The sequence below is a fragment of the Dipteris shenzhenensis genome, chromosome 4 (genome assembly GCF_047967505.1).
Source record: "Dipteris shenzhenensis isolate YYH24624 ecotype China chromosome 4, Dip_SZ_1.0, whole genome shotgun sequence".
NCBI lineage: Eukaryota > Viridiplantae > Streptophyta > Polypodiopsida > Gleicheniales > Dipteridaceae > Dipteris > Dipteris shenzhenensis.
Window position 1 is genome coordinate 54,392,322 of NC_141599.1, and position 144,179 is coordinate 54,536,500.

Below are 144,179 nucleotides of genomic sequence, written 5' to 3' on the forward strand. Positions count from 1 at the left end.
TGCCTTTGTAATTTATTTTTAATATTTTGGACATTTGATGTACCCTTGCTTTCCTTGATATCTTTTATTGCAAGGTTCTATGAAAGAGTAGTGTAAAGTTTGCTCTTTTGCACTCGTTTGATCTCAAAGATTTTGACTCAAGTAGCTCTAACTCCAAGCTTGGCCCGACATTTTGCTTCTACAGCCCATCCCAACAAGATATCCACCAAGCGAACTTCGTCAAAATTGTGCCCCCACAAAATAAATTTTGATTAGCCCTTTGAGCACACGTTAGGCAATGCTAAAAGCTTTCTCTTGATGTAATCTACCAAATACTTACTAGAGTGAGGAGAAATCAAAAGAACAATCAGACATGGTGCAACTCTCACGAGTGATACTACACCCAATTTTGCCTATTTTTGTTGGTGGACAATCTCTGGTATAAGACCTTCAATTGCACATTAAAATCCCTCTCAGTTATGCTTTAGAGTGTTTGAATTAAGCCCTCCAATTTGCTCTAGTATTCTGCAAGTCAACACCCTCCATGTGGGTGTTGAGGATGATTTACTATCAGTAAAACTTTCAGTTAGTAATGCTTATTCAGAATGCCTAGCTCTTGTTCGTCTTCCAATGCTTCATATGTGAAAGCAAAAGAGAAGAAACAAGCACCTAGATATAACAATAAAAAGGTGACAAAGCTTGTGAAGAAAAAGTTAGATAAGCCATATTATTATTTTGATGCAAAAAGACTAGGTTTCTCTGATTTTATGGCTTGCAATATGCACTTGTATGGTTGAGATTATAGCCATTTATAAGAGAGCAAACACTGCCTAAACATAAAGGTAAGACCCTCTCATGGCTACCTTTAAGATATATAAATTCAATGGACAAGGCTTCCATACTTGGCAAATGAAAATTAAATTTGTGCTTATGAAGGAGAATTTGTGGAATTTAGTCGAGTCAGGCAATCAATCATCACAAGAGGGTGAATCCACCACAACCAAAGGAAAAGGGAAGGCAAGTGACTCTACTTCAACAACACCAACAGATGCTAAAAGGTTAGAGAAATTCTATGCAATCATTGCATTAGGTTTGGGAGATGATTATGTGCATCATATTTTAGATTTGGAATCTCCTTCTGAGGCTTGGCATAAATTAGATATGTGATTTGGTGCTAGCTCTCGTACTTCCAAGTTGAATCTAAAAAATAAGTTCTTTGAACTTAAAGTGGATGGAGACACTATTGCAGCTCATGTCAACACTATGAGGAGTCTTCAATGAAGATGATGCAATGGTTGTGCTCTTGAAGAGTATGTCTCAGGATTTTGACTATGTTGTGACTACTTTGAAGAATCTTCCCCAACCAACACTAGATGGCATCATGAGTGCAAGAAGAAGAGAGAAAGAAGACTTCAAGGAAGGTAGAAGATCAAATTCAAGCACTTACAGTGAATTCTCATCAAAGGGCAAGTACAAAGCATGCAAGCATTGTGGAAAGACCAATCATCTTGAAAAAGGTTGCTATAGGATCAATCTGTGCACTTATTGTGGCAAAAACAATCACTGAGAAGTTTTGCTATGAGAAGAAGAAATTCAAGGCAAATATGGTTGAAGAAAGAACTCCATCAACAAATAAACTCCCAACCTTTAGCTTCCTCTTCTTCCCCTCAAAAGTTCATTTTGCAATCTTTCTGTGGTGCTATTCCTCTCCTCCCTCCCCACCGACTTGAATTGGACTCTATTAGGTTAGAGCATAAATTTTGGGATTTTGAGGTTATTAGCCATAAAGCCCCTTTCTCAATCACCTCCTTTAAGTAGCTATACGAAGCCATGATGTGGTCTTCAATGAGAAGAAGATGCAAAAGACACCCATGAGGGATGTGGAAATGAGCAGAATCACTTTTCAGGATGTGAATCCACTGCATATGTTAATAGACAGCAAGTTGTCCATGCACCAAATGTGCAAAAAATGGTGCCACCACATACTCCCATAGGTATACAAACAAGGGCAGATGATGGACCGTCTATTGATGAGCCAAATATGGCTGATATGTAGGTGGGACAGCAAGGTGAAATGCCCATGAGAAGATCAGCTAGAGTGACTAGGCTGCTTGAGAGATTTGTTCCAGAGGCAGACAATGTGATGCCTACTAATTGCGGAGAGCCTTCTTGCTACAGGAGGCTATGATGCACGAGGATCAATGCCAGTGGGAGTATGCTATGCAATCAGAGATGAATTAACTCATGAAGAATAAGACTTGGGACTTGGTTTCTTTACCACATGGAAAGAAAACATTGCCATGTAAATGGGTCTACAAGATGAAGGTCATGGGTGATGATGTGCCGTACAAGGTCGGTTTGGTTGCTAAAGGGTCCAAGCAAGAGAAGGGTGTGGATTTTGATGAGATCTTCTTTGCGGTTGTGAACACTTAGATGCGTACTTGGACTTGTGGCAGCAAAGGATATTGAGCTTATGCAGATCGATGTCAAGACAACTTTCTTGCATGGGGATCTACATTGAGGAAATTTATATGGTACAGCCAGAAGGTTTTGAAGAAAAGGGCAAAGAGCATTTGGTTTGCAAGCTAAAAAAGAGTCTCTATGGCCTTAAGCAAGTGCCTAGAGAATGGTATCAAAAGTTTGATGCTTTCATTCAGTCCCAAGGTTTCAGAAGGAGTGAAATTGATCACTACCTCTACACTAAAAGGGCTAAGGATTGTAGCCTGATACTCTTGGCACTTTATGTGAATGATATATTATTAGCTAGCAAGAACACTTATGAGCTAGATGCATTGAAGGCCAAGTTGCATGAGGCCTTTGACATGAAGGATTTGGGACCTGTAGGTCATATTCTTGGTATGTGCATCACGAGTGACCAGAGTAGGAAACTCCTTTGGCTTTCACAGAAGGAGTATGTCACATTGGGAGCTAGTCCCAAATTCTCGATGCTAAAAGTAGGCCTGAAACCCAATCAAATCAAATCAAATATACCCCCATTATTTGCAAGATTTTTCTTACCTTACAATGGATATTAAGTGTGTATTCATCCTAGCAAACTATCTATCCTACAACACTATTGGACCAATTTACATTATTTCAGTCAACTAAATGCAATCGTATATCATTGCCCTTGTTCAATCACAAGTGGGAGTAATCCACTATTATTCAAACCCTTCGGGCAAAGTATCAAATTGGTAGTCAACTCAAATATTTGCATTCATATTAGTAAACTGTAGAAAATACAAAAAGAGTTAAGACTAGTCTCCAATATATACTTCATTCTTATTTTACACTAGTTGGAGATAATCTACCATAGAGTACTATTCAAAGTTGCCAACGTTGTATCTTGAGTCATGCCAAAGATCCAATAATGCAAATCCCATGGAGAGGTATGCCGAATCACATGGCACCATCATAGCCGAATGGAGGTTAGAACAATTCATTCAAGTTGTGGAAGCCAGGCTTCAATGCCAGCACACGGATGTTATCCTTGTCACTCTATCTAGATTAGCATCAAACAAATCTTGGAATTCTAATATTCCAAAACAAATTAGCAGTTGGCATTTAAAAGTTGATTCCTCAAAGTAAATCATACATTTCATAGACAGGCATTTTCTTGGTTGTAGCAAAAATAACTTTTGGCTATTTTGACAACATCATAACTTTGTTATAAATGGCAGACAGATTTGCTTCCAAAAGAAAAGTTGTAGATTATTCATAGACTACAACTTCTCAGTTAGACTCGTACTGAAAATCCTCAAAGATGGAGAGATAATCAGGTTGCAAACTAGCTATTCAAAATTTTATGCAATTTCAAGGCATTTTCTTGACTGTAGCAAAAACAACTTTTGGCTATTTTGACAACACTATAACTTTTTTTATAAATATCGGACAGGTTTTCTTCCAAAAGAAAAGTTATAGCTTACTCATATATCTACAACTTCTCAGTTGGACTCAAATTGTAATCCTTAAGGATTGAGAGATATCCAGGTTGCAAACTAGCTGTCCAAAAATTTATGCAATTTTAGTTCTTTGGGAAATATCAGAGTAAGGTAGAAATTTTGGAAGGCTTAGAACAATATAAAATACTTGGAAAGGCTCATGAATATGTTACCAAGTCCTTTGGTCTCTTATCTAGCCTCAAATTACTAAGATTAACATATCAAGTTCCAAAATTTATAAGGACCTTCTAATTCAAAGTATAAGGCGATAGCCTCCACAAGCATTTGAGGATTCAAGGAGTTAAAACCTAATGAGACCTGAAAAATCTTAGTAACAAGCCCTTGAAAGAGTAACATGTGACCCTTGAAATGCTCAAATAACATATGACCCTTGAAATGAAACATCTGAAAAAATGGAATAGGGCTTAAAGAACTACAATATGCAAGCTATAGCTAAGGGCATTTTCACTAAATGAAGGGATTACCCAAGAATCAAAATAAATAACATGCATATAACCAACATGTAGACTAAAAAGTATATCATAATGTTTCCTTATGATGAGCCTTCTACAATGTCATCTCAATCAGTTTTACAAAGGTAGAAATACCATGCAGTCTTGGAGCTTCATTAGACTAGTAGTGTATCCAAAACAAATGTAGAAAAAAGTCACAGCAAATATGTTAATATCTCGCTCAAAAAAGCAGTTAAGGTTCGATGATGGATCTTTAAAGAGGCAAAGAGGCCTTAGGTAGACAAGTCCACTTGCAGTTCATGCTCCAAGATGTGTAGGCTGCAAGACCCAAGATCATTGCATTTTGCTGCCATTATGTATTATTGCATTGTTCCAAAATTCCCAAGAACATTGCCAGCAAAAGGAATGAGGAGGGAGTGTCTTTACTCGTGAGTTTAAAGCATCATGCACTTGACTCTCAAGGGAGAGTCCAAAGCACCCAAACCTTCATACGCTTAAACTCAATGTTCATTCCCTAACTAAACACAAGAACAACAAAATCCATGCAATCTCAATAGCTTCTACAATTGAATTCAATAAAGGGATGTCCTATGCAACCGACAATGAACATTACAAAGAACAGAGCTGGAAAGCCAGTGCCATTCACTGCTCCCTAGTTCTTGGCAAATCCATGTAATGGAAATCCAAGACTAGACTTAGCCTTAAGTGTTTGGACTTGCCCTTCCACAAATTTATGGACAACATAAAGACATTATTACGTGCTGTAGAAATTATTTATACAATCAATTGATACGATGTCTCCAAAGAGACACCAAAGATTCAAGCAAACGACATCCTATTCAGCTTGCAATATGTGAGGAAGTATTGATATCAATATAAATACTCATTCTCTCCACTCATTGGTAACAAAAAACTGCCTTGCATAAATCAATTATATAATCACCTTAAAGTTACAACAATTTCAAAGTCCTTTCTTTTTTTTTGTAAAGAAAGGAACCTTCTGTTAATGCTTGAAAAACTCTCATACAAAACAACAGCCCCGAAGGTGCTGAGTATGGAAAAACAAATCGGGATAAAGGTTGAAAGAAGAAAACCTAGCCTATTCTAGAGAAACCCAGCTCACTATCTAGGGAATCTCTGGTACAGGGGCTAATAGCTAGGTGGGGGGACTATGCAACCAGCAAGTCCCTCGTGGAGTGAATATATAGAAAACTCCTGTAGGCCAAGTGTAGAAACATGCATGCCTCGCAATAGTTTCCCTAGAGCCTAGGTCACCCACTCCCAGGTGGAGCGCAGGGTACATGTAGATGATATCCTTTCACATTGTGACCAAGGTAGCCAATGGTGGAACCAGATGCTCACCCATCACCAGACTATAGCGAGTAACCCAAATGTTCCACGCCTTGATACTAGCTACTACCTCCCACATGCTATTCTCTCGAGGGCAATGAGGATCCGAGATATCTGGAGGGACCACCTCATGGAGCTCTATCCTTTGAATGCTCTGACCCTGTATCTGGTAAGCTGAAGAGACTTCATCAATTTGAACACATGAACTTCCTTAGTCAACCAGGCCACCATCTCCCAGGTGTAGTCCCTCTAAAGGCTCCGCATGCGGGTCATAATCCTGAGGGTTTCCATTTAGATCCTCACTGTGCTACGATAACTCCAGAGGTAGTGAAGGGTTATCTCTAGAAATCTAGTAGTGACACTCCTCCTCCACTCGCATCTGCTCGAACCATGGGCCTATGGGCAAGCCTTCGTGGGGCGGCCAGCCAGAAGAAGGAGATTTTCCTCGACTGTAAACTGGACCATGGATACATCCAAAACCTAAAACAGACCTCCTTGGGCACCCTCTAGGCTGCCTAATGCCTCTCCCTCAAAGGGGTCCAAGTCAAAGAGTCCATCTGAACCCTCCTACCAATCCGAGTGGTATAGGAAAAGAAAGGCATCTCGTCCACTTGCTCGGTGAGGCCAATCCTGGAAGGCCAAAACCACTCTCTCAGATCCCATAAGACCCCCCTTAGGGGCCTACCTTCCCATAGAGGTGCCATCTGGGGTCATCCTACTCTCGGATGATGGGAGGATCGGCGGTGCCACTCCTTCCCCAATCGGCCCACAAATCTAATCATCTGCTAATCAATCCCACCCAAAACTCCCATCCATCCATCTTTGGGTCTCTCTTAGTGAGTGCCTAAAGTTGGCCTCTAGGCCCTACACAGAAGAAACCAGATTGCATGCTGCTTCGCTGAATAATCATCCTCAAGGGGACCCCAGTTCGAGAAAACTCACCCAACCATCTACTGGCCATCCATATGTGGAGTACCTCCTACCAAGACTCACAGATGGCTAGGTCAATCTCTGTCATCCACTGCCTTGCCCCTTGCATATGCGCTATGGCTCCAAGGCTTGCCTCTAACTCCATGGGTAATCTTCTCCATTTGCTAAAGGCAGGCTAGGCAATTGCCCCACTACGCCCAATCAATGTGAGTCCGTTGCCCATCCCTGATCTCCCGGTCCCAAATGAGGGACTGACACTCGAACTCCTCTCTACAACGGGGGTTGAGCATGGATGAGGCCCCCTACTAATCTTTGTCAAACCCTATGGAGGCTCCTCATCATGGGGGAACCCTTCCCTAAGAGGGAGGCCTCTGAAAAGATCCATTTGTGTGAATGTTGCCATTGCCCCTAGTGCATGGGGTGTTCCTGAGAAGCCGTCATTGTAAGAGGAGCTTCTAGGGCTCTGCATCAGGGGTGAGGTCACGCCCTACCAACTTGCCCAAGAGGGGTCTGCTCTACATCTCTGGATCAATGATACCCAAGGCTCCCAATGCCTATAACATGATCACCATCTACTAAGAGATTCGAGCTTTGGTATTCCTCGTGCCATCTGATCTTTGCCAAAGGAAATTCTGAACCAAACATTGGAGCTGTCCAATGCACCCTCTATGAAAACACTAGTAGGAGGCAATGTACCAAGCCGTGGTGGCTAGAAGGACCTAGTTCGCCACTAAGGCATGACTTGCTAGGAGAGTTTGGCCAAGCTCCAGTAGAGAAGCTTACGCTGGACACTCTGAAGGACCGAGGCGATCTGCTACTGTGCTATAATATCAATATCTACCTGGCATTTGAGGTATTTTGTTGTCTGGCCCCGTGGTATCTAGTGGAAGCCAAAGGCACTCCCCCAGTCTCACATCTCCTATCTCTCCTTAGAGCGTGTGAAGAAACTGATGGATTTTGTCCAATTGATCCCTGCACTTGAGGCCTCACAGTAGATAGCTAGGGCTCCCCTAGCTCTCTCCAAGCTCATTATGGTGCCCTCTATATACAAGGCTGTGTCATTTGCAAACTCTAAATCTAGAAACTCCTCCTCTAGTATAATTGGAAGCCTCAACCCTGTGGGGCCCGCCACCTATGATCTCAAGTAGTAGCCCAATGCCTCTCCTACAAAAAGGAAACGAAAGGGAGCTAGGGGACGTGTGTGTGTGCATGTGTGTGTGTGTGTGTGTGTGTGTGTGTGTGTGAGAGAGAGAGAGAGAGAGAGAGAGAGAGAGAGAGAGAGAGAGGAGAGAAGGCCTCGCCCATGTGTCCATCGACAAGCATCTCTGACTAGAGCTCCTCGCATAAAGTGCAAAGACTACTCTAATCCATTTGTCTGAGAAACCCAACCTCTACATAGTGCCCTGGAGGAAAGACCAATCCACCCTCTCGTAAGCCTTCACAAAATCCAAGAGAAGGATTGCCAAAGCTTGTGACTCCTCCCTAACCCAATCCACTACTTCCCAGAAAGTGAAAATGTTGTCCAGGATGTTGCGCTCCTGAAAAAATCCAGTTTATGTGTCATGGATGATGTCGGTGCATGATAGCCTCAAACTTTTGAGACTCCGAGGGGGGCTTGGAGGGAGAATAGTCTTCATCTCTGCGATGGAGTATCAAAGGCATGACAACTCTACGACTATTCTAGGCCCATTGCATCATGAAGGAGACCTCTACTTCAAGCATGGTAGTGCGCTTTTGTAGCATCTAGTAAGTGGCATGCTTGAGCTACTACTATGTCCCCAAACGAATAACACCCTACTACAATGCATGTGCCCTTCCTAGCCAGGGTAAAGCCAAGCTCAAGGTAGTTTGTCACCATGGGTGATCCAAAGCTCCCTCCCCGGAGCCAATCCTCCATCATGCAAAACATTTGCTATCTCATCATAAAGTCAAAGTGGGACACCAATGCTTGTCACATGTGGAAGCAAAGTGGAAGCCCCAAAAAGGGCAAGTGCATGAACCAATAAATCCTATGGATCCCCCTTTTTGGGCTGCAAGATCAACACCGTCATCTCAAGAGAAATAGGATCCTCATCTGGAATCTCTAAGTAGTTTCATGGTCCAAGCCTCTAGAATTCCCTCAGCAAGGGTTGCCCAATGTGAGGCTTCAGACTTGGAAGCTAGCTAAACAAACCTCCTGACTCAAACTGCTGAGAGGGAGCTAAATCATGCAAAGGGGGGGTGAGCTAAACTGCGGCTAAGAGGAGGAACCTAATGGGGGGAAGAACACTCGACCGCGCGCTTGCTAGAGGGTTGGGGTTCTAGACAGTGTTGAGAGAGGGGCTGGGTGGCCAAAGAGGAAGATGGAGCTACTAGCAAGGGATGAGGGAAGGAGGGAAGAGGAGACGTGGAAGATGGGGGCATGTAGTGAGAGTGACTACAGCGGGGGAGACAGATCGAGGGGGAAGAAGAAAGCAGGGGAACAAGGGGAGGGGAGATATCCAGAGGACAAGGGGTAGCGGGCTGCTTGGGTATCTAAAGTCGGTGATATGGAAGCTCCAATGGCCTACTGATGTATATGAGCTTGGGCGCCCTGCCCCTAGCACACCAAGGGATCTGACCAAGGGCCCTAGCACACCAAGGGATCGATGGTCTCAGACACCAGGATTTGGGGATGGTCTGCAGAGGTGTTCTCTAATTGCTTCCACTAGGATTGGGAAGCTGCCTCTCGCTCTGTCATCCCACGCTCATAGTCTAGTGCATCACCTGCAGTTCTTCAAAGAATTCTTGCTAGGTTTCTTGCAATCCATTCTGGTCTAGGCCCCCTTAGAACACTTTACCCATGGTGTTTTGGACTCCAGCTGCTACCTGGCTAGGTGTTGTGCCTATCTAAATGCGATGCCCTTTGCCCCTCACAAGGCTGAGAGGGGGGGGGGGGAGGGGGGAGGAGAAGAAGGCATGGGGGAACATGGGGAGGGAAGATATCCAGAGGAAGGGGGGTGGCAGACCACTGGGATAGGTTAAGCCTATGAAACGAGAGCTCTAGTGGCCTTCTACAGTGCATGAGCCTGAGCACCCAGCTCCCTGTCCATCGAGAAATTTGCCAGAAGATCAAAGGTCTGATCCTTTGGAGTTTACAAGGGGTCTGTGGAGGCCTCCTTTGATTGCTTCCCTCGAGACTAGGAAGTTGCCTCTCACTTTGCCCTCCGGTGCTCATAGAGTCTGGCACACCACCTACGGTTCCTCAAAGCCTTCTTAGTGGGCTTCTTGTGATCCACTCAGGTCTAGTTCCCCCTCAACAGTCTCTACCAAGGGTGTTTGGGACTCTGATTATTGCATGGCTAGGTGTTGCGCCTATCTGAAGGTGCTGCCCTCTGCTCCTAACAAGGCTAAGGAGAGAGCCCTAACTTTGACCCCTCTAGCAATCTGATGCCAAGTGCAACATCTGTTTGTAACATAAACAATGACTTAGCAGGCCCAAGATCTCAACTCTCTCCCTAAACTCTCCTATATCAAGAGTCTCAAGCAAGATCTCCTCTAGAACAGTACTCGATTATCACCCTGAGGCGGGGAATTCCATCATCTGCTACCACTGAAGTTGTTGTCAAACACCAAGACTCAAGCATTGTGCCAAATGCTCTCCTAATAGAGGGAAGGATAGGTCGATATTCCTCAAGAGCCTCGGGAAGCGGAGCGTCACTACAAAGTAAAGCACATGATGAGCCGAATCCATGATACTATGGTAGCAAGTAAACAAGGTGAGGACTGAGGAAGAATGACTCTACTCCACCAAGGATTGGGTGGTGTCAAGGGAGTTGGAGTTCAGATAGAAGAGAAAAACTGGTGACCTCTGGAATATGGTAATTCGCTAATGCTAACCTCATCTGGAGCCAATCCCACACCTCCTTGAGGGCGTAAGATCCACGACCCTACCCACCAAGGCTCTGTAAAAAGTGGCTGAACTGCAATTTCAACCTATTGCTTGTCCTATGGAGAAAGAAGAACTTAGGCAACCTTGGGAATTGAGGGTTATACCATTTGAGTGTCCATTGCCAGATCAATGGTCACCATCAAGAATCTTGCTTTAACAAGGGAAGAACTGTGCCACAAAAGATGAGGTGTGGAAAGAACGAGGAGGAAAAGGCCACCACTAGGCTCAAGGGAGCACTAGGCAACTCAGGCTACTCACTAAGTAAAACAACAACAAAATGGCCTCAAAGGATCCAGAGAAGGAACTTGAAGACATACACCTCGAGGCTAGAAGGAGGTCCAAAAAAAGGTCAAGCAACTTCAACCTACTTCAATGGCTGTTCGAACTGCAAAGGAACCACAAAGAAACCTTCTACCCTACTCAAAACAACACCACAATGTATCCAAAGGCCAATCCACCTCCATAGCAAGTCATAACCAAAGATCAAGGCCTAGCAGGCTCATCAACGTAGACCCAAACTATTGGGCTCACCAATAGGAGGTACTTGTGATCAAGAAACATGTCCAAAATATCAGTAGCGGCCTGCTCTAGAACAAGTAATCTTGTCGCAGTAAAGAGGTGAGTTGTCAAGAATTTGTACTTCTCCCAAGAAATAAAGAGAAATGTTTTATATTGACTTTGGTCAAAGAAATTTGACTTTGGATAACTAAAACACGTTTCATTTTCCTTTGTGTTGCATTGGTTAGAATTAGTTCAAGAACTAGAACATACAAATTTGGCTAACCTCTAATAGGTTAAAGTGTTGGATATTGCTTGTGAAAATGTTAAATAGATAAATAGATAGATAGATAGATAGATAGATAGATAAATATATAGAGAGATGGCGATGGAGATAGATGGAGAGATAGAGATAGAGATAGAGATAGAGAAAGCTAACCTCTAATGGGTTTAAGTCTTGGATATTGCTTGTGAAAGTGCTAGATCGAGATAGAAAGAGAGAGAGATAGAGAAATAGAGAAAGACACACCCACACACACACACATACACACACACATATATATAGAGAGAGAGGTGGGGGTGAGGGTAGAGGGGGAGGCGAGGGGCTCTATAGCAAATACTTAACCAAAGTTTCCAAATCATGCAAATTCACCAACAAAGGATAGGTATGAAGGCATTTAAGATAAATACACCCAAGGTGAAAAACCATAGTAGCTACCATCTAGACATGTCAAAATCAAGAAAAATCCAAATAAAACACTCATTAAGAGTAATGCTAACAAAGGAAGTACTTGGCAAACTAGCATGATTGATTAATGCATCAAAGTTCTAACATGATATTTGCATGTTTCCTCATCCCCATGTAAGAACAAACTATTGGAAAGCATGGAACAATCTTTTTGGCCCTGTAAGGGTCTAAGGGATAAACTTGCTTAATTTGTACTAATCAAGTTCATCCCACTTCTTTCAGTTCATTTGGTCAATTTGACTAGTTTAAGTTTTGGTGTATTGTTGTTTAAGGCTTTCTAAAGTGCTCCTAATGTATTGTTAGGGTCAAGTTTTTATCCTCTTGTGGAGGTCTTAAATGCTTTTGTCATTTGTTGGGTATTCATTCTAGAGATGGAAGCTCTCTTTATCTCTTGTATGACACCACCTTTATTAAAAGCATGTGTTATTATGTAAACGAGGGTCTCTTGCCCAAATGACCACATCCCCACTTACATTGAATGGTCCATCCACCACACACACACACACACACACACACACACCACTCTTTCACATCTTCTCTCTCCTCTCCTTCACTCGTCTACCTTTCCCCATATCACTTGCTATTTCTCTTTCCCTTTTCTTCCAATTTACACCTATCATTTCCCTTTACAAGTTAATGGAGATTTATATTGAGGTACTTTACACTTTTATCTTATAATGACATTCCAAAGACAAGGCCTTAGTGGGATCCCCACCTTGTTTACCTACTTAGTGTGAACTAGTATCCATGCCAAAAAGGAATGTTTGCCACATGCATGCATACTTGCTGCTTTCATGTAAATTCATTATGCTTAAATTTATGACAACTCAATGTTTAGCTTGCCATTCTTTAGAAGGCAACCTCAATCCTTTTTGTAAATCATAAATCATCAATACCTCAACACACTTCTATTATTTTTTCCTATATGGGAAAGTTTGTTTTGGCACAAGTTTCTTCGCAACTGCCTTGCAAAATCAACTTTTATGCAATGTAACTTTAGCGAATTGCATCTTTTGCATGTCCAATGTGCAACACATAGGCCACATCATGAAACTAGGCGTACGAGAAAGCTGTCTATCAGCATAAATTGCATAATTTGCATATGAAGGTCTTTTATTTGTGGAAGAAGCTGAACATATCGTGTACAAAATCTAAATGGAAGGCAATAAACAGTTTGCTTTCTTTGCATTGCTAGCATGCCTACTTAAACTAACAACATGCATAAGCTGTCCATCGAGTTTTTATTATGAACTTTTGCAAGCCTTTCTGAACTGTACAACAATGGCAAATTTTGCAAGCGATTCATCCAAGTCTATCTTGCCTACAGAATTGCTACATGCAACTTTTTATGTGAAAATTATAAAATTATAAACATATTCAAACTATCATAAACACAGTTACAGCCCCCCAATGTTTATTTAGTATTGCATTCAAGCTGTAAAGCTAATAGCCCTTAACTTCAAGCAAGAACTTCATGCCTACTTTGTGCTAGAAAGACCATATAGTAGAAATTACCAATTTATCACTTGTCATATGAAAAAGGATGGGCAATTACAAGTATAAGAAGCACAAAATAAGCAACTTAAGCGGCAACCATAAGACATTGATTGAAACTTTATTGAGACTGGGAATGATTAAGCATATATTTGTAAATCTTATGCTAGAATCTCTCTTGGGATAGGATACTTGCTATTCTCTTAAGGACTGCCAATATTACAAAATTACAAAGTATCTCGATATTAAATTTGGATGGAAACTCCTTGATAACATGAGAGATTCACTAGGCAGTAAGCTAGGTTCTCTACGAATAGGTTCTGCAATCAGCCCCACATGGATAGCTGATTTGTATGGTTGGTTTCTTTCGAGCATTAATAAAAGTTTTTTTCTCTGAAATACAATGTTTATGAACCATGGGTGATATTTAGGGATACTACAGAATATAAACACACTTGTCACTCATCAAGCTTCAATACAGTTCACTTGGCCACTTATGGTTTGTCTATCATACAAAACAACTAAAGCAGGCAAGGGTTCCCCAAAAGAATATAACATTCAAAAGCCTTCTGAAAATCCATCAGATGCACAATCTAAGAAATTTACTTTAGCTCTATCATACAACCAGCTGCACTACCAAGTACTATTAGGGCATATTTTTGCTGCCATCTTTGAAGTCTCTTTTCAACAACCTTATGTTAATATTTTTTAAATAGATACCTTATGTTAGTATTTTTTAAATAGATACAATTCTTGCAAGATTTATCCTTGTGAAATGGACTTGAGTGCTGCTGCACAAGTAACAATATAGGGAGCAAAGACGTAATTATCTCCAAGATAAAAGAAGCCATCCTTGAAATGTTGGATAGCAAAACCAATTGGTCCTTGCTCACTTGCAAACATTGATGCCAAGAGCAGCCACCACATGTAACTTCAAAAGAGACGTTGCTTGTACAAGTCTACACATGAAAATGAGTTCCCATACTTGAGGTTGAGTAAAAGTAAAAATGAAGTCGACATAGGCATATCTATCTTGCAGGCCTTGCTATGGTGGGCCTGATAATAAATCATGGTACATCCTAGCCATCAGGGAAGGCCAACTCCACCTCATTATCATAGCATAAGCTTATTGGATCCTGGAAGAAATATCGAATGCAGGATGAGAGTACAGTTCACATAGTATCTGGTGCCGAGTCATAGAATAGAGCAAGCTTGCATATGTCTCTTAGCTTCAACGAGACCTGATCAAACAGCACGAGTTTCCGAGTCAGCATCGATCTTATCAATGTATTGAAGGAATTGTCCTTGCTAAGAGTGGCATAGCTGCAATTGAACTAGAAACTACTTCTTATCAATGTATTGAAGGAATTGTCCTTGCTAAGAGTGGCATAGCTGCAATTGAACTAGAAACTATTGCCTCTCCTGTTCAGAAAAGTCACTTGCGCATACTAATTGGATTTTCATTACAGCTTTCATAAAGCACAAGAAACTACAACCAACATTTATCAATACTTACCAGGAAGCTCTTCCAAATCAGGCTCAATGCCATTACGATCAATGTCCTGATGGCGTGGGGTCACATACTTCCCGACGGTCAAAATCACTCCAGAGCCATCACTTAGTTCAAAAACAGACTGAATAAGACCCTGAAAGACCACTGACAGAACATATTAGAGTTCACTCAAAACTTTTGATACAGGAGGCATGTACAGCTGGTAGCCTACTTCAGAACATATTGGTAAAGGTTAACCACTATGGTGTGTATAGGTGGCTGCCTGCTTCTACACAAGCTCTGACCAACAGAAATTATAAACATGCAAACAGGAAGTGCCTTGTTATACACCTTCCCAAATGTTCTATGCCCAATGAGAAGTGCTCTGCAATTGTCATGTAAGGCTGCAGCAACCTGCAATTTCCAGAGCTTTTGTTTTAAAACCTTGCAAACAGACAGTGCAACTAACAATAACTATTTCCTGAAATGCGACATTCCTGTTGCACAACTCTCAAAAACTTTGACCAGCGCATGCTAATATTACTTTTGGGATGACCAAAGCCACATTACAAGGGTTGAACTAAATGCTGATGTCTCATCATAGCTCCACATACCAAAGCATTGTGCAAATACCCCACACACACTCTTTGTTTTTTTTTTGGGGTGAAATCCATTTGTATCATATTCCAAGAAACTGTAAAATGGTCCCCCCAAAAAGAGGGGACAAGTAATTACAACATCAAAAGATCTCATTATAAGACAAAAAGGCAGGATAATGCAGATTGTGTGCATGCAGGCAATCAAATAATTTTTGCCGTAGGGAAGCACAAACGAAATGATACTCAAACAGGGAAGGGTCATCAAAGACTCTATGATTACGGTCCTTCCGTAGAGTCCATAGAGCCCAATGACAACCCCAATGAAAGAAAAGATCTAATCCCTGCCTGAGCATGAACACCGAACATGTAGAATAGTTTGCCAAAATTACCTGTAAGACCCCACACACACATTTTTTTTGTGAAATCTTTGATTGATTATATTATATGAGTAGCAACCTCAAAACAAGGTGCTACAATTACATCAACTGAAAATTTCAGTGTATGCCAAAAAGACCTCATGATCTATGCAGTGGGTCTACAAGCAATCAAAGAAAGATTGCTACAGAGAACGCCTAAAAAAGCCAAACAAAGAGAAAGTAGGATCACCAAAGACTTTACAATTCCTATATGTCCATTAAGTCCATAGTGCCCAATAGCGAACCAAAACGAAGAAAAGATGAAACTCCGGTCTGGATGGATAAAACCCAAATAGCCAGAAGAACTTCCCAAAAGGAACAGATGGGAATCTCGATCGCAAGCGCTGTCGAAGCATATAAAAAAACTCACGAGAGCACGGACAATGCCAAAACAAGAGACATAATCTCTGAAGAAGCAGAACATCGGTAGCAAAGTGCAGGAGCAATGTGTCGATGAGCTAATAGCTGTCCAGATGGGAACACTCCCAAAAGAGCTAGCCAATTGCCAAAGCGGTACTTTATAGGCCCAAAGTTGCTGTAATCTTTTCCTCCACCACTTGCTGGGCGATGCATTCGCCAAACAGAATCACACCTCTCTGAAACCCAAGGTTGAGGCAAAAGGATTTTATACAATGAAGGTACAGTAATCTGAGATAGCCTCAAAGGACGAGAAGAGGACCCTGGAGAAGTCAAAGTCCAATCTTCCAGCCGGTCCTGGAGTTCCAAAGGAGAAATCGGAACAAAAGGCGAAAGCATAGAAGTAATTTGTCGCCACAAAGGACGATAATGAGAGCCCAATTCATATCTGAAAGAAGAGATGTCTTTTTTATCTAACATCATCAAACACAAGAAAAACTGAATGTAAGCCACCAAAATTGATTGCACAATCCAGACTCGAACATGAAGAGGCCAAGTTTGATTCCTCTTCGCTGTTCTAATGGTCCATATCTGCCACCACCCAAAACTATAGACTTGAATGGAAGTTCTACAATCCAATGCTTCACACTCTCTTGACAGCTCAGCATCATTCAAGTTTTGTAAGGGATTTGCGGGTGTCTATGCGGTTACATCACGACAAATTTGAGGTCTCTACTAGTTCATAAGTTTTAAGACGTCATGCCATCTTCTTGGTAAGTCCATCTCGTCTCCTTTAGCTAGGAAGCACTATCCTCTTTGACAAAACAAGACTACTTGACAATACCTCTAGTTTCAAATTGTAGAGTTTGATCCAAGAAGAGACTTGCTACCTATTCTATAGGACTCTCTATTCCCTTGGTCTGAAAAATACTAGGTTGAAAAGAAAGAGAAACCTTTTGAAAAAGATATATACCCAAACACATGGTCTTTTATACTTTCTACTGCATGAATTGTTGCAACATCTATAAGAGGGGGGCCACTTGGGCATAACATTAACACAATTTCTTGCCCCTAGCCATATTCATCAATTCACCCCAAAATTCACTAAATGGGTTTAGACACTTACAATTTCACTAGCACTCGCCGTGCGGTCATTCACAAGAACCTGAAACAGATACACTTCATTAGCTATAAAAATAAAAGAAATTCTTAGAGTTACTTATTTTCACTCACCTTAAGCCAATCGATAAGTACTGCATGGAAAAACATGAAATAAAAGAGCCCTTAAAAGAAATTCTTAGAGTTAAATGAAATAAAAATAAAAGAAATTCTTAGAGTTACTTATTTTCATTCACCTTAAGCCAATCGACAAGTACTTCATGGAAGGATATGAAATAAAAGAGCCCTTAAAACCCCAAAGGTTAAATGCTGCAACAATAAATTCATGCAATGGTCTACTGATTCTAGAATCCACTGTTCCAGTGCACTTACTAATAATCCATGGTCAAAATTAAAAATTGTTTCAAATAATCCCCGTAGTGGACTGGAGCAGTAGAGGCTCTTGTTGCGCTATGTTGGAGCCAAGGAGCAGAGCCTTTAAAGAAGGCTATCGCAGGTGGTTCTAGACTGTTGGAGCGGAAGGCTTAATACCATGTAGAGGCTGTTTGGCCGTGGGTTGGAGCACCGCTTTGATGGAGAATGCCGTGAAGCTTGACCTTAGAGCTGTTGGATGGGCTATGTGGAGCATAACAAAAAAAGGCGGTTCTGTTGGCATTGTTGGAGAGCCAAGTTGGCCGCCCGTGGGCAATGGTGCCGTGATGTTGGGCAATCCATTCGAGCTGGTTAGATTAAGGAAGAGAGCGCGGAATCACCAAGGAAGGCGGCGGTGGAAAAGCACAGGTAGAATATAATCAATACTAGTATCTGATACACTATGACTTGGTTTCATGGTCATCAAACCTCTTCATCATCAATTTTTCACTTCTATAGAAAAAACCACACCCCCATTGCACATTTAGGAGATAGGATTTGGGCAGCTGATCGGTTTGTTGAAGATGTGCAGGAAGTACTTACATAGGTTAGATCACATATTCAATGAGCTCAAGAAGTCTACAACAAGGCTGCGAATAAGAAGTGAAAAGATCTATAGTATGAGAAAGTGTTGGGTGCAGGAAGCAATGGAACAGGAGTGGAGTGCGGGAAGCAAACAACAAGCTCGAGCAAAACGTAGTACTACTCAAATGGATAAGAGGAAAAATACAAAGGGTGGCCAATATGGCTCCCAAGCAGCCATATGGTTGACCAAATAAGTCAACTCGTAGAGTTGACCTGACCTACAAGGCTCATACCAAGGCTAAGTGCTAACAAGCCCCCCTCCATGGTATGGCTGAAGTAATTATCTTAGGAATATCTGAAAACAACATCATGGTTGCACATATTCATCCCAGAGGGATACGGCAACCTATGATATGTACAGAGTGATCCCTCATGTAACAAAAGAAGCCAAGTGTAAAGCATGTCGAAATGCCTCAAACTTGGGCCGCGGCAAAGCTGTCGTGAAAAGATCTGCCAAGTTATCCTCGGTGGGAACATAGGACGACTAGATGTGTCTCCACCAGACAGTCGCTCTCGAGCAAATTGATAGTGGATTTCAATATGCTTTGTGCGCGCATGAAAAACTGGGTTTCTAGCAACCGCCAAAGCACTCTGGCTGTCAGTCTAGATCGTAGTAGAGTCAAGCTGCATGATATCAAGAGCTGCAAGTAACTTGCGAAGCCAAACGCACTCTACTATAGCTGTGAAAGCTGCTCTGTACTCAGCCTCACAACTGGATGTGGCAACTGTAGGCCTGCTTCTTGTTGAACCAAGAGATGCATGAAGCTCCAAGCATAAAACAGTTGCCACTGTGTGACACTATAGTGTCGTAACATCTTGCCCAATCACTGCCCGTGAATGCATGCAAAACAAGTACGGCCTCTGAACCTTTGAGTAAACCCAAATGCTGCGTGGCCTTCAAGTATCCAACGACCCACTTCACTGCTTGCAAATGCTGCGTACTAGGCTTGTGCATGTATCTGTTGAGTTGGGAAATGGCATACTGAGATCAAGCGGGTATGACAAAGGATATAACCAACAGCTTGCCGATAAAGGGATGCATCAAATGGCAGACTTCCATCCTCGGAGGAGAAATGAAAGCCAAGCTCCAATGAAGTAGAAACTCGCTTGCAACCCTCGAACTGGAAGCGATCAAGGAGCTGTCCAATATACTTGCATTGACTCATCATTATACCCCCCTCAACATATGCAAACTGTATGCCCAAATAATAGTGTAACTGGCCCATATCTGTCATGGCAAAAGACTGCTGTAAATCAGCCTTGAAATCCGCAATTTGTTCCATATCTGGCCCAGTCTGGCCCAATGATAAGCATGTCATCCACATATAAAATCAGAATTAAAAATTCTGATGCACTCTTTCGGACAAAAAGAGTGGCCTCAGTTGGGCTGTTCTGAACACCACCGGCTGTCAAAAATGCATGTATCCATGCCATAGAGGGCTTTTCTGAGCCGGCAAACCATATTTTCAGAACCTAATTGTTCAAAAGCAAGTGGCTGAGTGACATAAACCCCTTCCTGAAGATCACCATATGAAGGAAGGCAGTCTTGATGTCCAGCTGATGAACCTCCCAATGCTGATGAGATGAAATAGCAATACCAAGTCCAACTGTACCAGGAAGATCTGAGTCAAGAGGGAGAGAATCCCAGCCAAATGGTGCTAGAGCAAGTTGGAGCACCTGGAGGAAGGCCCCAATGATCGAAAAGAGTCCATCTCTGAGGAAAAAATCTCCATAAAACAGTTCCAAAATGCTCGAAATCAACTTCTGACAAGTCGTACGGATTTCATCGCGCACCTATCCGCACAAGTCCGTACGCCCGTCTGTAAACCTGTACGGAAAAAAATTTTATTGACCAAAATGGTGCGGGACAACGTCCTTTGTATGCAAGCAGCTCAAAAATTTCAAAAAATGTTGAAATCAGACCTCAAAAAGTCAAAAAGCAGTCATTGGACTGTTTTTTTGCTTCAAAAACATGTTTCTCGCGATGAAACGAGGCACCGGACTAAGCTGAAGCAAAATGGCAGCTAGGAGCAATGGGAGAACACGAGGGAAGGCATGTAGGAGCAAGAGAACCTGCTCTAATACCACTGTTGGGTTAGGAAGCAATGGAACGGGAGTGTAGTGCGGGAAGCAAACAACAAATTGGAGCAAAATGTAGTACTGCTCAAATGGATAAGAGGAAAAATATAAAGGGTGGCCTATATGGCCCCCAAGTCAACCATATGGTTGACCAGAGATGAGTTGACCTGACCTACAAGGCTCATACCAGGGCTAAGTGCTAACAGAAAGGAGATTAGGTTCTTTAAAGATAGACAAAATGCATGTATACCCTCGGGACTATGCATATGTGCTACAGATGCAACACTAGTGAATCTATGAGAGCCATCTAACGACATCGAAGGACATGTGGAGATGTGGAGCAACTTGTAGCCACTATGATAAGAGAATTAGTCCAATCTCACTATACATCTATAGTTGAGATGGCAAATATACGGATATGAGACAAAAAGATCACGCTATCGGAACTTTGAATCCAAGGCTATGAAGTTGATGAAGGAGGATGTTTACCACCAGTCAATTTCAGAATATTTATCACCATCTACAACATGATGAATAAACCTAAAACTCCCGCCTCTCCAGAGAGTTGTCATTTTTTGCTTTAAAAAGAGCAAAGTCAAAAAAGCTTAGAGGAGAAGCAAATGGAAAAGAAGATCAGCTGAACGCAGTTGAAATGCAAGCATATCCTATAGCAGTTGAAATGCAAGCATATCCTATAGCGATAAAAGAGATTGGTTAAATTCCATTCTGTTGAATCCTTCTATCCTCTCTCTCTATCAATAAGATGCTCACCTGCTGAAAAGGATAGAAAGGGAAAGAACCTCACAAAGGCTTCAAACGAAGGCCACCTCAAAATTCGAAGCCACCTCAAAATTTAGAGCAGTAAGTGGTTAGATATGAACATGGCTCGAGGATCACTTCATGACGGTTGGCAAAGGAATCATGTTTTTTTTTTTTTCTTGAAACAGATTTCTATTTGTATGAAAGAAACACCCGACAACAGAGAGTCAAAGCATAGATACATCATGCGGACCCGTGGTAATATACTACTCTAAAAGAATGAACCAAAAAATCGCTATATTCTCTTTCTTTCTTAGAATAGACTTCTATTAAATATGAAAGAAACCCCCAAGAGAAGAAAACTCAATGGAGTATGAAAAAGCCTGATATCATACCACTAAAAAGGTTGAGCAAATGAAAAACCTAATAAGAACAAGGGGCTGGAAATGCCATCTCATGCTTGTGATGGTCTCTAAAAAGTTATCTAAACTCACCATCTAGTAATAGTCTCAAGTCAAACTCATAAACTATGTGCATTTGAAATATCCCGATCTAAGAGACGGTGGGCTATAAAAGTAGTATAACTAGATGTTACAATTGCACAACATCCGTTTCCAAAAGTTAGTTCCCTTTGTAACACTCCTAAGGGCATTCTATGTAAAATGTGTTCTCCTAAAGCTATGCTTTGATACCATGTCCACTCTAGCATTGCAAGAAGTTCGATAAGATTATACAACAACTCTAAACACATTTTTTTCAATGATTGCTAGCAACAGCATAGCACATAATCTATTAGATGCATTTGCACCTATATTGTGCAATGTGATCAAAAGACGACGTACAATACAAGGGAAAACTAAACTACTGTAGTAGGTTCAGCCGTAGAAACCTTGTAGGCCTAGTTACAATCAGTTAGGTCAATTGCAACAGTTAGTACATGTACCACTAGGACACTTAGTCCAGTTAAGACACTTTGCCCTAGGGTTTTCTTATATTGGCTCTCTTGTTTTGCAGCAATTCATTACAGCAGCTCGTTTTTGTCTTCTCTCCCTCATTTCTTGAGCTTCCATTGCTTGCCCTAGCCTACAGTGGTATCAGAGCAGGTCGGGAATCGATTCCCTTAACCATTGGTAGCTTGTTCAAGCTGTTTAGCAACCCATGGAATTCTCATTCTTGCTGGTTTGCTGATTTTCTACACACCCGTGAGCATTTGTGACCTTTCCAAGCACTTCCGTCGCAGGAAGTTTGTCTTTTTCGCGTGAAGATTGCATTTTGAAGCACCCATTGCGAAGGGAGACACATTTCGAAGCTTTTTCAGTTATGCTCGTTCACATGTGTGGTATTTAAGCTGTTGTACGGATTCTCTACAACTATACAAAACTGTGTGGAATATTTCAACTGCATTTATTGCATTGTACGGCCCGCGCCAACATTTAGTGTACTTTGAAGCTTGTACGGACAGATTCGCCAGCATTTAAAAATTGTACGGATTCTGTACAACCCATTTAAGACTCTGTAAAACTATTCTTTGCCTGTATGGATCTGCTGCATCAAACTTTAAGCTGTACGGTCTTCATTCTTTGCATTTGCACCTGTTTTAACCTGCCTCGAGGTTTGTGCCAACGTTTCAAAGGCGTTATGTGCTTTCTCATGCTTCGTGCCGGTGCTAGAAGACATTTGGAGCTTGCTGCAGGGATCTGAAGGTCCCTCCTTGAGCCCATTCTTCATCATTTAGCTTTCCCTTTTCCTCGGGCTGCAAGTTCCTGTCCATTGGATCACCCTCCTCTCATTTCCAAGTGCTGTCCTCCTTGTGGGAGCACATTCTCTTGCTATAACTCTCATTCCTGGCCCTGTCTTGGCATCTCTCATTGCCATTTGCTGTCTTTTAGCAAATATTGACTACCGCATTAACTAGACCTGCTTGGATAATTAGGGGGCGATGCATCATTTCCAACCACTTAACGTTAAACAATACCACTTAGAAACAACTGGAGAAATAACTCGATGGAGGCTAGAGTGCCCCTGCTCAATGAAACCAAGTACAAGACACCACATTGTCCCCAAATACTTGGCGCCCCTTCCGGTATTTTATTTATTTCTTTAGGAGTGAAATCGGTACATACAACAAGGGTTCAACCTTGCACTGTTCCTCTCTGCAAATCCTCTACTTGTCTTCAAGGCATCTAATCCCAGTGCACCACTAGAATTCCCACTGGCAAGGCATACTCACGCATTCACTTCTGATCTGACACAACTTAGAGGCATTCGGGCATCCAAACCACTAGCAAACTGAGCTCAAGGCAGCCTCAAGGCTATCACATGCATCCACACTGTCCTAAGGCCTTCCACAAGATCACCCTTGCCTTTGGGTGCTTCTGCGAACCTGTTGGAGTCCTGAAAGGACTGCACACAACACGCATGCACTGCAAAAAGCTGCAAAGCAAGAAAGAACAAGGAAAAACCAAACTTGGAACCAACTCTTGCTGACTGTGGCAGAGGGGCGAGCTTCTTCCTCGCACCTATCCTCTATCCAACCTCCCCGTAGGGTGCAGGTGTCTTCCAGCAATCAGGAGAAGAGAGAAATGAAGGTAGAGAGCAGGGGGTGAACAAGAAAGAGCCGTAGAGGAAAGATGGTTCACAGATCTGCCCCGAAATGATTGCCTCGAGATCTGGCCTGAGTTCTCCTAAGAGAAGGTGCCAAAAGCAACAGGGAAAGTTCCTCCTGCAGCCTGCACTTGTCTAAAACAGCTCCAGAACAGCTCCAGAAGCCACCACGCAGCCAAAAACATGTGCACAAAGGTCCAGCACAGCAAAAGACAACCTCAGGCACCTGCTGGAGGCAGCTGAACACGTCCGTACGGACGTCCGTACAGCCGTATGGACGTCCGTACAATCCGTACGAAAATTTTCCAAAAGTTCAAAAATGAGTCTTGGCACTTCCTAGAAGTGTGTACTAGCCTTGGAACAGTCAAAACAGTGTTAAAATGACTGAAAACAGGCTTGAAACAGCTCAAACAGCTCAAAAACTACACAAGAACAACTCAAAACGTCCTACACCTCTGGGAGAGTGAGGGGAGAGAGATGGAAGGTGGGGGAAGGGCATGCATACACATGCTTGACAAATGGCACCTCCTCCTTGCCATTTGCCCCTTCATTAAAGTCCTAACCCCCATACCAAGGACAATGTTGCTTGTCCTTGGGCCCAACTTTTAGACCCCTCTTTTAAAGCCTTTGCCTTGTCCCTAGGACCTAGTGGTGCACCTAGACTTTGCCCTTAGCAACTTCTAAGTGTGCACTTCCTCTAGCCAGTCCCTCACGGCCAAACCATTACAACACTTAACCATCGCTAACCCCGGGTTAAGCGTAGGTTGAGTTACGAAGATACTTTACATCACTTTTCACGTCCTCGTGACTCTCTCTCTCTCTCTCACACACACACACTTTTTTCTTTGGGTGAAATCTTTGATTGATTATATTACATGAGTAGCAACCTCAAAACAAGGTGCTACAATTACATCAATTGAAAATTTCAGTATATGCCAAAAAGACCTCATGATCTATGTAGCAGGTCTGCAAGCAATCAAAGAAAGATTGCTGTAGAGAACGCCGAAAAAAGCCAAACAGAGAGAAAGTAGGATCACCAAAGACTTTACAATTCCTATATGTCCATAAAGTTCATAATGCCCCGTAGCGAACCCAAACGAAGAAAAGATGAAACTCCGGTCTGGATCGATGAAAATCAAATAGCCAAAAGAACTTCTCAAACGGAACATATGGGAATCTCACTCGCAGGCGCTGTTGAAGCAGATAAAACAACTCACGAGAGCACGGACAATGCCAAAACAAGTGAGGCACAGTCTCCGAAGAAGCAGAACATCTATGACAAAGCGCAGGAGCAAAGTGTCGATGAGCCAATAGCTGTCCAAATAGAAACAGTCCCAAAAGAACTCGCCAAAAGAAAACATGTTGCTGAAGTGGTACTTTATAGGACCAAAGTTGCTGTAATCTTTTCCTCCACCACTTGACTGGGTGATGCATTCGCCAAACAGAATCACCTCTCTCTGACACCCAAGGTTGAGGCAAAAGGATTTTATACAATGCAGGCACAATGATCTGAGATAGCCTCAAAGAACGAGAAGAGGACCCTGGAGAAGTCAAGTCCAATCTTTTAGCCAGTCCTGAAGTTCCAAAGGAGGAATTGGAACAAAAGGCGAAAGCATAGAAGTAATTTGTCGCCACAAAGGATGATAATGAGAGCCCAATCCATATCTGGTGGCTGCCAGAGAAAAAGGAAGCACAATACCAACATCATCAATAACATCTGCAATCGAGGTGATGCCTTTAAACGAGACAAAGTAGGAACGTCGAGGTTCTTGTAAAGCCAAGGGAGGCTAAAAGACTTTCGACCAATGAATGTTTTCAGCTCTCAACAAATTCCCAAGCAAAGACTGCCGACCATTCCATTCCAGATGAGAAAGAACATGCTTTCGGTCAAGAAGCAGGCAGGAGACAAAAGGGCAACGAGGCAAAGTACCATCAGTGCAGCAAAAAAGAAAATCCCATCGATCGAAATGCCAACGACCAAACGCAGAAATACTGATATGAGTGACTAGAGATCTAATCATAAGAGCCCAAGGCTGAGCACCTTGCAGAAATCGCAACAACATTTTTCTGCCACTCATTTCTGCAACGGTATGGGAGAACAAATGTGATGCATCGAAAGCAGCCTGAGACTTTTTCTGCCATGTTTGGATTGCTAGAAGATTTCCATAAAGACAGACATGAAAGATATAAGATCTGCCTTAGTGAACATGATCAATGGCAAGTAAAATTAAATACATGCCACAAGGATGGACTGCACTATTCCAAGACGAACGTGCAAAGGCTAGGTTGCCAGTTTTCAATACTCAAGCTTTTTCCAAAGCTTAGCCAAAACCCAATCAGTTTGTCGGCGAGTGAGTTCCCATCCCAAAGGGTAACCAAGATGACGAACAAACTGAGTGGGTGGAATGATATCCCCGGGCCATAAGAGACTATGCCAGTCTTTGGAATGCAAAGGGAGCAGGTTAGACTTCTGAAAATTAACATGAAGACCAGCTCCCAAACCATAAACAGAGAGGGCCTGCATCAAGGCACCAAGATCATGGGGCGTATTCTTCAGGGTAAAGAAAGAATCATCAGCATAAGCTTGAGCAACCATGCTGGGATTAGCATCCAATTCCAAGCCATGAAGTGATCCTGTAGCCACAAGATAATCAATATATTGCAGCATAGGATGAGTAGCAATGGCATACACTAAAGCACTGAGAGGGCATCCCTAGCGGACCGAACAACGAAGAGTCCACTCATCAGAGATATCCCCAGAAAGAATACAAGCTGCATTGCTATCTCTGTAAAGCTAGTAAATAACCTGCTGTATTTTTGTCCAAACTCCAAAGCTCGCATAGTTTGCGAGATGAAATCCCATTGAGCTATGTCAAAGGCTTTTGCAATATCTACCTGCAAGAGTAGAACATCCTGCTGCATGTATTTGGCATATTCAATCCCAATATAAGCATTGGCAATGTTATCTGTGACATGGCGATGTGGAACAAAGCCATATTGGGAGGGATGCAACCCATCATGCAAATAACCTTTAATATGATCAACAACCATTTTGGCAATGATCTTGTAAATGACTGGCATGAGCGTGATTGGCCTCTAATCACCAAGTGAATCACATAGCTGCTTTTTTAGAATCAGCTTGAGAAGACCCTTTTTCCATGACACAGGCATTTGTTGATTTTGCCATGTTGCATTTACCATTTACAGCAAGGTGAATTTAAGAAGATCCCAGAAAGCAAGAAAGAATTCAACAGTGAGACCATCCCATCCAAAAGATTTCCATCTGCCACAGGATCTCAGTGCATCAGACAATTCCCTTTCAGTGAAGGGATGTTCAAGCTCCAAAGCCTGAGCATCAGACAGAATTGGATGAACATGCTGCAAATGAAGCTGACGTGCAACAGTGTCACAAGAAACGTTTCTAGATTTTTACAGGCGTTTCGTCTAAAAACGCCTAAAAATACTATATTTTATAGAAGTTATATATACTTCATAAATAATTGTCTTCAGATTCTCTCTCTCTCTCTCTCTCTCTCTCTCAAAAGAGCTCTCAGATATCCATATTGTGCACACAATGCACACACATATTACACAGTTGAAAGAGTAAAAAGATGTGTCACGCAGCCTATAGATTGAGGTTTACAAAGACATAGATCTTCCACTTTACAAATTACTATTAACTAATTAGTTGCAAGTGCATATGGCTGCTAGCATATGCCATGGCCCATAGTTCAAATAATAAACTTTTAACTTTACAATTCAAATTTCAAAATCAAATTTCAAGATTCAAGATTCAAGATTCAAAATATAACAAAATGTATTATGTGTTACTGTTTACATCATACATGTAACATGCCATAATGATATACTGGTAACTATATGATGTAAACTGTATACATATTCAAAGCCCGTCGCCTGCAAGCCAACTGCTAACAACTGCAGTGTACACAGTACACTCTAGAGTCTAGTCTCGACTCTCTAGAGCTAGGGACCGCTGCCCTCTCCAAGATCTGCTGCCTCATCACTATCATCATCAGCACTCGAATCAGCAGATGGATCTACATCCTCTGTGGAGGAAGAGGAAGGGCCACCCTCGAACCAAGTAGGGGCTCGCAACTGATCTGAGTCCTCCGAGTCCGCACTGTCTACCAATGCCACCTCCTCCTCTAGCTCATCTCTGCCTTGACGTCCTCGGGGTGAAGATGCAAGAACAGATACCTGAGATCCCCCTCGTGAGGCTCGTGCTCGACGTTGATAACCACGAATCTGGGGTGTCCCTGTATCCTCTGCAACAGTAGCTGCACGTACTCGTGGTGCACGAGCTCGAGCCATCGAACGTGTCTGACGTCGAAATCGAAGCATAACTTGTCGCAGAGACTCGTAAGCATCGTCATTCTCTCGACTGTGCTAGATGATGGACATGTCGACAGGTTTTAGCTTGATCTTGTCAGGATTGACTTGCTTGGGCTTCCACTCAATGCTACCGGTACCATCTGCAGACTTGTACTTCTCAAGTAGACGTAGGTTGGCATTGACATATACCAACCTATTGAGCTGCTCCACGCTCAACCTGACATAGTTTACAAAGAATAAAGAAGTCAATTCTCATAACTTAAGAATTGTTTTTCAAAATGTTACAAGCTTGACGCTATACTATATAGGCTATAAATAAGAACTATAAGAAGTTAGAACTTACTTGTTTCTCTTCCTGGTGAGTATGTCTGCACATATGCTCCATATCCCTCTCAGCTGGACTTGATGTGCAATCTTGCGAAAGGATGCGGAGAGCTAAGTTCTGCAACGAGGGATTCAAAATCCCAAATTTCTCCCACCAAGTAAGAGCCAACAGCCTGTTGTCTCTTTCCTTGGCAATTGCACATTTGGCAATTGCACAGGAGAATGGACCCATGTCATTGCAAAACTCCACTATGTCCTCTTCAATGCTATTGCAATTTGCAATACAGAAGAAGACAATATAAATAATTAGATAAATCATAAATGATAATACAAAGTTGAAAGCACTTAGAACTTAGTAGTGAGCAGGCTGCAAACGTGTACGCCATGCTACCTCACCTATTCTGGACCAATGAGTCGCATACTTTCTCCAAGTATTGGGTCCATCCGTTCACAAGCACCCCGATCATTCCATTTAGCAGGCTCCTTCCACAAGGGATAGAGCATATGTGCAACAGTGAAGATGAGCCTATGAAACCAATCCCATCTCTTCCTCCAAATTCCTAATATGTCATCCTTTCTGAAAATTTACCAAAAAGAATCAAGTTAGAGGCTAGAGCTAGGAGAACTGAGTATTAAACTTACAAGTTTCAACTTATATGTACATGCTCTAGTTGAGGATCTCAATAGGACAATCCTCCGTTGCTTTTCGAAGCTTCAACATGAACTCGAATAGCAAGCCCATAGTACAACCTTCATGGTCAAAGAGTCAAAGCACGAAGTACAAGGGCTCTATGGACATCTGAATGCAAAGGGCTTCTTGCCAAAACTGATTGTCAAAGACAATCCCCTCAACATTCTGTCCAGCATGCAATCTCGAGTCACTCCAATCCAGCCAATCTGAACTGGTCATCATGCGACGAAGGCTCTCTTTGGTCTTAACCAGCCTACAAATGATAAAGTTTAAACAAATTTAAATAATGAATAATTTGAGGAATTGATCTTTGAATGATGAAAATTGAATCATGATTCATGAATCATACCTGCTAAGAACCAAGAAGATGTAGCCAAAGCATGTCTTTGAGGGTCTCATAAGCTCCCACTTACACTCCCTTCTGAATAGGGCCAGTGCATGTGGCTTACGATTGATATAAGTCACTAGCTGCATTGCTTTTTCAACCACACTAGAAACCCAAGGCAGCTTTCCAATATCCTCCATCATCAAATCAAGAGAGTGTGAGGCACAAGGTGTCCATACTATCTTGGGATACTTCTCCTCAAGAAGACTTCCCATTCTCTTGCAGTTGGAGCCATTATCGGTGATGACTTGCACCACATTGTCCTCACCAACCTCCTTGATGGCTGCCTCAATATGACCCCATATCCACTCTCCGATGATATGAAGGCCGGCATGTAAGGCATCAACCACCCTCACGAATATGCTTCCCACACAACTAGCGACCAAGATATTAATCATTGTGTCTCCTCTTCATGTCACTCCATCCATCGGAGACTATGGTGCATTTATACCGACTCCAAGCTTCCTTGAGTCCATCTATGTCTTTCTTGATTAATCCCACCTGCTTCTTCATGTCTTTCTTGATTAATCCCACCTGCTTCTTCAAACGTGTGGTGCGGAGAGTCTCAGAACTAGCAGGTGTAAGGGATGATGCTCCTGCTCTACCAGCAATTACAAGAGCATGATAAAACTTCTTGTAGGCAGGAGTCCTTGCAACATTGAAGAGAATATTGCAAGCGTAGAAAAACTGCTCCTCTGCAATTGCAACCTCTTGCTTCAGACATTCTACCCAAGCAGCCTGTATAGGGGACCACGCGGCCTCTTGGCAGGAGGCCGTGGAGGAGCTGATGGCATAGTGGACAGCCCAACTGATACGGATGCCGATGGAGTGGTGCCATGTAGAGGCTGAGTAGAGACACTCCCATGAACTTCTGATGTCGATGTAGATGGAGTATACCCATGCCCCTCCTACTGTGAGTAAGAACACTCCACATTCCCGGTATCTGACTGGGATGATGTGAGAGTGACGGTTGCCTCTATGTCCAACTTCTGCTGCTCAACCAACACATTAGCTTGAAGAACTTGATCTGTGATCACGGGATGGAAGAGGGATCGAATCTCAGCAAATTTGGATGAGGTACCTCCATATGCCGAGAAGATCCCCTTTGGAATGGCATGGCAAGCACTCTTACCCTGGCCTCCGATCCATAAAAAATGTGCTCGAACTCGAGGGACAGATCCCGTCAAAGTGTCACCACAAAACTTGCATACTGACCTCCTCGTGCCAGATGTGCCATATCTCTTTATAAAAACGGTATCCTGCCATACATCCCGTTTTGAGCTTCCACTCGGTCCACCGGCACGTCTTGAGGCCATGGTATGGGAGTAGAGAGTAGAGTAGAGTAGATTGTAGAGGGTAGACCATAGAGGATAGAATCTAGACTCTAGAATAGAGGGTAGAGTAGAGAGTAGAGGCTAGAGGAGAGTAGAGGGTAGAGTAGAGTAGAGTAGAGTAGAGGGTAGGGTAGAGTAGAGGGTAGACCGTAGAGGGAAGTAGAGGGTAGACCGTAGAGACTAGAGTAGAGGGTAGAGTAGAGTAGAGTAGAGTAGAGTAGAGGGTAGAGTAGAGAGTAGAGAGTAGAGGAGAGTAGAGGGTAGAGTAGAAGGTAGAGTAGAGGGTAGAGTAGATGGTAGGCACTAGGAGCAAGGAAAGCAATGGAGCGGCGCGGGAGAGGAGTGAAAAAACGAAAACCGTGACCAAATTCAGAAAGAAACCCGTCACGGTGGATTTTTTGACAGCCAGAGGTTTCGCCCTAACTGTCCGTTTCGGACATTTCTAAGACACGTTTCGTCTAGAAACGTTTCTTCACGTTTCGGTGCCCCGAAACGCGTTTTTTGGTGACACTGACGTGCAGACACAACCTGAGGAGGAAGAGTATCCACATGACCAAAATGAGTGGAGAAGTGCTATACACATAAATCAACAAGCTCTGAACGAGATGTTGACCAAGAACCATCGGGCATCCGGATCCGACAGATATTTGCAGCATGTCTTTTGTAGTGTAAGCTCTTAAAAAATTGCTTGGAAGAGCAGTCTTTATCCAAAAAATCCCGTTGTCTAGATCGGGTTTTCCATTTAGCAAGCTTTCTGCGATCATTGGATTGAAGAGAGAATTGAGAATTGAGCCTAACATAAGAGCATGCTTTCCTGTGAAGACAAAGGGCAAAGATGAGCAAGCTCAATCAAGCTCTGACAAGTAAATTTGGCATGTGCTACAGTCTCCCTTGTGGCTTGCATATAGGATTTGCCACAATCCCGAATAACTGCTTGCATCCGAGCAACAAAAGCCTGCCAAGCATAATCCAAACCAATGTGTATCTGACAAGAGAGAGGCTCAATAGCATTAGAGACCAAGGCTTTAAAGTCAGCATGCTCCAGATAACTATTATTAATCAGCAAAAGCCTTCGGCAAGGCAATTTGTCAGTGGAAAATTCATGTAAGGAAAGCCTCAACCAAAAAGGAGCATGATTCGAATGTGTGAAAGCATGATCAACCCAAATTTGATAAGTAAAAGGCATCACAATGCTGTGGATCAATTTGATACCATCTATCCAAGCGTGCCTAATAAGAAGATCGAGCATTATGCTGGAAGGTATAGCCCGGAAGCATGGGCTGTAATTCCATCCAGAGATTAACCAGGTGCAACTGAAGCAAAAAATCAGACCATGCATGTGTTTCAGAAGCCAACATACGAGTGTGGCCTGAGGTGTTATCACCCGATTGAGGGGCATTATTAAAGTCACCACAAATAAAGGCATGTTGTCGCCATGGATAGCTATGCATGGCAGCCCAGATCAAAGCTCTATCATGAGAAGATTGGGGGGCATAAACCGATGCAAATTCAAAAATTTCCCCTTGAACAAGGCATAAACAATAATCCATCTACCATGGCGATCATTGAGGGCCACAACAGGTTAAAGGTCGTGCTTTACCAAAAAAAAGCCACGCCAGAAAAGGAGGGCTCTCCAGCATAGAAGATATCCCAACCAGTAAAATGGCGTATCTGACCAGCATACATATGCTGATTATGCTCTTGCAAAGCAACTATATCAGGCTGCAATTGGCTGATATACATCCAGACCAGTTTCCATTTGCGACCATTACACATTCCCTATACATTGAGAGTAACACACTTCAAATGATTAAGCATATTTACAGTTATGGGACAGGTATGTACAACAACTAAAGGGCTGTCTATGTCTGCATTTCCACCTCAATATCCGGGCCTCTGCCCTGGGATGAAGCATCAGCCTGAGAAGAGGACAAAAGTGCAACAACTTCCTTTTCTAAGAAACAAGATCCGATTTGCAGTCACAGCAGCCCAGGTCAAGCCAACACCAGAGTTTTCAATAGGTGTTTTCTCATTAGAGGATGCACTACTCCAAGTCCGAGAAGGCAAAGGTCGTCTAGGGGAGATCACTTTGCAAGGAGTTTGCCATCCGTCAGTCAATTTTTTTTTCCTTCCCCTGAGGTGGAGAGGATAAAGGCACAGGAAAAGAAGCATTACCATTTGAGACAGCCGGGGCTTTCGCTTTGTCTTGAACAGAGAAAATTTGTTTGACCCCTTCGTTTTTTACCACAGAAGAGGCATTTGCATTCTTATTCAAAGGCTACACCATTTCAGCTTGCACTGGCATCCGTGGAGCTTGGGAAGGACATTGTGAAGCCATGTGCCCAAATTGCTTGCATTCAAAGCAAGCACCTGCAAAGAAGCCCCCACTTGAGCTTGTAAAAAGCACTCCCCATGGAAACATTATTCATAGTAACCGAATATGAAGCTGAAGTGGGACGATTTGTGTCCGACAAAATGCAAAAGCGATTCCAATTTCCATTGTGTTGCGGTGGACATACCACCTTACCTAGGGAATATGTAATTTTAGATAGAAGAGAAGACAAGCATTGAGGAAAATCCACAACTTCCACCCAAACAGGGCAACGATGCCGAATCAATGCACGCACATACACACACACACACACACACACACACACACATCTACCTATGAGTGGGCGTATGGGCATGTGCATAAAAGTTATGTGCATTGACTTGATTGGGGCTGGGATTATGTTATGACACTCAAGCAGAGCTACCCAAAGACGCTCCTTTCTTAGTCACAGCTTTGTCTATAACTGGCTGTCAAGACATCCACTAGAATACCCTGATAGTAAATGTTGCACCATTTCTCAAAATGCTTTTGTACGCACCCAATGAAAAATTATTTGACAATCTTCGTTCAACAAGTAACCACTATTAGAGACCTACAAGAATTTCAAACATTACCATTAGAGGAGCTGTTGTCAAAGGTGGACCAACTGCAAAAATACGTTTCTGAAACCCAGGGTCCTTTCCAGCAGTATAAATCACCTATTAAGCACACCAAAGCCTGATATTAGATGAGCTTGATCACAATTCCCACACATATTTCGTTACCTTATCTTGCTTTTTTTTTAAATCACACCTTATGTGCAGGTGTTTACAAGTCATGGGTACTAATTGAATACAGCTACATCTAGCTTTGATACCCTGGGAGATAAAAAGAAACAGATTTGCTTATATGCAAGTTCATGCAAAGACAAGAATATGAAACTCACCGTACTCCCTCCATCCAAAAAAACCTTTGCAATTTCAATACCTGCCTGTTAAATGGAATATATCACTCAGTATAACATACAATTCTTCGAAAGACGAGAAACTTCCCTCAATCAACAGTTAAAAACAGCTGTCGAAAATCTAAAGAAGGTTCAGAAAGAAAACCTGCACCAAGCCACCAGGATTGTCCCGCAAGTCCAATAAAAAAGAAGCAGCACCCGCAACTTTGAGCCTGTTCATGGCTGTGAATAGGCAAAGCATAACACTGAACAAAAGTTAAACGTATACAAACACAAGGAATGATTTAAAAACTCTTCCAATTTTTCTCCTCCCAATTGTTTTTCTTAATTACAAGGGGAAATTTTAAAAAAACCCAACAAGGAAAACTGAAATCGCTATCTGCACTATGTGGCGTTATGCACAATGATAATTAAAGCTGGATGCGTACAAACTAAAAAAAGCTTGACCAAAGAGAGCCTTCCCATGCAGGTCAGCTTTCAAAGGACATCATGCTAGGATGCTTTAGCATCTAACCATGCCCAAGGATCAATCTCCATTACGACCCAAAACCCTTTCCAAACTAAGTGGCCTCTATCAGCTTGGGAAAACCTTCCTAGGAAAATTTTGTTTTGATCCAAACCTCACAACAAGTGGAATAAGTTTCATCTTAAATTACTTATCTTACACATACATACACACTGCATATCCAAATGCTAACGTGAGAGAAGGATCAACAACAATAAATGCCCCAACAATATGGGCAATTAAGACGAATGTGCATGTTATGACTTAGAATGAGGATATGGCAATTAGGACAAGGAGAACAACTAAAAAATATACCCTAACCTAAGCTAGGGTTAGATTCCATTTGTTGGGGGCTGAGGCAAGGCAAACTGCAAGCCAAAAATGTGTGGCGAGGTAAGGACAGACCAGATTGAAAGCATGTACAAGCAAAGGAAGGGATGAATAGGCTGAACTACGGACATTTTGTTCCACAAAGCAGCTGATCTGGGGCATTCAGCATTGGATTTCAGGGCAGCAGCTTCTTGTATGGCAAGTCGTAATTGATGGCTTGGACTCGTCAACTAGTTGTAAGGTGTCGATGTCAAGTGGAGCCATCGCAAATTCGGTGATATAGGATGGCACATCAGCTCAGCCGCAAAAGGCCTTAAGTGAGCCAATCGGATGGCTGAGCAGTGGGAATCTTCAAGGAGAAACACTAAGAGGATCCTTTTGAAGAGGTGGTTGTTAGCACTTAGCCCCTTATCCCTGGTATGTGCTTTGTAGGATCAGCCAACCCTTTCTTTGGTCAACCCCTATGGTTGACTTTGGGGGCTATATTGGCCACCTCTTGTACATTCTCATTATCCATTTGGAAGTACTCTCGTTTCCTTAGCTTGTTGTTTGCTCAGAGCTCCATTGCTCCCCACACCCAATAGTGTTATTAGAGCCTCTCATTGCTCTTGATGCCTCCGCACATCCTCTTTGCTGCCATTTGCTCCAGCACAATCCGGTGACCTTCCAACAAACTTTTTTGGTGATTTCAGCCTAACTTCTTCGCCATTTTCACTCCAAATTAATCCTAGGACAAGCGCAACAGCAATACACTAAAACCGACCTACGGCCAGATGGACCTGTATGAGCAGCTGCACAGTGCTGTTAGAAATCCATACGAACAGACTGCAATCAATTTCGAGCATTTTTTGGCTGTTTTTTGGGATTTTTTGTTCAAATATGGACTCTTTTCCTTCATTCGGGCCTTCCTCCAGCTGCTCCAACCAACTCTAGCACCATTTGGCTAGGATTTGCTCCCCCCTTGACGCAGATCTTATAATTGGATTTGAAGCTTTCCACCCTCTTTAATATCACATTTCAAAACATCACAGTGACATTGAGGTGATTTTGCTCTAGAAATTGGGGCTTTTGTGTCACATTTGCAGATTTTGCAGTGGCATTTGCTCCTTTTGGTCACATTTTGGGGCTTTTGCAGTATTTGCCCTCTTTGAACTCCATTTCCCCTCCGAAATTGGCCATTTTGGATCTATGGCTGGCAGATCGCAGGATATTTTCATATTTGCAGGTTATTTGTCACATCTGCACTCATTGCAATGACATTTGGCTGCTTTGATATGAAATTTAGGGTTTTTCAGTGACATAGGCAAGAAATTTGCTGCAAATTTGATCACATTTGCAAAATTACAGCTTATTTTGGAGCTTTTACCAATTTGCCCTCTCAAAATTTGGGGCTTTTGCCAGATTTACTGTTATTTGCATTAATTTTCTTGATACAAGGATGCATGGGATACTTTGGCTAGTCTTTATCAGATTTGCAAATGAGGCCCGGGTTGCCTATTTACGCAGGCAGCTGGATAAGGTTAAGATGAACGAGGGGGACAGCATGGATGCCTATCTAACCAAGATTAAGGATTTTAAAGAGCAGCTCATCAACGTTGATGAGATTGTGCCAGATTCACAAGTAGTGTATATGACACCCTAACTCATATCAAGGATTCGCTATGACATTGAGGCTAGTGGCCATGGGTGGTTAACCCCAATCACTATAGTTTCAATCAGCTTGTTGCCCTACTACTGCAGTAGGAGCAAAGCCACTCTAATTAGGCTGCCTCCATTCATGCAAATCAAGCTTTTGCTACAAATCACAAAGGCAAAGGTATAGGGGGCAAGAGTTTCAGCAAGCCCAAACCTTCTGGCACTTCATCTACTTCTGTCCCGTCTGATGGGAAGAAAAAAAAACAAAGCGCTGTAATTATTGCACGGAGCCCGCTGATGACATCTCAAAATGTTGCAAGCGCATTGTTTTATAACAGAAAAAACAGCAAAAAGGTCTCGCGGTCACAAATGCTCATGCCGCCACTAGACACACCCATCTAGCAACAAATGTAGCTCATGATGCATGGGCATTTGTTGGGACATGTCATTGCTCATGATGCATGGGCATTTGTTGGGACATGGGCATCATGACCACTCGGTGCATCATTGCTCGTGTATCCCCACGCATTGGGAGGTCCACCAGTTGGACATTAAGACTGCTTTCCGTCATGGGGATTTATTGGAAGAGGTCTGTGTCACCCAACCTCCAGGCTTTGAGGTTGAAGGTTCTGAAACTAAGGTATAAAGGCCCAATATGGTTTGAAGCAAGCACCACGGGCATGGTATGCGAAGATACATTCCTTTTTGCTATGCCTTGGATTTCAAAACAGCCCTATAGAGGCCACTCTATGTCCGGAAGAGTTGATCAGAATTTCTGATTTTCATTCTTTATGTGGATGACATGCTTATCACTAGGCCAGACATTCAAAAAATTGCAGATTTCAAGGCAGATTTGCAGAAATCATTTGGCTGATTGCACTACTATTTGGGAATCCAGTTAAGGGGGGCATAATGATGAGTCAATCCAAATATACTGGACAGCTCTTGCAGCGATACCAATTCAAGGATTGCAAGCTGGTTTCTACTCCATTGGAACCTGGCTTCCATTTCTCCTCCAAAGATGGAAGTGCTCTATTTGATGCCACTCTTTACCACTAGGCTGTGCGCTTATCCATTTGCAAGTACTCTCGTTTCCTCAGCTTGTTGTTTGCTTCCTTGCGTTCCATCTCCATTCCATTGCGCTCCTCACACCCAACAGTTGTTACGTAGTTAAGGCCACCCCCCTTTAAGGAGACTTTTCACTATCAAGCTATCTGCGATATCTGCGAGAATCCCTTGGTTCAAGCACTTACTTCTTATGGTCACACCATGCAAAATGGCTGCACAAAAGCGGCATTCACATGTCTTTTGTGTGTAGTTGTCACAATCACTAGCATCCAAAGCACATACTCTTAAGTCCTACCCATTGCACATACAATTGTCCACATGGGAAAATCGTGTTGAAGGGTTCCATATTCCCTTATATCCAGCCTCTATTACTTTACAAATTCATTATAGTGTTTTTTAGTCCAAAGTTTTGTAACTAGTCTATATATACATACATACTCAAGATCCGACCTGCCTACTAATGTTGCCACATTCCCTGGTATGAGCCATGTAGGCTAGTTAGCACAGTTAGTACTATCAGTACTAATCATATCTAGCGTCACTACACTCGAAGACATTTAGTCCTTAGTAGGTCTATTATATAGGCCACATTTGTACTTTCATCATTATCCATTCTTGCAAGTACTCTTTGGGTTTCCTTCTTCGCACTCGACTCCTCCACTCTACAGTGGCCTCAAAGCTTGTATGTTCTACCCTCGTGCTTGCACATTGCTTCTCACAACTGCAGCTCTTACAACCATTTGCGCTGCCATTTCTACTCCAGCTCCAACCTCAGATCTGTGCAACCTTCAAGATTCGCGCCACCACAGTTTCGATCAGCAACTTCTCAGCTGCGACAATTTCAACCTACATTGCATTGCCATTTGAAGGGGCTCCTATTTTTGTTGCATCATGCTGCCAGTTGTGAGGGCTCTATGCAGTTAAAACCGCCACCATTACTACAGAGAGACACGACTCAGCTTAGAGGCTGATCATATGTTTGTATAGCTCATCGTCCATACAGTTCGCGCCATTTCTTGGAACCTGTCCATACAGCTCAGAGTCCTCCATACAACTGTACGGACACAGGCCGTATGATTGCATGGAATCTCTACTAATTTTCTATCCATACAACAGATTCATGTTTTCTGACCGTTCTTCTCCAGATTCATGCTGTACATACAGCCGTATGGATTTTTCGTTGGTTCCATTCACAATTTGCAGCATTGTTGTGGTTCTCACTTGCAGTTTACAATTCTCATTTGCTGAACATCCAACTCAGTTGACTTTGTGGTTGCCACAACAATCCACCTTTAGGACTTTTGGGTCTATTGACATCCCATTCAGTCAGATTGCACTGGTACAGTGAGATTTTGTATAAAGTGATGTTTGATGGTTATCATTGTGCCCTATATGGCTTCTGTACTTACAAGAACACTTTCCAGAGGGCTGTACAAACTTGAATATTATGAGACTAAGGGCTGTTATTGAGGCAAATACAGAAGCTGATTCAGTTATTGCTGAACTCACCTATGCCATGAGAGACTTGGGCATTTCAACTATGGCAGCCTTACCAACTGCATTCATAAGACATGGTAGTAGACCTTTCCAAAATGCATGCACTTTCAAAGCACATCATGAGAGATTCTTGTTGGGGGAGATGCGCAAGTTCTCCTTTCCCAAGGATGGACTGTTGGTACAACAGGAAAGGTTCATAGTGATGTATGTGGACAAATGCAAACCCCATCTCTTGGAGGTTACTCTTACTTTGTCAATTTTGTGGATGACTTTAGGCACACTTGGGTTTACCCTTTAAGGTCCAATTAAATTGTTTTGCTTATTTTAAGCATTTTCTTGCCATGACTGAAAATGAGTGGAACCTCTCGCTTATAAATTACTGCAAAAACACTCTACAGATGCACTAGGGCCCGGGACAACATGTCGGGCTAGACGCCCCCCCGAAGGTATTTTATTTCTTGAGAGAAAGTGAGCGTAGAGCTGCTCATACAAAATCCAAAACGTGAATTGAAATTACATGAGCTCTCAGGCTCTCCTTCTTGGCAACAAGCCACTTGTCAATTTCTACATTACTTTCCTAATTACATGCCACTAAGAGCAACTTTGGAGTCTTCGAAGCACTTGGTCACGCGAACTGCCTCCTAGACTCTTGTTAGGCTCCATTGCACTTAGGAAAATAACTCTTCCTAGTACATGCAACAATTAATTAAAGCGCACCACCATGGCACTCATTAATTGTTAGCGCTTTGCATGCAAATAACACACTATGGACTAATTCTAGTCACGGTGGGCGTCCCCACTGAACACATGTGCACACATAACAAATATAAAAATATATTTATTCTCTCGTTGACCCGAGTCAACGCTCTTGATCATAATTAAGGGGCTTTGACCAAGGGTCGAAGTGCCTTAATTATAGTCAAGTCTCTCCAACCGAAATTGGCACAACTCTCCAACTGAAGTTGGCACAACTTGGTTAACCGCAATTAACCTTCTTGGTATAAACCAAGTCTTCCTGACCGAAATCAAGCTTACTTGACCGAAATTAAGTATCTTTGATCGTAGTCAACTCTTTGACCAATAGAAAAACTCTTTTGACCATAATTAACTCAGATGGAAAACTCTTCAATTATGATCAAATAATTGGTCAATTGTACTTTGACTTAGGATATTTACATTGTGGTGACATCGCCTCGGCTTCTATTCAGTTGACCTCAACTGAAAAGCTTCCTTGTAAACATCCAAAAGCTGTGGATGATTGGACAACATGTCTTCATCCATCCACTTAGCATCCAATACCGTATAATTCTTGAATTTTACAAGGTACCTGTAAAATTCTTTGCCCTATGGGCCTTTGCGTACAGTAAGGTACACAATATGCTCTGGCTGAACGATCTCCTACAGCTCATCCACTTTTGGTGGATCCTCTGATATTGCCTATGTAGGCTCTGACCCCTGAAATTTCTTTAGAAGACTCACATGGAATGCATTGTGAATCCTCCAATGCGTTGGCAATGCTGACCAGTATGCAACCTCATTTATTCTTTCTGTAACCCTAAAAGGGCCATAGTACCTGGAAGATAACTTTGCATACACTTTCTATTTGCCTTTAAACTTGCGAAACCTAGCTTTCTCGAACTTTAAAAGTACCCAATCCCGTTCTTTGAGATTTAACTGTCTCCTATGCTTATCTGCAGCTCTTTTATGCTTCTCTTGAGACCTTTCAATTGCTGTCCGGACTTGGCTGTAAGCTGTCTGGAGGTCTGTCACAAACTGATCAGCTACAAAGATTGTCCTTGGTCCTTAGGATAGGTGGCAGAATCACCTTTCCATAGATGATCTCAAAGGGGGCTTTCCCTGTAGAGTTGTATAATGTATTATTGTAAGCGAACTCTACCAATGGTAGGTACTTTTCCCAGTCTGAACCTTGGTCAGACACGTAGCATTTCAGCATATCCAATGCTGTAGAATTTGCTACTTCACTTGACCATCTGTCTGGGGATGGAAAGAAGAAGAAAAATTCAGATTCGTCCCCATCTTATCAAATAAAGCTCTCCAGAATAGACTGGTCATTCTGGGACCTCGATCACTGACAATGGACTTAGCCATACCATGATGCTTAAAGATCTGTGCCATGAAAAGCTTAGCCATATGACCCGCCTTTATGGTTTTGCGAACCAGAATGAAATGAGCTTGCTTGCTGAATCTATCAATGATAGTCCAAATCCCATCATTCCCTGACTTTGATCTTGGCAAATCAAAAATGAAGTCCATTGTAATACTTTCCCATAGTGCCTGAGGCACGGGAAGAGGCATAAGTAGGCCAGGTGCCTTCCGTCTATCATCCTTCACTTTCTGACACGTAAGGCATTCAATAACAAACTGATGTATATCTTTCCGCATCCCTGGCCAAAAGAAATACCTTTTTAGTGCTTGAGTTGTTGCTGTAATTCCTCTATGTCCAGCATAGGGAGGTGCATGGCAATTTTCCAACATCTTTTTCTCATCTCTTGGGTGATGCATAGGCAGTCATCTTTCATTAAATACCCATCTTTCAAGGAATAGTGACTAGTGGACTGCCCCTCTTGCATTTGCTGTAAAATCTCACAAAAATCTGCATCATTAGCATATTGCTCCCTCATGCCTTCCAAGTCCTGATGATATGCAATGGTCACATTGTTGACCTGGGGTCTTCGTGACAAAGCATCTGCTACTCTATTCCGAACTCCTGGAGTATGGACAATCCGAAAATGATACATTAACAGCATATTTGCCCATTTCATATGCTTCTCTAAGAGTTTTGTCTGCGTTACAAAATATCTCAGACTTTGGTGATCTCTTTTTACAATAAAATCTGCACCCAAAAGATAATGCTTCCATGTGTTCACGACATGAACTACAACCAACAATTCCTTTTCATAGATTCCTAGATATCTCTTAGCATCACGCAATCTTTGGCTCTCGTATACTACTACAAGTCCATTCTGATGTAATGCAACCCCAACACACTCTCCGCTGGCATCGCAATCAACATCAAAAGATTGATACAGATCCGGGACTACAAGAATAGGCTCTGTAGTCAACTTCTCCTTGAGTGTATTGAATGCGTTCTTCTGTGACATTCCCCATGTGAAGGCTGCATTTTTCTTAGTAAGGTCATGTAGTGAAGCTGCGATATCAGCAAAATGCATGATGAATCTCCTATAGTAGGAGCAAAGTCCCAAAAACCTGCGGACTTCATGCACAGTTCAGGCCATCCTTGGATGGCTTGAATTTTTCCAGGATCCATCTGTATCCCATCCTTGGGTATTATGTGCCCCAGATAATGGACCTCTTCCAAAAAGAATTCACTTTTCTTGCTATTGGCAAAAAGCTGATGATTTCGAAGTTCTTGAAATACTAAAGCAAGATGTTCCCTGTGCTCTTCTTCTGTCTTTGAAAAGACTAGGATATCATCAAAGAAAAAACCCGTGAAGTGCATGTACTTTCAAAAGATGTGATTCATCATTCTATTGAAATGTGGCTAGAGCATTTGTCAATCCAAAAGGCATCACTAAGTATTCATACAACCCAAATGTAGTGCGAAAAGCTGTCTTATGCACATCTTGTCACGGGGGCGTGAAATTCTAGGTACTTTAATGTACTACAAGACTGTGACAACTTTGGGTTTAAAACTCCAAGCGTGGGCTTAATAATGTGTAATTAAACGCGGCATGGTGCCTAGCACATAAGCGTAATTAATCCCTAGGCCCAAAGGCATTCCAAGGAATTAAAAGAGTGGTTGTTGGGAAATGATGACGTGGCATTTTTAATGGGCCCCCTAGAGGGCCATGTACCTTCAGTGGCCCCCCTAGAGTTCCAGGTGGCTCTAGTGCCTTCTACATGCTCCTTTGTCATTCCTGGACCTTCCTGGGCCTTCTAAACTTCACATGTGTGGTTTTCTCTCTCATCTTCTCCCTTTGTTGAGATTTTGGACTGGTTTTTCAGCCTCCTTCAGCTGAATTCCGTTTTTCTTCATAACTCCTTACCCGTTTGGATTCCTCGACTTCCGTTTGGCCCGATGGCTTCCCCTCTGCCTCCCCTTCGTAGTGATATGCTTTTCCCTCCGTGCGTTTGGTAGAACAGGCAGAGCTGAGCACTTCTTTTGCTGGTCGAATTTGCAAAAGTGGCTTTTTCTGGACCTTTTTTCTTCTACCGCCTCCTGGGCCTCTCCTCTTGCAAAGCTACAGCTTTCTGTTGAATTTCGAGTGGTTCGACGCGCTGGTTGACTGGTTTTTCTCAATTTTGGAGGACTTTCCGGCGATGAAACTTCTCCAAAACCTTCTCAATGCATTCCTCTTTGAAGCACGCTTCTTTTGAGCCCAAGAACTCCCACTTCTTCGCGACAGAAGTGTTTCTTTTCGCATTTTTCAGTGGAATTCTTGCTGGTCGGCTCTTGTAAATGCTCTTTCTTCGTGCCTTTGCACTCCTCTTTGGCTGAGAATGCAATTGGGCATTGGCTACTATGTCCTCTTGGCGATTGAGGACTTGGTTCGAGTCTTCAGGGCTTGGTGAGTTGTGATTTTGCTACTGCAATTTCTTTTTGCCATAAGCTATTGGTTGGCCTCGTGTGCCGCCTCTTTCTTGGCTCACAGGTGCCGAGGCAGTGCTATATGAGTCATTCTTTGGTTGGGTACTTTGCTGATTTTATTTTGGAGCTTTGAAAAGCTTTGTGAATGCCATCTGGAAACCACTCAAAGAGAGTGCAACTGGGGTGCAGTGTGATTGCATCTGGACAGCCAATGGAATTGCACTCGGAAAAGAGAATGCCTTTGGGTTGAGCCTACGGGTTAAGTGCACTTATGTGATGGTGTTATATGCTTGAAAGCCTTGCGAAGGCTTAGTGAATTAGGGCTGCGTGCTCGATTGCAGGGAAGGTCTCCCAGATGCAACTTGTAATCATTTCACTGTGAAATATAAAGAAATACCGAAAGGGGCGCCACAGTGTTTGGGGCCAATCGGGTGCACTTGTCTATGTCTGTTGAGCAGGGGCATTCTAGCCTCCATCCCTTTTTCAGTGGTTTTGTTTGTGAACAAATGGGTAAATGCCAAATGGTGATCATGCAATGGTTAATGGTTGTGATATATGCTTTGTGAGCTGTAAATAAGTGCTGAAGTGATTAAAGGTTTAGTTCCACTGCCCTCTGAGTGATTAGAGGCCGGTTTCATTGGTTCCATTGCCGGGATACCACACACTCTTTCTCAAGAGGTGGGCCTCGGTAGTTTGGTGGAAGGATATCTTTGCTGCACTTTTTGACAGCTGAATATTACAACCATAAACATGGTGAGTACCCATGAGCAAGAGAGCTCCACAACTCCTCAAAGGAGAAGGCAGGAAAGCCTTAACGATCCAGCTAGTGTACAGCTGCAAGAAGCACAACAAATGCCTTTTGAGCAGGCCACACATGAAGCTACAACTGAGCTCAACGGTGATACTAGTTCTAGCAGTGAGTCAGATGATGCTACTATGTTGAATGCACAGCTTGCAAGTGCAGTGACTGCTTTGACTCAGCTGGCTCAAAATTTGGCTCAGATTGTGCAAACAAATGCCAAGAAGAAGAAGAAATCAAGAAAGCACAAGCAGGGAAAGAGTGAGTACACACATGCATCAGCTTCTCATGGCGGACCGCACACTCATGCATCAGTTTCCCATGAGGGACAGCCATCTAAAATGACTCAGAAAGTGACTTCCAAGAGAGAGGAATCGCCCAAAAGAGCACTTAAGAAAGAGGTACAAAAAGTACAGCCAGTGCAACAGTATGAGCAGCCAGCACAAGGCCTTGGTTTGGGTATTTCTACTCCTCAAAATAATAATGTGCAGTCCATAAATGTGGCTCAACCACCTCAGCCATATTTGAGGCAGCAACCTGAATATTTTGGTACAGATTCGATCTTTGATGCTATGTTGATTTCACCGCCAATTGGGCATAGAAAACAAGTCATGTATGACAATGTGGGAATGCAGCCAGGCATGCAAGCCACAGCATATGCTCCCATGCCTAATGTTCAGCCAAGCATGGCTCTCCCTAGTGAAGGGAATGCTGCAAATATACAGCCATCTTTGGGACAGCCAATATCAAATGTATATAAAGAATTTAAGGATGGTGGTTCTCATGTCAAGTTTGATACAATAATGGAGTACAGGACAGGTACAAAGCCCTCACATTCCTTCAACAGTTTGATGCTGCATTTCTTGGGGGTTTGTTTACAGAAGCATCCAAGATGAGGAAGGTTGCCACATTTTTGAAAGGCAATGCACTTAAGTGGTACACCAACCTTATGCTTCATGGAGATGCACCTACTACTTGGCTGGAATTTAAGCAAGTGTTCTCTTCTACTTGGCTTACTCCAACTTTTGAAGTTGAAGTACTTTCACACTGGCATGACTTGTCATACAAACTTTGCAAGAATCTTGATGATTACACCCAGAGGTTTTGGGATGTTTTGCTGCCATTGAGCTCTTACAGGCATGTTTCTTTGAAAGAGCAAATACAGAGGTACTGTTGTGGATTGCCTAGTGAGCTACGTGATTATTGCATCAAAACCAAGGTGGGTTCTATGACTCAATTAATTGAGAATGCAAGGACAGCATATGCATGGATGCAGGAGAAGAATTTGGGCTTTATGGACAGCAAGAAAGAAGACAACAAACGGGCTCCCAAACACCAAGATAAGGACATCAAATCTGAAAATAAAAATTATGGCAAACGACCGTTTCAAAAGGGAGGAAAAGCCCAATTCAAAGCTGGTCAAAGGCGTGGACAGCCTAATAAACAGCCCCGTACCAAGTTATCTGATGAAGAGAAAAAGTCACTCATGGAGCAAAACAAATGTTTTATATGCAAAGGAGAGGGACACCGCTCTTATGATTGCCCATTCAAGAAAAGAGATAGGTCAGATGATGATAAGAATGGTGATAAACAGGCTGATCGGAAGGGCAAAAAGCCTAAACCTTCTGCAGGACTTCTTCCAGATGTGATAGGGAGTTTGCCACATGCACATGATGAAGAGGAAATGAAAAAGACTGAGATGTGCAGAGCATGGGGAAAAATCAGAAATCAAAATTGTTTGTTTTTCTTTGATTCTGGGGCAAAGGCAAATTTCATAACTCCTGATATGGCAGGAAGGCTTGGCATTGAGCCTGAGGAAATGGGGCCATCCGGCATGTGTGATATGGCCAACCCTGAACTCAACACACCTGTCACTCCTATCATTGGCAAGTTGAGGATGCATATCCAGGGATATCAAGATGCAGAGGACTTCTACATAATGCCTTTGCCAGAGTGTAATGCTTTGCTTGGGATGCCTTGGATGTACAGGGTGGGGGCTGATGTGCAGATGAGAAACAAGAAGATTTCTTTAACTCATAGAGGCAAAAATCATGTACTTGATGTAAAGTTGAAAGGGGAGTCCATCCCTGTAGTTTCAGCTTCTTGTATTTCCAATGTAATAAAGCGTCATATTTCAGCGTACTTGATTTTTGTCAAAGAGGACAGCCAACCAGTTCAGGAAGGCTCTACTCTTTCTGCTTTAGATAGAGAAAGGGCTGCTTTTATTTCAGATTTTCAGGATTGTTTCTCAGATGCACTTCCTCAAGAATTACCTCCCAAGAGGCCCGAGGATCATCAAATTGATATAATTCCAGGAAGCTCACCGCCTAATATACCTCCCTATCGTGTCAGTAAGGCACAACAGGAAGAGATAATGTCACAAGTGAAGGAACTCTTGGAAAAGGAATTAATACAGCCAAGTAATTCTCCTTACTGTTCCCCTGTGTTGCTTGTGCAAAAGAAGGATGGCAGTTGGAGAATGTGTATTGATTATAGGGCTTTGAATAAAGTCACAATTAAGAACCGTTTTCCAATTCCACGCATTGATGATATATTGGATCGGTTGGAAGGTTCCTCAATGTTCAGTAGTATTGACCTTAAAAGTGGATACCATCAGATAAGGATACGGCCTGAAGATGTCTACAAGACTGCCTTCCGCACTTCATTTGGCTTATATGAGTTCCTTGTGATGCCTTTTGGTTTGACTAATGCACCTGCCACTTTCAATAGAATGATGGACAGAATTTTTAGAGCGCACAGAAAGTTTGTGGGCACTTTCTTCGATGACATCATTGTGTTCTCTAAAAATGAGCAGGAGCACAGGAAACACCTCACTATTGTGTTTCAAGAGTTGAAAAGACACAAGCTATTAATAAACACCAAGAAAAGTGAGTTCTTTATGCATGAGATTCATTTTCTCGGTCATATAGTGTCAAAGGATGGAGTCAACATGGATCCTGCAAAAGTTGAGGCCATAAGGAGTTGGCCAATTTTGAAAAATCTGCATGAAGTCAGAAGCTTTCTTGGGTTGTGTTCATACTATCGGAGGTTTATAAAGTACTTTGCAGAAATTGCTTCTCCCTTGCATGCTTTACAAAAGAAAGCTGTACCGTTTCGGTGGGGACCAAAGGAAAATGCAGCTTTTGAAGAGCTGAAGCAAAAGTTGTGTTCTGAACCCGTTATTATCTTGCCAGATCTTGCAAAACCCTTTGCTGTAACTTGTGATGCATGTGGAAACAGCATAGGAGGCACTTTGATGCAGGATGGCAGAGTGGTTGCATATGAGAGTAGAGTTCTCAAAGATGCTGAATTGTACTTGCAGATATACGAGAAGGAAATGTTAGCAGTGATACATGCTTTGACCACATGGAAACATTACCTTCTTGGAGCTGATTTTTATGTGCAGACAGATCATCAGTCACTTAGATATTTTCTCACGCATAGAAAATTATCTGAAAAGCACATGAGATGGGCAAACTTCCTCTCAATGTTTCATTTTCAAATTGTACATGTGCCGGGTAACAAAAATGTCGTGGCTGATGCACTTTCCAGGAAACCACAGCCTGAAGCAGTCTCCAAGAAACCCAGTGTTTCAGCAGTGAGCATTGCTTACAACAATGTGTTAGATGTGATGAAAGATCAGTATGTTAATGATGCTGATTTTTCAACTATTTATGAACAGCTTTCTGATGGTCAAAGGCATGATCACTATATGTTGAAAGAGGGTTTTATTTTGATGCATGGACGACTCTGTGTCACTGATCAGATGCGACAAAAAGTCATAATGGAAAGTCATGCTCCTCCATATGCAAGACATAGGGGAATTACAGCAACAATTACAGCAATGGAGCAATACTTTTATTGGCCATCTTTGAGGAAAGATGTGGAAGAATATGTAAGAACATGCATGGTTTGTCAGAAAGTAAAGTTTGATAGGCAGAAGGCACCTGGGTTGTTACACCCTTTGCCAATTCCGGATAGACCATGGCAAAGCATAGCTATGGATTTTGTGTTTGATCTTCCACGTACTCCTACTGGACATGATGGATTGTGGACAATAATTTGCAGGTTTAGCAAACAAGCCCACTTTGTGCCAGTAAGAAAGAAAATTACAGCAGATCAAATGGCCAAATTGTTTTTGCAGCATGTCTTCAAGTATCATGGGATGCCTGAATCCATAATTGTTTGAAAATATGGGCACTACGCTGAATTTTTCGTCATCTTTTCACCCTCAGTCTGATGGACAATCGGAGCAGGAAAACTCTACCATCTTGGATATGTTTAAATGCTATGTCTCAGACCACAAAAGCAAATGGGAGCATTATTTACCTTTGCTGGAATATGCTTACAATAATACGGTGCACACATCCACAGGTAAAGCACCTTTTGAAATAGTGGAAGGTGCTAGGAAGATACCTCCCATTTTGCATACAAAAGAGAAAATCTTCGAAGCTGATCGTTTTGTGGAAAGCCTTGAAGAGGCTTACAAGAAGATCAAATATGCCTTGCAAAGAAGTCAAGACAAGCAGAAAAGAGCAGCAGATAAGCACCGCAGGGAATTGGTATTCACAAAAGGTGATTGGGTTTTGCTGCGTTTTCAGAAGGCAAGGCTGAAAAATAAGAAAGACAAGGAAAGGTTGTACACAAAGCTGAACATGCGTTACTATGGTCCTTTCCAGGTTTCTGAAAAGATAAACGAGGTAGCTTACTCCTGTGTTCTGGGGCAGCAAACTGTGGTTTGCTGTTTCAAGAGAGGGGTATGTCACGGGGGCGTGAAATTCTAGGTACTTTAATGTGCTACAAGACTGTGACAACTTTGGGTTTAAAAGTCCAAGCGTGGGCTTAATAATGTGTAATTAAACGCGGCATGGTGCCTAGCACATAAGCGTAATTAATCCCTAGGCCCAAAGGCATTCCAAGGAATTAAAAGAGTGGTTGTTGGGAAATGATGACGTGGCATTTTTAATGGGCCCCCTAGAGGGCCATGTACCTTCAGTGGCCCCCCTAGAGTTCCAGGTGGCTCTAGTGCCTTCTACATGCTCCTTTGCCATTCCTGGACCTTCCTGGGCCTTCTAAACTTCACATGTGTGGTTTTCTCTCTCATCTTCTCCCTTTGTTGAGATTTTGGACTGGTTTTTCAGCCTCCTTCAGCTGAATTCCGTTTTTCTTCATAACTCCTTACCCGTTTGGATTCCTCGACTTCCGTTTGGCCCGATGGCTTCCCCTCTGCCTCCCCTTCGTAGTGATATGCTTTTCTCTCCGTGCGTTTGGTAGAACGGGCAGAGCTGAGCACTTCTTTTGCTGGTCGAATTTGCAAAAGTGGCTTTTTCTGGACCTTTTTTCTTCTACCGCCTCCTGGGCCTCTCCTCTTGCAAAGCTACAGCTTTCTGTTGAATTTCGAGTGGTTCGACGCGCTGGTTGACTGGTTTTTCTCAGTTTTGGAGGACTTTCCGGCGATGAAACTTCTCCAAAACCTTCTCAATGCATTCCTCTCTGAAGCACGCTTCTTTTGAGCCCAAGAACTCCCACTTCTTCGCGACAGAAGTGTTTCTTTTCGCATTTTTCAGTGGAATTCTTGCTGGTCGGCTCTTGTAAATGCTCTTTCTTCGTGCCTTTGCACTCCTCTTTGGCTGAGAATGCAATTGGGCATTGGCTACTATGTCCTCTTGGCGATTGAGGACTTGGTTCGAGTCTTCAGGGCTTGGTGAGTTGTGATTTTGCTACTGCAATTTCTTTTTGCCATAAGCTATTGGTTGGCCTCGTGTGCCGCCTCTTTCTTGGCTCACAGGTGCCGAGGCAGTGCTATATGAGTCATTCTTTGGTTGGGTACTTTGCTGATTTTATTTTGGAGCTTTGAAAAGCTTTGTGAATGCCATCTGGAAACCACTCAAAGAGAGTGCAGCTGGGGTGCAGTGTGATTGCATCTGGACAGCCAATGGAATTGCACTCGGAAAAGAGAATGCCTTTGGGTTGAGCCTACGGGTTAAGTGCACTTATGTGATGGTGTTATATGCTTGAAAGCCTTGCGAAGGCTTAGTGAATTGGGGCTGCGTGCTCGATTGCAGGGAAGGTCTCCCAGATGCAACTTGTAATCATTTCACTGTGAAATATAAAGAAATACCGAAAGGGGCGCCACGGTGTTTGGGGCCAATCGGGTGCACTTGCCTATGTCTGTTGAGCAGGGGCATTCTAGCCTCCATCCCTTTTTCAGTGGTTTTGTTTGTGAACAAATGGGTAAATGCCAAATGGTGATCATGCAATGGTTAATGGTTGTGATATATGCTTTGTGAGCTGTAAATAAGTGCTGAAGTGATTAAAGGTTTAGTTCCACTGCCCTCTGAGTGATTAGAGGCCGGTTTCACATCTTGTGATTGTATTCTAACTTGATGATAGCCACTCTTCAAGTCTATCCTGCTGAAAAATGTTGCTCCTCTAAGCTGGTCAAGCACATCATCTATGCGTGGTATCAAAAATCCATTTTTTATGGTCATCTTATTCAATGCACAGTAATCAATGCACATTCGAAAAGAACCATCTTTCTTCTATACTAAAAGTACTGGTGAGCAAAAAGGAGATGAACTAGGCTGAATCAACCCTTTGGACAGCAAGTCCTGCACCTGAGCCATAATCTCCTCTCTCTGAGTCGCACTGACTGTATAAGGTGGTCTATTTGGTGGCTCACTACCAGGCATTAACTCTATCTGATGATCCTCTGGTCTCTCTGGGAGTAACTCCCCTAGCAAAGCATCGAAAAAGCAATCTTTAAAGTTTACAAGAAACTGAAATTTATCTTTGTCTGCATCATTCATTTCAGCATGCATATCATTCTCTTTTTCTTTTACAAAAACCATATACGCGAAAATTGTAGACTTTATTGCTTTACCACATGTAACATCAGATACAATGGGGATAGTTTCCCCTTTATTCCTGGCAACTAAACGCTTGTTTTTCCCCCTATGAATAAAACTCAGTACCCTCTCAGGGTATTCTATCGTTACTTCCTTTCGATGGAACCACAGTGTACTAAGTACAACATCATGCTGCTTGAGAGGAGAAATTAAGAAGTCCTCCTGATCTACATAGCTCTGTGCATGGATACGAAGCACTGCATTCCCCTGGAATATTTGATCAGCATCAAGAGCTCTGCCTAGCTCTTCAATTTTAATCCCTAATCTCAAGGCTAAATCTTCGGATATGAAATTGTCTGTAGAACCTGGATAAAATAGGATTAATGCTTGCTGATCTCTTACCTTTCCCCATGATAGCGAAAGCTCTTTTTCCTTTAGGTCTGAGGTACTACCCAAAACATATGGGACTACTCCCACCATTGGCCTCGGTGGTACTTGTGGCTTTTTCTGCTCCTTAGAACCCGAAGGCTTCTCAGGGCACTGGGCAGCCATATGCCCCTCTTTCCCACATCTAAAGCATTTCCCATCTCTGCGGAATTCAGCGGAATTCAGCTATCTGTTCAGGAGTGAATGGGGATTTGCCTTTATATGACTTTGAAAGCTGAGTACCCCTCGGCTTCTAAGGCTGAAACCCTTTCTTTTCAACCTTGGGATACTCTTTCTTTTCTAATTTTGAAAAATCAGTTTTCTTTCTTTCAACACCTCCTGCATGCAAGGATAGCACTGTGGATGAATCTTGTAACAGCACGAAACTAGCTACTGAAGCTGAATGCATAATGTTCTTTGCCCCGAAAGCATTCACCATTGCCTGAATTTTTGGACTGAGACCTGCTTTATACTTTCTCATTTGGGTTCTTTTGGAGCTCTTTTTCAAAGGTGCAACCTGCAAATAAGCATCCCAAAATTTTTGGTTGTACACATCCATTGTATCTCCTGCATCCATATGCAAACTATCCCAATCTTGAAGAACATGATCTCTAAACTGTTTAGGCATGAACTACTGGTAGAAGGCTTTCTTGAAGCCCTTCCACCTCTTTGGGGCTGACCCATCTGTGGTCTGTGCACGCCACCATGCACTAGCTGTTGTTGTCAAGTGCAAACTGGCCATTCTTAACTTGGAGGATTCTGAAAACTTTTCTGTACCGAATGCAGCATCAAACTGTCTAATGAACTGCATTGCTTTATCTGTATGACCGTATTGTCCATTATAGATCATAAACTTGACAGATTTATCTCCATCTTTGAATTCCTTGGTCTCTCTGGAAGACTTGCTCTTCCTAGACTTCTTGTGTTTCCTTCTTTTCCTAGATGGTTTATCTGATAAAGAAGAAGATACAGAAGTCGCGCTCAAGGTAGATGGTGAAGGGCTTGGAGATCGATGATGATGCCTCGATCTCTTCCTGCTATGAGACCGTCTCCTATGAGATCTCTCTCTCTCTCTCTCGGGCTGTACACGAGAGTGTGCCTCTGGCATTGACACATCATAAGTTGCATAGTTTCTGCTTGAAACAAATGCTGAGCTCTTAGATTCCTTGTGAAATTTTCCATCTCCTACATATGAATGCGTACCATCTGCTCAAATTCTTGTTGACTTTGCTGCACACTTCTCGGTCTTGGATGTTCATCCCTATCTTGTAAATCCCACTCGATAGGTGATTGAGCCATTCTCCTACAACTTGCCTGAGATCTGCAAGTTTCTGACACACACTGTGTATGCAACTAATGCACGCAGCCTTTGCTTTTCAAAGAGAAAAATTACCTCAACAAGAGGTGTCTTACATTCACAACTTATGCCAGTACTGGGCTGTCAATTTCAAGCATATACCCACAAAGTGGCCAAAGCATCAACGACTGTGTTGCCCCTTTTCTGGTTGCTGCAAAAAGCACTAAGAATGCATTTGTTTTTCCCTCTTTTCACTGCTCAAAGGCATTCTTTTTCTGCAAATCTCTGATTTCTCCTTTTTCTGACAGGAAAAATCTGACAGGTTGGTGAAAACTGTTGGCAGAAACAGTCTCTGTAACTGTCTTTTTTTTTTTGGACAGTAACTAGATGAAGTAACCGACTGGTTACACTAACCAAACTGACTGGTTCTGGTCTGGTTTGTCTGCAACTGGTGGTTACAGTGACCAGACTAGTCTGGTTGGGTCAACTAACTGGACCTCTAACAAGTCCACTAACCAAGGTTAGGTTAAATAAACCCATGGTCTGCCACATCAGCCACCTGTCTGCCACATGTCAATGCAACGTCAGCATCTGATCTGGCTGCCACGTGTACTACCACATCAGCACCTGAACTGTACACTGCCACATCAGCTTGCACATGTCAGCGCATGTCAGCTTGGCTGCCACGTCATCATGCCTACTTGCCTATGTGCCACGTGTACACCCTGGCTGGCACCTTGGCCACGTCAGCAATAGACACATATGCCTAAGGTTTCAGACCTTGACTGGCTGGGCAGTGTCACGTGTCGCAGGAGCCTGCATGAAGGTCCGTCTACCTACTTTCCTGTCTGGCGACGCCTCCCAATGAAATCTCATGGCCTAATAAGCTATGAACACACTTGCGCCGTATCGCCCTTGGAGCATCCCATAGCCGACTAACGGTAGTCTTTTTCTTTCAATACTTGGGCCGGTTCTCAGAAGGGAGATAGCTCCCGTCGCTTACGGACGCCTTACGACCTGTCCACTAAATAACTTGCGATGGCGTCGTCTCCATACGCGACCCCTACCTCACGATCTCGGTTTCTCTCCACCAATTTGCGTTGGTTGACAGTCTATGCTTACATGAGCATGGCCTACGTGGGTAGTCCATCAGACACCTTTACAATCCTTGGCATCCTGCGTGATCACACAAACTGCGTTGATGGCCAATCTTCCATCAACAAAGTAGCTGGCTCTCCGTCCGTTGCTCTTTCAATGAGAATTTAAGGTCAGCATTACCAGAAATCATTCACACGTGACATTGCTAAACCTCCTGCTCTTGGATCGTCACGCTCTAAGAAGAGCGATGAAAATTCAGCTCTCATACCAATGTAAACAACTCGCTCATAGAAGACAGCAATTACAGCTCATAAAAGACAACAGTTACACTTTCATAAGCTCTCCCTCACTCCCTCCCTCTACAGATGCACTAGGGCCCAAGACAACATGTCAGGCTGGACCCCCTCCCCGAAGGTATTTTATTTCTTGAGAGAAAGTGAGTACACAGTTCAGCGTAGAGCTGCTCATACAAAATCCAAAACGTGAATTGAAATTACATGAGCTCTCAGGCTCTCCTTCTTGGCAACAAGCCACTTGTCAATTTCTACATTACTTTCCTAATTACATGCCACTAAGGGCAACTCTAGAGTCTTCGAAGCACTTGGTCACGCGAACCGCCTCCTATACTCTTGTTAGGCTCCATTGCGCTTAGGAAAATAACTCTTCCTAGTACATGTAACGATTAATTAAAGTGCACCGGCATGGCACCCATTAATTGTTAGCGCTTTGCATGCAAATAACACACTGTGGACTAATTCTAGTCACAGTGGGCGTCCCCACTAAACATATGTGCACACATAACAAATATAAATATATATTTATTCTCTAGTTGACCGGAGTCAACACTCTTGATCATAATTAAGGGGCTGTGACCAAGGGTCGAGGCGCCTTAATTATAGTCAAGTCTCTCCAACTGAAGTTAGCACAACTCTCCAACTAAAGTTGGCACATCTTGGTTAACCGCAGTTAACCTTCTTGACCAAAATCAAGCTTACTTGACTGAAGTCAAGTATCTTTGACCGTAGTCAACTCTTTGACAATAGAAAAACTCTTTTGACCATAATTAACCCAGATGGAAAACTCTTTATTTATAATCAAATAAATGGTCAACTGTACTTTGACTTAGGATAGTTACATTGTGGTGACAATGAGAGCTGACATAGGCTCATGAGACTCCAAAATAACAAGGGGGTTGAATACATGTCCCGTAAAATTTTTTATTTGTTAGCAGCCAGAGGTATAATACACTAGTGCATAGTGCCATACACTCCGAAGCAAGATAGAGTTGCAAAGCAGAAGAACCGGACTTTAATGAAAAGGGCCATGTGTATGCTAAAGGGTAAGTCTTTGCCCAACAAGCTTTGGTTGGATGCCACTACGTGTGCCAACTATTGGCTGAATCGAGCACCCACCAAGGCATTGAAAGCAATCATCCCTATGAGGTATGGACAGGCCGTAAGCCAATGCTTTCACGAATGAGAGTCTTTGGTTGTTTGTCTGATGCACATGTACCCTCTCAGTTGAGGCACAAGCTGGAAGATCAGGCATTAAATTGTATTTTCATTGGCTACATCTCACAAAGTAGAGGCTACAGATTGTACCAGCCTAGCGCTGGGAAAGTCATTGTCAGCAGAGATGATGTTCTTGTCGAGCAAGCAGCTTTGCCTTGGCCGGACTGTCAAAAACAGTCTTCTGAAAATGCCTCATATGTATTTGATTCATTGCTGCCTTGGTACAGATTCAATCAGCAATTGCAGGGTTCAAATCCCCAGCTGCAAGCAGTTCTCAGCTTCAGATTGATGCCCGTGCTCAGCCTGATCTGCCTCAGTATGATGATGCTATTGAGCAGGCAGTTACCGAGGAAATGGCCGTTATTAGATAGCACAAAACAGTCCCAAGATAGCTCTTGGATACTCTTAAGGACAGCAAATAGGCTTAACCCTTGAGTATATACCAAGGACCTCTGAAATCATCTCATGCTTATGGGATTAATCTTATTTTTATCCATGTGTCAGCTGCACACCAAGGGCCTTTTAGCCCCCCTTATTATTTCCATCAACCACATACTTCCTTAACACCACAAGAGGGGTTTGGGCCACACCAAGGCCCCTAAGGTCTTTATTTCCAACACCCCCCCATGTTCCAAACACCACGAGGCACACACATTAAGCCGACTCCCCACAAAGGTAATCAACCACCAGGGTTCAAGAGCCGCCAACAATCAATTTGACCCCACCACAGAGGTTAACCCATTAGAGGGTTCAAGGAACCCCAAAAATCAAGGTACCACCATCAAAGTCCGAACAGGCACTGCAATTAGAGCACTCGTAGGCTGCCACCTTCCACGAGAGCGCAAAGACTCTGTCTAGTTTCCAGCAGCCAACTGCTTGCTACCTCAGCCACAGAGCAGTCACAATTGCAATCAGGGGCACGCGCGGTTCATCACATCCCGCGTGACGCGCAGTTACTTTCATTTGAACAGGTCCAGTAGCTGCCACAAAGTCGCAGTTCAGTCACAGTAAATGTCACGCCAGTACACCTGTCACAGCCACAATCCACAGGCCATCCGCCTGCTCTGATACCATGTTGGAAATCACCGCAGATGCTGCCATCTGGCAGCCCATCATTGGATGCGCCGAGTACGAGGGGTCCCACTCCCCTGCCTCCTAGCCATGCATAACCTCCTTCAGGCCCCAACAAAAAGCCGGCAGCACTGAAGGAGGATTTATCACCTTTCTGAATATATACCAAGGACCTTCGAAATCATCCCATGCTTATGGGGTTAATCTTCTCTTTATCCACGTGTCAGCTGCGCATCAAGGGTCTTTTAGCCCCCCTTATTATTTCCATAAACCACATATTTCCTTAGCACCGACCACACCAAGGCCCCAAAAACCTTTATTTCCAGCATTTAAAAATTGAAGGGAAGGGTGATGGCAGTGTAGATCGCTGCAAAGCCCGCTGCAAAGCCCGTCTTATTGCCAAGGGCTATGCTCAACAACAAGGAATTGACTTTGAAGAACTTTTTACCCTACTTCACGCATCACTACCATTCAGTGTGTCATTACTATTGCAGCTCACATACATTGAAAAGTACATCAGCTAGATATCAAGACTGCCTTTCTTCATGGTGACTTTCTTGAGGAAGTCTCTAAGGTTGAGGGATCCGAAAATAAGGTATGCCGGCTGCATAAAGCCTTACATGGATTGAAGGAAGCACCCTCGGCATGGTATGCCAAGATTCAAGCGCATTTGATATGCCTTGGGTTTCAAAACAGCCCAATAGAAAGAACACTTTATGACCGGAAGTGTGGAGCAGCTTTGCTCATTTTGATTCTTTACGTGGATGATATGCTTATCACCGGGCCATCTACTAAGGAAATTGCAACATTTAAGGCTAATTTACAGAAATATTTTGCCATGACAGATATGGGTCAGTTGCATTATTATCTTAGCATCCAGTTCCCTCCTTTTGAGGGGGGCAAATATGATGAGTCAATCCAAGTACATTGGCCAGCTCTAACATCGCTTTCAGTTTGAGGATTGCAAACCAATTTTGACACCTTTGGAGCCTGGTTGATGTTTCTCCTGAGTGGTCTGTTTGATGCCACTCTATATCAGCACACGGTTGGTTGCCTGATTTATTTGTGCCACACTCAGCTTGATCTGCAGTATGTCATTTCCCAGTCACGCAAGTTTATGCACAAACCCAATACACAGCATTGGCAAGCAGGAGAACGTGTCTTCCGTTACTTGAAGGGCACGCAGCATTTGGGGCTTCTCTATGATGATAAGCTTCACTAGTCATGCGTGCTTTTACGGATAGTGACTGGACTAGTTGTTACAACACGACGGCGTCATACAGTAGCAACTCTATTATGCTTGGGGCTTCATGCATATCTTGGTCCAATAACAAGCAGCCCATAGTTGCTACTTCTAGTTGTGAGGCTGAGTATAGGATAGCCTTTACAGATCTGGCTTTGTACTCTACTTGCAGATCTTGAAATCAGCCAAACATCTACTACTACCATCTATTCTGATAGCCAGAGTGCCCCTGGCTATTGTGCACAATCATGTCTTTCATGCACGTACTATATGTCAAGAAGCAACAACAAGCTGAAGACATAAAATTGTCCTATGTTCGAACAGAGGACAACTTGGCAAATCTCTTCATGAAGGCTCTACCATGACCCAAGTTTGAAGCTTTTCGGGAAGAATTACACTTGGTACCTTTAGTTATGTGATTCTACTATCCCTGTACCATCATAGGTTGCTATTCCACCATGGATGAACATGTGCAATCACGATTTAGTTTCCAGCTAATCCTGTGAAATTTTAAAGCTCCTATATGGCAAGTGAAGGTTCATTCCCAAAAAAGAGGGAGGAAAGGGAGAGGAGGTGAGGGGGAGAAATAGGGGAGAGGGATAATATACTAGTGACTAATGTCCATAGAATGCACTGATTATTCACCATCAGCAATGTCTACCATAATTGACTATTAATGTATATACATCATGTCATACATGGAACTAAATAATACGCAAAGAGATTAAATTGAAATTACAGTCTACAGGGCTGCGTGGACAATGGGATTGACCATAGCTGAGAAGAGAAGCATGTGACGAGGGGGTTTTATGGGCTGTAGGAAGGGGTAGAAACCAACCTTGAGGTAGGATGAGAAGGGAACATATGGCAAGTGTACACAAACAAGTGCCAAATTAATTTAAAGATACAAAGGAATTTTAGGTACATTTTATAATTACAACTACACATTTAAAGGAAAGGGGGCATTTGACCCACACCCCTTTTTTTAACTTTAGATTTTAAACAAACACACTCACCCAAAACCTGCAAGGAAACTTCAGTACATGTACCGCAACTATACGACACGTGTTGTACGGTACACATACTAGAACTACCTTGATCTGGTGGCCAAGGAAATCCGGGAGGTGACAAAGTTGCGTAGTGGAAAGTGTTAGACACCACGAAGAAAATCGCAATTCTAGCAGATCCAGATAAGGTTGAAGGAGTAGGATTAGAGGAATGCACTCGTTCTTTCCATGATTATCAAGACGACTGTGGATTCGATGATACCTCCTATCCAATAGGCAGTTATGGCACAAGGAGCATGGAAAACCTTATAGTGTCTTTATGAAACCAAGAACACAAGGTGAATCATCGTGCTTCAAAGTCAATTGTTCAAGTTGAAGATAGAGGAAGAAGAGTCAGCCCATGCTTCCAAGTGAACGCGAAGATTCTCAGGATCAGCTCTCAACAATTGGACATGAGCTGAATAGCCATTAGTTGGCCACACCTCTAGTCACCAAGCTTCTAAGGGACTATTGAGAGTTAGTGATGACTCTCGCCGCCTGTCACATTGAAGGAGCTAGGTCCCTTGTTGCTTCAAAACAAATCCTAAATGTTGTATGTTGGAAGTGACGTGGCGACAAGAAGGCTCTCGTAGCCAAGAGCAAGATTGGCAAGGAAAGCCGCTAAAAAGAAGGATGCCAAGAATGACGGAGGGGACTCTCCTAATGGTGAAAACAACAGTAGGAAGAACCATAAGAAGTGCTTCTATTGCGACGTGCCTTGACATTTTGCTAAAGATTGTAAATAGAAGAAAGCTAACCAAGCAAAGAAAGGGACCAATCTAACACGGGATCTATCAATATGGTAACCGAGGAACTCTTCTTAGTGACAATACCATGTCCCATTGAGACAGAGTATGCAAACCCAGGGGTGCAGTGTTCATAGCAGACATAGAACAATGGTGTGTAGCTTCAAACTATGTGGTGGAGGATGGAGGATGTTGCTCAGTCATGGGATCTAAGGACCACAGTCTAATACCACCTATAGAAATGGAGGAGCACACCTAGAGATGGAGCTTGATGAGCAAGAGATCACCAAGGGAAGCATGACTACACGATTACACAGATACACATAAGATCATGGTACCCTTGGGAGGTACCTAGCTTGCGCTGATGACAAGTATCACTAGACTAAAATTCCGGTGTTATCATTATGCTTTTCTCGAGATTTCAGTAGATTGCTTGCGATCAGTGTTTGTGCAGGTGCTCTCAATGGGTTGGAGAGTGGCGTGTGAAAGCCTTCCGTACAAACACAGAGGGATCTCTCATTGCGAAGGCTTTTGATGCCTGTTCTGCAAGATTAGCTTCAAGATTTGCAACAAAGATTTGATAAGTTCAATTTCTTTATCAATGGTATCACGAGGCTTCTTTGAACCAGCCCAGTTGCATGATGTTGGAAAGACCAAATGATGATCCTATCAAAGCCTTCATGGTAGAGGCGAGGGATACTACAGATCAAGAAAAGATGATAGTACCCATGGAAGATTAATGGGTGACAAACTTACTCCAGTTTCATGACGGGTTAAAATGGACCCGAGATCTTTGGTTCCTTGCAGGGTTTGGTTTGTTCCTATCCTTTGAAGAGGGCGACTAGATGGATTTGTTGGTGCCTTGGGATTCTAAAGTCTCCAAAGCATAAGTGACTTGGACTAGGGAGTGCAACAATGTTCCAAACTGGATCCGATTGTTCGTGGAAATTGCAGGTCAAACATGGATCACATGTTTCTCGTATCTTGAACTTGTTCCATAGAGATTCTTTTTTCTAAAGGAGCTGATGGACGACGTGCATCAGCATGTGGGAGTGGGCCCACATCCCAAGCTCCTTCCGGCATAAGCAGCAATTGCATCTTGGTTTGCCACGTGGGAAAGCCTTCCCCCTTGAACTTCTCCACAAGCAGGGAACTTGAAGACAAGGAAGTCATGATTGAAGAGGGTTTTGTGAACGCGGGCAGCAGCCTGAAATAAAGCACCAGCAAGTGAGTCGGCTGGTCTAGGGCTCTGAAATGGAACAACAAACTCCACGTATGCAAGACGGCTGAAGAAATGCTTCGGTGGGCGTTTCCAGCTAGCTGTTGATCAATGGGCTAAGAGGATTCAAAATGCAGAAACAGGTCCGAAATATGGAAGGGTCTCAACAGGACAGCTCCGAATTGTTGCAGCAGGTCACCAAAGCAGAAGGTGGCTGTTGTAGATGTGTTGTAGACGTCTGCAGCAGATATTCGGAGGCCTGGCGTGCTCTGAAATGCACAAAGCTGCAAGAGAATGCCTTGGGTGCCGAAAAGCCTTAAAACAGCCTCGAAATAGCCTTGGAAACCCTCACGTGCAGAAGAAAGTGCCGACCAGCCAGCCTTCAGGGCGCCAAAGCTGCGGACCAGCAAGCAAGTAGAGGAAAATGAACACCTAAAATACTCACAAGGAGAGGACAAAGGAGGCAGCAGGAGATGAGGCGGTGGCTCGCTGTGAAGGAGGCAGAAAATGGAGACTAAAGGCTGCAGATGAGGCGGTGGCTCGCTGTGAAGGAGGCAAGATAGAGATGGAGGCTTAAACTGGATTAGGGTTTTGAATTAGGGTTAGGGTTAGGAATAGGGTTAGGGTGACATGGCAGCTATGGAAGGTGGCTCTCATACCATGTTAGAAACATGGTGGAGAGAGAGAGAGAGAGAGAGAGAGAGAGAGAGAGAGAGAGAGAGAAGGTTAGGGTGTGAGGAAATGATGCTCAGATGAAGACATGAAGAAGGCTTTCATTCATTCATCAAGTATGACAAGATAAGTGAAGTACAACCTTATATAGGCTACTCACACACTAGCACCTAGTGCATATGGGATAAGTCCCATAATGACACGTGGCCCTCACACATGAACTAGTACTAGATCACCTAGTACTACACACCAACACACTCTTTGGCTATGATATGTCAACAGGTCCAACCGTGTAACAGGTACCCTGTCTGAAGCATCCAGAGTGCCTAAACTTACAATTATGAAGCTTGAGGATAGCATCCTTCATGTTTCTTATCTGAAAGAGAGAGGCAGGTGTAGGTTGGATAAAGTGAGAGGTCAGGTGGGGACTGGTTAGGAATACAAAGTGTACACACAATCACACACGCACATATAGAGAGAAACAAAAGTGACACTGATTAAAGCCAGGGCAGCATCTATAACCTTCAAGCACATAGACCTAGAACAATCTAACACTCCAATCTTGGACAGTTCTGACTGTCTTGACCATGCAACTTCTCCCTCTAGACAGCATTATTTCCACTGCACAATTCCGAATCTGAACTATAGTTTGTATTTTAGGACATAACATCTTCTCATATTCTTATGTGGTAGATTTGGATTAAACTCTGATTATTAACACTCGTGGGTCAGGAGTGTGCACTTCCACAGGGCGTCCCACCTATCTCAGATTTGGATTAAACTCTGATTATTAACACTCGTGGGTCAGGAGTGTGCACTTCCACAGGGCGTCTTCGTTGTCTCCCAAATCACAACATCTCCTCACTACCATAAGAGATCCATCCAAATAGAGACTCTCATAGCCACACGGCTGCCTCTTCCATATACAGAACTTAGCAATGCGTTGTATTTGTGGACCCAGTGCATATGCCAGCAAGAAAACAAGGCAGTATAAGACATGTCAAGGGAATGCATAATTCTGTGACATAATGAGATAGGTGTAGCATGTACTCAGCACTCTCATCTGATCTAAGGGTTTTTATTGAGAATAAGCAAGGAATAAGCAGTACAACAACGGAGGCTTAGGGAGCAAAATCAATTTACAAATGGAATTCACTGAAAAGAAGTATTTCTCTTGTTTTAAGTACTGTGACCTTGACTTCTGCAAGCCGAAACCTAAATCCACATAAAGAATTGCTATACACGGAATACCACAAAAGGAGAATACCTGTAACTAAATCACGCTTCGCCAGAGCATTAAACTCCTTTATACGGATGTAGCCAATAAGTTCTCCTGCCCTGTGCTCTAAGCGGTAATATACTGGGGTCTGTACAGACTGTTGACGCTCAACTGACAGATTCTGGGTGTCACCACAAGGTTCATGCCTAACCTGTGAACACACAGATCATTAATCCCAGAAAGTAGTTACCACAGATGTATAATGACCCTCGATCAATAAGCATGGGCACTGTATGTTAAATAGACACTTGAATACCGAAGATAATGTGCAATTTACCATGTATTTTACTCAGCTTCAAATCAACAGACAATGCCGCCCTCCACTCTTTACTTCATTTTCTTGTTCTTTGTTTTCTTACCTTTTCACTAACTCTCAATTTGTAAGACTGCACGTGTTCTAGTCCATAATTACAACTAGTGTACATGTTGTGTATCATGGTAATGTGGATTGTTTAAAAGGGAGCATGGTGTAATATTGTTCAATCTTTGGATTAATATCTAAATATGGACTTCTACAATAGTGCTATGAAAACAGTCTCCCCACACCAAGAAGGAAGCTTCCTTAAAAGAATATGAAAAGAGTAGACTGACGAGTTAGCATATTTATCAAACTGATAGAATATCAAAGACACCCTGACCCTCAACCGCAGGTGTCATGATGCTCTGAAGGCAAAATACGGAATGTGCACAGACGGACTTGCAATATTGAAGCAACACTTATAGACATTGGCATCAATCCACACTAGATGCCTTACATTCATTTGTAGGGTTCCCAAGATTGAAATTAATAGCGAACTTTGCATTCATAGCCAATTGCAGCACTTGCCTCTTCACAAAGAAGAAAAGTTAAAGACAACAGTAAACCAAGAGAAGATTGCACACCTCAATTGACACGAGTGTGCCCTTTAGACCTTGTATGAGAGAAGATGCTTCAAAGGCAGATTTTCCATGTACATCTACTCCATTTACAGATAAAAGTTCGTCACCCTATGCACATGTAAAAGGCAAAACAAACTTAGTCCCTTCCCCTTTCGCAAACTCCTTGGCAACTATATAAATTTTGCTGATAAATTTGATCATTAAAGTATAACTCTCTAATTTTGCTGATAAATTTAATCATAAGAGTATGACTCTCTTATTTTTCTGATAAATTTGATCATTACGAAATCACCTGTTTAACACCTGCTGTTTGAGCAGCACTTCCAAGCACAATTCCAACTACACGTAAACTTGCATTGCCATTTTCATCACCAATCTCCCCAAGACTGAGCCCAATGCCAGTCATATCATATTTTGAAAGCTGTTTTAACTGTCAGAAAAAGACCAGGTCCTGCAGTGAGGAACAGGCAACTTCAGCACATAAATAAATTTGATAGCTATTTTCGATAACCTAGTATGATCACACTCCAATAAACGTAAAAATCAACATTAGGTCACCTAACACAGATTCCAAACACGATACAATGACAGCTTGCTTTGAAGTATAGCATGCACTACTCTTAAAACTACCACATACTGTGTTGATCGTAGGAAAGGGTAACCATGAGACACTAGCTTGTACAAATTGTATTGTTGTTGTAGAAAGCCATGAATTGGAATTTCAGCAACACTTTTATATAAGTTGGTCAAACCATTTAAAACTGGAAGGGGATCACGGGGATCACCGAAGCACTTTTAAATGTTATCTCCGTCTTCTTGCAACCACTGCTCCACATCATCATGCTCATCAAGCACAATGTCATAATCCATAATGTCATAAGGTAAATAATTTTGTGCAAAGTCTCTTCAGTGGCCTGTGTATCATTTAGCTTCTTAGGCTCAACAACCTTCTTCTAGGATACTGTGGTAATTGAACCTTGCAGTACAGCCCACTTTTTAGGAGTGTGCCTACAGGTTCCAGAGCAGCATCAGTGCATTGAGCTGCTGCATTCCATTCTTCAAATGCGGAATATGCTCCAATGTTAAACTCTTGACTCAATCTCCCCTCTTCATGCTCTGTAGAGTCTTTTCTTGATGATAATAGTTCCTCCCTCATGCTGGTCGAAGGACTCTAAAACGGCGCTTGACTCCAGGTCTACTCTTCTGCTGCAATAAACAATGACTTGCGGTGTCAAATAGGCAGAACGAGCTGCTTGTTTATCCTCCAAGCTTTATAGATCCTCCACATTTTATTCCTTCTTGCTGGCAATGAAACTTGGAGGGATTTCCTCATGGAACAAATTCAGAGGTGCACTCCCCCAAAGGTGAAGATTGGATGCCGAGCACGAGATGGATATTCAAAGATGCCTACATCTGTCTTCCATCATCTTCCCTCTTGGCAGCAATCATCTCATACATTGTCCCCCTCTTGGCAAAGATCATCAAAGCCTAGTGACAGCTCAGAGCAGCCCTTATCATAGTCACCAAAAAACGCGTTTAACCAGGTCAAAACTTGACGAAACGTTTGTAGCATAAACGATTCTACGAAATGTGGCACTTCTAGACAAAACGTCATTAAAATATTTTTTTTGTTTATTTGATTTTTTGATTGTTTTTCCTGAAATTCGTTTTAATTTGGATTTGGGTTAGCTCCCCAATCTTGCGGATCATCTCGTAAGGGCCATAATACCAATGAGCAAGTTTTGTGTGGTGTTACCCTTAAGCGAAGCATATCATTTTTTGTGAAGACGTAAATGCACATAATCTCCTTCCTTGAAACAAAGTACCTCCTACATTCATCCGCATATTTCTTTTGCTTGGCTTAGAAGAACCTCAATTCTCTCAAGTCACTCATGCTTGCTAGTTTTTCATATCATGGAATTGCCTTCTACAAATAAAGGATGGGACAACATCTATGTAGTAGTGGATAGGCTGACAAAGCAAGCCCATTACATACACGCTAAGGCCGGACATTCAGCATAGCAGGTTGCTTGGCAGTTCATTGATCATGTGATTAGCATTATGGATTCCCTGAGGAAATTGCCAAAGATAGAGATGCAAATTTATGGATCATTTCTAGCAAAAATTATTTACAGCAGTGAGTAAGTTATTCACCCAAGCATTGCATACCACCCTGAGAGTGATGGTCAATTTGAAAGGGTAAACAAATAGGTAGAGGGATACCTGAGGCATTTCTGTCATGACGTGGGATAAGTGGCTTGCACTTGCTGAATTTTGCCACATCAGCACTAGCATCTCTCTTTTATGAGCCCGTTTGAGGCAATGTATTGTAGGCCATTCTATGGGCTTAGGTGCCACTCATTCCTTAGGCGTAGTTGTAGGCAATTAGGACACATGGTACAATTAGAACATGTACCAGTTAGTACACTTAGTACTACTAGGATACCATGTCCTAGGGTTTTGTTATATTGGGTGTACTTTGTACTCATTTCATGATTTGCACCAATAATAATACTGCAGTACGGTTTTCTCCAGAGCCTCCTTCTCTTACCCTAGCTTACAGTGGTATCAGAGCAAGTCAACGCCCCTCCCCTCAGCCATTTCCAGCCACCCAGAGCTCCCTAGCTCTCCATTGCATCTGTTTGGCAGCCTGTACGTCTGCCGGTCGCCACAAATCCCAAGGCGCGGCTGCACGTGTGATGACCCGAGGCATCTGCAAGCACTTCCATCGCCGAAAAATGCCTCCTTTAGGCTTCTGTTGCATAGGCAACTACCTCTATGCAGCCCTCTTGCTGCATTTTGATCTGGTCCAGCATTTCGAAGCCCTAAACCACCTCAGAGCTGCATTTCCAGCCACCTCCGAGCTGTTCCAAGGCCTTCAGCACACCTAAACCAGCCGACTTTTATATTGGTAGCCTGCTGCAGCATTTCAGAGCACTTACACCAGCTGACTTGGACAATTGGAGCCTGCTGCTGCATTTCGGAGCCCTCTTTTGGCCTCCTTGCTCTCATTTGCTGGTTCTTCACCTCGGGCTTAGAGCTTGTCACCTCAAGCTGGTGCTGCATTCATTTTAAGGCTTTCTCCTACTGGCCATCACTTGTGGGAGCCACACAAGCTCTTGACAGTTGTGGGGCATATACCCTTGCTGTAGTTCCATATTCCAGCTTCTTTTGGCACGCTCAATTGACATTTGCTGGCCATTTCACCTCTCCTACAACGGTGACTACCTGTACTCCAGTTTGGAGCCTTTTTCTTGCTGTAATTTTGGTCAAAATCACTTGGTAAGCTTCTAGTGCATTGACTTCTTTTATTTCCAGCAAAACGGTCCTTTCTTTGGTTCTTTGGAATTGTGGAAAGGCCCTGTGTTGTCTTGGAAGGCCTCGTGTTGCCTTTGGAAATCTTTTTGCAGCAGGTACACTTTGTGACAGCCACACATGTACAGTGAAGAAGCTTTGAAGCTTGTGAGATTGCACTTCTCGCATTTGCATTGTCAGTTGTTGGTGCCTTTGCCATGCATTTTTGCACTATGGCTGGCAATAAGGATGACTTGTTTGGGATGCTTGGGTCTGAGGACAAACTTGATGGCACAAATTACATAGCTTTGTAAGACTAGAATATGTAACAAAAACTTTTTCAAAAACAAAAGGAAGAAATACTTAGCAGCAAAGCAACACTTATATCGTCATCAGTGCCCAAGCATAAGCAGCTAAACTTGGTTTCTAAAGACCCGCAGAGTCTCTTGGGCAAATTACCCCATGTGGGCTTATATGATGGGCATGTCTTGGTTGCCAAGAATCTTTGGAATATTGTTGCAGGTATTGAGGTCAGACCCACTAGACCTCTTGCTTCTGGTACATCTGGTAGACCTCCTGCTTCTGGTACATCTAGTACTACCTCGGCTTCTTCTGGTGCAGCTGCCTCTTCCACTACAAGTACTTTGCCCCCTACTCAGGAGCAGATTCAGTGGGATGGATGTGATGCCAAACCACATTGTAAAAAGGATTATTATCCCTCATCTATGTTCACAACTAAACAAGCATGGGATCTACTTGCCTTCATAGCCTTTTAAGGCCACGCAGCGAAGACGAATTCCAGATAGAGGAGCGTATCATTTGCGAGCAAGCAGTACGTGGAGGCTGCAGGCTTCGGGGATTCGAGTTTGTGGAGCTGAGACAGGAGTGATTGACCAGGGAGCTTTCTTTGGCCTTTCCTGATTTAGTTTTGTTGATGCTCCGCTTGCATGAAGAGGTTTTGTTAATAATTAGTCAGCATGAAGGTTTGATGCTGTAGCAGGGACAGATTATGCTTGAGACTATGCCTGTGTATTTCAGTCTGAGTTGATTGCAAGAATTTCCCTAGTATAGGGAAAAGCGGGATTTGGGATATATGCTTGTATCAAATGCCTGGTTAGTGTGAATCTGGGATTGCAGGTATTCCCTAGTATAGGGAATTGTGTCAGAGAGTCAGTACACTGAATTGTGTCAATTTGTAAATACAGTGTTCTAGCGGTGTTTTTATTTTAAAAAAACAAAATAAAACAAAACACCCATTGAACTAAATGGAAGCAGAAGAAGGGGCTTCCAGGAGGGACCCTGGTGAGTCAGGAGTCCGGCCGACCTAGCAGGTGTCGCGCCTAGGAGCTCACACCTTATCTGGCAGGATTGCATTACTTGAGGATGCCTTTCAGCAATTATTAGCGCAACAGTTACAGACAAATGCAGAGCACTCTGAACTTAGAAGAGCAACACATAGTATGTCTGCCAAACCTTCTCGAGAGGAGAAAGGAAAGGCTCCAATGGAACCGGAGTCTAGTGTCCATACGGTCGAGCCTAGGAAGGCTAAGTACCAAATATTGCCAATTACAAGCCGGAAAAGTATTCTGGTCAGATGAATGACCGTAGTTCTGATGTCATTGAGACCTTGTTACACAAATGGGACGAGGCGTTCGCCATTTGTGAAATCAGAAATGACATCAAGAAGATCCGCGAGGCCACCCACATGTTTAGTGAGGCAGCGGATCGGTGGTGGATTAAGCAACAAAAAGATGATATAGCATCCAATACCTAGGAGGGGTTTAAAAGAGAATTCAGAAAACACTTCTTACCTCCTGACGAAGAATCCCGAGCTTGGGATCAGTCTAGGAACCTTCGTCAGAGAAATTTGTCAGTGGCAGAACACACTGATAAGTTTCGAGAGAGTGTAATGAAGGTTGATCAACCCCTGCCTCAATCAATCCAAGTGAAAGATTTCATATTTGGATTGAACGATCGGATAAAAATGGAAGTTCGGGCTAAGTACGCGAACACGTTGGATGATGCAATAGCCATAGCCCTAAACTATGAAGATGCCAAGGGCAGCAGGCCAAGTGGGTTTGCACAGGTCGGAACCCAGTATGGGTATCCGAAGAAATCTGGGTTTAAGAAGAAATGGATTAGTAAAGGGAGTGGTTCTCAGCCAAGTGGTCAAGCCAAGCAGGCGAAACCAGCTGAAACTCCTAAACCAAGTACCACCATTGGAGTGAAGAGAAAAGTAACCCCAATGGCAGCCCGGGCTTGGTCAAAGTCTCCCTTAAACCCAGAACAAAAGAGAAAAAGCGAGGAGAGAAGGCTTATGTTTCGATTGCCTTCAGCCTCATCAGTGGAAGGATTGTCCACGTAATAAGGATCATCGGATGGCTGAGATGGTAGTCTCAGAATGCGACGTGGAAATGGAGGGAAGTCCTAGAGCAGAAGAGATGCAGATGCAGCTAGCGGGATCTTCTCAGAGGTCAGTACCTTGTTTGTTATGTGTGTCTGTTGCTAAGTTAGTAACGAGTGCACCTGATAACATCCTATCTAAGCCCGCAGCAACGGGGTATATAGCCTTTAATGATACGGAGTTAATTAAAATGAAAGAGCAAGTGGCCAATCATGATGTCATTGTGCTGTTTGACTCGGCGTCAACGCACAATGTGATTAACTCCAAGCTCGTGAAGAGGCTGAAATTAAAGACTAACCCATCTGACTATGCGTATACAGTCACGATAGCAAATGGAAGTTCAACTGAAGTATGGGACCAAAGGGTTACCCAGTTGGAGCTTTGTATTCAAGACTATGCTGAGAAGCTTGATTTTGAAATGACTAAGCTTGCTCATGCAGATATAGCCCTGGATATGGCGTGGCATTCTAGGAAGAATCTAGCCATTGATTTAAAAAAGCACGTATATCAATTCAAGATGAATGATGTGCTTTATCTCTTACGAGGTGAGAAAGATATACCTCAGGGACCGTTAGTTTCTGTGATGGAAATCCGAAAAGCTCAAGAAGAGTTTTTATTCCTTTGTACAGCATCGATAGATCCGGTTGATGATTCTTCGGCTAGCACTGATGTTGCGCAAAGTGGTGAGATGGCCAAGCTGGCTAATCTTATAACAGAGGAGTTCTCTGAATGTTTTAGGGATCAACTACCTTATGGGTTACCTCCAGAGCAGAATGTTCAACATAAGATTGAACTAATCCCGGGGGCAGAACCTGTAAATAGACCTCCCTATAGAATGAGTTTTACTGAAAGAGGCGGAGGTGCGTAGACAACTGGAAGAATACCTCAAGTTGGGATAGATTCAACCAAGTTTCTCACCTTTTGCTTTGCCAGTGATATTAAAGAAGAAAAAGGATGATACGCTTCGCCTCTGTATAGATTACAGAGCATTGAATAATATCACTGTTAAGCACAGGTATCCGATGGCTCGGATTTGCTAGATGCATTATATGGAGCCATGATTTTCAGTAAGATAGATCTTAAGTGTGGCTACCATCAGATCCGGATTAGAGCCGAGGATGTGCATAAAACCACTTTCAGAAGATGGTTTGGTCATTATGAGTTTTTGAATGTCCTTCGGACTTACCAATGCTCCGGCTACATTCGTCATGCTTATGAACGATTTACTACGTCCGTATATCGAAAAGTTTGTAGTACATTTTATTAACAATATTCTAGTGTTCAGTAAAAGTATTACTAAGCATCGTGAACACTTAAGAATAGTGTTCAGTACTTTGAGGAAAGCCAGTCTGTATGTAAATAAAAAGAAAACTATATTGTATATGGTTAGACTTGAATATTTAGGATTCATAATTACTCCAGAGGGGGTAGAAATGGATCCAAAGAAAGTGGCTGCGATACTGACTTGGCCAATCCCTCAGAGTCTGACCGCGTTGCGATTATTCTTGGGATTTGTCCAATTTTATAGGAGACATATCAAAGGATATTCCGAAATAGTATCGCCATTGACTGATCTGACCTCAGATAAAGTACCTTTTATATGGGGACAGAACCAACAAGAAAGTTTTAACACCATAAAACAAGCTGTGGTCACAAGACCGGTGTTAAAAATAGCTGATCCCCCGAAACCGTTGTTCCTGAAAACCGATGCAAGTGGCATTGCGGTAGGAGCAGTCCTCCTTCAAGAGGGAAGGCCAGTAGCCTTTGAAAGCAAGAAGCTTTCTCTCTCTCAGAGGAATTGGCCAACTCATGAATTGGAGTTGTATGCTGTTATCCATGCTTTGAAAACATGAAGGCATTATTTATATGGTTCAGAGTTTTATGTGGATGTAGATCATGATACTCTGAAACATTTTTGTAAACAGCCTGACTTGAGGGGCTGCCAAGCTAGGTGGGCAGAGCTCATGCACGAGTTTAATTTGACGATTCAGTATCGAAGAGGGAAGGATAATAAGGTTGTTGATGCATTGTCTCGCATTATGCACAATATGAGTTTTACGGTATTAGAGAGTGCTCTAATGACCGAGATCAGAGAAACTCAAAAGGTGGACGAGTTTGTCCAGAGCTTATGGCCTAAAGCTCATATGTTAAAACCCGGGGAAAACGAAAAGGATGACTTGGCATTCAAAAAAGGTCAAACATATGCAAGATATACCATAAGGGATGGTATGCTGAAAAGAAATGGCAAGGTTGTAGCACCTAGTCAGAATGATCTCAGGCAGAGAGTCATTCGACAGTGCCATGATAGCCCATGTGCAGGACACCCAGGGGTCGAAAAGACATATGATCTCGTGAAGCGAGATTTCTTTTGGCCATAGATGAAAAAGCATATTCATGAATATGTGACACGGTGTTTTTCGTGTCAGGTAAGCAAGGCCGAGCGGGTGAAGCCACCCGGACTTTTACAGCCCTTGGAAATACCACTAAGTAAGTGGGAGAGCATTTCCATGCACTTTATTGTAGGGCTGCCTACAACACAAGGAGGGTATGATTCTATCCTTGTAGTAATTGATCGTCTAACCAAGATGACTCACTTCATTCCGACTATCTAGATAGCACTCTGCTACTAGAGGGTGAGACGCTTGGCATAAATTTTGTGTTGTGTCCGTTGTGGAAGGAAATATAAGCTTTGTTGGTTCTACATCTCTCATGTGCATTGCTCTTTTACTTACTGCACATATATGTTAAGTACCCCTAAGGAAAGAAGGTTTGGATTCCACATATCTAACAGCACTATGTGAGTTGAGAACATCAAGAGTCATCAAAGCTCCAAATGGTGAGTTTGCACCTTACAGATGCACACAGTGCACAGTGGAGTGTCAAACTATTAGACGGAACGGCTCCCAAGACCTGAAAGAATTCAAAACATATTTCTATCAACTGTTTCTCGCGAAGCAATTTGTAGATGAGGTCCATATCACATGGGAGGGCCTTCACATAAAGGAGGGATAACTCTTCCAAATGAGCTGCCCCTGAAAACCAAAAGATCATACTACTGCTCTTATTCCGAGGAGTTCACCGCCCAACCGACCTCCTTATAAGAGAATAAGATGACCATTAAGAACAAGTTCCCCGTTCCCCATATTGATGATGTTATGGCCCGTCTAGGAGGTGCTACAGTGTTTAGTAGGATTGACCTTAAGAGCAGGTATCCTCAGATCCGCATACATCCACAGAATGTACATAAGACGGCCTTCCGTACTACTTTCGGGTTATATGAATTTCTAGTTATGCCTTTTGGATTGACTAATGCACCAACCACTTTTAACAGAATTGGACAGAATTTTCAAGCCAATGATATCATTGTGTTCTCTAAATCAATCGATGAGCATATGCAGCATCTAGCCACAGTTTTCCAATAACTTCGCAACCATAAGCTCTATGTAAATGGCAAGAAAATTGAATTTTTCTTGGACAAGATCATTATCTTGGTCATATCATTTCTAACGATGGTGTGCAGATGGATTCTACAAAGACCCAAGCTATACAGACATGGGCCGAGCTGGAAACCGTACATTAAGTTCAAGGTTTTCTAGGATTATGTTCTTATTGCAAGCGGTTTATTGCTAATATTCCAAGGCCACTCGAAAAAATATTGTTTTCGGATGGGGGGACCTTCAAAGAACAACCTTCGACACTCTTAAGGAGAAATTGACCATTGATCCCATTCTTGTTATCCTCAATTTGTATAAACTGTTTGATGTAGACTGCAATGCATGTGAGGATTGAATTGGAGCTGCTCTGCACAAGACGGGCATATGGCCATCTAGAAAAGCATTTGCAGATTTATGAAAAAGATTGTTGGCTGTTATTCATGCTATGGCCATTTGAAAACACTATCTTTTAGGGGTTGATTCCACGATCAAGACTGATCATCAAAATCTTAAGTATTTCTTGACCCAGACCAAACTCTCTGAAAGCCCATGAAGTGGACAACCTTTTTATCTATGTTTCATTTTCAAATTGTTCCTACACCTCGTGTATGTACAAAACAGAGTGGCACATGCCTTATCTCGGAGCCCTTATGTTAATAAGGTCACTAGTGCTTCTCACCAAGATCTAGAACAGATGGAGGCCCAATATGCACAAGACACAGACCTACTTCAAAGGGGTTTCGCTAGCGCGTGAGTCAACCATCCATTATTCTCTAAAAGATGGCTACCAAATGAAGGATGATTTAAGGCTGAAAATTATGGAAGAGTGTCATGCTCCACCTTATGCAGGCCAGAGAAGAATCGCCTCCACTACACAAACTTTGGATAGGTTTTTCTTTTGGCTAGATATGCGCCGAGATATTCATCAGTTTGTTTATGAATACCTTGTTTGTCAGAAAATGAAATACGACACCTACACTATTGATGCCTAGGGCATAGCAATGGATTTTATTTTCGATTCCCGAGACGAAATAGGGAAATGATGGGATCTGGACTATCATTCATAGATTTAACAACAAGCACACATTATATCTATTCAGAAAACCATCAAAGCTGATTATATGGCTAAGGTATTTTTCGTGCAAGTATTCAAACATCATGGTATGCCTAAGTCCATAGCCAGTGATAGAGATCCCAGAATGACCAGCCTATTTTGGAGAGCTTTGTTTGACAATATGAGAACTAAGCTGGACTTTTCTTCTTTCTTTTGTCCCCAGTCTATAAGGAAATATTAGCAGTGATACATGCTTTGACCACATGGAAACATTACCTTCTTGGAGCTGATTTTTATGTAGCAAACTGATCATCAGTCACTTAGATATTTTCTCACGCAGAGAAAATTATCTGAAAAGCATAGATGGGCTAACTTCCTCTCAATGTTTCATTTTCAAATTGTACATGTGCCGGGTAACAAAAATGTCGTGGCTGATGCACTTTCCAGGAAACCACAGCCTGAAGCAGTCTCCAAGAAACCCAGTGTTTCAGCAGTGAGCATTGCTTACAACAATGTGTTAGATGTGATGAAAGATCAGTATGTTAATGATGCTGATTTTTCAACTATTTATGAACAGCTTTCTGATGGTCAAAGGCATGATCACTGTATGTTGAAAGAGGGTTTCATTTTGATGCATGGACGACTCTGTGTCACTGATCAGATGCGACAAAAAGTCATAATGGAAAGTCATGCTCCTCCATATGCTGGACATAGGGGAATTACAGCAACAATTACAACAGTGGAGCAATACTTTTATTGGCCATCTTTGAGGAAAGATGTGGAAGAATATGTGAGAACATGCATGGTTTGTCAGAAAGTAAAGATTTATAGGCAGAAGGCACCTGGGTTGTTACACCCTTTGCCAATTCCGGATAGACCATGGCAAAGCATAGCTATGGATTTTGTGTTTGATCTTCCATGTACTCCTACTGGACATGATGGATTGTGGACAATAATTTGCAGGTTTAGCAAACAAGCCCACTTTGTGCCAGTAAGAAAGAAAATTACAGCAGATCAAATGGCCAAATTGTTTTTGCAGCATGTCTTCAAGTATCATGGGATGCCTGAATCCATAATCAGTGATAGAGATCCGAGGATGACCAGCCTCTTTTGGAGAGGACTGTTTGAAAATATGGGCACTACGCTGAATTTTTCGTCATCTTTTCACCCTCAGTCTGATGAACAATCGGAGCAGGAAAACTCTACCATCTTGGATATGTTTAAATGCTATGTCTCAGACCACAAAAGCAAATGGGAGCATTATTTGCCTTTGCTGGAATATGCTTACAATAATACGGTGCACACATCCACAGGTAAAGCACCTTTTGAAATAGTGGAAGGTGCCAGGAAGATACCTCCCATTTTGCATACAAAAGAGAAAATCTTCGAAGCTGATCGTTTTGTGGAAAGCCTTGAAGAGGCTTACAAGAAGATCAAATATGCCTTGCAAAGAAGTCAAGACAAGCAGAAAAGAGCAGCAGATAAGCACCGCAGGGAATTGGTTTTCACAGAAGGTGATTGGGTTTTGCTGCGTTTTCAGAAGGCAAGGCTGAAAAATAAGAAAGGCAAGGGAAGGTTGTACACAAAGCTGAACATGCGTTACTATGGTCCTTTCCAGGTTTCTGAAAAGATAAACGAGGTAGCTTACAGGCTGAAGTTGCCTCCGCATTGGAAGATACATAATGCCTTTCATGTGAGCTTATTAAAGCAATATCAAGGAGATATTCCCGAGGATGTACCTCATGAGGTGCAGCCTGAAGTGGAAGAACAGGATGAACTTCTGGTCCCAGAGCAGATTCTGGCACACAGAGATAGAAAGCTCAAGGGTAAAGTTATCCGTCGCTACTTGGTAAAATTTCAAAATTACCCATCACTTGATGCGAAATGGATGGAGGAAGGTGAACTGGCAGATTCACCTTGCAGCTTTACCTTGATGCTTTCCAATTAGAGCCGACTGCGGTCCGGGCTCCTACAGGTAGTTTAGCAGAGCGAGCGTCTGGAGCATTACCTGGTGTTCGAGAGGGGGGTAGCACCTCCACTCCCTCAGTACATACGGGCTCACTGTGATTTCATGAGGTCGCTTGATGACACTGTATGTTTCATCCGAGATACTGAGCTGACAGTATTTCTGCTGTGAGACTTCATGATATTGATGCATCTTGACTATTGATCGCCGAGGATCACATAGATTTTGAAGCAATATATATGGATGGATGCATGCCTCTCCTAGCCATATTTTCATTGTCTCTGTATACTATAGCTGCGGCTTTCTTGTATACTCTTTTATGCTATATTTCATGCTCGCTCCTGTGTTTTGCGGCAGCAAACTGTGGTTTGCTGTTTCAAGAGAGGGGTATGTCACGGGGGCGTGAAATTCAAAGTACTTTAATGTACTACAAGACCGTGACAACTTTGGTTTTAAAAGTCCAAGCGTGGGCTTAATAATGTGTAATTAAACGCGGCATGTTGCCTAGCACATAAGCGTAATTAATCCCTAGGCCCAAAGGCATTCCAAGGAATTAAAAAGAGTGGTTGTTGGGAAATGATGACGTGGCATTTTTAATGGGCCCCCTAGAGGGCCATGTACCTTCAGTGGCCCCCCTAGAGTTCCAGGTGACTCTAGTGCCTTCTACATGCTCCTTTGCCATTCCTGGACCTTCCTGGGCCTTCTAAACTTCACATGTGTGGTTTTCTCTCTCATCTTCTCCCTTTGTTGAGATTTTGGACTGGTTTTTCAGCCTCCTTCAGCTGAATTCCGTTTTTCTTCATAACTCCTCACCCATTTGGATTCCTCGACTTCCGTTTGGCCCGATGGCTTCCCCTCTGTCTCCCCTTCGTAGTGATATGCTTTTCCCTCCGTGCGTTTGGTAGAACGGGCGGAGCTGAGCACTTCTTTTGCTGGTCGAATTTGCAAAAGTGGCTTTTTCTGGACCTTTTTGCTTCTACCGCCTCCTGGGCCTCTCCTCTTGCAAAGCTACAGCTTTCTGTTGAATTTCGAGTGGTCCCACGCGCTGGTTGACTGGTTTTTCTCAGTTTTGGAGGACTTTCCGGCGATGAAACTTCTCCAAAACTTTCTCAATGCATTCCTCTCTGAAGCACGCTTTTTTTGAGCCCAAGAACTCCCACTTCCTCGCGACAGAAGTGCTTCTTTTCGCATTTTTCAGTGGAATTCTTGCTGGTCGGCTCTTGTAAATGCTCTTTCTTCATGCCTTTGCACTCCTCTTTGGCTGAGAATGCAATTGGGCATTGGCTACTATGTCCTCTTGGCGATTGAGGACTTGGTTCGAGTCTTCAGGGCTTGGTGAGTTGTGATTTTGCTACTACAATTTCTTTTTGCCATAAGCTATTGGTTGGCCTCGTGTGCCGCCTCTTTCTTGGCTCACAGATGCCCAGGCAGTGCTACATGAGTCATTCTTTGGTTGGGTACTTTGCTGATTTTATTTTGGAGCTTTGAAAAGCTTTGTGAATGCCATCTGGAAACCACTCAAAGAGAGTGCAGCTGGGGTGCAGTGTGATTGCATCTGGATAGCCAATGGAATTGCACTCGGAAAAGAGAATGCCTTTGGGTTGAGCCTATGGGTTAAGTGCACTTATGTGATGGTGTTCTATGCTTGAAAGCCTTGCGAAGGCTTAGTGAATTGGGGCTGCGTGCTCAGTTGCAGGGAAGGTCTCCCAGATGCAACTTGTAATCATTTCACTGTGAAATATAAAGAAATACCGAAAGGGGCGCCACGGTGTTTGGGGCCAATCAAGTGCACTTGCCTATGTCTGTTGAGCAGGGGCATTCTAGCCTCCATCCCTTTTTCAGTGGTTTTGTTTGTGAACAAATGGGTAAATGCCAAATGGTGATCATGCAATGGTTAATGGTTGTGATATATGCTTTGTGAGCTGTAAATAAGTGCTGAAGTGATTAAAGGTTTAGTTCCACTGCCCTCTGAGTGATTAGAGGCCGGTTTCAAAAGTGGTCTTCCTCAACGACGTCCCAAACTCCTTCGCGCATAAGGAGTAATTGCATCTATGTTTGCCAAGTTGGGAATCCTTCCCCCTTGAACTTCTCCACGAGCAAGGAACTTGAAGCCAAGGAAGTCATCATGAAAGAGGGCTTTGTGAAGGAGGACAGCATCATTTGGCTGAGCTGCGTGGGCAGCAATACCACGGTGTGTAGGTCCGTGTGCAATTGGAGCTGGAGTGGCGAGGCTTGATGGCGGCGAGCTGAGGCAAATGGCAGTAGGAATCAGCAGTCGACTGTTTCTCCACAGAAATGGCTTCAGCACAGCATAAACGGAGGCTCCCTGTAGACGACTATCCTCTGCATCAGCTGCGTTCTAAAAAACGGTGCCAAGTCCTCGGCTACAGCTCCGAAACAGCTTGAATGGAGGCGGCAGCAAGTGAAGGCTCAAATCAAATGCAAAAGATTGAAAAGGAGAGTCGACTTGGAGGAGACAGCATAGGAGAGGTGTCAGCAGATTTAGGGTTTGGGCAGATGACATGGCAAGACAAGTTAGCACAAGGCCAACCAGCTCTGATACCATGTTAGAAACATGGTGTTGAGGAAGAGAGAGAGAGAGAGGGTAGGCTAGGGAGAGAGGTAATGATACTCAAATGAAAACATAACGAAAAATAAAATGACAAAGTACTCACATGACTTAAAGAGCTTGAGGCTTGATTTCATTGACGTGGCATGAGAAGTACAAGCCTTTATAGAATAGGCACTGTATATGGATCCTGGGATAAATCCGAAAGTGACACGTGGCACTCACACATAGAACTATTACTAGAACTCCTAGTAAAACACACCTCAACACACTCTTTGGCTATGATTTCTCCAACAACACTAGGAGGAAACCGCTAAGAAAGCTAGCATAAGCCTAGCCTTAACTTAACCTAACTCTAGTTAGCTTAATCCAACTAACCTAACTAAACCTAATCCAACCTAAATCGCTAACCTAACCTGCAACTAACCTAAACTAACTTGATTAATTAAAGAAGCAAAGGTTACAAAGAGGCGATGACGGTGAGGCGAAAATGTGTGGCAACGAGGCAAAGAAGGCAGCGCCAAGATTTATCAATGGCGGCGCATCTATGGCATAGCTGAGGCGATTTGCATTGGATGTCATTTGTTCTGCAATAGACAACCCATTCCCCGTGGATGGTGGAGTGACGGGCGGCATCTCGACAACTATCCAATGGCAACTTTCAATCCTAGACGGGAAATTCGTTCTTTGTTCCTTGCCCAACACCTCCAACTCATTCACCAGTGCTGTGTGTGCAAGAACGACCTCCGGTTTGAACACACTCATCACGATCATTGAGAAGCCCACACCTGTTGAGCAAATTTTCCGTTTGCTTGCCCAAGCCATCATTCAAGCTGTGTGCGTCGTAGGAGCCCTAGAACAATGGGTTCTTTCCATAGAATTAATCACCAATAGATCACTCCCTAAAAGAGTGTTGCATCACAAGTGTATCAAATAGCCACCCCTTCATCCAGGTGTGCCTGAAAGCACTGTCGCTCTAGTGGAGTCACTGCTCCCTACCATCATAAGAACGTGTCCTAGCTGCATGGCTCATCATGAAAACTGATCCCATGACGACTTCCCCTAGATAGGTGTATGATTGCGCGATCTCCATTAGCTCCCCTCAGTAAGTGAAGCTGTGTCGATGGAGTACTACCTGTCAAGCCTCTCTCTCTACAGACACCTCTAGGGCCTCTAGGTGTCTATGTAGGCCTACCGTTGAAGAGGAATGAGAACAATGTCATCTGCGTGCAATAGTATCCTTATCATTAAATCAGCAAGCAAGGATCCCTCGATCAGTGAAGTCGTACTCTCATATACGTAGAGTCCAAATAGTATCGATGAGAGGAGACATCCTTGCTTCACTTCGATCTTGCTCTCAATCCACTTTGACATGCCTTGAGGGACGCGTACTCTCCCTTTGACTAACTCATATAAACTCATCACACCCCAAATCGTATCTCTTGGGATCTACATCTCCTAGAATCTCCTAATCGTGCGAGCTCGTGGGATTGTGTCAAAGGCCTTCCGAAAGTCTCCAAGCAGCCCTTAGAGTGAAAATGCGATCAAGAGTGGAATGTTACCTCCGTAACCCAGTCTGTCGCAAAGCCGTTGTCCATGTGCCTCTATGTAGGAGCTGATCTCTCTAAAGTACCAGTTCGTAAATCTTGGCTGATGTATAGCCAATCATGAGGGTGCGGTAGTTCCTTGTGTCCATGGGATCCCAAGCTTTGTGTTACGTGTATCGGCACAATGGTGGTGGTACTCCTAGCAAAGGGAAAGCCATGGCATACAACATGATTGAACATCTACTCTAAGATCGAAGCAGGACCTCCCGTCCATATGCAAAATGCTCATTCCGCAACCCCTCATGGTCTTGGGCTCTTGGATAGTCGAGCCGACGCAGTGGAGCTCGCACATTCTATGCAATGAACAAGATAAATGTGGTGGGCATGGTCAGAGAAGACACGTCACATGATGCATGGATCGAGACGTCGTAGAACAATGTCACATACGTGTGCCAGACACACAAATCTGTGATGTGTGGCTTCCCCTCAAAGAGAAGCCCCCATGCAATAGTGGGGTCCCCTCCACGACAAGATCGGATCACCTCATCCATCATGTGCGAGAGGAAAGCTCGCCTTTACGTGTCAGGCGATGTGAGATCTACTGCGCCTCAGGTGTCCTAAGGCGCATCTATGTGTGTGCTTTTCTAGAGGCAATCCAAAGATTTGGCTTGGGATAGCATTATAGATCCCTCTGGTACAGACGATGCACAATTTTCAGCCAGTGTCTTGCCTTGAGATCATGGACTGCCTCAAAGATTGTGCCCTTATTTCGTATGATCCTGCTTGTTGTTCGTTGTTGCTGGCTGATGTTACGGATACGTGCGTGTGTGTGAGTATAAGTGTTATCTTTTCCTGAAGCAGTCCAAAGATCTAGCTTGGGACAGCATTATAGATGCCTCTGGTACTTACTATTCCAGATGATACACAATTTTCAGCCAGTGCCTTGCCTTGAGATCATGGATCACCTCAAATATTGGGGCCTTATTTCGGATGATCCTGCATATCGTTCGTTGTTGATGGCTGATTCAAGGTTGCCTACGTTCGACGTACGGAACATTCCGTACTGTTCCATACGGTCCCATACGGTCGCCTAAGATCTGGCTTGGGACAGCATTATAGATCCCTCTGGTACTTACTATTCCAGATGATACACAATTTTCAGCCAGTGCCTTGCCTTGAGATCATGGATCACCTCAAATATTGGGGCCTTATTTCGGATGATCCTGCCTATCGTTCGTCGTTGATGGCTGATTCAAGGTTGCCTACGTTCGCCGTACGGAACATTCCATACGGTCCCATACGGTCTCCTGCAGATTAGGGTTTGCAGGCAGCTTCGAAAAGTGGCCTTTTTCTGCCCGTTTTTAACCATTTGGGGCCTGCCTGTCCTCCAAACCTGCATATAAACCCCTCTCACCGCTCCCCCTTTCCACCAAGCACTCTTCTCTCTCAACCAAGCAGCCCGCTGCCCACCTCTCCATCTCCCTTTCCCTCCAAGAACATCCCTCTCCATTCTCTCACCCCCTCCATCTCACTCGTCTCTCCATCTTTATCTCCGTCTCCATCAAGCTTCCCCTCCGTGTCCATCAAGCTCCCCCTTCATCTCCATCAAGCTCCCTCTTCATCTCCCTCCATCAAGCTCCCTCTCCATCACTTCTCTATCAAGCTCCCTCTTCATCCCCTTCTCCATCAAGATCCCCCTCCTCTATATTGGACCTTGGTTCCCCTTTTTGTACTCACTACTTTATGTCACGAGTCACTACTTTATGTCATGAGTCACGACTCGCTACTATTTGTAACGATATATCTTCAGTCCTTTTGAGATGAATCATGAATCATGAGATATCTTCGGTCCTTTTAAGTTTTGTAATGTTACATGTAGAATGTTTGTGTTTCAACTTTCAATGATCAAGTCATGTACATCTTCTACTAAGCATTGAATATCCATTCAAGAAAAGCTTGTACTTACTCTAAAACTCTAAAATATGTCTCTTTTTTTTCGGTATCGAACGTACGCTCAATATTTTTTAGTTCTTCTAGAACCGCACCAATATCGAACGGTATGTATCGAACGTGATTGGACGTGTCAACCATGGGCTGATGTTATGGATACAAGCTTCCACAAAGTTTTGCTCCCTGGTTTCGGCTCTGCAAATATATCTAGTCTTCAACTCATACTTCTACACGGTGGAGGAAAAGGTTGAGTTACATTTGGGCTTGCAAACTCCCTCTTCGGCAACAAGTATTCCTATGGCGAGTTTTGCTTGAAGTTCTCCCCCTTTGGACAGATCTTGGCACACCGTCATGTTGCGCCTACTCTTTGTTGACGATGTCCGTGCATTGCCCAGAATTTTGTGCTTTTTTAATGTTGCTGCAGCAACGTCTACAAGCATGCTAGACTAGAATATATCCAGCTGTACAAATTCATATTTTTGTTGTTCTAAAGTCCAAAATTCTACGCTTTTCTATTGCTTGCTTTGACAAAAACTTCCGGTTCATCCTATCAGGCAGAAATATGATCTCTTCTTCTCTTGGGTTCATTATTGGGCACTATGAACTCTCTGGAAGGATCACAACCATAGGCTCTTTCGTGACCCGTCACTTGCCAAGTACTCCTTTTTTCGGGCCTTCTTACAGCAATTGATCTTTGATTGTTTGTGGGCTCAAGATACTAATTATCCTGCTTATTTGTCTTATATTGAGATGTTCCGATATGTTGTAACTTAAGTCCCATTTGGGACTGTTTTTCCCTAATGTAAGGCAATATAGTTCTCACCAAAATACAAAATGAGTGTGTGTGTGGGTGTGGGTGTGTGTGTGTGTGTGTCGGTGTGTGTGTGTGTGTCGGGTCGGTGTCTTGTCTGTGTCTCTGTCTGTGTCTGTCTCTGTGACTGTGTCTATGTCTATGTCTGTGTGTTTTCTTTTCAGCTTCTTCTAGCTTATGAGTAGTAGTTGTCTCACTTTGCCATAGCTCTGTGTGTGTGTGTTTGTGTGTGTGTGTGTGTGAGAGAGAGAGAGAGAGAGATGCTTTGCATGGCCTCAACATTCATGGTAGCAAGCCAATGCTTGGGCAAGCCTATGCTGATGATTCTTTCTTTACTCCTAAGAACACAAAACAGGATCTTACTCAACTTATGAACGCCTTATCTTTATATGGACTAGCTGCTGGCTTGCAAGTGAACTTTCAAAAGTCTAAGCTTCTGCCTTTGCATGCCAAGGACTGGCATGGTTCCTTGTGGCCAGGAGAGATTGTTCCGCCCAATCAGCTTGTTCATCATCTTGGATACCCTTTGGGATGGAATATCACTCGTACACAACAAATAGATTGGATGCTTTTAAAACTCAAAAAGAAACTTGAGTATTGGAAATTAGGCACTTGGCCTCTTCATGTAGCATGCAACGGTTATCTAATCGTGTAATTCAGAGCGAGACCTTCTTTAAACCTTTAGCGAGGAATGAGCGTTGTTTACCATAGAAAGAGAAAGGAGATGAGGGTAGAGAGAGAGTAGAGTCGACAACCGATTGGGTCCCTATACCCACTGAGGGCCCCTTCCCCCAATCAGGGGAGAATTTTCTTTATACTTGGAGAACTGAGAAATACAAAGAACACTCTTTGAGAGAGCACGGAACGCGCTTCTGAAGAGCTCACTGTGCACACGTATAGCAAACCCAAGGACCTGAGAGGCAACGCCAACCAATACCGAGACCTTGATGCTGTCCACACTGACGATGTAGGACGCTTCTGCAAGGCAAGGAAGAGGCTTGTGCTGTCTACCGGAATGCAGGGTTACTGCGTGAGTGAGAGAGTGAAAACTAGAAGTGATAGATCCTATGAGAGAACTGAAAGATGACTGAAATATAGAGCTGAGAGTGAGCTGTGTAAACTGTAAAAGAGAGCTGAGAAAGCTGAGGAAACAGTGTCCAAACCTCCGACTGTTGTGCTGCATGGTCACCTTCAGATCAGGCTGAACTGATGGCCAAGGGACTGAGGCTAGAGCAGGGCCAGATCTGAGGATCTCAAGGGCTGCACAAGAGGCTGAAGTGGAGCTGTAGGAGAACTGAAGGCAGGAGCAAACTGAATGAGTAAACAGGGCAGCCAAGGGGCCCTTTTATAGGGCTGGACTGAGCCTACCCAGTCTGTAAACAGACCGACTCAGTCTGTTTTACAGACTGGCTGGCCTACAACCACTATGAAAAGCCCTCCCTGGCTCATTTGCCAGGGGAGTTTTTGGGCAGCCTTTGCAGGCTGCCTTCCCTGCTTACCTGTCCAGCCTTTCGGGACCCTAAAGGGACTCCTAACCTAGGCTAAGACCTAAACTATAAGATGGAAACACTTAACCTACTATTTTCCAGTGGGTACTAGTGAACAAGAACTGACTACTGACTTGACCTAAGGCTGAAAGACTGACCTACGTAGCTTGTGCCTGACTGTCCTTGGACAAGGGATCACAGCATACGACAAAATCTCCTATCTGGGAACTATAATGTACTTGTCGATGTAGCCAGTGTGTCAATATCTGGGGAAACTCTTGGAAAAAATCTTCGTCCAACCACACTGCTTCATGGGTACCTCGCTCACGAAACTTAATGTAAAACTCCCGGATCATGCGTCCTAACCCATGCTTGAAATTATGAAGAAGGATATGTTCTGGCTGCAAAACTTCGGCTTCATCAAGAACTTCACGTTGTTGCTCGTCGGAAATCTCTGAAAGAGGAGGTTCAAAATATGGCTTCAACCAAGCTACATGGAGCACGTTGTGCATAGTCCAACTGTCTGATAGGCATAACTTCATTGAGACATCGTTGATCTTTTGAATAATAGAGAATGGTCCGAAGCTCCTGAAGGACAGCTTAGGGCATCACTTACCCACCTGCTTCAATCGTTGCTTGATAATGCTTAAATAAACCCATTGACCCTCTTTATATTGGACATCTCGTCTGGATTTATTAGCTTGGCGTGTATACGATGCTTGAGCTTTGGCGATCCATCTTTTCACGGCCTCCGTAATCTCTGCCATGGATTCGGTGGTTTTGTTGGCTTCAAGATATGGAGACACCATCCGGGTGAGGAGTGAGGTAAATCGCCGTCCAAACGCCGCTTCATAAGGTGTGCGACCAATACTCGAAGAATAGGTATCGTTTAGAATGGCCTGCACAAGAAGAAGAAACTGCTCCCACTTTCCCTGAGCATCATGACAATATGATTTCAAAATATCAAATGCCATACCATTATACTTTTCCGTCTCACCGTTCGATTGCGGATGGAAAGCGCTGAACATCTGCAGCTTAGTAACAAGGCTCCCCAAAAGTTAGACATAAACTTGGAGTCCCTGTCGGATGTTATGGTCTTTGGCAACCCTCCAATGGGATACCAATACTTAATAAACAAACGAGCTACATCTTCAGCGCTGGCCATTTGTTTGCAGGGAATTTGCATACAATATTTACTAAAGCGACAAACAATAGTAAGACATTGAGTATTACGTGTACCTACGGATGCTAAAAGTGGTCCCACGAAATCCATACCTATGTCCTGGAAAGGACCGTCGGGGATTGGCAATGGCATAAGTAAGCCTGCCACTTTCTTGTGGGAAGCCCTGACCTTTTGGCATATTTGACAATTCTGCACATAGCCGTATACGTCCTTCCACATCTTTGGCCACTAGAAATAGCGCTCCAACTTCTCCAAAGTCCCGTTGATACCTCTATGACCACCGGTAAGGGCGTCATGGGCATTATGAAGAAGCACCTGTCGTTTGTCTTTGAGTACACATAACCTTTTCTTATAGAAAAGCCAACCGTCCTCTAATGAGTAATGGCCTGGAGCAAGCGTCGTGGCTAACTGAAACTGCGTGCCAAACTCTGCTAACTCCGCGTACTGTGCCTTCATGCTATCAAGATTTTTTCCTTTGATTTCGAGCACAGTGGCCTGCTCAATGGTCTGGATGGAACCTTTCCGACTAAGAGCGTCTGCAACGGGGTTGTTTTTACCGGGAACGTACTCGATCATTCTCCCAAACTGCTAGAATATCTGACTCCACTGCTGCTGCCGATCACTCCATACTAGGCATTGTCTGAAGCCACTTGAGGGCTTGGTGATCTGTCTTCACCGTGAAAGTCCGTCCGTATAGGAAAGGCTTCCAACGTTTTAATGCCTGTATAACACCGAGGAGCTCTCTATCATACATTGAATAGTTCTTTTCGGCATCGTTAAGTTTCTGTTGTAGTATGTCACGGGCCTATCTTCTTACTGTAAAACTGTCCCTATGGTGACATTGCTAGCGTCTGTGATTACCAAAAATGGATCATCCCAAGAGGCAATCTTCATAACGAGTGCTGTCGTGGCCAACCGTTGCAAGTCGTGGAAGGCCTGCAAAGCTTTCCTTGTGACTTGAACTTTTTGTCTACGTGTCTTTACCCCCTTGAGTAAATCTGTAAGAGGGGCTGCATATGTTGAGAAACCCTCCATGTGCGCAATGTATGCTTGACACAAACCCACAAAGGATCGGATCTCCTAGGCTGTCGTGGGGACAGCCCAACTTGTGATAGCTTGGATCTTCTCAAGGTCCAATCGAATCCCTTGAGCACTAATGATGTAGCCCAAATACTGAATTTCTAGCAATCCGAATTCACCTTTCTTTGCGTTGAGATATAGCTGGTTATCACGTAATAACTGTAGGGCACATCGCACATCCTTAATATGTTGCTCGACTCGCACATCCTTAATATGTTGCTCGACTGTCGCAGAAAAGATAAGGATATCATCGAGAAAGATGAATAGGCACTTTCCAATATACTCTACGAATACCCGAGACATCATCTTGTTGAATATTAGTGGTGCATTCTTCATACCAAAGGGCATGACGACGAACTCGTAATGAGCTCGCTCAGTTCGGAAAGCTATCTTTGGGATGTCAGCTTCAAAAATCCGGACTTGATGGTAGCCACTCTTGAGGTTAATCTTTGAAAAAAATCTTGCACCATTGAGTCTTTCCAAAATGTACTCGATGCGGGGCATAGGAAACCTGTTGCTTACCGTAAGCTTGTTGAGTGCTCTGTAGCCAACACATAGTCGTGCGGACTTATCCTTCTTTGCAACAAATAGAATGGGTGTAGCAAAAGGCTAAGAAGAAGATCTAATAAACCCTGCGCACAGTAATTGAGACAATTGCTGCTCTAACTCCCCCTCCATAGACTTTGAAAGTCGATAAGGGAACTTACTTGGAGGTGTCGAGTGCGGAAGTAGATCGATGCGATGGTCTTTCAGTCGGTTAGGAGGTAGTTGGGGTGGCAGATCGTCCCGGAGCATGATGTCTTTGAACTCTTTTGGAGGACATCCACCATTGCTTGCCCCATCAGAGGAGCGGCTTGAACTGCAGTGATCTGGCACTGGACATAGACAAGTGCACACATGGCACCCTTGCGGGTGGCGCGACCTGCTTGAATATGAGAGATTAATGGAATCCCTGGTATGCTCCGATCACCACATATCACAGCGGGCCCAGGTAAACCTTCCACAATCGTGAAGGTGTCCTATCGCCAATCAGGCGTCGAAACATGCTCACGGAACCACTAAATCCGAAGCATCATGTCGCACCCCATCAACGGAGTCAATATAAAATCCCGCGTAAACATGGCCTTCTGATCTGAAAAAGTGAACTAGATGGCCTTATGCGTGATGTGTGTGCGCAAGCCGGGCGTGAACCCGTCCACTGCAAGCTCGTGAGGCACCAAGGTGCACCCCACTGTCTTGGCAAGCTGAGGGGAGATGGCATCTTATGAACTCCCCATATCGAACAGGACAATAAATTGATGCCCATTAGCTGTGCCGTATGCTCGAATGAGCGCCTTCTTTTGATCTGAGACGTCACCCTCCTTCTTACCTTGAAAGACCACCGTGGGAACGGCGTTCAAAGCAAGGAAGACGGCATTCGTAGTTGAGAATGGAGGCGGAGCTGGAAGAGCCAATACATTGGCTACGGACGAAGTAGGTGCTTTCGCAGCCTTTTCGGCAAGCCACTTCGGACAATCCTTCTTGCCTGGAGCCTTTGATTAACGAGCTAGAGATACTTTGGAGAGGTATCGAGGTGCATGATGTGAGCACGCCTCCCTCGTCTCACAAGACTTCAATTGCAAAGCAATTTTGATGTGGACGATGCATGACTTCCTAGGCTACGGCGAGTGTTCAGGTAAGCATTGCACTTTTAATTATGAGTAGGCAATCGATGTGGCACCCTAAACCCACCTTGAACTCTTAATTGCGTCTATTGTTCAGGTCTCATGCGTCCATTGACGCAAGAGGAGGCTGAAGAGGAGGTTCGATGTGCCGTGCATCAACACTTGCAGCTCGAGCGGCTACAAAGGGTTGCCAGTACAACGCCCGAGCATGTGCCAAACACTATTGTATGTACATCCGTGTACACTCAGCTTGGAGATTTGTATGTTTAATAATTCAATTTTTGCACAGGGGGGTTCGATTTGACGGAAGTGAACAAGAAGAAGCAATGTGCTTAAGTTCTTGCAAGTAAGCTGTGTAGCAAGCCTTTAATCCAAAATACCAGCCTTCATTAAAGACGACAACTTCAAAAGAGTTTCGCCAGCAAGTTTGGGCTTTCGCCATCACTTCTTGAGCATTTGGTGGAAGCGTATCTTGTTGGTAGTCTTTCTCCTCTTCAAAGTCTTCGCGGTTGAAATCTTTTCCTGACCCTTCCATGGCGCTTGATTGTGTGTCCTTTCCGGATCTCAGCACAACCATACACTCACGGTAGTCAAGCTGGATACAGACCAAAGCTCTGATACCAATGTAGCATGCAATGGTTATCTGATCGTGTAATTCACAACAAGACCTTCTTTAAACCTTTAGCGAGGAATGAGCGTTGTTTACCATAGAGAGAGAAAGGAGATGAGGGTAGAGAGAGAGCAGAGTCGACAACCGATTGGGTCCCTGTACCCACTGAGGGCCCCCTTCCCCAATTAGGGGAGAATTTGCTTTATACTTGGAGAACTGAGAAATACAAAGAACACTCTTCGAGAGAGCACGGAACGTGCTTCTGAAGAGCTCACTGTGCACACGTATAGCAAACCCAAGGACCTGAGAGGCAACGCCGACCAATACCGAGACCTTGATGCTGTCCACACTGACGATGTAGGACGCCTCTGCAAGGCAAGGAAGAGGCTTGTGCTGTCTACAGGCATGCAGGGTTACTGCGTGAGTGAGAGAGTGAAAACTAGAAGTGATAGATCCTATGAGAGAACTGAGAGATGACTGAAATATAGAGCTGAGAGTGAGCTGTGTAAACTGTAAAAGAGAGCTGAGAAAGCTGAGGAAACAGTGTCCAAACCTCTCTCCGTTTGCTGGTCCAAACCTCCGACTGTTGTGCTGCGTGGTCACCTTCAGATCAGGCTGAACTGATGGCCAAGGGATTGAGGCTAGAGCAGGGCCAGATCTGAGGATCTCAGGGGCTGCACAGGAGGCTGAAGTGGAGCTGTAGGAGAACTGAAGGCAGGAGCAAACTGAATGAGTAAACAGGGCAGCCAACGGGCCCTTTTATAGGGCTGGACTGAGCCAACCCAGTCTGTAAACAGACCGACTCAGTCTGTTTTACAGACTGGCTGGCCTACAACCAGCCTATAAAAAGCCCTCCCTCACTCATTTGCCAGGGGAGTTTTTGGGCAGCCTTTGCAGGCTGCCTTCCCTGCTTACCTGTCCAGCCTTTGGGGACCCTAAAGGGACTCCTAACCTAGGCTAAGACCTAAACTATAAGATGGAAACACTTAACCTGAACAAGAACTGACTACTGACTTGACCTAATGCTGAAAGACTGACCTACGTAGCTTGTGGCTGACTGTCCCTGGACAAGGGCTCACAAAGGGGTCACAGCATACGACAAAATCTCCTATCTGGGAACTATAATGCACTTGTCGATGTAGCCGGTGTGTCACCTTGCACCCAAGTGCAGGGGTGCATGTGACACTTCATGTTTGTCTTCAAATTGTGCAACGGCTTATATTCAGTTCTTCTTGCTCTTGATGATGTTTCAAAAGAAAGATATTTCTGATTTCATGTCAACCATTATGGAGACTTTCTGATGTTGGAAGCAAGGCCGTAAAAGTATCACACTACTCTCTATGGAGCATTTATGCTCCCCAAAAATGCATGGTGGATTGAACATACTCAATATTCATATCCATCTTCTTGCACACAAGGGTAAAATGATGCTGCATTTTCTGGAAGGTAATTAGCCTTGGGCAGCCATTATTTCTCATTTGCTTTGGCACTTGTCTACTCCCGCTTTTGGGCATTGGCATCCCACTTCATGGGACTTTATTCTAGGACACATTGATGGCAAGATTAAAGGCTGTCCTTTTGTTTCTCATATGCTCTTAGCCTGGAAAGAGATTTTATCTCATCTTAAATGGACCGGGCGTGATTCTTTGCAAGGCATATCTCTGAGGGCTGAGAACTTGCATTGGTCGAAAGCATTCGATCCGCCACTTGCTCTACAAGAACCAAGGCGTTCGTATTTCTTCTCTACAAGAACCAAGGACACATTGATGGCAAGATTAAAGGCTGTCCTTTTGTTTCTCATATGCTCTTAGCCTGGAAAGAGATTTTATCTCATCTTAAATGGACCGCCGGGCGTGATTCTTTGCAAGGCAATTCTCTGAGGGCTGAGAACTTGCATTGGTCGAAAGCATTCGATCCACCACTTGCTCTACAAGAACCAAGGCGTTCTTATTTCTTCTCTTTTAAAGGTATTTCGGTTGTTGGTGATGTCCTTCGGGATGATGGTACTTTATTACCTTTTCCATTGGCAGCCAGACGGTATGGATTGGGAATGCATTACAGGCCTCTTTGGTATTCCCTCTTTCTTACCAGTTCCCAGAATGGAGCTCACAGATCGGCTTACTGATTGGTCTTTGCATCGCCAGGGTTCTCCTTTGCCGCCTTTATGCTTGGCTGATATTTCAGTGGCTGCTTTATACAGAATTCTGCTACCTTCTCCTTGGATTTTGCAAAATGCCAACCGACTCTAGTCTTTTAATCATAATGCCAAATGGAGGCGTAAAAGGTTGCATCAAATCTGGTCCTACAAACTGCCACTTCGACAACAGGTCTTTTTATGGCGAGTGCTACTTGGTGTCATTCCTTTTGGCACACTCCTGGCTTATCGACACATTGCTCATGCATTATGCCACATATGTTTGGAATCCTTACTTCATCTTTTCTAGACTTGTACCGTCACTCGGGGTTTCTTTATGTTGATTCAACAGCATCTTCACGCAAGCTTTCCTTCTGCTACATTTGGAAAGTTTTTTTGGCTCTCTGAGATTCACCCGCAACAACCGGAGTTTGACTTGTTCTTTGCATGGGTCAGATATTGGGCACTCTGAACCATATGGAAAGACAGGAATCAACAAGTCTTTCATGAGCCCACCTCTTCCATGTTCTTTTATTTTTGCATGTCACTCAAGCAATCACTCTATGATTGCTTGTCTGTTCAACAGATAGACTATGCTGTCTACTTGTCTTATACTCAGATTTTCAGATTTTGTATTGGCTGATCTCTCCTTTCGAGACAGTCTTCTTGTAATATAAAGTTACATGGATTTCACTAAAAAGAAAATGTGTGTGTGTGTGTGTGTTTTCTTTTCAGCTTCTTCTAGCTTATGAGTAGTAGCTGTCTCACTTTGCCACAGCTATGAATGTACATTCTTTTTAATGAAAGGTTCTTTTACACACACAAATAAATGTGTGTCTAAGAGAGAAAGAGCTCAAAGAGAGAAAGAGAGAAAGAGAGAGAGAGAGAGAGTCTATATAATTATTTATATATTATTAAAAATTATATTTATATACAATATTTACACGTTTCTAGCTCAAACCTCGGGAAAATCACAAAACGTTTCTGGTAACACTGGCCCTTAGACATTTTCCTCAAAGTGAGAGGGACTTAGGACGTCCACTCAACTACTTTGGAAACATGTAGCGGTCCAAATTGGAGAACCCGCCTCCACCATGGGCACTTGGAGAGTCTTCACAGAGCTGCCCTCACAAACGTTACAATATCACTTAGGATTGACAAGGCAATCATAGACGGACCCTTCAAATTGGCTATGCTATACCCCTTCATCGGCTTCAAGGAACAAACCAGGCAGGGGATCCAAAAGTTCATTGGCTAGGTGTGTTTTCAAGCACAAAGAGCTTCTCTCGAGAGGTTTGGTCGTGAGATCACATACCGCCGAGTGGGGGATCGTGTCATAGTAGTTGTTTATGTCTCCTCCTATCGCCCACATGCGAAATTGCCGCGAAGGAAACCCCAAGACCTATTGGAGATCATACTAAAGAGACAGATTTCCATGTTCTTCTTGCTCTTCCCACGCGGTGGAGTGTCAGTCAACATCTAGAGACAGACCTTTGGAGCAGATCCCACGGGATGCCTCACAGTCAGTTTACATCTAGAGGGCATTATACATTTATTTCGCACGATAAGGAGAGCCACTTGTTACATCAATTGGAGATTGGTGGCTTGGCTCACACAGTCAGGCCCATATAATATGAGTCATATTTTGCCCTCCTCCAAAGAAAACAAAAAGAAGAGGGATGAGGTGGAAGCCATGTATGATTTCCATGACCTTCTTCACACTTAGAAAAGAGGGAAACATAGCAAGGAGGCTCGAGACCACGCAAGGTTCGGAGGCGAATGGTGAGCTCCTAACACAAGTCCAAAAAGTGGAACAATAGTCAAGAATCTATTTTGTAGTTGCAACAAAATCCGAGGCTCCCAATCAAAGAGCCAATGCTATAAGAGTCGTATTCCAGCACTTGTCATCATCTTTATGAAGAGACGATTTCCACACCAAATTACAGCATTGAATAATCCGATAAAGTTTCAACATTGTTAGCACGGCATCACAAGGATATCTCTGTAGAAATCCTCAACCCTAGATCTCAATTCATCGATCTTACTAGAAACCCTCCTAATAAGCGAGAAGGCCCGCAAAATAGTACATGAACTCCTATATACAATGGCTTATCTCATTCAGCAAAATGAAATTAACTTCTTTTTTTTTTTGCAAAGAAAGGAACCTTCAATTAATGCTTGAAAGACTTCATACAAAACAGCAGCCCCGAAGGTGCTAAGTATGGAAAAAACTGGAAAAGGCTGAAAGAAGAAAAAACCGGAAATTACCTTATTAGAGCAGCAACGTCTCAAACCAACAGCTAAAGAGGTTTAAATCCTATTCATGAGCGTTTAGTTTGGAGAAAATATAAACAAATAAATGCTAATTCACTATTCAAAGAATATAACAACTAAGTTTGTTCTAGAGTAAGGGTGAATAGTTGTTCAAAATTATCAGTATGACAAGGATGACAGGCTTAGTAACATTAACCTCACGTGGAGTGATAAATCTGGTGTATGGATCATGCAACTCTGAAAGCATGTTTCTGATTATGCCATAAGCAGCCATCCTACTTGGAACTGGCCTCTTGAGCACTTCCTCTCGTTTTTTCTACATATTCAAGCCACAAATCAATGTGTAAAGCCACAGTTATCCAAACAAATCAATGAGGACACATTTACACAAAACACATGGATTCAAATGGAAACCAGAACAAACTCTTCCTCAATGCTGGAGTTTAAGACGCTCCATACCCATTGCATATAGTGTTTCACACCAAAAACAAACAGCCAAAGTCATTTCTTCTTTAAGATAAAGGGTGTTTCCTTGTTCTCAAGGAGCATATTCACTCTATTTCACAGAAATATTGTTAAAATAATCGAGGCCTCTAGTCATAAACTTTTCAGGTGAAACATGCATACAGAATGGTCTGACTCTACAACTAAAACCGGCCTCTAGCAAGCTAAAGGGCAGTAAACCGCAACTAGCTAGACTTCCACACTATTCACAGCCACAATGCATCATGTCCAACCACTTTCATAATTAAATATCACTGAGAAACCAACTTTAAACACGCTGAAAGGGAGGCTAGAGCGCCCCTGCTCAGAAATCAACACAAGAAACGCAGATTGGCATTTATTTAATTAATCTGGCAAGGGAAAAATGCTTTTACAACAAGGGAACTATGTGTCACTGGCAATTCCACTGTCCAAGCCAATTCCTGGCTTCAAAAGGCATCCAATCTCCAGCACACGCTAGAAACCTACTGCCAAGGAAGGCTGAGGCATTTCCCACCACTGTCTGTGTCCAACTGAAAGCTGTCAATGCATTCTACAAGGCATCCAGCTTGCTTTAGAGGGTTTGGCAGTCCCATAATCCAATGTCCAGCCTCTTAGGACGACAATACACAGATCTCAAACTGAACAAGTGGCCTCAAGGCAGGAAGAAATGCAGAACACTGTCTCTCTGGCACCAATCTAGGCACACCCTCTGTATTTGGGTGACTGTCCACATCCTGAATGGATACAAGAGAACTTCAAACAACAACAGAGTAACAACAAGCTTCAAAAATGACAAATGGAAACCAAGTGAAGCTTAGAACGACCATACCCGCTGTCCTTGGAAGAGGGGCGAGCTTTGCCCTCACACCTATCCTCTATCCAGGCCCCCAGCAGCACACAGTTGACCTCAGTCACTAACAAATGAAGGAATAGCAGTAAATGAGATCAAATCAGCTTCAGATGGCATCAATCCAGCTCCCAAGTGTCCTGTTCCAAGCTGGACACCTCCAGGAGGCAGCAAATCCACCAAGCAAGAGCTGGCAGGAGAATTTTTGCAGCTTGGAGGGAGAGAAAGATAAAATGCTCTACAATCAGAGGGAGCAAGAGAATCACGGGCTGAAGAGAGAGAATGGCAAATGATCACGGGTAGGAGAATGTGACCGTACAGTGAGCAAGTAGCATTGGGGGAGCATGCAAACGAATCATACAGCCAGCAAATTCCTCGATTGTCGTGCAAAAGTGATCCATACAACCAGCAAATCAACCTCGAGGAGCATGCAATAAGCTGTATGTTCAGCAAATCAACCTCGTGTGGCAGGCAATCAGTTGTACGTTCAGTGAATCAACCTCAGGGAGCATGCAATCAGCCATACGTTCAGCAAATGCGCATTGGGATGCGTGTAATCAGCCGTGCAGCCCGTATGGAACATAAGCGTGCCTTGATTAAAGTGCAGCCAGCCTCGATATGTATGCAATTGCTGACGCGGGGGGGGGGGGGGGGGGGGGGGGGAGAGAGAGAGAGATCCGCATGTGATCGATCATGTAACCCTTCCAAGGTGCAAGGAGAGAGAGAGAAAGTTTATTAAAGTCTTCGGAAGACCGATGGATCTGAAAATCCTGGTACAAACGAGCTGTGGTGATGGAGCTACTAAACGAGCATCCACACCAATGCAAAATGCAGAAAATGCAGAATGGTAGTACTAAGTACTAAGTACAACATAGTCATGTCGGTTCGACTGTATATCAATCTCATCATCATCATCAAGACATCAAGGTGGATGAGGGGGGGGGGGAGAGAGAGAGAGAGAGAGAGAGAGAGAGAGAGAGAGAGAGCCAAGCTAGAGAGAGAAGGTCGACACTTGCAATCACATGCACACAAGGAATTGCCACATGGCTCATTAAAGTCCCTAATCCACTTACCAATGACACACTTATGCCCTTCCTTGGGGTCAACTTTTTGACCCCTCTTTTCCTTACCTTGGCCCTAGCATGTGGGCCTAGTGGGTGCACTTAGGGATTGAACCCACTTCTAACATCAAATCCTAGGGGGTTTTTAGCATCCACGGGTTTGGTTTGCACATAGAAAACCACGTCCCTGTGACAACAACAAATTCGATCTCTCACGTCCCTAAGTGTACATATACTTGCATGGAGCTCTCCTTGTTTCCTTCAAGCATTGTGATTGGTAAGATAAAGGCTGCAAACCTTGCACACACATTAGGAGGCGATGACTCTTTTCTAACTTTCCATTGCAGACTTTGATAGCTAGCGAGACACTAGGACCCCCTTGTAAATGGTTTTTCTTCTCTAGTAAGGCCGATTCTTGGAATCATTGATCTTGGGATGCACCATCTGACTCTCGATAGAAATTGCTGGAAAAACTGAGCTTGGCAGCAAAGTTATCAAATAGACTCCTCTAGAATTGATTGGTCAACTTGCACTCTCAATAAACCTAAAAACGTTGCGTAGCAACAGGCATATGAGAAACAAATGGACATTGTCTTACGCATCAATCATCTACTTGCAAGGAAGGAGTAAGATAAGTTTGCTGAGCCGATAGGCTATGGTTAGGCACATCCTGATTCTGGAAACAATGGCTAACGGAAGGCCAGCCACGAAATCCATGCTAACTACTCAAATGGATGATCATAAATCTCAAAGGGCTGGAGCAATCCATGTAACGTCCATGAGGAACCTTGCCTTTTTACCAAACCTAATACTGCATAACATCATCATGTTGTTAGAATTATAGATATAATTCAGCAGTGACCAATGTAATTTAATAAGCTAGTTAGGGGCACTTTTCCCTCTTTAAGAGGTTTTTCCCCCTAACCGCAGTTAGTTCACTAACTATGGTTAGTGACTACTAAGGTTTTGTCACTAGGACAAAACCTTATCTCTAACTCTTTCAGTTGTACACTCATATACTCGTCTATTGCAACCAAGCTATCAAGCTTTCAGCTCTCTCTCTCTCTCTCTCTCTCTCTCTCTCTCTCTCTCTCTCTCTCTCTCTCTCTCTCTCCCCCCCCCCCCAAATACTCACATTTGGTATCAGAGCCTCATTGAGCTCTTGCCTCCAACCCACGCCCCTGCTGCTACATCCCGTCCGTACAGCTCGAAGCAATCCAAAGACTGTTTCGTACAGTCCGTACGGCTGTACGGAATCCGTACCCTGCATCATTCCGTACCTGCCCATACTCTGACGTACCAACCTTACCTGCATCAACGCCGTACAGTCTACGTTCGCCGTACATCTTCTGTACTGCACGCCGTACAGCAGTCGTTGTCCGTACTGCAACGCCATACCAGCATTGCCTGCATCAGCGTCGTACGACTGTACTTCGCCGTACTGTCTCACAGATCCGTACGTTCGTACGGCAGATCTACTCTGCTCGTCCGTACCGCACGTGTATTTCCGTACGACCGTACAGTCCACAATCGTACACTCCAGCTGCAAAAATCCGTACTTGCAGATCTGTACCTGCAGATCCGTACAGTGTTTCCTTCATCTTGTTTCCTTCATCTGCAGGTGATCTGTGGCAAGCACATTTTGCAGACAACCATTGTTTGGCTCAGTTTTTGGGAGTACATTTGGGGCATCTTGTTTGTTGCAAACATTGCAATCAATTTGCAGAATCTGCTTCAGAAATTTGGGGCTTTTTGGTTCTGCTTGCAATCTTGCAGACAAAATTTGGGACTTTGCAGATAATTTCAAGCTTGAAATTCGGGGCTTTCAATTCTGCAGTACAATTTCTTGAAGAAATTTGGAGATTTTGTAATTACACTGCAATTTCGCAGTGAAATTTGGGGCTTTTGCAGACCGAGCGCAATTCTTGCAACATTTGGGGCTTTTGTTCAATTTGCCCCTTTCCGGTTGCAATTTCGGGCCTATTTGGGGCTTTTGTGTTGGGAGAGCAATTTTGGAGATTTCAGTTCATACTGCCTTTCTTGAAGTGTTTTGCAGCACTTTTGGCAGATTCTGGAGAGTTTTTGATGCTTGGACAGATTTCTGACAGTGCAAGTGCAAAAATCTGAGTTGCATTTACAGCCAGTGCTTGGCTGTGTTTTTTGGGAGTTGTGCATTTCATTCCCAGTAAGGGAATTCAGTCTTGTATCTGCTAAAATCTCTTTCTCAAATATGGTCCAGCAAAATCAGAATGATTTCCAGTTTGGTGGTCTTTCACAGGAAGACAAGTTGGATGGTACCACCTACTCCCTCTGGAGTTTTATGGTACGCAATATTATGATTTCTCACAATTTATGGCATTATGTGAATGGGGGTGAGATCCGACCAGCACGTATGGCACCTAATACCCCTCCTCAGCAAGGAGGTGGAAGAGGTCGTGCACAGGGTGCAGCTGCAGAACAAGTTGTTGGTGCAGCTATAGCCACTACTCCAGAGCAGAAGAGATGGGATTCACGGGATGCCTTAGCTTTGTCATGCATCTCTCTTTCAGTGAAAAGATTTATCATTCCGCATATCCGGTCGTGTAAGACCTCGAAGGCAGCGTGGGATATCTTAGAAAGCATGTATGCAGCCCGGAATGATGCAAGGGTATCTTTCTTGAAAAGAGAGTTAAGTAATACACATATGGAAGAGGGTGATTCCATGTCAGTCCACCTCACAAAGCTACAGGATCTCAGAGAGCAATTATTGAACATAGATGAGATTATTCCCGATTCAGAGATGATTACTACCACTCTCAATTCTCTTCCTGAGTCTTATCTCAACTTTCATACCTCGCTGTACTTATCATTCAGGGGGGGTGCAAATCCTCTCACTTTTCATGAGTTGATAGGACTTCTGCTTCCAGAAGAGCACACCAGGAAAAACTTGGCTTCACGTGCAGGTGAACAAGCTATGCTCTCAAAGTTTAAGTCAAAAACAAAGGGACAGGCAAAGACATCAGTAAATCAGCCTTCCAGTGGGTCAGGACAGCCTTCACAAAAGGCTAAAAATGATGCAAGTAAGCCCAAGAAGAAGGGTTTTTGTCATTACTGCAAAAAGCCAAGTCATCACATTGCAGAATGCAGGAAAAGGCTTGCAAAAGAGAAGAAAAACAGCTCCGGTATGGCTGTTTCGGATTCAGCTCCTCATGCATCTGACAGTGGGGATGCTGCAGCCAACTTTGTTGGAAAGGATAATGCCTTTTTATCTTGCATTTCAGATTCTAGGCTGGCTGCTCCAGATGCTCGAGATAGTACAGCCACTTGTAATGATGATACATATGCATTTTTGACTTGCAGTTATGACTCTTCTACGGATGCATCTGCTTTCAGTGTCAATGAAACACTTGGTATTTTTGTGAGATAATGGAGAGTGAGAGAGAGCAAGAGAGTGAGAGCTGGAGAGCTGAAAGCTGAAAGCTGAGTTGCAATAGAAGAGTGTAAAAGAATACAACACAATGAGTGAGAGATAAGGTTTTGTCCTAGTGACAAAACCTTAGTAGTCACTAACCATAGTTAGTGAACTAACTGCGGTTAGGGGGAAAAACCTCTTCAAGAGGGAAAAGTGCCCCTAACTAGCTTATTAAATTACATTGATCACTGCTGAATTATATCTATAATTCTAACACCCCCCTGCAGTGCCAATGTCATGTACAAGGCTGATCAATCACCAAACGGATATAAGTTCAGGGCACTGCGAAATGCCTCAAATTTTTCACGTGGTAGTGCTTTGGTGAAAATATCTGCAACGTTGTCATGTGTGGACACAAAGATCATACTGAACTCTCCTGCATGCAACTTCTCTCTGACGTAGTGATAGTGAACCTCAATGTGCTTCGTGCGAGCATGAAACACTGGATTCTTTGCCATTGCAATGGCACTCTGACTATCAGTGAGAATTGGAGAAGGACCCTCCAAAGACAGATGAAGATCAGCAAATAGACATCGCAGCCAGACACATTCAACTGTTGCTGTGAAAGCTGCCCTGTACTCAGCTTCACATGATGAGGTAGCCATTGTAGATTGTTTCTTGCTCAGCCAGGAAATGCAAGATTTACCCAAAAAGAAACAATTGCCACTAGTGGACTGCCTAGTATCATAATCACCAGCCCAATCTGAATCACTGTAGGCATGCATCTGCAAGTCACCCCCCCTGGGAAATAGCAAGCCAAAAGACTTCGTGCCCTGCAAATAACGGAAGATGCGCTTAACTGCCTGCCAATGCATAGTTTTTGGGCTGTGCATATACCTGCTCACCTGAGATATTGCAAACTGAATATCAGGTCTAGTGTTGCAGAGATATATGAGGCATCCAACAGCCTGACTGTAAAGTGTGGCATCAACTAATTCTCCTGCATCATGCATTGTGAGTTTCAGCCCCGGCTCCATGGGAGTGGCTATGGGCTTACAATCATGCATGTTAAATCTGTCCAAGAGTTTCTGAACCTACTTGGACTAAGACATAACAGTGCCACGTCTCTCATGAGAGAATTGGATCCCCAAATAAAAGTGAAGCAGCCCCAAATCTGACATGTCAAAGTTGGTCTGCAAATCAGCTTTGAAATCTGCAATTTTGTCTTCATTGGACCCTGTGAGCAGTAAGTCAAAGAAGGATGAGTAAAATTTCCCCCCCATCCATCTTGATGTAGAGGGTGCTCTGAGTAGGACTATTGTGCAGCCCCTTGCTGGTCAAAAAGGCATGGATCTTGGCATACCATGCACGAGGGGCCTGTTTCAGCCCATATAAAGCTTTGTTGAGCTTGCATACTTGAAGTGCATTTGCTGTAATCTCAAAGCCCGGAGGTTGTTTGACATACACCTCTTCCAGCAAGTCTCCATTTAAGAAGGCTGTTTTTATGTCCAACTGATGAACATTCCACTCAAAATGTGCAGCTATTGCAATAACAGATCGGATGGTGGTCATCCGGGATGTAGGAGCGAATGTCTCCTCATAATCTATGCCCTTTTTCTGAGCATAGCCTTTAGCAACCAGCCTTGCCTTATATCTGTCAATGGAGCCATCTGACTTCCGTTTGACCTTGAAAACCCATCGTGTGCCAATGGCATCTTTACCCGGTGGCAAGTCTACAACATCCCAAGTCTGATTTTTTGCAATGGACTGCAACTCATCGTGCATGGCATTCATCCAATGCACATTGTCCTTTGCCTCTTCGAATGTGGCAGGCTCCTCCTCATCAAGAAGAGTACCTGCATATGCTGATTCCACTGAATTAGCACCTTCCATGTGCCTTGCTACAGTGCGAGTCCTGCCAAGTAACGGAGCATCAATTTTACTCTCCCTAAGAATTTGGAACAGCCAATTTGGGACTGTTTTTGCTGCATGTATGTCTGCAATTTCTTGCTGCACCACCTGTTCCACTGCCTGTGGAGGGGGCAAGACATCCTGTGGTGGAACTAAAGCATCTGGAGGTGGCTGTAAATTCTGATTTGCATCAGAAAAATCAGCAGGGGAACCCACGGCAATGGGTAGCAACCCCTCAAAGACATCCTCTGAAGAAGAAGGCATTTGAAATTCAACCTGAGTGTGAGCTGAATTTTCAGCAAATATCACATCTCTACTTACTATGATCTTGCGTGGAGCAGGATTGTAGAGACGGTACCCCTTGCTTTCTGCACTGTACCCAACAAATATGCACTTAATGGCTTTATCTGACTTCTTGTGCCTAAATTCAACTGGCACATGAGCATAACTGTGAGCTGATGCACAATACCTCTGCCTTTCAAAAAAGCATCAAATTCTATGCAATGTCTGTATTTTGAGTCCGGTTTCATTTTCAACCATGGCTGAAAAGTGTTTAAACACCGTGAACACTTCTGACTAGCGTTTCATTCCAAAAACCCAAGTGAAATTGGAGTAATCATCAATAAATGTAACGAAGTAGAGATGACCACCCAACGATGGAGTCCTCATGGGACCACAGACATCACTGTGTATAAGCTGTAATTTGCGGACAGCTTTAACTGAACCATCCTTCTTGAAGGGGAATCGATGCATCTTGCCTAAAATGCACCCTTCACAGGCATGTGAAGGAGGTATCTCAAGAGGTGGCAATGCATCAACCATGGAATACTTCTGAAGTGTCATCAAGCTGTTGTAATGCATGTGGCCATATCGGGCATGCCATAATTCTGCATTCTGCATGGTAGCTGTAGGGGTAGAAACTCCAAGAGCATGGGCTGCTCTTTTCTCAAAAAGATCAAGCTGAAAAAGCCCACCCAGCAAAGTACCAGATAACCTTAAGGCATAGTCATCTTCCCTGTCTCGGACAGCACATTTGTCATCCTCAAAGATGACCTGAAATCCAGCTCTGTTAAGAGTGGACACTGAAAGAAGATTTTTTGTTATACCAGGCACATATAAGACATCTGAAAGTCTGAAAATTAAGCCATCAATGGCAGTGAGCTCAACATCTCCTGTGCCACGTACTGAATATGATGAGTTGTTGGCACAGGTGACTTTCATACCAACGGGAGGTGGATGCAAGCAAGTAAAAAGACACTTCTTAGAAGTGATGTGCTTGGATGCACCGCTGTCAAAATACCAAGTGTTCAGTGTTTCATTTACACTGAAAGCAGACGCATCCATAGAAGAGTCATAACTGCAAGTCAAAAATGCATATGTATCATCACTGCAAGTGGCTGTACTATCCCGAGCATCTGGAACAGCCAGCCTAGAATTTGAAATGCAAGATAAAAAGGCATAATCCTGTCCAACAAAGTTGGCTACAGCATCCCCACTGTCAGATGTATGAGGAGCTGAATCCGAAACAGCCATACCGGAGCTGTTTTTCTTCTCTTTTGCAAGCCTTTTCCTGTATTCTGCAATGTGATGACCTGGCTTTTTGCAGTAGTGACAAAAACCCTTCTTCTTGGGCTTACTTGCATCATTTTTAGCCTTTTGTAGAGGCTGTCCTGACCCACTGGAAGGCTGATTTACTGATGTCTTTGCCTGTCCCTTTGTTTTTTATTTAAACTTTGAGAGCATGGCTTGTTCACCTGCACGTGGAGCAAGGTTTTTCCTGGTCTGCTCTTCCTGAAGCAAAAGTCCTATCAACTCATGAAAAGTGAGAGGATTTGCACCCCCCCTCAATGATAAGTTTAGCGAGGTATGAAAGCTGAGATAAGACTCAGGAAGAGAATTCAGAGTGGTTGTAATCATCTCTGAATCAGGAATAATTTCATCTATGTTTAACAATTGCTCTCTGAGATCCTGTAGCTTTGTGAGGTGGACTGACATGGAGCCACCCTCTTCCATATGTGTATTACTTAACTCTCTTTTCAAGAAGGATACCCTTGCATCATTCCGGGCTGCATACATGCTTTCTAAAATATCCCACGCTGCCTTGGAGGTCTTACACAACCGGATATGCGGAATGATAAATCTTTTCACTGAAAGAGAGATACATGACAAAGCTAAGGCATCTCGTGAATCCCATCTCTTCTGATCTCGAGTAGTGGCTATAGCTGCACCAACGACTTGTTCTGCAGCTGCCCCTTGTGCACGACCTCTTCCACCTCCTTTCTGAGGAGGGGTATTAGGTGCCATACCTGCTAGTCGGATCTCACCCCCATTCACATAATCCCATAAATTGCGAGAAATCAGAATATTGCGTACCATAAAACTCCAGAGGGAGTAGTTGGTACCATCCAACTTGTCTTCCTGTGAAAGACCACCCAACTGGAAGTCATTCTGATTTTGCTGGGCCATATCTAAGAAAGAGATTTAAGCATATACAAAACTGAATTCCCTTACTGGGAATGAAATGCACAACTCCCAAAAAACACAGCCAAGCACTGGCTGTAAATGCAACTCAGATTTCTATACTTGCACTGTCAGAAATCTGTCCAAGCATCAAAAATTCTCCAGACTCTGCCAAAAGTGCTGCAAAACACTCCAAGAAAGGCAGTATGAACTGAAAACTCCATAAATTGCTCTCCCAACACAAAAGCCCCAAAATAGGCCTGAAATTGCAACCGGAAAGGGGCAAATAGATCAAAAGCCCCAAATGTTGCAAGAATTGCGCTCTGTCTGCAAAAGCCCCAAATTTCACTGCGAGATTGCAGTGTAATTACAAAATCCCCAAATTTCTTCAAGAAATTGTACTGCAGAACTGAAAGCCCCAAATTTCGAGCTTGAAATTGCAACCAGAAAGGGGCAGAAGTACAGAAATCCCCAAATTTGGCAATTTCAACAGAAAGCCCCAAATTTCAGACCAAATCTGCGATGTTTGCTCCAAGTGTAGCTCCGAAACTACAAAATGAGTGCAATGTCTGCAACAAACAAAATGCCCCAAATGTACTCCCAAAAAACTGAGCCAAACAATGGCTGTCTGCAAAATGTGCCTACCAAAGATCACCTGCGAGTTTCTCCTGTACGAAATCAACGGACTACCTGCTGTACGGAAGCAGGACCAGTACGGAAGTACTGTACGGAGGTACGGATGACAGTACAGATCACGTACGTGCTGGTACATACGATGATAGCGAGATGTACGGCTAGTGGCGACGAGCTGTACGGCTGGTACGGAACTATACGACAAACCGTACAGTCTGACGGCGAGCTGTACGGACGACCACGACGAGCTGTACGGACGCGACATACGATGCAGATCTGCAACGCAAGCACGGTACGGTACGGTAAGTAAGGTACGATAGATACGGTACGAATTCCGTACAGTCGTATGAACTGTACGGACGAGGTGCAGCAGCGAAGCGTGGGTTGTAGTTGGAGCTCAACGGGAAAGAAGTAGGGAGCTGGATCAAATGCTCTGATACCAAATGTGAGATAATGGAGAGTGAGAGAGACCAAGAGAGTGAGAGCTGGAGAGCTGAAAGCTGAAAGCTGAGTTGCAATAGAAGAGTGTAAAAGAGTACGACACAATGAGTGAGAGATAAGGTTTTGTCCTAGTGACAAAACCTTAGTAGTCACTAACCATAGTTAGTGCGGTTAGGGGGAAAAACCTCTTAAAGAGGGAAAAGTGCCCCTAACTAGCTTATTAAATTACATTGGTCACTGCTGAATTATATCTATAATTCTAACAATTTCGACTGCGGTGCATCCAAGCATATCACTTCTAGGAAGTGTCTTTTTACTTCCTTGCATCCACATCCCGTTGGTAAGAAAGTCACTTGTGCCAATAACTCGTCATATTCAGTACGTGGCACAGGAGAAGTTGAGCTTACTGCCATTGATGGCTCAGTTTTCAGACTTTCAGATGTCTTATATGTGCCTGGTATCACCAAGAATCTTCTTTCAGTGTCCACTCTTAACAGAGCTGGATTTCAGGTCATCTTTGAGAATGACAAATGTGCTGTCCGAGACAGGGAAAATGATCATGCCTTAAGATTATCTGGTACTCTGCTGCGTGGGCTTTTTCAGCTTGATTTTTTTGAGAAAAGAGCAGCCCATGCTCTTGCAGTTTGTACCCCTACTGCTGCCATGCAGAATGCAGAATTATGGCATGCCCGATATGGCCACATGCATTATAACAGCTTGATGACACTTCAGAAGCACTCTATGGTTGATGCATTGCCACCTCTTGAGATACCTCCTCCACATGCCTGTGAAGGGTACATTTTAGGCAAGATGCTTAGATTCCCCTTCAAAAAGGATGGTTCAGTTAAAGCTGTACACAAATTACAGCTTATACACAGTGATGTCTGTGGTCCCATGAGGACTCCATCATTGGGTGGTCATCTCTACTTTGTTACCTTTATTGATGATTACTCCAATTTCACTTGGGTCTTTGGGCTGAAGCGCAAATCAGAAGTGTTCATGGTGTTTAAACACTTTTCAGCCATGGTTGAAAATGAAACCGGACTCGAGATACAGACATTGCGCACAGATAGAGGTGGGGAATACTTGTCTGCAAATTTTGATGCTTTTCTGAAAGGCAAGGGTATTGTGCATCAGCTCACAGTGAGGCTGACCCCTCAGCAAAATGGCAAAGCTGAGAGGAAAAATAGAACTCTTATGGAGATGGACAGATGTATGCTGAAAAGTAAACACATGCCTCACAAATTCTAGCTTGAAGGTCTGATGTGTGCCAACTACATTTTAAATCGGGCTCCCACTAAGGCTTTGAAAACAAAAACTCCCTATGAGGTCTGGAATGGGAGAAAGCCTTCAGTGGATCATTTCCGAGTCTTTGGATGCCTTGCATATGCTCATGTGCCAGTTGAATTTAGGCACAAGTTGTCAGATAAGGCAATTAAGTGCATATTTATTGGGTACAGTGCAGAAAGCAAGGGGTACCGTCTCTACAATCCTGCTACACGCAAAATCATTGTCAATAGAGATGTGATATTTGCAAAAAATTCAGCTCACACTCAGGCTGAATTCCATATGCCTTCTTCTTCAGAGGATGTTTTTGAGGGGTTGCTACCCATTGCCTTGGGTTCCCCTACTGATATTTCTGATGCAAATTAGAATTTACAGCCACCTCCCGATGCTTCAGTTCAACCACACGATGTCTTGCCACCTCCACAGGCAGTGGAACAGGTGGTGCAGCAAGAAATTGCAGACATACATGCAGCAAAAACAGTCCCAAACTAGCTGTTATAGACTCTCAGGGAGAGTAAGATTGATGCTCCATTACCTGGCAGGACTCGCAGTGCAGCAAGGCACATGGAAGGTGCTAATTCAGTGGAATCAGCATATGCAGGTACTCTTCTTGATGAAGAGGAGCCTACAACAATCGAAGAAGCAAAGGACAATGTGCATTGGATGAATGCCATGCACGATGAGTTGCAGTCCATTAAAAAAAATCAGACTTGGGATGTTGTAGACTTGCCACCAAGTAAACATGCCATTGGCACACCATGGGTTTTCAAGGTGAAACGGAAGCCAAATGGCTCCATTGACAGATACAAGGCAAGGCTGGTTGCTAAAGGCTATGCTCAGAAAAAGGACATTGATTATGAGGAGACTTTTGCTCCTACATCCCGGATGACCACCATCCGATCTGTTATTGCAATGGCTGCACATTTTGAGTGGAATGTTCATCAGTTGGACGTAAAAACAGCCTTCTTAAATGGAGACTTGCTGGAAGAGGTGTATGTCAAACAACCTCTAGGCTTTGAGATTACAGCAAATGCACTTCAGGTATGCAAGCTAAACAAAGCTTTGTATGGGCTGAAACAGGCTCCTCGTGCATGGTATGCCAAGATTCATGCCTTTTTGACCATCAAGGGGCTACACAATAGTCCTACTGAGAGCACCCTCTACATCAAGATGGATGGGGGGGAAATTTTAGTCATCCTTCTTTATGTCGATGACTTACTGCTCACAGGGTCCAATGAAGATAAAATTGCAGATTTCAAAGCTGATTTGCAGACCACCTTTGACATGTCAGATTTGGGGCTGCTTCACTTTATTTGGGGATCCACTTCTCTCAAGAGAGACATGGCACTATTATATCTCAGTCCAAGTATGTGCAGAAACTCTTGGACAGATTTAACATGCATGATTGTAAGCCCATAGCCACTCCCATGGAGCCGGGGCTGAAACTCACAATGCATGATGCAGGAGAATCAGTTGATGCCACATCTTACAGTCAGGCTGTTGGATGCCTCATATATCTCTGCAACACTAGACCTGATATTCAGTTTGCAATATCTTAGGTGAGCAGGTACATGCATAGCCCAAAAACTATGCATTGGCAGGCAGTTAAGCGCATCTGCCGTTATTTGCAGGGCACGAAGTCTTTTGGCTTGTTATTTCCCAGGGGGGGTGACTTGCAGATGCATGCCTACAGTGATTCAGATTGGGCTGGTGATTATGACACTAAGCAGTCCACTAGTGGCAATTGTTTCTTTTTGGGTAAATCTTGCATTACCTGGCTGAGCAAGAAACAATCTACAGTGGCTACCTCATCATGTGAAGCTGAGTACAGGGCAGCTTTCACAGCAACAATTGAATGTGTCTGGCTGCGATGTCTATTTGCTGATCTTCATCTGTCTTTGGAGGGTCCTTCTCCAATTCTCACTGATAGTCAGAGTGCCATTGCAATGGCAAAGAATCCAGTGTTTCATGCTCGCACGAAGCACATTGAGGTTCACTATCACTACGTCAGGGAGAAGTTGCATGCAGGAGAGATCAGTATGATCTTTGTGTCCACACATGACAACGTTGCAGATATTTTCACCAAAGCACTACCACGTGAAAAGTTTGAGGCATTTCACAGTGCCCTGAACTTATATCCATTTGGTGATTGATCAGCCTTGTACATGACATTGGCACTGCAGGGGGGTGTTAGAATTATAGATATAATTCAGCAGTGACCAATGTAATTTAATAAGCCAGTTAGGGGCACTTTTCCCTCTTTAAGAGGTTTTTCCCCCTAACCGAAGTTAGTTCACTAACTATGGTTAGTGACTACTAAGGTTTTGTCACTAGGACAAAACCTTATCTCTAACTCTTTCAGTTGTACACTCATATACTCTTCTATTGCAACCAAGCTATCAAGCTTTCAGCTCTCAAGCTCACTCTCTCTTGCTCTCTCTCTCTCTCTCTCTCTCTCTCTCTCTCTCCCCCCAAATACTCACACATGTATGTCAATGCGAAGATGCGGACAGAGGAATCTTCTTTCTAACTTTTCAAGGATGTTGTGCACACCTTTATGTCCGCCCACGCTTGAATCATGAGCGACATGCACCAATGTAGGTCGCTAAGGGTAAAAGCCATGTCACCCTCTTGGAATCTGGAAAAATGGATGTAAATGCCTCCCGAAGAACTTGAGTGATGCCAGGAGATGTGTCCCAATGGGACTAAGATATGGCAAGGTCCAATAAGCATCTAGATCTAATGAATGGACTGAAGACGATGCTGCCCGAAGGAATTGAGGAGTTGTTGAGCACCCCTCCACTCAATCTATTGATTGGGATGCTGCCTGAAAGGAATGTGAGATGTCCAAAACTGCTGAGAACACCTCAAATAAAATAGCTGCATCTCGAAAGAACTGGAGAGATGGAAGCAATAGATGCTTCTCGGAAGGATGAAGAACTATCTAAAGCTGAGGATGCCTCTTAGAGGACCGGAGAGAGGAACCTGACTAATGAGCACACCTTCAATCAATCGACCAAGCTAGGGGAGCTAACAGTAAGGACACTGGTCAATACTACTGCTGGTGGCTCAGGATCTTAGAGGACCGGAGAGAGGAACCTGACTAATGAGCACACCTTCGATCAATTGACCAAGCTATTGTCCACACCAAGGGAGCTAACAGTAAGGACACTGGTCAATACTACTGCTGGTGGCTCAGGATCTAATGCAGAGGAACTGTATGACTATCCCCTCGGAATGAAGGACACATTATTATAAGGCGTCGTCAACCTCAATACAAATCAATACTACAACTGCTGCCTCTCTAAAGCACTAAGGAGGGGGAACTCTAGAGGAAACTGCATGACTATCCTCACTGACTGCCAAGGAATCGTCAACCTCTGTGCTGCTAATAGCTACACCTACTACTCCAGCTATGAGGGTACTCCCTCCTACTAGGCCTAAAACCGGTCTAGCAGGCCCCTGAGACGCCTCCTCTTACTGAGCTTCAAGGCCAGTGGGACTGGAAACTGAGCCCACTAGTCTTGAAAACTCCTGATGAGAAGGTGAACTGAGCGTCAAGCCGACCAAAGCTAATGTGGCCAACTGAGCTCTACGAGTGGAAGACCCATTGTAACTGGCTGTAGATGACAAAAAGGTTTGATGGATGAAAGACCCATTACTCTTGGCAGCTACATATGGGGTGTCCCCTTGGGTGGGAGCCCGAAGCAACCAACTGTGGGAACTAGATAAGTGGACCGAAAGGCTCATCTACTACAACTACTAATTGGTTTGAGATGTCTCCAAGGATCGAAGACTCATCACACATATCTGTGAAAACTATCTACTCCTTTGATAAAGCTGATCCATCTGACTAAGCTCCCTAGGGGAAAGACCTAGAGAAACTAACGGGATATGATGAAGCTGCGATGAGTGAAAGACCCATCTGACTTAACTGCACTGACTAAATGATCCCCTCAGATGGAAACCCCAAGAGAATAAGGTCTTCTGACTGGATGATCACCATGGGTGGTAAACCCAAGAAACTCATCATCTAGGCGTGCTGAGGCGTGCTAGGGATGGGAGCTGGCTATGGAAATGGGTGCAATAACCCCATGGGTGGAAGACTCTCAGGAACTTCATGTAGCTACTCAATGGCCCCTTGGATTAGTAGACCCAGGAGAAGCCAACTGTTGTAGGATAGTCCACTGAACAATGCTCTGAGATGAAAGACTCTTGAGCAGATAAAGGATTGCCTGCGGATGAAGAACTATCTGTGGGTACTGCAGGAGGATAGTCCAATACACTATGCTTAGAGTGAAAGACCCCTGAGCGGATGATGGACTGAAAGCCGTTAGAAACTGCAAATGCTATAAAAGCATCTGCTCTCGGTCTTGCTTGCACTGGACCTCCAATGCTACCAAGTTGGCATGACGTCTAAGTAGAAGCTAGAAACAGTCCAACGTTGTTGCATCCTCCTTTGTCTTCTTTTCCTGATCGCACAAGAGCTGGAGTTGCTAAAAAAGGAGCTTATTCTGCTCAAGGAGACGATCTACATCTATAAAACGCCTAACTTGGCTAAGCTTATGTAAACTGCTGATGACAAAGATAAACAAGATGAGAAAGCCGAACTTGGAATACATTGTGTGGACATTTCAATATTAAGAACTTGTCACTCGTCTTCAACCCATATCCACTTGCTTGGTAATTTTTCATTTAAATTTCTATTTGTTTTAAAATATTTAAGGTAGTATGTTTTGCAAAAGAATGAAAATGTTTTCATACTATTCAGTTAGGTCATAGGAGCTAGGTCTAGCATTTGACGATGGACCCCCTTGCTAGGGGTTATGGGCAATTGTGACCCGCAAGACTGATGCCCTCTCTCAAGAGGGACATCAGAAATCACACCCCACCTTAGTATCCATTTCTGGGACCAATCAAATTCACAAATTGCAAACCGGGCTAGCAACCATCCAAGAGAATGTTCTTAGGGCCTTGGGTGTGAGCCAGGAAGCATGCCAAGAGGCATGGAGATACAAGATAAGACGACAAACTAATAAACCTCTTAGTTGAGGTTAGTCAAACTCAAAAGTGGCTCTAGAGTAGGTCATGTCTAAGGACTACCCGCTAGGAACCCATTGGTGAAGTATGAATTTGATACGTGGCAGGCTGTAGGTTTAGCTGGCTGGCAGCAGGGCCAACAAGCCCAGCCACTTGGCCATAGGAGGGGGCAAGTGGCAAGGAATGGGACAAGTGTAGGGGCCAGCCCACCATTTGGTGGGCTCAAAGGGGTGAGTATTTTTTAATGCCAATTTAGGCCACCAGCTCCCAAAAACTTGCCATCTTGGGTAGATCCTAGGGGATTGTGAGCTAGAGGTATGACGGAAGTCTGCCAACATAACCACTTATCCCAGGACTTTTGTGTGTCAAAACAGAAATGCCCCAAATATTCTTCCAACCACTTGTTCACATTCTCAATTTGACCATCAGTTTGGAGATGGTATTCTTTACGAGGGGGCAATTTGGTAAAAACAATTCTTTCCAAAACCAACTCATGAATTCAGCATCTCTATCACTCACTATCTCTTGAGGAAGGCCATGTAGCCTAAATATATGTTCTACGAATTAACTGGCTACCTGAGAAATAGTATAAGTAATTTCAGTTGGCACAAAATGGGATGTTTTGGTCAGCCTATCCACAACCACCACGATATTGTTCCACCCCTTTGCTGTAGCAGGCGACCCAGTGATAAAATCCATGCCGATATAAGTTCACTTGCCCTCTAACAGACCTGCTGACATGACACACGAGTCCTTACATAATTCAGCACATCTTTCCAGAAGCCCTTCCAATAGAAGCTCTGTTTTTACTTAAGTCTTCCCCAGACCAATGTGCCCTGCAATGGGAGAACTATGCATCTCTGCCAATATCAGATTCTTACAAGAGGAATGAGGTACCAAATAAACTCTGTCTAAGTACCATAGAAGGCCATTCATCTCATCAAGGCATATTGTGGGTAGTCCATGCCATGGGGGTCCTGAAGGGCCATAAAGATAGCAGCAGTCTCAGGATGTTCCAAATACTCCTCTTGGATGTCATGAATCCATCCTGGTAAATATGGAAAGCTGCTGAACATTGACAAGACCATAGTCTAGACAACACATCAGCTACTACATTTTCCTTACCCTATTCAATATCAAAATCATATCCTTTTACAAATTCCAACCACCTTCTTTGCCTAGGAGTAAGAGTACTCTGGCATAGGAGGAACCTTAGTGATCCATGGTCTATCCTCACCTTGAAGTGTCTTCCATACAAGTAATGATGCCATCTCTTTATAGCAGGTGTGAAAGCAAGCATCCCCTTGTCATGGGTTGGAGACATATTTTCCTTATCATTCAATCTCCTGCTCTCATAAGCAATTACTCCCTGACCCTGTTTGAGAACGACTCCTATACCTTTACCTGCATCTGCCTCTGTTAAAAATGGCCTGGAGAAATCAGAGCAGACCAAAATCGGAGCTATTATGAAGGCTCTCCTGAGGCCTTCAAAAGCTGATTCTGCAGAAGGGCCCCACGCAAAAGCCCCTTTCTTAAGCAAGTCAGTGAGTGCCGCTGCTCGTTTGGCATAGTGTCTAATAAACCTTCTGTAGAATGATGTCAACCCACAACATCCTCTTAACTGAGTGAGTGTTGAAGGGATTGGCCACTGTTTAATCACTCGTACCTTAGAAGGATCCATTGAAATACCCTCAGGAGTAATAATATGGCCTAGGTACTCCACCTTTTGCACCATAAAGGAACACTTAGAAGGATTGGCAAAAAGTTGATGCGTTCTGAGAACAACCAGCACTTCAACAACATGCACTAAGTGCTCCCCAGGATATCAATAAGAATACCAGCACAAACTTGGAGAAGTAAGTCCCAAGGATTATATTCATCAAATACTGAAAGGTAGCAGGGGCATTAGTGAGCCCAAAAGGCATCACTTTGAATTCATAATACCCTCTGTTCTGAAAGCATATTTATATTATCACCTTCCTTGATTCATATTTAGTGGTACCTTGAACTGAGGTCTATCTTAGAATAATATCTGGATCCCTTCAATGCATCCAATAAATCATCCTAGGGATAGGAAACTTGTTTTTAATAGTCATTTTATTCAACTCCCTATAATGAATGAATAATTTGAAAGTGCCATCCTTCTTTTTTTACCAATAAAACAGGGGAAGCAAATGGAGATTGGCTATGACTAATGAAGCTTTTATCTAAAAACTCCTGAATTTGCTCGGCAACCTCGTCTTTTTCTGCCTTTGATAATCTGTAGGTGGGCTTTGATCCCTCCTCCAAATGATGGCATGGTCAACTTCCTTTTAGGAGGAAGGCAATGTGGGGGTTCCTGGAAAATATCCTGATATTACTATGAAATATTTCACAATTTCAAACGCAAATTTTTCCTAGAATTAAGGAATTTTACACTATAATTTTGGACAAGAGGGAATAAAATTTAGTTCCCAAGTGGAAACCTGCTAAATAACGGAAGGAATAAAGTAACCTTGGTTATAAAAAGAGAACAATTCTCTCCAGAACAAACCTAGAATTTCAAGTTATGGACGACAGCTGATTATAAAATCATGAGTGAACCTATTCCTTGTTGAACCTATTCCTTGTACAAAGGAATTTACAGGATCATAATTTGTCTGCACATCTATTGCAAAATAATTGAGAACTGTACATGTAGATCTGAGATGGAATTCTCTTCAGGTTTCTCTATCTAGATTGGATTTCCTCCAACGTGCTCAAATTGAGATTAAGCCCTAGAGATGATGCTGCCAAGATTCAGTTTGCAGTGCTCCATCTTGAGGAATAGGCTCACACATTGAGTTAAAGTGGGCTCAAACCAGCTATGGCTACATGGGAGGAGTTCAGACATGAGATGATTGACACCTTTCTCACAGTCATCGGACCAAATACCCTTTAAAAAATCTGTAATCAGCCCACAAACCCTAAAAACAAATCACTTCTGGTAGAAACGCAGCCTGGATCCTGAATTCGTAGCAGATAATCACCAAGATAATTTCGAATTTCACAGATAACAGGGAAAAACAGCATCTGATAGCTTCATCTGAAGGGGAACAGTAGCAAATTTCTTTTGGGAAACAAAACTAACTAAGAAAGGGGGAGAAACAACAGAGAACACACACACCATGGCCCATAAATAAGGGCTGGACCCCTCGCAGGTCTTTATTGTAATAGAATAAACTTTCTACAACTGGCTCATAAAAGAGCATGAGCCCGAGTACAATACTGTGTGTGTTCTTGAGGGCACAAGGCCTCTCTCTTTATAGACTAGGCTACCAGTCCAAAAGCATGGGCTCCAAAAAGCTGGGGCCTGCTTCTCTTTATAAATTTGGCTTTTTCGCTTTATTTCCCCAATTTTGACGCTGAATTTGGTTTTGACTCTAGTGGGCCCTTTTTAAAGTGGGGTGCCAATTTCTTGGTAATTTGATCTCATGGGACCTGCTTTTTGGCACTTGCCCCTTAAAATCTAGGGCTTTTTACCCTCTTCTAGGTGCTACACATTCAATAAACAATATCCAACACTTTAACCCATTATTCTTGGACATTCCTAGTCCCTTGTGGGTGTCCCCACAGTTCTCTTAACCAATGCAAAGCAAAGAAAATTACAACTCTTGCTAGTTAACCAAAGTCGACTTTCTTTGACCGAAATCAATCTATTAAATAATTCTTTTTATGTCTTGGGATAAATTCGTGACACTCACCCTTGATTATGGATCAATATGTATGCCAACGGATGACTTGGTGCAAAATGGCTTAGTCAAGCACTATATCAAGCAATTTTGGAAGCTCTCTTTATTTGAGCAAGGAGTTGATGAAAAATAGAGAAGACTCGGATTTAAACATGGGCTACAGTCATCTCTTGCTTCAGATGTGATGGCACCTAGACCTAAGTCTTTGGATGAGGCGATGCAGCTAGTAGAGTTATATGAAACCAAATACAACTTCAAGGAGAAATCAATTGGGAATGGGACTTTTTAGAAATCATCTACTCTAGACCATGTTTGGAAGAAGCCCTTAGAAATTTCAATCGGGTTCTAAGCCCTCTCAACCAGCTTATGGGTACAAGGTAAGGTAATTCCTAAGTATCCTAAAGTTTCAAGGTCTATTACTTTTGGCAGAAGTTCTAAAACAGATGATAGACATCAAGACAAAGATAAGAATAATAAGGAGGTACATAAGCAATTGTCTCAATCTATCATGTATGAGAGGAGAAAGAAAGCTCTTTGTTTCAGATGTGGTGAGAAATGGGGAGTGGGTCATAGTGAGGTGAACAGAAATTTCATTTGGGTTCTAAGCCCTCTCAACCAACTTATGGGGTACAAGGTAAGGTAATTTCTAAGTATCCTACTGTTAAGGTTTCAAGATCTAATATTTTTAGCAAATTTTCTAAAATAGATGATAGACATTAAGACAAAGATAAGGATGAGGAGGAGGTACATAAGCAATTGTGTCAATATATCATGGATGAGAGGAGAAAGGTCTTTGTTTCAGATGTGGTGAGAAATGGGGAGTGGATCATGGCAAAATCAACCCATGGCAAATTGAGTATGATTATAGAGGTCTCTGACGCTGAGGGTTGTGATTAACCTAGCCTCAGATTACTGCTGCATGGTTGATTTATTTGCGTTGGATTTGGGCCCTATTGACATCACACTTGGTTGTTACTGTCTCCAAACTTAGTTTGGGTAATTCACTATAAATTTACAGGATATGACCATGACCTTCCATGACAAAGGTAGGGAAGTTTGTCTACTTGGTATTCATTCTCAGAAATTGCAGCTGGTGACAGCCAAACAACTAAGAACGCTCCGCAAGAAGGATGACACTTTGTTTGCTTTAAAGCTTGAGACTAGAGATAACCAAAAATCAAGAAAAGGCTTCAAAGTGGGCTTATTGTGAATTTGAAGTTGTCCTGTTAACACGGAAATTTACGAGTACGTCATTTTAAACCAAGCGACACATGAAGAAAACGATGTTTGGACTCCGTTTTAAGTTTTGCCTAATCCCCATCGGATAGTTTTCTTACAACCTCGGCGATCACAAAAATAATTCGCGTTTTACAACCATGCATTTGTTCGGACGTATGTAAAAATCTTAACGGTAAGGCAAGAGCACCCATTGGAAATCGTGCGGTGTAAACGAGGATTTCAAAACCAAACAAAGTGAACGTCGTTGTTTCGGAACATGAAGCGGAAGTGTAAGCTCACCAGCCAAGCATCCTGAGACCATTTATGCTGTCGTGCATCTAGAAACCTCTCGTTTACAACATCCCACGCCTCCTCGATGATGGACTCATTCGTCGGTTCTCTTGTGGACTCTTGCTCTATCTTACTCGGTGTCGCAGAGCATCGCACCAAGTCGCTCGCATTCACGGATTGGGGAGGTGCAGCGGAATCGGCAAGGCTGGCCTGTTCATTTTCGGGCAGACGAGAAATCGACGGAGCATGATAAGAAGCAGAGAAAGCAGACGAACCGACGAAAGATTGATCAAGAGCAAGAAGTATTTCCGAAGGAGCGACGGAGGCAGGGACAGGCGGAGCAGGTTGAGCGGAGGGAGGGGAGGAGGCGGAGGCAAGAGTGAAAGCGAAGGCAAGGAGGGAGCCCGCGAGGCCATGACGGAGGGGGGGGAAGGAAGGGGGAGGGGGGAGGGGAAGATGGAGGCAATGGCAGGGGCAGGGGCAGGGGTGCAGTTGCAGATGTTGTCGGGGTGGGGGTGGGGTTTTGGGCAGCGACAGGAGCAACCAGCCGCTGCTGCTCAACACCACCATTGCTTGCGATGCGATTTGCAATCCCGTTTTGTTTGAGCTACGCCCAAAAATATATATGTATTTGGCAATCCACTATCAGCTATACGTTTCAGTATGTCCCCCCATACATTGATAAATGTATATGTACATGTATTGTACCTCACATTACCATCTATACAAAACATTAGCAAAAACAAAATCTCATCTTTTCCATGGGACCCTTTGCAGGCCCAAAAATGTTGTGATCCGTTGCCACCTATGAAATTAAAGGCAAATTCTATTTTTTATGCTCGTGGCGCGCTTCTTTTCCCCATAAGCACATGACCATTACAACTGCTCGTGAAAACCAACACATAAGTGCAATTGAGAACAAAAAATTCCTTTTAATAGCCCAACGCCCTTCGAACAAGGTGGAGAATCCACTCAGGCCCTGCTTTTCGAAAAGGCTTCTGTATTTTATGTTTGAGAAAATGCTTCATCTTTGCCAATGTGAGGTCCACGTGTTGGTTCTACTCATTAGGAAAAAACCATGCTTACACACCCATATGGTTGAGTCCATGCTTAAGTCTATGGATAAAGGCATGGCGATCCACATCCCCCGAAGGAATAGTTGGTTGTTCTGCAATAGGCAGAAGAAGTTGCACTCGATCAAGTAGCTACCACGAAAATGGAATACAACGAGGAACCCAAAACAAAATCAGAACTGGTTGAGAGCGTGACATTATTTTTTATTTTTTATTGCCCAAGTGGGCACGCTTTTTTAAATTTGATAGTGCATGCACCTCTGTTCATCTGTGTGTTTTCTCGAGATTATCCGTTGGAAATTCTTTTGTACCGTTATGACATGTTTGTATATACGTTCAATTCCCATTGTAAAGCAATCATGTTTCGGTTTGAAAGAACATGGGTTTTGAGTTGTTTTGCCTGTGCTAAAGTTTTATTTGTAGGTGTATGAGTTGTGCACTACTTTTTTTTTTTAATACCGTTAGCTCAAAAGTAGTGATGAATGTCTGATGGAATGTGGAAATCTGCTATGCACATATGTAGGTTATAGAATGATATGTCCAGTATGCATATGCAGATCCACACTGGTTATTTATGTTTGGGATGTTACTCCAAATATGATCCAGTTGTGTTCCGTATGTAGTTGTGATGTGATGACATTGCTGTGTGTAGTTAGAAGTGTTCGTAATCTCTTGTAACATCTATGACTCTTTTATTTTTTGAAGCATGTCAATATTGAAGTCTCCTATGAGAATGATGTTCTATGTGGCAGAAGTTGTTGATAGTGTTTTGTGTAGTAATTGAAAGAATATTTTCATTTGTTTGGATGGTGGTCTATATATGTTTAAAATTCCATATGTTCTCTGTTTTGCGTTGACACAAGTTGTTGTGATCTCAATTCCATGTAGTGAAATTTTATATGCTTTTCAAATTCCGCATTTGTATATCCGAAATGGGATTCGAGTAAAAATGGTTTGTCGAATTCACCGTGGATGGGGAGATAGAGCATTGACTCCTAAGCACCCAGTGTACTAGGGTGCAATTGCAGCAATTGTTTATGTATTGGGAAATTTGGCATGAGATATTGTTCTTAGTCTTTGATTCTGGTCTCTTGCAAATATATAATCTCGGAGTTCATCAATGTCTCTGTGGCTTGTATGCCATCTTTGTATTTCTATAATGACCTAGTCTTTAAAGATTGGATAAGTATAGTTATGTATGTGTTTTGTTTGATTTTGTTATTTAGGATTTCCCATCTTGATTGAGTCGTCAGCCTATCCATCTGTTCATATCCACAAGGAAATAATGTTGTTGGAATGGTTGAAGTGAGTAAAGGTTTTCTATGGCTTTTACGCGTGAAAGTGTTGTGTATGCAAGACCATGTGTCCGAATTTCTACTAGTTGAGAAAGCCAATTTCTCCATTATCAGACCCAATGCTTTGTGGATTGTTCTAGCAGCAACTCCTTGAATCAGGAATTGTTATTGAGTGAGGACGTTTGTTTTAGAAGGGCTAATTTGTACGATGTATGTTTCCATTTGCGATCAGGGGTTGTTGTGTATGTGTGGAAGTTGTTATGTTGGGTTTTGTTCCCTATTCGTGGGTTTTGAAATTGAATCCATACAATGTAATTATTCTCATATGTGGACATGCCCATGGAAACACCATTAGTGCCCTTTACTAATCTATCTTGTTGATTCATGTTTCTTGCACACAGTTCAACTAACATTCCTTCTTTGATTTGTATCGTTGTTTGTAGTCCGTTTGTTGCTTTAGGATTTTGTAGTCTTTTAGACGAAATGCTTGTTCGTTGCTGGTAGTGAACGTGTTTATTGCTTTGATATTGGATTCTTTACCTAATACTGCATGGAAAAGTTTGTCATTGTAAGGTTGGTATAGTAAATGAGGTGGGTCACAAACGCAATGTTGGTTAATGTATTGTATTTGTTCAATCACTTTTTGAAAGAGTTTAGAGCTTGTATGAATTGGTTGTTATTTTGTCACACTGTTTTTTGGAGCTCATAACATCATGGTTTTGTGAGCCAATATGTGTTTGCTACTATTTGCAATGAGTCTTTCTCTGGTTTGAATAACCAATTGTCTTTCACTGGTTTGGCCTCATATGAATCTCCACAACAAATCACATCAACATTCCCAAAGTATTTCACGTGATTTCTTTTGAAGGTTCTCGTATAGAGGTATGCAAAATCTAAACTTCGCTGTCCCACTAATGAAATCTCGTCAAACATGATGAGTTGTAATTGTTCATAAAGACGAATCAGTATGCCAAGCTTTTCCCTCGAGAGGGAGGTTAAGTTTTTTATTTGTAATGGCAAATCTAATGCGGAGTATATAGTGAGTCCATTTATGTTGAAAGCTACTTTTCCTGTGTAAACTAACATTAATACATGCAGTAGTTCATAATCTACACATGAAAGAGTTTGATTGTAAAACCGTAATAAGCCTTCGACTATAACTAGAAGAAGGTATGTTTTATCTGTGCCAGCTCCACTTGTGAGAAATAAGTGTATATTTTTATCGGATAAATCCTTTTCCATATCATGGCATTGTCAAATAGTTGTCTACGTTCAATGTTCAGAGATCGAGTCATCTTGAAATATTCGTCATTATGCATGAGGATTTTAAACAATAATAATAAATTGATCGTTATCGTTTTTAAATTTACGCTTTTCATGTCAAATGCAGTGTCGTATGTAGGGAAGGTACTTTGTTCGAAGTCATGGTTTTCAGTCATTGTTATTTACGTGTTGGATATTGTGCTCTTGTGCTTTTCATTCGTTGCTGTCATCTTTTGTATATAAGCTCTATTTTGTAGTATAATCTCATGCCGAGAATTGTAGGCTTCTTATCAAGATCCATGTTTTGATAGTTCATGATCTTCATCATCTTTAAAGGGTAGTTTATATACCTTTTCACAATAGAAATTGTATGGGTCTTTCGCCATGTTGAACTTCACAAATCTTATAATTCTTGGTTTGCATCTCTTCTTAATGCTAGCAATGTCGTAGTTATATTCAATGGCAAATTTTGTCCATGTCTTCTCTTCTTGTATATTTATTGATGATGGTTTCGCACGTTATGTCGGTGGACTTAGTGGGGAAGCATTGTAGTTGTTGTTTTCGCTTAAGGATGAGTGCTTTGTTTTCTTGTTTGTTTGTGTTTATAAAGTAGAAGCTCCTTGTTGTTCTATGTAATGGCAAAGACAGAGAGTAATGAAAGATGCTAATTGTGCACTCATCTGCTACACATCTGAAAACATATTACCCATTCTTCGTAGTCTATCGTATCGTAACCACACCTAAATGGATTGCATTACATTGATGAGGACCTTAATTGATTTGAAGAAAAGGTTTGGTATATTCTTCAAGAATTTGAGGGATGCATGTATTAATTCCCACTTTGTAATGTCTTGGTACGTCAGTCTGGGATTTTGAATATGTCTTTATGAGCCAAACAAAAGTGTATGGAAATTCAACTCCTCACTATTATTGTCTTGAAATAGTTCCAACAGTTTGTTGTTCTCGCAAGGGGCTACATAGTTGATGTCAGTTTCGTAATCTATGACTTGTTCAATTGTAATGAGGTTGTGTATTTAAGTGTCTGTGTAAGTCTCCTCAGCATCATCTATATCAGATTGTTAATCGTTGTCTTCTTCTTCTATATGCATTCGTTCCAAATGCTCGGTCCATTGCTAGTTGATTTCTACATTGTTAGATATATAAAGTGGCATTTGAATAAGCATGTGTAGCACTCGCATTAGGATAGTTGGTCGGGCTTTTTCGAGCAAGTATGTACTCTTATATTGTAGGTTTTTTTAATTTCCAAGTATTATTGATGGTTCGTTATTAATAAATCATGGTAAGATGGTGTTGCACTTTACTTGTGTCGGCCATCACATTCACAGTGCTACCTTGTACTCCATATTGTCTACCACATGTGATAATTTCCTTATTTGAGTAAATGCTATATTCTTGGAGCGACCAACTGTTCTTCAATGTCATTGAGGATTGCCACATTTGATAACTCGGTGTTCCACTATATTTGCTACGGGAAGAAGTATTCGGGCATACTATTTGCTTTTATGGATGTCTTACATTCTTTGTAAATATGTTGTTTTTCCCTTCGAAAGGAAAATTGTGGTGTCTTTTGCTCATTATCCAAGCGTGTGTACTTTTCTTTACGTGTGTTGTTTATTTTTTAAATAGTACACTTGCAAGGTAAGCATTCATACATTGGAGTATCTTAAATTGTGATGATATATTTTTTTACAAACTTTGAAGGAGTTCCAAATGCTATTGAATATTTATGTGATGTTATATACTCATCTATTATGTGTGCCCATTTCCTTTTTTATTTTACTGCTGCTGCTTCTGAGTTTAAATTTTCTTCTCGTACGGTTATTGTTGGCATGTTCTTGTGTTACGGCATTCATTTGCGTTGGTCAGTGTCTTGATTATTGTAGCCATCTTTGTATGCTATTCTTGTGGTTGTCTTTCTTTTTTTGATATTTGACATTTTACGAATGTTAGTGGCAGTGCATATTAATGTTGTTGGGAAATTTTCATTTAAGATATGCATCGCATCGTTTGTAGAAATGAGCATATTTTCACTAATGATTTCTTCCAACGTAGTAACCATGTCTTCTATCCAACAAGTATTCCTTGTTCTCACGGTCTCAATTTTGTGTGGGAAAGTTAACAGTTCGGGGTACTTTATGAATCGAACCGCAATTTCTATGACTTCCACATGAGTTGTGTCATTTCAAAAGGGCTATTGTTAATGTCACTTTGTGAATGATGTGTTTCAAACTCAAAGCGGAATGTTTGGAAGAGAACATGTTGTAAGAATAAGTCTTGGACGCAGTATCGATAGTTATTATTTAACAAGGTTCCCAGGTATTGGGGAATGCTTCTAAAGTTCATGCAAAGTTATTGGAAGAGCTTAGATTCGAGGAACTGTTGACCCTATTCCACCCGTTGAAAGTTAGGTATTTGCACAAAAACTTCATACATTGTAAGTGCGTTGTTTTCCTTAATGCTTCCGGTGTGATATGGAATTCTAGCATATAAGATATGCACAGGAAGGTGCACCTGTTTTGTAGATATAGTTCAAGGAATTTTGAGTCGACACTTATTTCTTCAAAAGGGTATCTGCTTACTATGTCCATGACTTCAGTTTGAACGTCCGTGTGGACCTTGAAAGGTTGTTAAAAGAGTATGTTTGTAAAAGGAAGAGATTTAAATCATGAAGATATGTCCACATTGTTTTGTTATTGTAGTTGATAGGATACATAAATTTGCAAACAAGAAATACTCGTTATTTTGTACAGTGCATGTATATGTAGTATAGTAAACACAAGGAGTTGCAGTGGAGTCACTCAGGAGGAGGCTGTATTTTGTTTTGAGCAGGGAAATGTTAATATAATGTAGATGGCAATGTATGTAGATGTATGTGATGTTGGATGACTTTGTCGAGCATGTAAAATTATGTCTTCAGGGATTGTCGTTGTTAGAGTGCAGTGGTACAAATTCAAGTTCATTTTGAACATGCGTTTGTAATACGTTGACTTGATTATGAAACTATTTGCATGTAGTTAAGTAGATGTTCAACATTACATGTTGCAAGATCAATGATGTGTCATACATCACATTAATACAGGGATAAGTAGTTGAGCGATACCGAAACTTCTTTCCAATAAGTATGAACTATCACTTCAACTACTCATAGTAATGTAGAAGTAATAAGCCTAGTAGGTTTGGTTGCATGTAATAAGGTGGTGAACTATGTATGTGTACGTGGGCTTCAAAGAGTTAGTTGAACATGCGAAAATTCATATTCTTCCACGATAAGCAGGAGTTGTGTCATTATTTTTGGGTAACTATCATTGACATGTTTTGTTATACCCTACGATATTTACTTATGGGCCACACAGCACACTGGTTGTTAGATGAAGGTGCATGTTTGAGCATGATAGAGGATCTAGGATCTAAGTCTTTTTTCTAGCCTTACATGGTGCAAATAGTATTGTGTCATGCATGATATCAATAGGGGGAGAAGTATTCAAGCAATGCTGAAACTTTTGCCTAGTAATTATGGATTCAAACTTCAACTATTTCAATAGTGAATCTAGTTATAAATACAAGCTCCGAAAGTCCATCTTAAGGCCTAAGGTTGGGGGGAGGGGGGCACTATGAAGGATCTTTTATTAGCATACATCATGTAGCAAATGTGAGGAGTTGTAGTGAAGATAATTAGGAGGAGGTTGTAATTGGTTTTGAGTAGGGAAATGTTAACATAATAAGATAGCAGAATATGTAGATGTACGTGGTGTTGGATGAGTTCATCGAGCATGCTCTAAAATTATGTATTCTTTAATGACAAATAGGAGTTGTCTTTTCATTGTAATTTGCATGTATTAGCTGGCATTGTCGTTGTTAGAATGTAATGGTATAAATTCATGTTCATTTTTTTCATGTATTATTAGCATGTTTTGTAATACCCTATAGTAATTGCTTATGGGCAAATAGTGCACAACTACACAACACTGTGTGATTGTGCTTGTTTGAGCAGGACATAGGAATTAGGATGTAAGTCTTCCCTACTCTTACATAGTGCAAACAATAATGTGTCATACATGGTATAAATAGGGGGAAAAGTATTTGAGCAATGCTAGAACTTCCATGCAATAATCATAGATTTGGACTTTAGTTACTTTAACAATAAATATTCTTGTAAATATAGGTACCAAAAGTACATCTCAAGAGTTAGGGCGAGGGGTGTTATGAAAGTTGTTTTATTAGCGTATGTTATCTTTGTCTCTTATAGTTCATAGGAATGAAGCAATTACAAGTGTAGCAAGTTTGATTGGATGTACCAAGTATTGAAGATGCCACACTATGCAAGTAATGACAATTGCAATGGTGGCAAAGTTGTAGCTACCGTTCAATACTTGTAACAATAATGTAAGAATCAAGGTTCATTACTGTCTTATGAGTACGCGTAGTAGTCTCGCTTTAAAGTTTCGAATAGAGAGAGTCATGCGATTAATAGGCTCAAAACAAATAGCAATACATAATGAACATTAATCAAATGATTGGAATACATTTTGCATTACGGATGATCAGCTATAAATAAAGAAAGGCCAAATTTAATCGCTTTTGCAAATGTAAGGAAGACGTATTCATGGAAAAACAAAGTTGTGTTATTATGCTTGAACGATGAGTACTCTCAAAAACCTACATTGTTAACATGGTTACAGTTAATGATAGGAATATAACATGTAATAAATGAGCGTAAGTTAAGTAAAACATGAATAGATTTGTATAAGTAAGAAGTCATAACTTCATACATGGATGAATCACATCATGCATAATGGATAGTCGCTTAAAAATTAGATAACATGTATAAGGATTTTCTATGTACAATGTTTTCTTTTTTTTAAATGTAGACAAAGTGTATTTACAAAGGGGGACATTAAGTGATACATCTCCCTTGTCAGTGGGGAAAACAAACTAAAACTGTGTAGCAACAGGGTGCTATTGTGTTACAGAATGACGAAGCTGACAATCTTGCATTGTACAATGCACAAAAAGAACCAAAACTGACGAGCTTGAATTGCATACTGAAACATACTGTAAATGGACAACATCAGGCTACTACTATGCTACTGACAATATGGCGCTATATAGTGGGGGATAGTAGCAAAATTGACAGCTTTGAACATTGAAAAATAATGAAAGATCAACAAACAACTACCAATCATGTTGTTGTAGGTTTCACATGTACTCAATCAAATACTCAAGCAACATTACCCTTCAAAGGAACGAAGCCTACAACAACTAGACCATGCATATTAACTAGGAACCTTCCTTCAATCCTCTGGTTGAACAATTCTAATTTTAAAAACTATGTTGTCTTCAAGTAGTTCTATGAATGGGCAAGGCAAATCTAAGACCATGTCCACCCATGTATTCTTTAGGACAACCTCTATACTTACGTCATCCAAACTATGATAAGGCCCTTGAATTTAGGAATCTTCTCTAGAATGGTGATTCGATTGCATGCTAGACAACGGGCTACGGTGTTTTCCTTCAAAATATTCCCCTCTTTGCAAAAAGAGCACACATGCTCATACAAATTTCATCCTCGTAATAGTAAGAAGACCACTTATCTATCAGTAGAACGGAGCGAGCATTAACTATTGATAAATTGGATTTTATTTTGAGATTAATTACAAAATTTTGTAGGCTTTGAACGATACCTAGTTTCCGTAATCAATTTGTTGGATTTGTTGGTAAAAGACTTGAGCAATTTTTGATGACATCAATGGGGGTGCTAAGATAGTCTAGTCTAGCATGTTTAATGTGATCGACTTATTGTTCTTCTTTGCTCCTATGTTTTTTAAAACAAAATGGCAGAAGACAACCACCTTAAATCTATCCACAATCTTTACATACTCAGAGAAATAGTTGTTCCAGAAAGTCAACTACAACAGTGGTGCGAGCAATAATTTCTTACTCTAGTAGCAGAAGCTTTATCATAATTGATGTTACACATCTCATTCAAAATTTAATAATTCACAATGACATTTTACCATTATGAGGTCATCGTATTTTCATCATTCTCGCCAATGATTAACTCGTCCATCTGGCACATAGGGCTTTCAAGCTTGTCCACTGACACCGCAATGATAGCCAAGGGGAGGTAGTTGGCTTACCCTTTGTTCATTAGGTCCTTGCAGTCTTCCTTATACTTAGAAATGCTAGTTACTGGAACACTAGTTGAAGGATCAAAAAGTAAGGTGTAATCAGACATTCCTCTGTCGTTATGGGTGTTTCAACTACAGACTGGGAATTTTATAATCTTTATGCAGTGTCCGATATTCAATGTCTTTATGAAGTATGCATAGTACACCTCACCTATTGCGAGGGTAATACATCTGTCCCCCTTCTCTGTCAGTTAAATCTAGTTTTAGGGTCTTTGGATACTTGACATTTTGCAAGGGCCATGTCCCGTATTGTTTTAATACTTTTCCCTCAAATATGTCGTTCTTAATGGATAGGTCTACTTCATGGATCAACAAATTCCTTTCACTACAAGAGTACTCGCTCTCAATGCTCAATCGGTTTGAGCACTCTAGGGTCAAGGTGTGGTAAGACCTCTCTTTTTGCAGGGATTCTAACTTCACTCTTTTGTCATCTCTATAATCTATTTTATCAAAGAAACTCTTTACAAATGTCTTATCAATAGTCATGAGGGCACTAGAATCATCAGGGATGATGCTTTGTTACGAGAAGTATTTGTCAAAACTCTTGTTTGAAATGATGTAAAGTATTTATAGGATTGCACTAGATGTGACAGGGGTTCTTTTTAAAGACTTTGGTTTAGTCAGGGATGCCTAACTAAACGTGCGCCATTAATAAGTATCATGGGTGATGCCATTAAGAAATACTCACATTAATGGTGGATAGTCATTTGTAAAGACCATTACTTTGTGAGAAGAGTGGCAGAGAAGTAAGGAGTCTCACTTGTAGCTTTCTCACATACACAATGGGGGAATACACACAAAGTTGGAGGCTAAAAACAGTTTTTCTCTTCTTAGTTGTGAAAGCCAAAGAACTCTCTCTCTAAGTACAAAAGGAATAGATGAACCCTATATGTGGGTCTCAAACCAAACTCAGCTAACCTAGGTGGCATACTAACTGAGCCACTAACTAGAGTACGTAAAGATAGCTGTCATCCAACTATCATTCATGGGCGGTGTACCAACCGCATCTGCAGCTAACAAGTCGGTGACATAAATGCAAAACGGTCACCTTGGCATATCACGAGTGGAGCTCGATATCTCAACACTCCCCCTCAAGCTCAATCGCAATTCTTGCACAACCAAGCAAGTCTTTGAACTTGCATAGCTTCTCTGTGCCCAATGCCTTCGTGAATATGTTAGCTACTTGATCCTTTGTGCTAACATAAACCAGATGAATAAAATCTACTAGAACCTTCTCTCGAACATAGTGATAATGCACCTCAATGTGCTTTGTTCTAGCATGATAGACTGGATTATTTGCCAAGTGTATACTGCTCATGTTGTCACAATAAATGACAACTGGCCCATCTATAGATTGATGCATATCATAAAGCAGCTTATGCAACCAAGCTACCTCACATGCAGCCATTGCTGCACCCCTGTACTCAGCCTCTGTGCTCGACAAGGCAACTGTAGGCTATTTCTTGTTGCTCCAAGTGACTGTAGCACTCCCAAAAGAGAATACATATCCACTGGTAGATCGTCTATTAGAAATACTACCACCCCAATCAGCATCAGTGTATCCATGCAAGTGTATCTGAACCCCAGTCTCATAAAATAGTCCATACTGCAATGTGGACTTCACATACCTTAGTATGCGTCTAACCACATCCAAATGCGGTTTCCTTGGAGCCTGCATAAATTGACTTACCAACCCAACAACATAGCTCAAATTTGGCTTGGCAATAATCATATAAATCAAACTTCCTACTATGCGTCTGTACATAGTAGGGTTTGCTAGAAGCTCACCTGCATCTGCGCTCAGCTTCACATTCTATTCTAAAGGAACTGAAATAGGCTTACAGCCTGTCATCCCATACTTGGACAGCATGTCCAATCCATACTGCCTCTACAAAAGCCATATCCCACTTGTGGATCTAATTACCTTAATGCCCAAGAAATAACGCAGCTCTCCCAAATCCTTCATCTCAAACTTCTACTTCAATAGCATTTTCACATGAAGGATATCTTCATCACTATCACCTGTGATGAATGACAAGCAGCATAATGCCTTTCTCTGTTTTTCTCACATAAAGTGAGAAATCTGCCTTGGAAATCTGAAAGCCAATAGTGACAAGATACTGTCCTATCTTGTCAGACCATGCTCTAGGTGCTTGCTTCAAGCCATACAAGGCTTTCTTCAACCTGTAAATAGACTCAGAATGAACAGCAAGCACATAACCTGGTGGCTGCCTCTTCTTGCAAATCACCAGAAAAGAAGGCATTCTTTACATCCATCTGATATAAAGACCATCCCTTTGATGCAGCCATAGCAATGACTGCTCTTATGGTTGCCATCCTTGCAATCGGACTGAATGTTTCTTCATAATCAATGCCATATGTCTGTGCATACCCCTTGACAATCTTGCCTTGTATCTGTTCACAGAACCATCTGCATTGTGCTTCACCTTATAAACCCACTTATAGCCAATTGCATTCTTGTCTTTAGGCAAAGGCACCAATTCCCATGTAGCATTTGCTTCCAAGGCATCTATTTCTTCATCCATGGCTTTCTCCCATTTTTCTTTTCCCATGGCTTTTGCTCAAAAGAAGTGGGTTCTGGTTCTTGTATCACTTTGACCATATAGGCATAGTGAATGGCTATAAATCCATCATATTTCAACCTATTCATAGGATACTTAACTTTGGTAGACCTATGCAAAATAGCTTCACTACCAGGTGCTCTCAAAACATCCCTTGTCTTCCTTACTCCTAGTGTAACAATGGAAGGAATACCCAACTCATCATTAAGGCTCTGTTCTAAGCCACTGGATTCACCATCCACATAAGAGTGACCTGCATTCACATCAACCATGGGCTGATCTACTTTCTCTTTTCCTTTTCGTGATACTTGCATACCACTATTTGCATTACTTTGAGAAGATTCTCTTGATCTCAATCTGCCTGTCCATGGCGAAGTATGTGAACCACTGCTAGAGGACACTATAGGTCCACTAATATTTTTGTGATTGCTGCTTTGAATTTGGTGCAGCATTACCATTTTGAACATCTACATCATCAATCACATTTACTGGTTTATACCAGCTGCTCATCTCATAAAAAACAACATCTCTGCTCATTGTAAACTTACGAGTGGAAGGGTTACAGCATCTATACCCTTTCTCCTGCAGAGAATAACCAATAAAGATGCACTTCTCAGCTTTTGGATCCAACTTGGATCTCAACTCATCTGGCACATGAACATAGGCAATGCAACCAAAAAATTTCAAATGAGGAATATCTGGTTTCCTGCTAGTATACCTCTCCTCTGGCGTCATGCCATGTATTGCTGTAGTGGGAGTCCTATTCATTATGTAGACTGTTGTAGCAACTGCTTTAGCCCAATAATAATATGGCAAGTCTTTTTCGTTGAGCATGGCACGAGTTACCTCTCCAATATGCCTATTTTTCCATTCTGCAAGTCCATTTTATTATGGGGTATGACTGCATGAATATTGCTGCTTTATCCCATGCTCCCGCAGGAACTTCCAAACTCATTTGAGAGGTACTCTCCCCCTCCATCTAACCTTAGGCATTTTATTTGCAAGCCTGTTTCTTTTTCAACCATAGCTTTAAAGGCTTTGAAATGCCCAAACACTTCACTTTTCTTTTTCATAAAATACACCCAAACTTTTCTGCTGTAGTCATCAATAAAAGTGACAAAATAATGACAGCCTCCAATAGATGCAGCTTTAGTAGTCCACACATCACAGTGAATTAATTCCAATGGCCTCTTACTCTCTTAAACATGTCTAGGAAATGGTTTCCTGGCTTGTTTTCCAAATTGACAGGCTTCACATACCTTATGCATTTCTGTAACCTTGAACTTAGGTAATCCTGCAACAATATTTTGGGCCTGCATTAATTTAAGTCACTGTACATTAACATGACCAATGCATTTTTGCCAGATATCAATATCTGCAACTACTCCAGTCCCATGTGCAAACATTGCTGCACTCAATTCAAGCATGTCCACATCCAATGTAAACATCTTGCCCTTCTTCTTCCCTTTTGCTATCAAGCGACCTTTATTTTTCATACCTTCAACAAAGCATCCATGAGGATTAAATATGACCTGCAAGCACTACTCAACCATTTGACCAACAGAAACCAGGTTCTTGGTGATATTTGGGACATGAAATAAATCAAACAAGTATTTCTTTTTCCCATCCTGCATAGACAAAGGAATTTTACCAATCTGCATAATAGGATGTGCAATATCATCACTAGTCTCCACAAATCTTGGTCTTTCCATTTTCCTTGTATCCTGCATCCATTTCGCATGACCTGTCATGTGGTTTGATGCACTTGAGTCAACATACCACACATCATTGCTTTCTTCTGCACTTTTCACAAAATTGGTCATGTGTTGTACCATAAACAAATGCTCATTTCTATCATCACCCTGTCTACTAGAGGATGCATAATTGCCTTGCTGCAATTTTCCATTCATGATGTCATTCTACTTTTTATAGCAGTCTTTAGCCATATGACCCATTTAACCACAGTAGTAGCATTCAACATTGCTGTTTGCATTTTGGCCTCTCTGCCATCCACCACGACCTCTTTGGCTCCCCCTGCCTGTAAAGTTACCACATCCTTCTTCGTAGGGCTGGTTTTCTTGAATTTGCTGCATATTTTGATTTTTGCCACGGCCTCCAAATCAGCCTGCTCTACCTCTGCCTCTACCTCTTCCATCATTTGAGTAGAAGACATTTTCTTTTAAATTTCCTCCTGAAGAAGATGCACCACCATTTCTCTGCTCTTTAGAAATTAGAAGAGCAATCAACTCCTCAAAATCAGGAAAATTCTCACGGATGGCAATGGATGTTTGGAACTGTGCATAATTCTTTCCTAGACCCCATTCAAGGTCACAGAAACTAAATCATCATCTTCCACTGTTGGCGATCCAATAGAAGCAAGTGCATCTGCAATCTTCTTCACCTTCATGTGGTAGTCATTGATGCTCATATTTTCTCTCTGCATATTATGCAACTCCTTCTTGAGCTGCATTTTCCTAGCTTGCATATTTGTGCTATACATTTTTGTCAAAGTATCCCATGCCTTCTTCGACGTGCTTGCATCCTAAATATGCACAATAATAGAATCTGAAATACTGATAGACAGCTGGTACATAACTTTCCTGGCTCTCTCATGCTAGCCTTTAAATGCCTGCAGCTCCTATTGATTGGGAACATTAGGAATAATTGGTTCTTATTCAATGCCAGTAATGAACTCCCAATAGCCTTTTCCCTTAAGGAAATTCGTCATTCTAAACGTCCATGCTGGGAAGTTGTTCTTGTCAAGCTTTTTAGTGACTATCTATGAAAGAGCATCAGACGCCATTACATAACACTGTAAAAATATTCTGCCATTATAAAAGACACAACTTTTGTCTCACAAGGGCAAATCTGCAAAACTGACAAAAGTGGTATTTGACCACACAGTCACTTCCTAGTGATGATTTTGCATCAACAGGCAATAAGAATGATTTTGTCACTCCCAATATCTCTGCGCATAGGCATACGATGCAATTTCTACGGCAACTTTTCACCGACCTGCAGAACAATGGTTGCACAGCAAAAACAGGGCACCTTTTTGAGTGCCTACGAAAAACTTCCACCACTAAAACGAGCCCCGAAATGGCCTCGAATCAAAAAAATAATGTCACCTAGGGCTTCGTCTTCTCCTGTAGCATATGCTACCCTCTCGTCGTACCGCGAAGGGCATCCCAATCTGAGACAGTGCACTCTTGCACTTTTCGGCTATGCTACTAGTAGAGATTTGCTCCCAAACTTGAAAAAGGAAAGCAGCACTGATCCTCTTACCAAGACACTGCGAACTTGGTTTGCTTTCTTGAGCTCCTTACCACGAACCAAGTTCTGATACCATGTGAAGAGAGTGGGAGAGAAGTAATGAGTCTCACTTGCAACTTTCTCACATACACAACGGGGGAATACACACAAAGGTGGAGGCTGAAAACAGTTTTCCTCTTCTTAGTTGTGAAAGCCAAAAGAACTCTCTCTCTAAGTACAAAAGGAATAGATGTACAAACTCAGCTAACCTAGGTGGCATACTAACTGAGCCACTAACTAGAGTACGTAAAGATAGCTGTCATCTAGCTATTATTCATGGGTGGTGTACCAACTGCATCTATAGCTAACAAGTCGATGAAATAAATGCACAATAGTCACCTTGGCATATCACGAGTGGAGCTCGATATCTCAACATACTTAGCATGATTGGCTAATCATTTGATATATATCATTTCACTAAGTATTTGACTAACGGTGAATTGGTTCATTGAGTACAGAAAATGACATGGATGGATGGGAGTAAACAAGCTCAAAGGAATAAAGACTAAATGCCATGGTTTTATGCTAGTGCTACTAAATGTATTAAATGGCCAAGAGTCATTACATTTTGATAAGGGAGAGTGCTTAAAAGCCTTCCCAATTTTTGGCATGTAATTTTGGATGAGATCGTGAGTGATAAAGAGAAAAGTGTGGTAAAAGAATGCTCAAGAGAAAAGTATGGAAAAGGGATGTTCAAGAGATGAACACGTAACTTTGTATCAATGTCTTATGGTCTTATTTCAATATTATAAATACTCTTGGTGTGGGATCACGAGGCACACACTTCGAGGGGGGGAGATTGTACCCAGTGACTGCCTCTTGTCTTTTTCATAAGTTTCTATGCATATTCAATTTTTGATGCTATTGTATGTGTTAGAATTGGAATTCATATTTCATGCTTCATCCCAAGTGTAGTAGCTACTTAAATCTAAAATAGTCATATTTATCATGACAACTGTAGTGCCTCACATCAATTATGAAATTTCTGATGTGGACTCTCCTACAATTATTTCAATACATGCTCTCTCGATTATAAATTAAAGGCATAGATTTCACACGATGGTATTGCAAACTAGGAACATGTAACAACCAATCTCGGACGATGAATACAATATCAAATATCTATTGCTTAATACTGTCTAGTTTCATAAAGATCATAGGTAATACACACACCCAACTATACAAATAATGTAGAACTAAGAAGTCACCTGTTTGACAGACAATGATGGTGTATTAAATAACATGAACACTACGATCTAAGGCCTCTCTAACCTTACACAGTGCAGAATGGTACTTCCAACATCGCATCATACAATTTGTCAAGTGAAACTAACTATCCAATAACCCAAGGGGCTTGACTAACTTGATTAAGGATAGCTAGCACTAAAGAAATCCCAATTTTTGCAATCAAAGGGCCACAAAGCTCACCCTTGACTTAGACTCTTGCAAGACCAATAATCTAAATTACATAGACCTGAAACCACTATAATAAAATGTAATCATTGAAGTAATCAAGCCTCCATATGCACTTCTACATTAACAACGAATACAATAGCAGATATTGATTGCATGTAATGCTAAGTCCAAATTTATTTTGCTAATTTTAAATGTACATGTAACAAAAACCATCGATCAATCAAACCTCTGCGTTAAATGATCTCGATACCAATCAAAATGCCAAATCACAAAACCTTTGTCAATCCATTTCACACAGGTAGCTCATTGAGCCATCTAGCCCTATCACTCAAATCAACTTTAAGGCCAAAAGTCTTTTATCAACTGCAAACTAGACCCGACACTGATCAAAACTTTTGTAGCATGACACAAAGTTTCCCCACTATCTCCTTAGAGTACAATGTCAAACTGGGTTCCTTCCTTGTTGACTTCATTGCTTTCTTCCACTCCTGCTTGTGAGCGGTGTTGGGTGGGCCCCTTGGTGGTTGACCTCCCTCGAGCCTGGCAAGCTCTGCTAGTGCCTACCTCTTAAGCGAAGATCTTTTATTGCCAAGCTGTATCGTAATAATCTTATTTATCTGTGAATTGAAGATTGGGGGGGTTAGGATACCTAGAGCGAACAACAGCGAGGGTCTCATCAGCCAACCTCTTTGGATGGTCTTTGTAGTCAAACATTTGAGGACAAAACTATCTACCAAAGCCCCTTAATACACCAGTAGCTACCCCTTCTTTAATCAAATGGATGAAAGGGACTATACAGATTACAAATAACAATGGAGCCAATGGGGGTCCTTGCCATAAATGTATGCAATTCAAATCTTCCTAATGTAACACTATTTAGACACAAAATTGTAGAGGCATTCCCGAACAAAGCCCCCCACCATCTTACAAGATTCTAAGCCAAAGCCTAATATTTCCAACACTGTTAAAATAAAGTCCTACTTGACATGGTCATACGCCTGATAAAAATTAAAAGCCTAACAATATGCTTCTTTGGCTAGTCATCACAGCCACAAAATCCAAAGCAAATCAGACATTCAAATATATCCCTTGATTTAACAAATCCATTATGCTCCCTATCTAACGCAATCATACAAATCTCCCTAATCTTGCAAGACAAATCCTTTGCAATAATTTTATAGGAAGTATTCAACATTCACATTGGTCTCCAGCCCACACTTTCAATGTTTTCAGCCTTCTTTACTAGTCCAACATTCAAATCTTTAGAGAACTTGCCCTTAGTCAAAGCATCCTTCACCGTTTCTGTATAGTCAACCTTAACCACATTCCAAAATGCCATTAAGGCCCAGTGACTTGGTCCAGTTTCTACAAAGCCTCTAAAGCTTTTCCTCAGACAACCCTCTCTCCAGTCTAGCTCTTTAACTAGCAAAAACTCTAGGCAAAATCCCCATCATCATCTGGATTAGTCAAGCCTCCCATTCCTCATTCTTATCCCCCTTAACACCAAAACAATGGCCAACCCCCTACCAAAAACTTCAAAAAAATGCCAAAATTTAGATACAATGTTACCTTGAGCATCCATAACACAATTTACTACCTCCATAGCCTACTTCTTCTTTATAGTATGGAAAAAGAAATTAGATTAGCAATCACCCAATGAGAGCTAGAGGTGACTACTTTAGGTCCTGGTGATCTCTGCTCTCTCTAAATCCCCAGCCTTTAATGCATCCTCTAGCTCTCCTCTAGCTTGACTGGCAATGTAGCAAGAGAAGGGTCCTTGGGAGAAACCTCAAAAGCATTTCTCAACTCACTCTTGCAATACACAAACCATTCACAAATATTCTCTTCATATCGGATACTGGCATTCCAACTTTTGGCCACTCTGATGACATCCCTAACAGCCTTATCCCATCTATCACAAGGTTGGCTACACAAGAAGATTCACTCGCCTAGGCCATCTTGACTTCCTCATAGAGCTCAACCTTTCTCAAGAGATTCTTATTCAAAACATCTTCCCACTTCCATAGGCAATGAGAGCGACCAACTTATAGGTACATGATAAAAAATTATGGAGTTGAGCCACACCTTGCCACCCATGTCAATCATGCTTACTCTAAACTCTTTCCCCTTTCTTTTGTTGCTCCAAGAAACCCTTCAAGGTCAAGCTCAATGTAATCAATAAGATCCTTATCTAGACACAATTCCCCCCATGCCTCTGACTCCATGCATGACAACCCCCTAATAGAGTAAGACCTGTATTCAAGAATTCACTGAGGCATAGATGCAAACTACATTAAACTCAAAACCCATTAGGACAATAGAAGCGGCCAAAAATTGACCCAACAAATCCTTGAAGAGTTCTTGCCCCTTCATTGGTGTTTTTACCATCACAACAACCCCACCTTTTCCCCTCACATGGGACTTAACAAAAGCATCATAGCCCATGTGCCTAAAGGTAAGCTAAATACCCACTCTATACCATATTTCACCTCTTGAAGTAGCACTTTTCCCAAAGGCAAGCCAAATACCCTCCTCTATACCATATTTCACCTCTTGAAGTAGCACTTTTTTGGCATTCCATCATCTAACAGAAGCTACACAATTTTTTGTGTAACCTTATCATAAAGACCTTTCACATGAAAAGACATTAGAGAAATATATTGCTTCTCTTTTTCCCACTGCTATCACTATGCCAGTGCCTTGAAAGCATCACAGAGGAAGTTACCTATTCTCTTGCCCACTTCCAACATTTTGAGCCACGTTCTTAACCCTTTTTTAGGCTTCCTTAGATGCCTACTTTATCGAACAAGTCTCATCCAGTTGCATCTTATTCTACACTTCCTGCTTTAGCACTTCTTCCCTATGGCTAGCCTCTAAAAGTTCATCTTCCACACAATCCACAGACTCCACCGGGCCACCACCTTCTAGTTTAGTTCCTCCCATCTCAGTCTCACTCCTGCTTGCTTCCTTTAATCCTTCATAATATAAAAGGGGCAACCACCTTCTTACCCTGAAATTTGATGTCAATCTTACCCTTCTTGCCCACAACCTTCTAGTGGTGCCAAAAAAGAATGGAAACTTTGAGTCTATGGAGAAACATGAAGTTGAGGGTGCAAATAGTGCTAGACCCTTTTCAATTCCTATTACAAAAGCAATGAAGATATGAATAGACAAGGCCTCCATAATGAAAGCCACTGCCACACATTGGTGAGTAGAATGGCATCCTTTTGGCTAGGCAATGAGACAAAATGGCAACAAGGACTAATTCAAGGGATATGGAGTCTCAACATGTTATATTGGCATCTCAACAAGATGATGTATAAGATCAAAGCCGAGTGTTGGCTCACATTTGCCACTTGATATCCCCCGCTTTGATCTAGTGATATTTATTTGTTTGTTTGTTTATTATTTATATATATTGGTGTAAGTAGAGCTAGGTTTTACCTAGCAGATGATGGCCCAATTTTTTCGACCAGTTATAACCTTCCCCAACCAGATGTGTGATTGGAAAAGCTAACCTGGATCATCTTGGTTATGTTATGCTATTACATGTTTTCTGCTCTAGCCTTTATCACCATAATAGGTTGGTACTAGATACCAGTGTCACAAAGATTTTTATCGTGTTAAAAATACTACGCATCATGATGGTCAATTGTGTTGCATATTTTTGTGAGTGGGTTGCAGCTTAATTGACATTAATGCTCCATTGTTTTAGAAACCAAAACATATTTAGTAGTTTGTTATTTGATGGCATGGAAGTTCTATGAAAATTAATATGCATCATGATAGTTAGTTGTGCTGCATATTGTTGTGAGTGGCTTGATTGACATTAGCATTGCATGCATAATTAATGTGTAGTTTTAGTGCTTACATACTGATTGTTGCGAGCTTTAGATCATATACACCCATCCATCATGGCAACACAAGAGATAGAGAGAGCTAAGCTCAAGGCCAAGATTCAAATGCTTCTCCATCAATTAACAATTCTTGAACATATGGTAGGATTAAGGGATGAAAATATTCGGGCCCTTGCATCTTCAAAAGATTTGCAAGATCAAATGCAAGCTCGAGCATTAGAAAATTTTTACATGAATGTGCAAGGATGTGGTTGAATGTTAAAGTCTGATGTGAAAATGGTAGTGGGAAAAATTATTCCCTTGAGTATTGGGAGATTTGTTAGGTCAATGGGGCATTTTCGTTAGGGCAACAAATGTCATTTTGCTTGTGAATGGAGGGGAGAAGCTTGCACTCTAGATGATTGAATGGAGGGAGTTGGAAGCTTCTAGTCAAATAAAAATTATAAGGGAAAAAGGGGCTGTAGGAAAAGCACCAACTAGTGCCCTGGTCCATTACACTAGGATGCCTAGTTTGCTAGATGAAAACACTGATCCAAGCCAAGTTGAAGGGAGGGCATAGATACAACGATGTATAGCATATGCTGATGTCCTCTCACACAGTGCACTTTCTATTAGATGAACTAAAAATGCATGAACTAGTGTGCAAGGGAGAGAATAGAAGGTTTATCGAGTACAAGTTATGGGTGTCACATGTATTAGACGAACATTGTGGTACGCTAGCAAGAGGAGTAATAGAGATGATGCCCATGCTCATGCATCACTAAAGACCAAGCTAGCGATGATAGTGGGTAATAAATAGGATACTCACACACCCAAGAGATTTAAGTTTTCACTCCATTTTCCAATGGAGGTAGTGTGCATGATATGTTGAATAGAATTCCTTGCTCACCAAGTTGTAAGCAAGGTTGTTCTGTTAGCATGCTTTGTGTATTGCTGCTAGTTTTGCAAGTGCTTTAAGAGCAGTCCACGAACAAAGATTTTCTCAGACAAATCTACAAGAAACCAACTACATGTTGGATTTCACAGGGGATGATGAGTCGGTGCGAGTAGGAAGCATTGATTGGGGAAGAAGCCTACATTGGACTGAAAACAAGTATCAGTAGGATCCAACCCATGCTCCTTCAAGTAAGAGTTTGACTATTTTTTTACAGTTGTGCATCCATTGTTGTTCAAATTGCACAAACATGCTAAATCCATAATTGAAAATTCAAGTTAGCCTTTCTTTATGAAATAATTAGATAATTTTTCATATCATATAATTTGAATCTGTATCTTGAAGTTAAATATTTTAATACCATGCCATTCATTCATTTCTAACATTGTTATTAGATTTTCACTCGATCTTTGTCACCCTAGAATCTTCCTCGCAACCATCAACACAGGCAACATATAAGGCACAAGATTAACAAACTCATGCCAAGGTAGTCATGAAATAGCTAATGGATGCGATTGGTGCTACCTTGCAATCAACAAGGAGACAAGAGGCCTGTACAATTACCATTGCTAATTCCTACCATGATCCACAAAGCTGGAAGTGGGAGCGTGTTAAAACCATTATCTCCAACGAAGAAATAGCCCAAGTTTGGGAGAATGGTGATGTTGCACATGGACATTGGCTCATCATTTTGGAAAAACAGAGATGTGAAGGAGAATGCACATTATCTTTTTGAGATGGTGCATTCAAAGAAGCCTCATAGTGGCTACATCCCATTTTACTTTGCAAAGATATTGTATGCAAGGTTTCTGCTCAATACTCTAGTTGACTTTGCATCTTACCTCGTACACACGAGCAACGACAACCACCATTACAAAAGGCATCAACTATTGTGCTTATGGTAGCATCATTACCCATGAATATTGGAAGCCAGAGGCTTCAAGTGAATAAATAGATCTCTCTATGAGTGCATGTTAATTTATTGCATTTGTTCAAGTAATTGTTATATCAATGATCATGTATTCATTATAATTGTTTTGCATTGTGTAGCTTCTATGAGTTATGATGATCTCTTCATGGGAATTGTAGAGGGGGTTGAGAGCAAATAGGGGCTTCTAGAGAGGATCTCACTTTCCCCACCCTCATAATTTGAAACACCATGTGAACACCAATGGGTAGTAAGTGAGAACGAATAACTTCTTTCTAAATATGGATGTTGGAATGCATTGCTCCAACAAACTAAACAAAGGTTGGACATAAAAAATGCCTATGAGGAGCAATGTCTAATTACTATAGTGCAAGATGAACATGCTGCACTTTAACATATCTAGAAAGGAGGCCACATTCACAATATTGATCCAAGTTTTGTGGGCCTAGCTATTCAAAATCCCTCTACCCTTTTAGCACCCATTACTTTAATATAATATAAACCCTAATGTCCTATATGCTAGGACTATGTTGATGGGAACTTTGGATTGCCTCAGAAAGAAGAAGAGGCCCAAAAAGCCTTTTGGTACAACTCCTCCTTGACCTCCTCAAAGTTCTCCTACATGAAATAGATTTCCTCACAACAGAGTGCTCCTCTAGCACCAACTTTGCACCTAACACAGACTACACAACTAGTACCAATGGCACCTGCTTGATTCACATGAACTCTTTTTTAGTTTGTGCCTTCTATCTTCAATGAGGCAGTGATTGGTATGTCATTTGATAGATTTGCCTCATTCTCAAGTGGATGAGTTCTTTCCCACCCATCACGTTTCCTCCACTTGGTTCCATCCCTCACAAATTTGAGCAAGAGGTCTTCCCCCATTGAGGGGTTTGTTTCCACCACAAGGTTTGGTAAGGTGTTCCATGCTACTTCCTCATGCCAATAAGAATTGTTAGTTGGAACATATAGGGCCTCACTGGTGTGCCACATTGCCACCATAGGCAGCTAATTCAAAATCAACTTCATCTAGGTGTTACGAGTGGATCCATTAATGTTCTTTTAATCACAAGAGCACAAATTGTCCAAAGATTGCACAAAGTGAGGTAATTTGATTTGAGGTGGTCACCTACTTTGGGCACGAGGGGAGGTACTTGCATATTTTCCCCTTCATTATTAGTCACCAGGCATCTTACCCTCCAGAGCTCAGTGGATACGTCTTTCAATTGGGGTGCATAAGGTTGGCCTTCTCAACCTTTATGCACCTAACAATAGAGGGGATTTTGTTTCCTTTTCAAAGGAGTTGCCCTATTGGACCACTATTGCAGATTCTTGGGTCCTTGGAGGTGACTTCAACATGGTGGATATGGCTTTAGATAAGAAAGGGAGCAAAGAGTGTGGCATCCACTCGGTGGAGAGAGCAGGTTGGGATGCCTTCCTTTTTTATTTTAGTGCCAGATATGTTTGGATTGATGATGCCTTTCACACTCAATCAGAGTCACTCCTTATTTTTTGTTTGAATAGGAGGCCACAAATGCCCATCCATGCACAAGCTCATCAATAATTTTATTGGATCAGAGAATAGAGTATGCCTTTCATGCACGAGCCATTTTGGACTTAAATGGGGGTTAGAGTCAATAAACATTTCTTTACTACTCATGGCCCTAGGCATAGTAGGGGGAGTGTTTCATAGCTCCTTGACTCAAATTGGGTTTTGGAAATAGATCCTAATGCCATCATGCACATAACTACATATTTGTACACCTCCTTTCTCATGGCAGGTCCTCGTACACATTATAAAAGATGCCAATATGTATTCTTAGATTGGTGAAGCTAGATATGTGAGCCTCACTTGATGCACCTTTCAAACTCTGAGAAAAAGGGAAAACACTTCATTGTCTAAGGAAGATAGTCCTCTTGGGGTAGTGGCTTCTCAAGAAGAACCCTACATGGCACCTTGAATCGCCATCAAATTATGAATAGTATCTATCCAAATACTAGCCAAAGTGTGAGTAGGGCTAACTTGAGATCCACCCGTATCATTCAGGCATCTAGCTCTCCAAATGTGCCATGCTAAAAATCTAGCCCCAGTATCTCCCAGGAGGAATCCATAGAAGAATGTAGAACTTTGAATGGTGAGGCAGGAACAATATCCAAAGATAATGACTCGACTTTGTGTCATTGGTTCAAGAAAGCCTGTGAAGAATCATGCATCTCATAGAACACATGAGGCTCCATAAGACTAAGCCAAGCAATTGAGCCCCAAGTCATGAAGAATGGAGAGGGTACAAAAGTATTGAAAATACTGGCAACCCCCTTCCAAACTATACTCACATGTTTGCAATCCCATTAGCAATGTTGGATGGACTCCACTACTGCATCTACCCCAAATCTGGATTTCCATAAGTTCACTACACCCTCTACAAGTTTTAAGATATCTAAAAATTCTTCCAATGAGTGGATTCGGAAGGCCTCCAACCTTTGCAGATTTGTAGATGAGCTAGAATTTCCTGGCATCACTGATAGTGTAACAAAATAAATGGAGGCTCTTCTCTTGATGCTCCTCATCATTCCACTCCCACTCCCTGGGGTCCCACTATAAGAACTTTATGGGGACACCTCCATAAAGCTACAATCTCCACGAACCCATGGCAATAAGAAGCGAGTCAAGATCAAGGTACCACTTTGAGTCAAAACCATGCTCCACAAAACCTAAAATCATCACAGGCTAAAAGGGACACTTTGGCAAAATGTTATCTCTATATCTAGGTAGATTGCCTCCTGAGTGAACATCCAATACAAGGGCATACTCACCTACACATTGAAGGGAAATAACCTACAAAGGAATGCCCACTCTAAGAAAATCCCCCATCCAAGTAGAGTAAGTAATAGGCATATCATATATCTCCAACCACTCCATTGGTATGGCTACATCAATCTACTAGCTCCTCCCTTCCCTCCCCTTGAGGTGACTTACCAAGTCAACTTTCCTATCTTTTGACAAATTTTTGAACGTTTAAGAGCCCACAAAGGAGGTAGGGCCCCTCTATAGTGAGAAGTGTCAAGTGGTCTGCCATGAAGAAAGATGCTCATAGCTTCAATTATAAACAGAAAGAGATAAGGGGCTAGAGGGCATACCTACTGGAGCAATCTATAAATTTGTAACCTCTATTCCTTGACTCCACCAATAGGTACCTAGCTGTGGGCTGATCTATACAAAGAGGAAACCCCTCTAATCCAAGAATTTGTAAATCCAAAATGGTGAAGGGTGCCTTTTAGAAAATCCTAGTCCACCCTATAGTATGCTTTCTCAAAGTCTAGAAGTAGAATGGCAAGCCTCTTGTTGCTCTGCATAGCACACACTTGAAAGCATCCCAAAATGAGAAAATATTACTAAAAAATACATCTACCATGCACAAAGCCAATTTGCATATCATGAATAAGATTTGCAAGAAAGGGATGCAAATGCAAACTAATGGCTTTAGCTAGAACTTTGTATAATGTTCCCAAAAGAGTGATAGGCCTCCATTGGGATACCAAATTTCTACAGCTCTTTTTGGGATGAGATGGATAAGACCCTCTGTAAGTGAGTCAGGCATCTCACCTGAGTCCCAAATGCCCTGCAAGGCTAAGGTAACATGATGTCATCTATGGTGTCACGGAGATTCTCTCGATTGAGATCATTAGTGATGTGTGTGAGAAGAGAAGGCACTCCCTCAACTATATCACCAAAGTCTCAAATATTTCTTAAGCTCTTAGAAAGCATATGATAGGGCAAATTTTCTATCTAGTTTCTAGTTTCAAATGGTGCATACTCTAGGATCACATAATAGAGTGGTAAATGCCCTATCTAAGAGGCCTCAAACAAACAACGTCATAGTTGCCTACCATAAAGACCTTACGAACATGAAAGAACAATATTTACAAGACTCAAATTTTGGGGAGATCATGCAAGACATTTAGCAAGGCCAATCATTCAACCAATATACCCTTAGAGAAGGATACTCATGAAACATGATCATCTTGTGTATGACCTATTTAACATGTTGATGAAAGTTACAGAGGAATCTCATGCACCTCGTTATGCAAGTCATTGATGTATCTCCACCATGACCAAATGGTATTTCTTTTGCCCAAGTATGCGAAAGGACATCCAAAAGTTTGTAATAGAAAGCCTTACCTGTCAAAAAGTAAAGTACGACAAACACAATACTTCTAATGCTACTTTCGATACTCCAGGCTCCATGGGAAGTGAAGCTATGGAGTTTATCTTAGATCTTTCATGGTCAAAGAATTGAAATGATGGGATTTGGACCATGATTGATAGGTTTAGCAACCAAGGTCACTTCATTCTTATCAAGAAGACCATCAAGGCAGGCCATATGGCAAAAGCTTATTTTTGGCATAGGTTTTCAAGCACAATGGAATGTCAAAGTCTATAGTAAGTGGTTGAAATTAAAGGATGACTAGATTGTTCTAGAGAGCACTATTTGATAACATGGGATAGAATTGGATTTCTCATCTTCTTTTCACCCCCCCTGAGATGGTTGAAGTGAGATTTCAAATTCCATGGTGCTAGATCTTCTAGAGTGCTGTGTCCAAGTAGAAAGCTAAATGGGAAAAACACCTTCCTCTCATGGAATTCACTATAATAACACCACTCATAGTCCCATAGGAAAGCCCCATTCAAAGTGGTGTATGGAAAGGTAAAATTTTCACCTATACTTAGGACTAAGGATGAGATATCTACAATTGACCAATATGAGCACACAAGAGAAATAAATCTCCAAGAAGGAGATTGGCTACTTTTCAAGTTTGAGAAAGCAAGGCTCAAGAAGATGGAGGGAAAATAAAAGTTACATCCAAAGCTATCTACTACCAGATACTACAGACCTTTCCAAACTAGTGAGACAATAAACAAAGTCATATTTCAACTAGAACTACAAAGAATTGGGAAGATTCACAATGCTTTCCTTACGAGTCTTCCAAAGAAATATGAAGGGCTTGAGTCCACAAAACCTCTTACAAAAGATCCTCTAGAGTTGGAAGAAGTGGAGGACATCCTTCAACCATAACCTACTATGTACCACACAAAGAAGAAAGGGCCAAAAACAACATTATCCCATAGGTGCCTTTTCAAGCTCAATAACTACTTGGCACTAGATGCCAAGTGGGTGGATGAGGAGTTTTTCTCAAAGTCCACAAGTTTTGGAGTTGTACTAGCTTTT

The 144,179-nt window shown here is 42.5% G+C and overlaps 1 protein-coding gene across 2 annotated transcripts; it reads right to left on the reverse strand.

Annotated features, from left to right (window-relative positions):
• Window positions 1-13,947: 13,947 nt before the first annotated feature.
• On the reverse strand, window positions 13,948-116,683 carry LOC147903058 (Peptidase S41 family protein). 2 transcript variants are annotated; one of them, XM_087373243.1, is made up of 12 exons: window positions 116,092-116,683; window positions 93,503-93,622; window positions 64,138-64,275; window positions 63,849-63,953; window positions 62,955-63,117; window positions 34,252-34,328; window positions 34,089-34,133; window positions 33,778-33,861; window positions 17,314-17,352; window positions 15,167-15,229; window positions 14,840-14,969; window positions 13,948-14,564 (listed from the first exon to the last, which is right to left on the reverse strand). In XM_087373243.1, the coding sequence occupies exons 1-12, from the start codon at window positions 116,650-116,652 to the stop codon at window positions 14,518-14,520; spliced, it is 1,572 nt and encodes a 523-aa protein (XP_087229369.1). In that variant the 5' UTR covers window positions 116,653-116,683; the 3' UTR covers window positions 13,948-14,517. The 2 variants fall into 2 exon arrangements, with proteins under 2 accessions (XP_087229369.1, XP_087229370.1); XM_087373244.1 differs by lacking the exon at window positions 116,092-116,683 and having other exon boundaries at window positions 64,138-64,296.
• Between the last annotated feature and the right edge of the window lie 27,496 nt (window positions 116,684-144,179).

Excerpts from the sequence above, each read along its gene's own strand:
- LOC147903058 (XM_087373243.1), bottom strand. The coding sequence starts at position 116,652 with ATGGTGGTGTTGAGCAGCAGCGGCTGGTTGCTCCTGTCGCTGCCCAAA. Across the intron at positions 63,954-64,137 it reads AAACAGCAGGTGTTAAACAG|GGTGACGAACTTTTATCTGT; the intron begins GTGATTTCGTAA and ends ACATGTGCATAG. Across the intron at positions 14,970-15,166 it reads GGCATAGAACATTTGGGAAG|GGTCTTATTCAGTCTGTTTT; the intron begins GTGTATAACAAG and ends GTGGTCTTTCAG.